We start from the raw sequence: 144,179 nt of genomic DNA, 5'->3' as shown, positions 1-144,179 counted from the left end.
GCTATGTAGTTCCATTATCAATGGCTAAGTTAGCTTTAGCAATGTGAGCTTTAGCAAACATAGCTAAAGCTAACCTTATCTACATAAATTATGTAGATACATAGCTGAAATAGCTGCTTTGGGAGCTTAGTTTTAGCAAAGTAAGCTATGTAGCTCCATTATCTATGGCCACGTTAGCTTAAGCAATGTGAGCTTTAGCAAACATAGCTAAAGCTAACTTAGAAACTTAAATAATGTAGATAAATAGCTTACATAGCAGCTTTTTGAGCTTAGCTTTAGCTAAGTTAGCTATGTAGCTGTGTTATCTACAGCTAAGCTTTAGCAATGTGAGCTTTAGCAAACGTAGCTAAAGCTAACTTAGCTACATAAATAATATAGATACATACCTGAAATAGCTGCTTTGTGACCTCAGTTTTTGCCAGGTTGTGCTGTTAGCTTGTAGCTCATGCAGCTAAAAGAGCTGCGTAATAGAGCCCTGGGTAGGACTCTTTTCTTAATCCTGCTCCTGCTAGATTTATGACCATTACTGCCCATTCCTGCAGCACGTGTCATCCACTTCTGCCAGCACCAGCTGTGAGTGTGTCCAATCCTGCCTGCATCCTGCATAGATTCTGACAATCTATGTTGAATAATCAGAATAACAGACAGTGCATTTTATTAAAGAAATGGCAATATTAATGGGTTCACTTTAGCACCAGTTTTACAACATTTCCTCCCCAACTGAACGAGAAAACAACCACAACTCTCATATCTTTGTAATGCGTAAATGCACCACACATTTATGAAAGAGCAGTTGGGAGCCAAAGACTGATAAAACTCCTGTTTATGGCTTAGAAATAACAATGTCAAAGTGATATTCACCAACCTAGCATGGGCACTAGAATCGCCTCTTGTAAACACTAGATTAATCTTTACTTTAACGCTGTGCTGTCACCGTCCTCATCATTAGATGATTAATGCAATAAGGCCAAAGGTGTATGGAAAGGGGTGTTTCCCCCCAAATAACTGCATAATGGCTCAGCCTCTCCAGGTGCTCCTGCTATAACATTAAAGCAGGGCCCACTTGCTTTCCCTTACAAAAATTGATGTTCCAGGACTATCAATAATTTTTTGTCTATCCACAGGGATATCACTACCACCTCCTGCAAGATTTGTGTTGGATGCTGTGGACCCAGGGGATCCTGCTCATAGTGCAGCGCTCATACGCTACGTTTGCTTTGATAAAAAGGAGGATAGGCTTTTTTCAGACTGTTTTGTGCTTTTTAATGAAACCCCATGTTTCACCTTCCACAATGCAGTAGATCTTTTTAATGATGTACAACGTCACATTCTTAAGTGTGAATCATCTGAAAAATTCAAATGAAAACAATATACTAAGATGATTCCCCCTTTCTCTAAAGCCATGCATCATCAATATACTGATGGCAAACTGTCTGACACTACACTGCTCAGCATGTTGGAGCTCCACTTCAGATGGCTGCCAAAAACAGAGCAGTATTTTCTTTGTTTACTGTGCAATGCTCCGCTGGTTCCAGTCTAATAGATTAGCCACAGCCACCTGCATGCCTCAGCTCCAGCATTCAGCACTATTATGACCAAAACCCAGAACAAATCCACTCCACATTTAGCTTTCAGCGCATTGTCATGGAGAGGAGATACCGCTATACAGTAACAGAATAATATAAGAGGGAAAATTTGCTTTTTGTACAAATGTAAGCACTCCTGATCGCTTTCAGACCACACTTGGCGGGAGCAGGAGGAAGAGGAGACTTTTTATGTCTCAATTCTTGGAAATTATTTTGGCATAAATCAGTGATAAAATGTGATGTCTCACTCTCTTTACTAAACTTTCACTTCCTTCTTATCACTGATTGTTTTTGTCTCTTTACTAAAAGTGAAGCCATCCTCTGTCTGTGCTGTCCAGAGAGGAAGAAAATCCATTCTGTCTGAGCTGAATTTATTTTCCTTGTTTGTGCAGAATATTTCTGTGGTGTGAAATTACTGCAGTTGCACAAAGTATTACAATACAGCGTTGCAGTGATTGCTGTTATTAGAAATATGATGAGTGTTCATTTAGTGTAAATACATCTTTTCCAGAGATAACTTGCTTATTTCAGGTACAATTTCTTTCTCAAAGTCTCAAAAACACTTTTAATAAGAGCTCCAACATCAAACCGACAGAAATTCTTATTCTTATTCTTAACACTTTTTATGTGTTTTGTATTGTTTTGTTTGGTTTTTGTTCTTTTTTATTCTCTGGACCTAGAGTCTGTAATAAAGTTTTGAATTGAATTGAATTGAATTGAATTGAATTGAATTGAATTGAATTGAAAACTGATCAGCCTATCAGGATACAACATGCATATTAACAGGTCTGATTACCAGCTAAGATCACACTGCAGTAGACCTCCTCCTCACCTTTACTCTGTTATTTTCCTCCTGTGTGTTAAGAGAAACTCTGAACCTTAAAGGTAGAACATGATTACACTTGTAGCTCTGACCTGCAGCCTGCATGCTGTTATCTCATCATGTCCTGCAGTCACGTTAATGACATTTGGTGAGATTAGTTTCTCACTGTGCTGTTGTTACTGACCTACTCTGTGGCAGAGGTACTATTTTTTTGCATTTAAGGCCCATTTATCTCCACTCTGTTTTTTTTACACTGCAAAAACAGCTTTTCTCTCACAACAGTACACTGTATATATATTTGTCAGGACTTTGCAAAATGTTGTGGCAGATACTGAATTACTCAACGTGTTTACCCCTACAAGAGCTGCATGATACAGAGCTACTCATCTCTGTTTTATTTCATCCTAATTCAATAGAGTCATTTACTTGGGTAAATCAGGATTGGACCCCATAAAATTTAACTTAGGTACTCAGGCCTGTACTACAAGTACAAAAGGTTAAAAAAAAGCAGAAAGTTTTGGGATTATTACATTCATTTTCTGTGGAAACCTAGACCCCAAGCATGTGTTTTAACCCCAAAACTGGGGTAAATAAATTAAATAAATAAATTTCTGTGCATTTTAAATGTTGATGTTGGGAAAGATACTGAGCAATTAAAGCTCAGAGTCCTGGATCACTGCAAGACCCGTACAAGCCCACAGCAGATGGTGGTGAGCAGTGAGAGGTAACACTGCCCACAACTGTGAGAGAGAAACTCAAACACAGACAGACATTAGTGTTTGTTGTGTCTGAGAAATTTGCTGACACATAGGGCTGCTGTGGTTCTGATGCATCCTGATTTTATTTTCCTCTCTTCAGGACACTGGCTGTGACATTTGTGCAGCACTCAGAGGCTTGAGAAGAGGGACTTATCTACCTAACTTTGCTGTTGATGCATGTGCATGCATGTGGGATTGGACAGTGTAATTGGCTTTTTGGACCAATTCTGGAGAAAATACAAACTACTGCACTCTCCACTGTTAATTTTTTATGAATTCTATATTACAAAATTAAAATCCCAGAACCTGAAACACCTATCTGTGTATCTGCTGTAGGGCTGAATGAAATGCAAACCCCCAATATTGTGATTGAGATTATATATGCGATTATTATTAGGTTCCTCATCTTATGTATCTTTCAACAAATTCAAGCAAAAAATCTAAGCCTTTTTCCAGGCTTAGCTATAAACCCCCATGTGGGTGGATACATTAATTACAATGTATATTGACAGTAATTAAATTATTTCAGAAGCAATTAATCCATAGTAGTATGAATCTGAATGTGAGGGTGCAACAAGCTTTTGCAATAAAGGAGGAGGCTGGAATGGGGGAGGTGAAGCTTTGCCAGCAGCAGCAGTGTGGTGCATCAGCATTAATATAAGCAGGGATTAGTGAGCAGTATGTCATAAGTACACTGATTGCTGTGTTGAGAGAAAGAGCTGTGATTGGCTGTCGGAGCTGGGTGAAGATAATTGTTATCAGCTGGCTATCAGATAATGGTGTCTGGGGGTATGGCTCCTGTGAACTAGCGCTAAGCTTCATCAATATTCAATAGAATGATCAAGGGGAAACAGTTAAAAAATATCTAATTGCAGTTATTTTGCTAATATTGCAAATCTGTTATGAATTGCTTTATTGAAGGGAATCATCTTTTTTATGCCTCTTGTTATTGTTATTGTCTTGTTATTAAGAAAAACATACATAAACCATGGGGGGGGTGTAAACCATCCAAAAGAAAACTGGCATAATGTGCATAAAATCTCAGCTGCAAAAAACAAAATGAATGCATTAAACTGGTGTTTTGACACATTTTAAGAAATATGTCAACATCAGCAATTTTTGTAAATATTGCAGACCATATAGTCTAATTTGCGATTAATTTGCTGGCCCTAATCTGCTGCAGATGAGGGCTGTTTTGTGCAGAAGTGTGGTGTTGCTTTTGTCTCATCAGCATTGCTCCTGAGCCTGCAATGTGCTATCAGTATCTCGCCTCTGACTGAGGATGGTTTCACATTAGGGACTCATGCCCATACTCTAATTCTCTTGATCCCCCAAAGTCCAGCTCATTTGATCAGCATTAATAAAAGTGAACCATGCTGAGGCACTGTGCCTGAGTCCGCTTATAGTGGTGGTTGTGGGCATGAAGCATGTGGACTTTGGCATGATACACAGGAACTGTAAACACAGCTATGATTGAATAGAAGACACTTGTATCTGAGTAGAGTTCTTGCATCTTCAGAAACCGTTGTATCCACACAGCACAGATCCATTTCATCCTCCAAGCTCCTTTGTGAGAGTAGGAACAAGGTAGTTGTTGGTGTCTTAAAACTAACAAGAACATCCACAGTGGCCTGCAGGATGGACTCAGTTGTCTTTACGGAGCATTCATTAATGTTGACCTGGGTGGTTGCCATGGTTGCTCTTCTTTCTTCTTTTTTTTTTGGTGGATTAACCGACTACAGCTGCCAACAAGTGTATCAGACAGATAACATACAAGTGTGCTCAGACATGAAAAGATGTTTCAAAAGTAAAAGCAGGCCAGCAAGGGTGACAGGGAGTGACTGCTCTTAGGCACAGTTGGAAACACCTGTCCCCAAAATGACAAAACCCCTATTTATCCTCTATTCTTGGAGAAACTCAACCTGTGACTGTTGGATTGCCTTTAATGGGTTTGAGCTGGAACAAAAGAATATTGTGAGGCAGATGCAGGGCTGAAGGAGAGCTATAGAGTCAATGCTGTGAGTTAATGAGTTGTCTGCAGAGAGGGAGGGTGAAAGGGGATTCAATAAAGCTCACAGAGCAGAGGAGGACAAACATTATCATTAAAACAAATATAGAAAACAACTCCTCAGCTTGAAACAGTCTGAATTTTCCCTCCCAGAATCTCCAGGTCTCTCAGGTGGATTGTCGACCTCAGACCAGTATTCTCTGGTCTGAGGTCGACAGTTGGAGCTGGACTTAAAGAGCTGATTGCCTGTCTAAACCAGCACCACTCTCACTCCATCATTATATCTGAAACTTTGCCTAACGATCTTAACCTATTTTTTTTTTTGTGTGTGTGTGTGTGTGCCCCTCAGCACTAAGGAACTCTCTGATAACTTTGTATATTTATCAGGCAAGTGAAACTCAATTAGCCTCTGTGTTTGGCACTATTTTGTAATGCAAGCTTTGGCTACCGTGCTCTTCCGCCAATTTTATCTTGAGTGACAATGACGTGCTGGGGATACAAGGTCATACTTTTATGAGCCAAAATAAACAAAGGATCTTCTTCAGAGGGAAAATAGAAAGAAAGAGAGGAGATAAACTTTAGTTGTCACTAGTTAGCTTGCCCGTTGGTGTTAACATGGAAACTGTGAGTCCATGTCCTCAAGAGCTACTGTCGTCAAGAGTGGGACTGATCAACACTTCTTTGGGAGATTTCTGATCACAGATGCATGCAGCCTGCATCACTCCCCATCCAGAGTTCCTGCCTTATGAACGCCAGTCTTTTACTGGCCTTCTTCAACTTTCTGAGCATACACTGTAGAAACTGACTCTGACTAGGAGAGCTGACTAGAAATGTGTCATCTAGCAAAGTTTATGGCTGTTGATTTATTCTGATAATTAGACAAGACACTGTAGGTATGAGGCCTTCTGAAAACGTCGTGTCAGCTGTTGAAGTGGAAAACTGGGGTGAAATAAGTTTAATTTGGTGTTGTTACCTCTGATGAAGCCCACAGATGTAAACAGCTGCTCAGATACGCTGAGGCGTACGAGCATGTATCTTGTAGCTGAAGCATTCATTGCAAAATAGTGCTTAGCACAGAGGCTCTCTCTATGAAAAATGAAACCCTCCAAAAATGTTTATAAAGTATGCAATTGATTCAACATTTCTATGGTCCATTTTTACCTCAAACTATGCAAATTATGCAACACATCTGTACACATCTGAATTACTGTATAGATTCTCAAAGCATGTCCTATTTGTTGGGGCACCAGCTAATAGCACTACTATTGCCAAGCACCTTATGCAACTCAGCTTCAGAAATACCAGAATATCCCTTTAATGGTTCCAGTTGTAAAATAGGAGGATTCCTATATTGTTGTCATTAAAGTGCTTAGTTTGGAGACACTATTCTGGGCTCTCTTAATGAGCATTTTATCATGCTGAGCATTTTCTGTGCGTAGTTAAATGATAATCATAATAATTAAACTAGTCATCAAATTAACTGATTTGGATGTAATGATGAAAATAAATGTTAAAGCCCTGACACCATGTAATGTTTCTTTAATAGTGCTGTTATAGCTCTGATTAATCTGTCTTTGAGCAGAGAGATGGGTTTGCCTCAAAGTGTTTGCATTTTGCTGTCTTGCAGTCTGTCCACAATCTATTAGGATTTGTCAACACAGCTGCTGAAAAGCATGATGGGAGTTTGATGAAGTGAACAGCAGGTCAGAGAGGATAATGGAACTGAGGGATGATCCAGGAGGACTGAGGAGGGACCTGGTGACCAGGTCTTTTCTCTAAATTCTGAGGCGAGCAGGGGAATCAGGCTCAGCTCTGCTTGTTAGACTAAAGTGTCCAAACTGCAGAGAGGGAGAAGACGATGTTGTTTTCAACTTTTCATCAGCCTTGACTCTCCTGATAACACTTCTCACCTCTTCCTCAGGTTCTTTTTATCTCACTTGACTTAACAAATATTTAATTTATGGAAAATTAAGATATATACCCTGCACATTGTCTACACCTGAGTAAATTTTATTCAAATTGAATAAAATTTTACCTTGAAAAATATAACATTTGGTCCCAGGCTATTTGGAGCAGAATTGACTCTGCTTGCAGAGTAATATTTTCAGAGTTGTTTTTACTCTACAAAGTGTCTTATTTTACTCTAAATGATGATCATGTACTCCATGATAACCAAAATTAAAACACCTCTACAGCAATTTTACTTAATACAGAGTAATACAGAACACAGTTTATAGATTACTGAGCAGTTTTAACTCAGCAGTGTTGTATTTAATCCTTTCAGTTGTTTTCCATCACATCTGTTCTTCAGTCATTACAGAAATGAATCTTGCTCATCATTGAACAATTTCTTCTCCATATACAGTTGCAAGAAAAAGTATGTGAAACCTTTGGGATTTCTTGGATTTCTGCATAAATTGGTCATAAAATGTGTTCTGATCTTCATCCAAGTCAAAACAATAGACAAACACAGTCTGCTTTAACTAATACCGCAGAAAAATGACATGTTTTTATGTTTTTATAGACCAAAACATGTAAACATTCAGTGCAGGGTGGAAAAAGTATATGAACCCCTAGGCTAATGACTTCTCCAAGAGCTAATTGGAGCCAGGAGTCAGCCAACCTGGAGTCCAATCAATGTGATGAGATTGGATGTGTTGGTTAAAGCTGCCCTGCCCTATAAAAAACATACACCAGTTTTGAATTTGCTGTTCTCAAGAAGCATTGCCTGATGTGAACCATGTCTGGCACAAAAGAGCTCTCAGAAGACCTACGATCAATAATTGTTGACTTGCATGAAGCTGGAAAGGGTTACAAAAGTATCTCTAAAAGCCTTGATGTTCATCTGTCCATGGTAAGACAGACTGTCTACAAATGGAGAAAGTTCAGCACTCTTGCTACTCTCCCTAGGCGTGGTTGTCTTGTAAAGATGACTGCAAGAGCACAGCACAGAATGTTCAATGAGGTGAAGAAGAATCCTAGAGTGTCAGCTAAAGACTTACAGTAATCTCTAGCACATGCTAATATTTGTGTTGACAAATCTACAATAAGTAAAACATTAAACGAGAATGGAGTTCATAGGAGGACACCATGGAGGAAGCCACTATTGTCCAAAAAACATATTGCTGCACGTTTGAAGTTTGCAAAAGTGCACCTGGATGTTCCACAGTACTACTGGCAAAATATTCTGTGGACAGATGAAACAGAAATTGAGTTGTTTGGAAGGAACACACAACACTATGTGTGGAGAAAAAAAGGCACAGCACACCAACATCAAAACCTCATCCCAACTGTGAAACATGGTGGAGGGGCCATCATGGTTTGGGCTGCTTTGCTGCCTCAGAGACTGGATGGATTGCTGTCATTGACAGAAAAATGAATTCCCAAGTTTATCAAGACATTTTGCAGGAAAACTCAAGACCATCTGTCTGCTAACTGAACCTCAACAGAGGTTGGTGATGCAACAGGACAACGACCCAAAGCATAGAAGTAAATCAACAACAGAATGGCTTCAACAGAAGAAAATACGCCTTCTGGAGTGGCCCAGTCAGAGTCCTGACCTCAACCTGATTGAGATGCTGTGGCATGACCTCAAGAGAGCGATTCACACCAGACATCCCAAGAATATTGCTGAACCGAAACAGTTTTGTAAAGAGAAATGGTCCAAAATTCCTCCTGACCGTTGTGCAGGTCTGATCTGCAACTACAGGAAACGTTTGGTTGATGTTATTGCTGCCAAAGGAGGGTCAACCAGGCATTAGCCTAGGGGTTCACATATTTTTTCCACCATCCACTGTGAATGTATTAGTTTAAGCAGACTGTGTCTTGTCTATTGTTGTGACTTAGAAGAAGATCAGAACACATTTTATGATCAATTTATGCAGAAATCCAAGAAATCTCAAAGGGTTCACATACTTTTTCTTGCAACTTTTGCAACTTTTTCTTACTTTTTCTTGTAGGAATGGGTAATGTTTAATGTAGACCTGTAACTTACTCTAAATAGATTGATGCTCCTTGATTCTAATCTAGATAATTCTGCTGTGTCTCAACCTGGAGGACCAACAAAATGTTCTAATATTAGAGATACAATTGTGATTTAAATATTTCAAGGACCCAGGAGCAGCACGAGACAAGGTAGTAAGGTCAAAGGAGTTTATTTGATAACAACAGTAGTGCAAACGGTGGTGAGAGTATACTGGCTTGTGGTAGGCAGAAATGCTGGCAGAGAGACTGAGACACTGCAAAAAAAAGGACAGAATGGAGTTAGACAAGGCAAGAAACACCCGAAAAATCACTAGATTATCAAAGGTTGAAGAAGAGCCAGGTTACCTTATTAGAAGATGCATTACAAAGGTGTCTAAACAATCATTACCAGGTGTGTAGATCTTGATTGACAAGGATTAGTTGCAGCTGGGACACCTAACGAGCTGCAGCCGTGGGTGTCTATGAGTGATGGCAGCTGAATTAAAACTTAAGTGGGTGTGGCTAAAGTTGTACCCCAGCAGAATTTACTCTGTTATTGCAAATTGAATATGACTTGAATTGAGGAGAGTAATCATTCTATGTCATTTTCATTTTGATGAAGAATTAAAATTTGCACCACTATTCTAAAAAACGACACTTTAATGGGTGCATGATGTGGACCGCATAAAATCTGTGCTGCTGCAGCAGCAAAAAAATGTTGTCACATGCTGTACCTGGTTATAGAAATAATGCACCTTCCATAATCAGAACATTGCAGTAGTCCATATTGTGATTTAATCTGAATTTCAATGAACTGCTCAGCCTTGGTGGATGCAGTAATAGCATGCTTTGATATGCAGAGGAGCTTTTGTGATTGTTGATGACAAGGCCCTGATCTGTGAGGAACTGACTGAGCCCCTCTCCCCCTCCTCTTGCTGATCAGCAGGCCCCTGGGTGTGTGTTAATGTGTGTGCGGTCACCCAGTGTCTTGGATGTGATTGCCTGAATGTTTTGTCAGATGTCAGCCTCACAATTGTTAAGTCAAACAGCACAGTGACAGAAATCAGACTCTGTGTTTGAGCTGGCTTTGCCTTCAGTGGGAATTGGTCTTTACTCTGCGTCAGTGGGCACATCAACAACTGTGTGTTCCTCTCTGTCTGAGTATCTGTGATTGTGTCTGTGTTTGTTTGTGTTAAATAGAGTATGTTTGTGTTTCATCTTATTTGTGTGAAGATTGACACTGATCAGCTGGAAGGCATCTCTATCCTGATCTGCTCCAAGAGATATCAATCCCCCTGCTGTGATTTGTCTACCTGTTTCCTCATGCACAGCAGCTTTTTCACCAGAGCTGCCCGTCAACGTGAACAAATCAAACACTGTATCTCCTAATTTACTGTAAATTTCACACCTACCACTCCCCCTCATTTACCTATTGTCTCCTTTTTGCTGAAGAAATCCATTTTGTGTGAGCTTTAAGTTTCTTGAATCATCTCTCCATGACTGCAGCTGGAGCTGCAGCAATCATAGCTGTCAGCATTTTTGTGAAACCTGAAGAAGACTGGAGTTGTTGCTTATAAGGCCATGGCTGTTACCTGTAGCACACATTTAGGAGTGTAAGGATACGGAAATAAATGTTCTGATGCTTTATTTGAGCTCAAAGTTTGGAGCCATGTGTGGTCTCAATCAGGTTTGAACATCTGGACACTGAAATTTCACTACATTCTTCTTTGCGAAACTTCTCAAGCTCTTTTAGGTTGTGTGGGGATCAGGCATGGCTAGCCCTTCTCATGTCCAGCCACAAATGCAGTTTTAGATTGATGTCTAGCAGGACTGCTCCTGGTCAAAGTGAGGCCCTAAGCAGACTCTGATATGAGATATTTAGCTGAACTCCGGGGGTATGTTCAGTGTTTATATCCATTCCCTAGCTTATACTTTTCAACAACCTCTTCTCCAAGTTGCTGGTGGTGTTCCTTTTTCTTCATGGTGTAATGGTAGCCAGGAAAACTGATTAACCAGCGATTACTACACCTTCCAGACAGGTGTTTTTATACGACAACCACTTGATAAATAAGTGATAAGTAATTTATGTGTGTATCTCTCATGACCTCCTGGCAGCTTTAATGAAAGCTGAAATAGAATTCACAGAGCTGTGGATGTAGAAAATTATTAATGAAGTTGTAATTTATTACTATCACTGAGGGCTCGCTGTGTGCTGCTTGTTCTCTTGAATGAATACACACAGATCCAGAGATTATGAGTAACCTTGGCAAATGAGTCCATGTGGGAGCTACAGAATGATATTGACTCAAACATCTCATTTTAGTATAGCAGTGGGCGTGCAGATGAAGCTAAACATCTCCGTGATGATGTCTCTTTAACTTTGCTGTGATTGGCATTCATTTCAAGATGTATTAAGGAATCTAGTACAGTTTAGCACCCCAGGAGGGAAACAAGAGGTCAGCAACGGTGATGTTGTAAGTGTTCTAATTCTGTCACTCTCTCGTTATCATATTTAAAGTAGAGGAGCCCCTCCAGTTACCCCATACATTATACCCACCTCCGTTAATGTAGGGATTAAGGATAACTCGTGATTCCTCGTCCACTTCCTCCATCGCAACACCGAGCCAGCTTGATTAACTACAGGGATTTCCAGATAGGGTTCAGAGGTCTCACAGTGACAGGACCAGGAGCTTGAACCTCGTCTCTTGTGTGAATAATCACAGATGCAGTGCAGCCAACAAGCAGCTGCTCGGCTTCCGGTTGCACTATAGGAGGCACCATGTCCACAACTCCCTTCCTCCTCTGTACTCTCCTCAACCTATACTCTCCTCCTCCTCTGCACCTTTGCCAAATTCTCTCCTGTTCCATGCTAATGTAGGCCATTATTAACTATAGATGCAGGGAGATGCACTGTTGAAGTTTCATGGACAGTCTCCCTTACATGTAATTGCAACCTGGCAATGATGATGCTACTTTGCAAGGACAAATTCCCACCGTCAGTGTTTAAGTGTGCTGGACCCAGTCTGATATTTGGGGTAGTAAAGTAGTATAGTACACTTTTTTCTGTCCCTCAAGAGAGACGGAAAAGAAGGCAGAGTAAAAAACAGAAAGGGTAGGAATGAAAGCAAGAAAGAAAGTTAAATGCACTGATTACATCCCCACATACAAGCTAATCCCAGACCTGACCTTTCTGCTCAGGCTGCTGTGACTTTCACAAAAATAGCCAGTACACATGCATGGTTTTCAGGGAGAGTAATTTCAAGCTGCACTGGTCACATCTGATTTTATTTTCCATAGTTTTGGGTTTTCTGTGTGTTTGGATTGTGGAGTTGTCCTGTTGTTAAGGGTCAACTTAAAAGTCGGACTATCTAAAGATTACGATCTTTAACTTAATATCAGGGTTTCTGTAGTTAATTGCAAATAATCTCATTCTTTTCATCACATTTTCATTTTTTACTATTGTGCATCAAGGACTGTCTTTGTCTTGTTGGAATTTTTGAGAGGGACCTGGATTCAGACAAGGCCCTCAATTTCATAAGAGTAGTCAGATAAGCGCCACCATATCTCATCTTTTCAAACAAGAGTCACTTAAAGTGAATGTCTTCTTCGTTATTTTCTTTCGTTGCAGCGCTGCCATATTAATGAAGGCAGGTCTGCCATATAAGGAAATACAAGTAGATGAACAATGCATACGTTTTAAACTAAAAGGCTATGCATAATAAAGCATATGCATGCTTTATTATGGTTTTAATCAATATTTGCAAATCTAATTTTGGCAGCCTCAGAACAGACAAAGCCTTGACCCCCCCAGATCTGTGGCAAGATCTGTGGGGGGGTTGGAAACTAATGGTGAATGGTATATAAGGCTCACATCATATTCGTTTTAATTGGGTACAATAACAGGAGAATCATGACTGAAAGTTTTTTTGTTTACAAGTTTGTAGTAAAAATGCTTTGCTGAATGCTGTCCAAACTTGTAATTCTCCTTTTAGTTATTTCACCACAGGGATTAATTAAGAATTTCTAATTCAGATTCAGATTTTGGAGGAGTACTGATGTGATGAAAATTAGGGAGGAATTTTAGAAATCCAATGCTACCTTTGCAAAAATAACCAAAAATACCTTTAATTCAGAGTTTAGTTTTATTCCAGATGCTTTGTTGACCAACAATGTTATTTCATATATCTTTGATTAAATCATGGATCATTTTAAATATTTAGTTATGAGCCATATAATTAAAGTCAAAACTGGCAATATTCATCAGAATGATCTAGTTGTTATTTGCTGTGGTATGATTAAACCTGAAATAATGTTATTTGTAAACCATTCCTGCAGAACGATGATCATACTCTTTATATGGGCAGCTGTTCATTTTATCAACCACAGCAGTAAAAACATCAACACACACTGTAGGCAGAACGATTCTGTTCAAGGACACATTGTGCTGACACGGTTCCTGCTTCTAAAACATACTTATTTAATGTTGGCATCTTTGAGAATCTTTGCAGTAATTATTCAAAGGCACACCAGATAAGTAGCACGGACAGATTGAGGCTCACTAAAATCGTTTTCATGAAGTAAGCTAAAAACTCCTGATTCAGCCATGAGAGCTGTAATCTCAGATGCAACACCTCATGTTAATTTTTACCTTATGTGAACTTTAGCAAGCACGACCTGAAACCTCACAAACTTGCAATTTCTACTTAATTTGTCAAAATTTGGTTGTAGGCACTTTAAAGCATTTTAAACTAAAAGCATTGCAGCATTTTCCTTTTCCTGAAGGCAACATGAGTTACACTGCTGCTCTTGTTTGTTAACCACAGGAGCTCCTCTCACTAGAACCTGTTTGGGAGTCTGACCACTCGTCAGCTTTTGCCCCCCCCCTAATGAGGACACCACTGCACCAGCCGAGATCAGGTGGCACACAGACAACAAAGAAGGTGAAAACATGGTCTGACTTGCTGCCACAGTGTTGCAGCAGGTCAGCAGGTGCTCCCAGGGCTGAATTTGTTTATTTTTGTTATAAAGTACTATTTTCTTTACCTACCTATAGTTTTTTGTTTTTAGACATCTAGTCCTTGGTCCTGAGAGCAGAGCACTCCTCCAGGTGTTATCTTGCATGCTGATAAGAGAAGGTAACAATTCCCAGTGGGAGTCTTTACAGGACACAACTCTCTCTGTCCCCTGTTCCCTCCTGTTGGCAGCAGGGGGAATATAAAGCATCCTCATCATGGACTATTCTATAAGGCTGTATGAAGCCACTACTGCCTTACAGACTGAAATCAGGGCAGAGAGTGTCTGAGGGGCCTTATGGACTTCTGATGCCTTGATGAGCTGATTTTCAGGGAGTCGACTCCGACTGACGAGGCGTCTGCAGAAATGAATGACGCGGTGATTGTCAGGCGCATTTTCAGACAGATTGGACCTTGTAAAAAGAAAAGACTAGATCAGGTGCAGAACAATTTTATTCCTAAAAAGCCACATTTTTCAGTAGATGAACACAAGATGAGTTTAGATTGTTTTTGACTTTTTAAAGCTTTTAACCCTTTATGGGCAAAGGAACCCCATAAAGGGTGCCTCCCCCCAACTCTCTGTGATACAGTAGAACCAGAATGATTTTTATTTACAGCCAATCAGTGAGGATCAGTAAATGTAACAGAAAGTGACATCACACCATCCAACCAATCAACAGTGGGCCACAGCATCTCAGAACCATATTTGGACATCCGCCCGTTTAGGGGTGTGCATTTTCTAAGACATATGGCCAACATATCTAGCAACCACACTGATGGTATTTTATTGACAAATCATGAATTACAATTTAGGATAACAGTACTATCTAGTATAGTTAGATGCTCCCACAGGTTTTAAAAACATTGCTAAGGTAAATTTTGCTAAAATATTGAAATTTTCAAGGTATAAATAGTAAAATAGCTGGGATATTTGGTCAGTTTTTTAACAGTTTAAGTATATTTATGTGGTGTATATTAGTTTTTAGTTTTTAGTTTTACTGTAAGACTTTTTCTTCTTAAATTCATTTACACATTTAATATTTGTGATGTTTTTTAATGTTGTCAGGTGGAATTCTAAAGAAAATTAGTGGTAAAAATAATGCAATATATTTGATTTTAGTCAGTTTTACAACAGTATAACTTAGATTTCATTGAGATCATTATAATGATAAAAAATAAGAATTGTATTCATACTTTGTACTCAATTAAATATTTTTCTAAAGATTACAATAGTAACTGACCCTAACCCCTTTGTAAAATATTGTTCTGTTTTTTATTTATTGCCTCTTTCAGTTTTGTATCTTTTGCGTTCTCTGACTATAATGTCTGATACAATGCACCTTACCTTTCTTGATTATTAAAACACTGTACTGTTAAGCTATAGTGTATTTTGAAAAATATATGAAATATAGCTTGTAAAATGAAGAAAAGCAAAGAAATAAGAAAAAAAACTGTTACAGATCTTCCTGATGAATAAATTTTGTTGTTGTTAACTTTTACAGTGTGTTAACCTATGGATTTCTAGTGTGGTTTCTCAGCTGCACTAAGGCTGATCAGCAGGCACTTCAGCGGGTGGTAAAAACAGCAGGAAAGATCATTGCGACTACTCTTCCAGAGATCAGTACCATCTACACCACCCGCTGTCTGAGGAGAGTATACAACATAAGGCACGACCAACACCACCCGACACATCACCTATTCCACCTGTTGCCCTCAGGTAGAAGGTACAGGTCTATACAGGCCCGAACCACCAGACTGGCCCACAGCCTGCATCCTCAGGCAGTGAGGCTGCTAAACAGTTGTCCCCCTCCTCTCTCTGCTCCATTTGGACCCACCCACCATTCCCCACTGTTACAATAGCTGTGAACTGGACTTTGCATTGCTGCATTCATCAAAACATCACTCAATAACTGTCTGTACGTCCCCTCTGTGTGTGAAAATGCCCTCTAAATGCTGCAGTACCACTGTTATTGTTGTTTACATTTGTGCCTGTACTTATTCATTTGTTGTGAATAATATATTGTATAGTACTGTGTATAGTATGCTAATTTTTCACAGTAGGTGTTTAGGGGACTTTGCACTTCATTGCACAATTAGTAGTAATATTATTTTTCCCCAGGCTGGTGACAAGGGGGCAGCAGAAGGAGAGAAATCCAACAAACCAAAGGAACAAAACAAAGGAAATCATGTGAATTTTGACAACCATGCACAAGTTTGTTTACTGATGTATCAAACATCTTGAAATAAAGCATGTTGCTGTTTTCACGTAGCTCTTAAAAAGTTATCATTTCCATGATAAGATGAATATAATCTTTAAATAATCCATGATTGAAATGATGGGGTCTTAATGGCAATATAAACACTTTTACTCAATTTTACAGGATAAACATAGGAAGAAAAAATGAAAGATTACAAAAATGTCAAACACATTCAAATATTCATATAAATGCAGACACTAAGAGGCCAATTCCATGTTTTGTTTCATTATTGACTACCCTGTTTTTGCTTCTGAAATTCCGTTGCTTATTCCATGTTTGAGGAGTAGAAAGTTATGATTCAGAGCCGAAGCTCTGTCTAAGGTTCTATCTGATTAATCTGTTCCAAAAGAAAAAAAAAAAAAAATATATATATATATATATATATATATATATATATATATATATATATATATATATACACACATTGTAATAGAATGTAATGAATGTAATAGAAATTTGGTGTTGGAATATATGGTTAGCCATATATAGCATAATTGATTTTGTAATTTTTTTTGGCCAAATTGTGATATCTGCCTAGCTCTACTCTCCTAACACTGCTAATTTATACTGCTTCTTTTCTTGAGAAACTTCACACATCTGGTATAACTTACTGTTATGGTATAAATAAATAAAAAATCCAGTGTGTTTGCCAAAATATCTGCTTTTTCTTTTGTTTCTGAAAACCTAAATATGACGCAGGCAAATATGTTATGAGGCGAATGATATTAAGGATGTCAGTGAGTCTCTGTTTTTTTTTTTTTTTTACTAAATAAGGTTCCAAAACTTTGAATCCTAATATCTCAGAACAACTTGGAATAAAACCTAGAATTCAAATGGGAAATTTTTTTCTCCTTATTTTATCTTTAAACAATTTAATATCATTTTGTGCATAATAAGCATTGGGGATGATGGTTTAACTGAATATTTTGAACACCAGTTAATATTCATAAACGTTTTTTCCTTTTTTTCAAAGGATGATATGTTATAAAATGTGCTTTTCTGGTTCTTTGGTGCTGTTTATAGTTAATCCATTTTTTTAAATTCATTTTTGTTTTTTTCTTGGAGGGTTACAGTACCTGCATTTTTTTTTTAATGTGTCAAAATGTTATCAAATCATTTATTGGTGAAACCAATTCTTAAAATAATCATTTTCATCTGATTGTTTCATAATTTTCTACTTATTCTGCAAAAAATAAAGTTGATAGAACAATTTTAGGGATATTAATATGCTTATTAAAAAAATAGAATTTATTGAAAGTTTATTATTGTAATTGCATTATTATTATTAAGGCTACAGACTTCAGCCGTTTACATACGTCTATACATTTACATAAAAGTAAAATTAGTACATGATTAGTAATGAGATTATGAATCCTCACTTATTTAATTTATTCTTTTTATGTCAACCAAAGAAAAACACTTCAACTGGTAAAAGGAACATATTTAGTTGTGTGAAAAACAAAACAAAATAGTGTAACAAAATATAAAATAATTTAAAATGTATATGCTTTTTTAGTTTATGAAAATAGGTACAATTTTTACAAAAATCCTTTAATCGCAGAATGGTCTTAAAGAGAAGTACTTATAAAGCATTTCAACTGTATTTTTTTTTTATTATTTTATAATCAATTATTGTGATTCTTTCAAGATCAAAATTATTAGGAAGCAAAATAAGTGTGGTGATTAAAGTACACTGAATTCAAATTATATATATATATATATATATATATATATATATATATAAACCAGCTACATCCAATTAGATTGAATAATACAGTACAGTTACCTGTGTGTTGCTGCATGTATGTTACAAAGATGTTTTCTTGATCTTTTTTAGAAAGGGAATGTTGAAAAAAAAAATCACTGTTCACAATCTGAGGGGAATATAGCATCACATAATGCAAACCTCTCATGTACCAATATGTTTGATTTCGTATGGAGGTTTTCCTTTGTTTTTACACTGAATTTTTAGCCCACTGCACACCTCGACAGGAGAACAATACAGAAAAATATTTAAGGTATTGTAAAATTTATACTTCAACATTAGTACTAAAAGGTGGTCCTCACATTTAAAAATCCACATCAGACATCAGAATGTCTTTTAGTTTAGTAACCAATGATGTGCTGCCGCACCCTCCACCCTTGGGTGACAGCAGCCAATCATGGCTCACCAAGAGGTCTTATACTCAGCTTGTTCTGATAGGTTACTGGAAACCACAGCAAGGACCTCATTGGTCCCAGCACTCAGAGGTTTAACAGTAGAGTTACTAGGCTGAACAGCAGAGTCAACCCTGTTTTCATTCACCCTGTGAGCTGTATCGACCAATCAGTAAGAGCCAGCTCTGGCCTTTAGTGCGATAGATATCAGCTTGGAGGTAGGAAACTACACTAGATTATTTTGTCATTGTAGCCTGTGAATCACTTGAGAACTATCACACAGTGTCCCATCATGAGAGTGTCTGTCCACTCCCAGCAAACGCCTAAAAACGCTGCTTTTATTCTCTTCCCACATGTTCTCTTTCGTCTTTTAGAGTATTGAGACATCTGCCGTTTCAAAGCCGCTGTGGCCCCATTGAGCTCTGTTCTGCCTCAATACTCGGTGCCAAAGCTGAGAAAGAGGACGCCATGAGCAGTTTCATGGTCTACAGTGTTGATGAGGAGTTCTGGGGGGTCATTATTATCTCCTCCATCAGACATTCAGGTGTGTGTGCACGGCTCTGAGGGAGGCGGCCATTGTTTACTGACAAGCTGAGCTCTCTGTCTCCTCCTCTCTCACTTTCTCTGTTCTCTGCAAATGGATGGTCCGCTCTGTGGCTGATTGGAGGTGAGAGCCGTATCAGAAACTCTAGATTCACCAATGTAAATTCAAACTTTCTGTGAGTTCAGTATTAATAGCCCATGCTCATATAGCAGTCAGATAGCTGGACGACTTCCAGGCAGCAGATAGGCGGGAAGAAAGTGAAGGAGACAGAGGCTGATGAAAGATGCAGCCTTTGTGTTTGCATGTGTACATATGTTTCATTCAAACTCACTGCTGTGCCTTTAGTCCAATCATAACAGACGTTGTCAAAAACTGGATCTGTTACAGTGTTTTCCTCATTTGTATTCACCAAGCTGCTCATTTTCTTTCTGTTCATTAATTTTTGGAAGTATAAACTGTGAAGGATGCAGCTCTCAGAGAAAAGACTTTACTAAAGCGCTTGTGAATTTCACCTTATTTGTCTATTTGACTGAATCTGCTAAATGAGAGCAGTCAGCCAGCTAGGGGGCTGAGTGTCGCTCTGGGTTTAATTTAATTTCTGCCTTGTCTCATGTGAATTTGGACCTTTTTTTTAAGGATCATCCTTTGTTTCAGCACGAATGGGTGCCTCTGATACAATCACAAGTTTATCAGTTTTCCCACATTTGTGTGCTGGACAGATGAGTGAAATACTTGTGTGAGTTTCTTTGCTGCTGTCCAGCTTTGCCAAAAAAGGTCAAAATAAAGGCTTGTAAAGGCAGAGGGTAAAATGAACGCAACAAAAAATAGGAAAATCCTGGAGGACAATCTTATTCAGTTTGCAAGAGGACTTTGGCTTTGTAGAAGATACATTTCTAGCAAGACAATAACCCAAAGCATACAGAGAAAGCATCACAGAAATGGGAATGTTTTGGATTGGCCGAGTCAAAGCCCAGACCTCAATCCAATAGAGCAGGGGTGTTAAACTCAATCACAGCAGGGGCCGGATACTGGACTTAGGTCTAACCTGAGAACCTATTATGACCAACTCAACCTTAAACTGTCAACCTCATCTTCACCAGTAATAAAATATGAAAAAAAACAGCAGTGATGATAAATCATTTGGAAATTCAAAACAGTAAAAATGCTAAGTTTAAAGGCTCAAAATCACAGATAAAAAAAGTCCAACCTATTAGTTCTAAACGTCAGAACGCGATATTGAAAATGGATTTTTTTTAAAGCAAATATATGAGTAGAAAGTTGAAATCATTAGTTTAAAGGTAAAAATGTGACTTAAAATTTTAAATCACAAGTTTAAAAAGTCAAAATATGACTTATAATTTTAAATTTTGAGTCTCACAAGTCAAAATATGGGATTAAAAAGCCAAAAGTAGGGGTTGAAAATGGCAAAATTTGAGCTAAAATTCAAAATGATGACATAAAAACTTTTAAAAAATATGACTTTGATTTAAAATTGTGAGTCCAAAAATGATATAAGGAGTAAAAATTATGAATTGAAAATGTCAAAATATGAAAAAAAATTGAAATCATAAGTTTAAAAGTCAAAATATGGGATTAAAAAGTCAAAGTTTGGGGTTGAAAATGTCAAAATATGATATGAAATCTACAATAAGGAGTGGGAAACGTATAAATATTACTTGAAATCTAAAACTGTGAATCTAAAAGATATATATAAAGTCCAAATCCGAGTTGAAAAGGTTAAAGTATGAAATGAAAAGTCAAAATTATAAGTTTGAGTCATAATTTTGAGATGCAAAAGTTGAAAATATGAAATAAAAACACCCCTGCTTGTCACCCCTGCAATAGAGAATTTGTGACTGCGCTTGAAACAGGCTGTTCACGAACAATCCCTGTGCAGCCTGACAGAAGAAAAACAGAGTAAAATTTCAGTGTCCAGATGTGCAAGCCTGACTGAGACCTATCTACAGGCTCAGTGCTGTGTAGAAATCTGTTTTCACTTTGATGTTAAAGAACTGTTTTATTTTTATTTTTTCTATTTTTTTCGTCATCAATCCAAATCATATTGACCATGATCGATTTATAAAATCAATAAAAAGGTAAAACATCCAAGGGGGTGAATACTTTTTATCTGCAATGTATCTAAATCATCATGCATCTTGTTACTGCCTATATTTTTCTCCAGCAGGGAATGAGTGCCTTTAACTCTGACTGTGGTCAATGATGAATCAAACGATCTATTAAATCTGTTAATTTCAAAGCCTAGCACACACTAAAAGATAGTTGAATTTACTGATTTTGGAATTGTGAGAGAGCCCACAGATGATGACAAATGATGGCAGATTTAACAGTTTCATTCTTACTGTGTGCAGTTCAATTAGATGTCCAGCACAGCACACTGCACACAAACATATGAATTCATAACACCAACCGTCTAAACCCTCAGAACTCTTAGATCCAAAGTCGCTCAACTTTAGCGTGAACAAGTTAAATGTGCTCAGCTATCTGCTACATCTATTGTAGTGGTAATTTTGGCTTAACCTTTCTCTTCATCAACTTGATTGTGGTGTCTTTAATTGGATGTGTTGTAACACTTCTGTAGTTTCCACAGATCAACAAGTTGGCACTCCATTTCTGACTTTTGATCACGGCAGCTCTGACCATCTTCCGAGCAGATCTGAGAAGGTAAAATCACCCTCAACATACCTCACACCACAGGAAAATCTGGCAAGATAAAAACCAGCAGATAATTGGGACTTTGCTGAATTTTGTAGGATGGGGGGAATCAGGCCCTAAAACGGCAGAGTTATCTTGTTTTGTGTACTCTGACAATAATCATCCACTTTGTTATTGTCTGTAGCTCTGTTGAAGTCTCTTAGTATACTCCTGAGACATTATTCTGGATAGCAGATGAACAGCTAACAGCTACAGTGTTGCTTCTCTCCTTGAGGCTGTAGAACGAGATTTTCATCTCCTGCTGATTTTCCCCCAGTTTCCCCTCATGGTGCCTCATTAAGATGCAGAGAAACAAGAGCCTCCAACCCAACACTACACTAAGGTCAAGTCCAACATGGAGCTGTTGCATCATATTTTACTACTTATTGCATACAATATCCTTTGACAGCACGCTGCTCTGCTAATGGCAGGTTTGCAGGATTTTTTTTTTTCTCTAGAGGAAGACGAGGGTAAGGAATAACTTTCAAAGAACAAGCATTGGGATTTAGGGATTAGCAGTTGTTTTCTTATTGAGTGGAATTAAAGGGTCAACGCTTGGCTCAGTATTTTTCATGTGGGAAGTCAAATAATTTTATTGCAATATGAATAATGCATCTACAGAGTCTGTTTTCAGCCCACATCTCTTTTAGATGCTTTTTGATCTCATTCAGCTTCCCTTTACTGAAGTTATATCTCAGCAGTGAACATTAACCGAGGTCAAATGCACATATTCCAAATCTCTCCATAATAATGATACCGTTTCATCTCATTCTCAGTCTCATGTACTAAACAAGCATGCATCTGGAATTAGCATAAATATGTCTCTATACAGTTTAGAATACAAGAACTTGTGTTTTTTTTGTGCAATTATATTCAGGCCTTATTTCATCTCCTCCATCATCGTTATCTTCCTCTGTCCCTGCTTTCTACTTCTTTATCATCCTCTTCATCTTGCTCTCTGTCCCTGCTCTCTTCTTCTTTATCATCCTCATCTTTTTCTCTGTCCCTGCTGTCTTCTCTTTTATCATGCTACCTTTCTCCTCTCCTCCAGGCTCTCCTCTGCCAGGCAGCACTAGGGGTGGACTATATCATTTGGACATTTTTGAAGGGAGGTGCAGGGGCCCCTGCAGATTTTTTTTTTCTTTTACTTTATTTTGAAAAAAAGTCTTTATATATCGATCAAATAACTTACTTGCTTTTTAGTCAATAATATATTAAAATGTAAGAAAAAAAAAGGATTTCTAGGCTTCCTCAGACCCAAACATTTTATACCTAGGATTGTAATTCTCTAAGTTAGAACTGTTTTCTGTGTGCACAGGGATTTTTGGCTCCAGAGATACTAGGGGTGGGAATCACTAGTGGCCCCATGATACGGTATTATCGCGATACTTGAGTCACAATTCGATATTATTGTGATTTAAACATTTTGCAATACAGTGAGTATAGCGATACCATATATTACGATATATTGCGATCTATAACATTTTTTAAACTGTTTAGCTGATTTAGCGTTAGTCTTGCCCTCATGTTTGTCGTATTTCCACAGTATTCTATTTTCATGTAGCACTTCTTGCAAACCTCATGTTTTATTTCCATCTTATCTCTGCTAGCATTCCTAATGTCCCTTCCCTGGTGCTGCCATATTTGTTGTACTAACTTTCTCCTACACTATGACCCTTACCTCTGCCGACCTCACTGGAAAATCGTCTAAACAGTTTATTTTTCCATTATCATAGCCGTCAGTTCATATTGGCAATTAATGTGAAAACATTGATTCTTGGTGGATGGGATGATACAATACATCACCAGACAGAATACCGCAATACTATGCTGTATCGATTTTTTTCTTTTTCCCCTCAGAGATACTGTCTTCTATGTTTTACGTTATTCTTTAGTTTTTACAGCATTATTGCCCTCTCATAATCTAATGTATTTTGGTTAGGGTGTTAAAGAAGACATTACAGAAACATAAACAGGCAAAAAGCACATCAAAGACTCCACTTAAGCACCAATTTCACAAGTTGAAACCACCCTAAGCTGATTTTTTCATGTGATGCACATCTAAGTCTCAGTCCCAGTGTTCTCCTCATACTTTGCCTTCATGGTTGATTTTGTTTTTCATGTAAGTGTATGTGTGCCAACCTTTTAATGCATGTATAAACAGCATGAGTGGCCAAAGTATGAAAACTTTGTCATTTTATCTGCCTTGTTTATCAGGAGGGATAATTCCCTCTTGTCTTCATCCTTATTTTTAATCCTTGCAGGTGTTTTCAGCTTGATTGAGAGCCCCCTGGACCTAATGTTGTTTTTCAACCTTGGTTAAGTTTGTGCGTCTGTGTTTAAAAGAGTGTTTGTTCTCATTTGAATGACTTGGAAAAATCTTGAAAGACAATGACAAACCAAAAGTTGTACTCAGTCTTTAACTAAAGCAGGAATGCCTCAATGAAGTTTGTCTTTTCATCCTTCAGCCATGCTTCCACTGTGAAGATCATCAGAGAGCTGCTTCCCAGCTGCTTAACTCACATGGATGCACTTTTTCTGCCTGATGTGAATGGAGTGATGAAAAGCAGTGGTAGAGGAACCTCCTCTGACAGCTCCAATCTGAATGAAAGGGGCACTGAGTCCTCTTTTGACCTTGACAGCAGCAAAGCAGCTGTCTGAGAGACTGAAGTGACTTTGGAGGGAACTGAAGCTGCCATGCTGGTCAACCTGTCCATCATAACATCTCCTCTGAGCCTCTTTTCAGCCACAAAGTCTGATCATTTATGTGTTAAGATTGGACCTGAAATACAGCGTGGCCCACAGAGGAGACACTGAATTTCATCAGGCCTATCCTCATCCTGCTGTTACAGTGTCGGATCTGTCCTTATGACAGTTTAAGAGTTGATGCATTTTTTCTTGTTAGCATCCAGATGCTTCCTGTAGTCTGCATTTGTTCAACCTACCATTTCACCCCATGGCACCTGAAGGATGTAATGTTGCTTTAAAATGGACACACATGCAGTCTTCAGTCCCACCTATTACCTTTCATTTTAAAGGACTGATGCAAAAAGAGGACTGATGCAGAGATATTTCCTTCTTTCTCAGATATTTTCCATTAATTGTGCTCTGCATCTCTGCACCACAGTGATGCAAAAAGCTCCAAAGTCTCTGAGCAGTCCTGACATCTTTCTCTCTTGGTGTCAGCCCAGGAGTTTTTTTGTGTGTGTGAGTCAGAGTGTTATGACTATGAGCTGTTTATCATGTAAACAATGCCACTGAGCCTTGAGAGCAATGCTTAAGAGAGGGCACTGTAATACTCTCCTCAGATTTCTACTTGAACACTTTGTCATGACCCAAATAACTGTACTGGATCTACTATATGGGTAGTGAATCCTATCTGTCTTTTGTAATGCCTATGTATGTACAGTTCATTCAGAAAAAAGTCAGACCCCCTTCACTTTTTTCAGTATTATAATGTTGCCGCCCGATACAACAGTTGGAAAAAAATGTATTTTCAGTATTCTAAACTCAGTACCCTATCATGGCAAAGTGAAAACAGACACTTTAAAAAAAAAACGTCTGCAAATTTATTTTAAAATAAAAACTGAACAACACACATTCACCAATAACCTGATGGTCACCAGGCACTACTCATCTCCTGCCCAGTACCATCCCAACAGTGAAGCATGGTGGTGGCAGCATCATTCTGTGGGGGTGCTTCTCAGCAGCAGGAACTGGGAGACTGGTCAAGACTGAGGGAAAGCTGACCCTGCTCCACAGTGCTCAGGACCTCAGACCGGACTGAAGGTTCACCTTCCAACATGACAATGACTACAGCCAAGATAACAATGGCCCAGCCAGAGCCCTGACTTGAGCCCTCTGCAGAGACCTGAAAACAGTGTGAATTGTTCCACAGAATAGATGGTCATGTTTGATAAATTCTAACTGTATGACCTGTAAAGGGACTCTGTAGAAAGTGGATGTGATGTTGCCCTCTCTCTCCAGTCCTCTGTGACTCTCTCTCACTATTTAAATTGAGGTCTTCAATCAGATGCAGCATGAACAGCCATCTCTTTAAGGAGCTCAAGAAAAGAAACAAAATTGCCAATTGAGCTGATTCCTGTTGCATTAATTCAGCAGATTAATAAGGAGATCATCTTGTTTTTTTTCTGTCTGTGTCTCACTAAATGCTTATGATTTGTTTTGACCTTCTATCCAGGTTTCAACAGAAACCGCTCCACACATCTTATTGGAAGCTACTTTCCATATAACATCCACAGCCACAGAAGAGAGGGATATTATCGGGGGCATGCGCTCTGCAGAGCTTTGATTCCATTTATTCTGCCCTTGAGTGGATTATTGTTTCACATGGGACATTGACCATGGGTGATGAGGTGTTCTCTAACTCTGTCACACCTCCTCAGGGGGGTCCTGCACATGACCTAATCTGTGCCATCTGATCCTGCTCAAGCAGATCAGAGCCCACTTCTAAAAGCTGACTGGCTCCCCCCTGCACATCTCAGGCTCCGCATTACAAGGAGATAATGTTCAGTCTAATATGCTTGTACAAGCACGCACTGGCACCTCTTCCACTACTCCAGTCTGAGTGGATACTCAGCTTTGATATTAAACACTCAAACACTGCAGGATGTAGACTCACAAACAGCGAGATTTGATTATTTGCTTTCTAATTACAGTATCTTTACCTCTCCTCTCTCTGGTTGATCTTGTTATTGTTAGAGACAAAGAGCGTGGAAATGCTGGAGCTGAACATGTGCGACATGAAAGTGCTGGAGCAGCTACTCGAGTTCATCTACCCGAGATTGCTGATCATTAACTTGGCCAATGCCAACACGCTGCAGTCAAGTAAATGTTTAATGCTTATTTAAAGTCAGATATTCCTCGATAACCTTTCTTGCAACATGCACCTTCTTCAACCTTATGTATTCCCAGATGTTGCCATTTTTCATCACTATGCACAACCTTATAGGATGCCTTGGGCTGAAAATAATTTCCTACCTGTGTGGGGGAATGTTTTACTCCTTGTTTTCATGTTTCCAAAGTGAGCAGTTGTGTGAGTATCCTGTCTCTGATCTGGCCCCAGTGTGGGAGGGGATACACAGGGGAAATTTATTAAAAGATCAAGATGCAGTTGATACTTTAATATAGAGTTGTTTGGCCTGAACTGAAATGGATTTCAGAAAGAGCAAAAACTGATACAAAAACAAGGTATAGAATTTTTATAAATTTGTGGTCTTTTTTATTCATGTCCATTCTAGGTGCAATTTTGAATGCTGTACTGAACTCGATTAGGTTTTGTACTGGGTACTATGTTTTTCATTACACGGTACTGACAACATTTTTCACTGACACTGTGGCAAGCAGCAAGAGAAAGTACACGAGAAAGTAAAGTAAATGACAGTTTAAAATACACAGCAGTATGACGTCCATTACACGAGAGGTTTGATTACTGTGCTGGACACTCCTCTCAGACCACGAGGAAACAGGAAGCTCCAGCAACACTTTTAGCTCAGAGAGCCAATAATTCAATCTGACACTTTTCAGCTTGTCATCAGGGTCATCAAGAAACATATTGAAAACATCATTTAAATAAAGTTGTATGGGGTCAAAAAAGAAAAAAAAAAAATTCAAAATGACAAAGGTTCAGAATACACCCACATCTACAGGTGCATCTCAATAGATGATTATACAGTAGAAAAGTTAGTTTTAGTTATTCAATTTAAAAAGTGAATTATTTACACATAAACATTATATAGATTCATTACACAGAGTGAAAAATGTAAAGTCTTTGTCTCTTAATTTCGATGATTGTGGCTTGCAGTTAAGGAAAACCCCAAATTCCGTATCTCAAAAAATAATATTACATAATACCAATAAAAACAAGATTTTGAATGCTGAAATACTAGCCTTCTGAAGAGTGTTCTCATTTATATGCACTCTATACTTAGTCAGGGCTCCTTTTGCATAAATTACTGTATCAATGCAGTGTTGCATTAAGGCGATCAGCCTGTGGTACTGCTAAAGTGTTAAGAAGCCCAGGTTGCTTTAAAAGCAGCCTCCAGCTCGTCTACGTTTTTGGGTCTCCAATACATGCAGACAAGCTGAGAATCTCCATAAAGCTTGTTAGCATAAGGAAGTGCTCTAAAATCTCCTGGTACGTTGACATTGGACTTCAGAGAACATGGTGGACCAACACCAGTACATGAAATGGCTTCCCAAACCACCACTGTGGAATCTTTACTCTGGACTTCTAGCACCTTGGATTCTGATCTTCCTCCAGACTCTGGGACCTTGGTTTTAAAATTAAATTTAAAATTTAGTTTCATCTGAGAACATCTGAGCCATTGTCCAGTTCTTTTTGTCCTCAGCCCAGTAAGACACCTCTGATGTCTCTGGTTCAACAGTGGCTTTACACAACATGACATCTGTAGCTCCTGTCCTGGATATGTCTGTGCGTGGTGGCTCTTGATAACCTGACACGCCAGATGGATTTGTTTCACTCATCCATCTGGTAAACCACTCATGGACAGCATAAGGGCAGAGCCTTTAAAATAAACTTGTAGGGTGATTGGATGAACGTTCTATCTGTCACATCTTTAAGGGCCAATCGGAGCAACAAACTCATGACGTCGGCACCACTACTGAGGAGTAAACTCTATACAGAATTGCTTAACACAAACCATGGAGACTGTTGACATGTCAGTACATGACTTTTGTCGTTTTTGAAAAGAAAACAACTCACTGCTGTTCTTTGTTCTTCTTTTAACAAAGAAATGTCGTTAAGCTCTGATAAAACTGGCATTTTAGCAGCATCCACGCTAATGTCTTCCGCCATAACAGCACTGGCCTCTTATTGCTGCTTGCACATGTCACGACTCTGTGCCGCCTGAAACTACTGCCTCTCGACTCTGATTGGTCCTGTCACTTTCTAACCAGGCCCAAACAGTTCAAATGGGAGCTTTGCAAGATGGATTTGCCAGTGAGAAACACGGAAACGGGTGTATCCATCTGCTTTGCAAGGTTAGGCTCTTGAAGCAGTGATGTTGACAGGCGCTCATCTTGAATTTTTACTCGAGTGGCTGTGGTATTCTCGCAATGATGATGATGTAGCAGTCCAGTGTTGTAATGACAGGTTAAAAAAAAAAAAGAAAAAACGTTCTATGGAGAGTAAAGAGACCACAAGGCTAAAACTACACAGATCTCAGACTTTACACATTGCCAGCACAACTCGTGTCTCAGAATAAGCTCTATTCCTAGTACCACAGAAAAAAAGCATCAAAAAACAGAAACATCCACACTACTTTTTTTCTGTTTGTCTTGATTATATCTAGAAGATGTTAATCAGAATCAATTTTGGCTTCTGCAGAAAGGAAATGCAATGAGATACAGCATGCCAGATTTAAAAAAAAAACACACACATACAGGTCATGAGATTTTTATGGAAGAAGTGTATGACCAAGACAAAGAAGTAGAGGAGCACAGAAACAAGGGAGCAGAGACTGTGAAAAGAGTCAAATTAATACAAAAAGAGCCCCAGTGTTATAATTTGATTCCCAGCAGATGCTTCCTCTGTGCACAGCCGTGACATTCAGCCAGCAGAGATTTTTATCGAGCTCTTTGTCAAGATCAAATCACCTATGTGTACGACCGGGAAAAACAACCAGCATGCTCAGGGTTTTACTCCCATCATGCCTCAGCAGGAGGAAATGCTGCTCTGAGAATTCAATTTACATTCATGGTCCAACATTTGCTCATCCTCTCTCCTACGTCTCTTCTTTCCATGTGGAGTCAGAGAGCAGCAGGAAAATACTCCCCCAGAACCTGTGACACTCTTTAATGACATGTCAGGAAGAAGGTCACAGCACTGCTGAAAACTCAAGGAAAAAGATTTGGCATAGTTTGTGTATGTTTGTGTTCATCTTTGTAGGAGTGTGTGCTGTGAGGCTGCTGTAAGCTGCAGACTGTAGAGTAGAAAAGTGGCATATTGAACTTGCTGGGTAAAAAATATGCAACTATCGCTCTGCTTTGCTGTCTGACATCTGATGGTACCGGGAAACAGAGCAGATATTGCTCAGAGACAGAGGGAGAGTGTTTGAGCGTTGATAATAGCTTATTATAGACACAAAGACATTAGTAAACAGTATGCTATTAGAATTGTCAGGTTGATTTTGCTTCTGCTTTTAGGCAGAGCAAGGCTAGCAGAGTAGGTATAGTGGATGCTGTGGTGTTCAAAGTCATTAGTTGCATCTCTGGAGGAATAATGGGCATACTATGCAGACTAAACCATTAAACATTGGATCCTTTGGTAGTGGGCCCCACAATCACAGTTAGTTAAACTTATTCTTAATATTTATTAGCAGTTCAGTAGGCAAATGCTCTATCTACTGTAATGCAGCCACCTAGCATTAGTAGCCATGTTAGCTCCAGTAAATGGCAACTGCCTTGCTGCCATAGTGTTCCTTTAACCAGATGTAAACAATAGTAAAAATATAGCATTGATAGCATCCCATCAGAGCAGCACAGTTAAGTTCTAAAAATCACAGCCCCTCTGTGTCTATTTCTCTGCATTGTGAGTGACTCAAGTACTCCAGTTTCTAAACTCTCTGTTTGGCAAAGCATGACATGACGATGGGGCAGCCTGTCATTGGTTGTCATTGCCCAGTCACAATGCATTCTGGGATACAAACAGACAATATAGTGACAGTAAAAGCTCCTAGATGCAGGAATAATAAAAACAATAGATTAATAAATGTATAAAAAGCCATTCAATATCCAAGCTGACTTTAATCTTTAAAGATCCCTGAAAGTCAGCTAAGTTTCAGGGTAATAAAAAACGTAAGAGCTACTAAGGCATCGATAGCAACCTTAATACGGCACGTCAGAGGGCTTTCAGGGGAAAAACAAGTGGCTGTGATTTACGGAAGAGAAAAATCATGAAGATGTTGCTCAAAGTGAATAGCAGTACTTAGCGCTGTACAGTGTCAATGGCAAGGACTCACTGCGTCCATTGATAGGCTCTCTCTCTCTCTCCCTCAATAGGCAGGCACTTACACTGACATTTAAAAAATCAGCTCCATTTGCGTCTTTTTGCCTCTATGGCTACATTCACTTTGATTGCACTGAGAGTAACAGACCTCCTTCAGGCCTCACTTCAATGATCCTATCTTGTCAGGGGACTCAACCTTGCCAGATTAATTGGCTTTTTTTTCCCACTAGTGTAACTCACAAAGGAAATCCTGTGAAACATGCCTGTTGCTATTCATACCACAGAACTCTGCTCAAAATAAAAACCACTTCAAATCACTTGAATAGTGTCACTGAGCACCTTAGAGATTAAAGGGGATCTGATTCAGGCCACTGAACTCTGGACCTCCATCCTTATCTTTGTCCTTTGTCATCCCAGAGCGGCCGCAGTCTTGATGTGTGCAGCCAGCTGAACCACGGTCACTCTTCCACAGTGGTTTGTTATCCAGAGCGATTCAGACGTCTCATTCCACTGGACTGCTTTGCAAGAAACAAGAATTACATGAGCGAACAAACTATGCTATCTGTTCAAAGGAAATTATTCTAACCATTCCAAGAATCATGAGGTTAAGAAAAAGGAAATGTAGGGAAGGTGCTGGAAGATGCTGGATGTGAAAACTGTAGGTCAGAAAGAGAAGGTTTTAAAAAGCAGGTTGTTATGGAGATATATTTCAAATAAAATGAGCATGAGGAAGCACCTCTTTTTTTGCAAGAATGAATGCAAACTGAAATCAGCCTCTCAGAAAAATGTATTGCACCTGTCAGTCGCTGCTCAGGGTAGCAATGAGTGAAACATGGGCGCGATCACACAGAGCTGCATTTTAAACACTGGACTGACCATTTCTCATTTTACAGCAGATTCATTCTCCTCTCTACTCTGAGCGAAGAGAAATAGACATGACAGCCCATGTGTCATTTACGTGATGTCGCTGTGGCTTTGAGTCAAGGCACCTACGCACACACAGAGAGGTGTTAGTCCTCAGTGACAGCAGCCAAATAGGAAAAGCTCAGTGGACATTTGTCATCAGAGTTAGTGGATGGCAGCTTCCTGGCTGCTTCTCTGCTGCCTCTGACAGATCTGAGAGGCTCCCTGTTAGACACATTATCCCTGCCTTTCACCAGACTCAACCCATTCACATCCCACGTCCGACTGTCTAGATGCATTTGTGTAAGACAGCGAAAATCAGAAAAGTGTGTTTTAGAGCCAGGCTTTGCAGAAGAGTATTTCTTGCAATAGATGTATTATGACGGGGCATGCAGGGCATGTTCAACCACTGGCACAGTTGACCCGATGTAAGGTGAAGACAAATTATGCTGATGTTCGTTAATCACAGTCAGACAGTATTGTCTGGCCCCCGACAAACTCTATGAATGGGCCATCCCTAGTTGTGATTATATAAATGCATGTGTGTTGGATCAGTAGCATTGGTGGTAGCGTCCTAGCTAACAGTTACTTAATTTTCAAACTGATATTGCGTTCTGATAGTGAAATTACTTATTTGTGCCACCCCTTAACCCTGTTTATCAATGTTTCTGCCTATGTTTTCCAAGTTTTTTTCCACATTTTTTTGCTTTTATCCCATTGTAGCAACTTTTTAACCACTTTTCACCATTTTCCAGTCCTTTTTTGCCCCGTTTTGTCTCTCTTGAACCATTTCTGCCTCTTTTAACCCATCTTTTACACTTCTTAACCACTTTTAAACATTTTACAACCCACTTTTCCCCTTTTTTGCCTTTCTTGATCCCATCTTCTAACCATCTTCCGTCTCATTTTTACCACGTTTTGCTTCATTTGGCCCGCTTTTGTCTCTTTTAACTCATCTTGCCACATTTTAACCACTTTCCACTGATTCCTTCCCATTTCTGCCACTTTTTGGCTACTTTTCTCCAGTTCCTGCCCCTTTTCTGCCCTTTTTGCCTTTCACTATCCATTTTACTGTCTTTTAACCAAATTTTGCCTTCTCCCCCAAGTATTTCAGTTTTTTTCCCTTAAAGTTATTTCGGTTCCCTCTACTGTTTTCTCTGTCATTCTGACATTTTTGCACCTCTTGGCCTAGCTTTCTGTCAAAGAAAAGGGGTTCACATTTTAATTGAGCTATATGATACTACAGCAAAAATAAAGTTACTTTTTTGTTGCTTTGATAAGAGTCTAGCTAAAAGCAGGATCAGGTAATTTTTTCAATATATTTCAACACAAATCCTCATTAAGCATTAAACAGAAGATCACAGTTTTTTTTTTTTTTTGTAAATGCACAGAAGGCTTGATGTATTTCATTCAGCACAGATGCCTTTTATGCGTCTCTTTTGCTGTTTAACTCTCAGAAGTATTGCATGGATGAGGAGGTGGGATGATGAAAATGACAGATCACACCATTTGTCTGCAGGAATACACTCTCTGTGGGCTGTGCATGAGAGAGTGATCGCTTGAGAGATTGGTTAAGATGAGTCAGATGCATGCTGTCTGGCCTCACTTGTTCAGTACAGGCGCATCATTTACAGTATTTGTCTGGGTCTTTGGAGGCTCTTAAGCCTGATTTATACTCTTACAATATATCTACACTGCAAGTTTACTATAGGTCTGCAACGCCCTGGACCCTACACAGAGGCCTACACTCATAGCAAAATGTCCTTCTGAAAAATGTCAAAGAAACTCAAGCCCCCACGACTGGGTGACTGCCAATACCTGAATAATCACAGGCATATTCTGTGTTTGCAGTGATATAATGGCTGCAAATGATGACACAACAAGTGAAACCTACTTGCCAATATCAGATGTGCATTTCATCATCCATGCCTCTTTCAGTGGCAAAATCTGTGCCAAAATTCCCCCGTCCTCTGCCTCTGCTGATTCAGCAGCTGTAGGTCCTGTAGCCTCTAATGTCTTCTCTTGTTTCCATCCATATTAAAGTGGCTCAAATCTGATTGAAAAGATCAAAATATATGACTTGTGCTGTTCAAGCTGTCATTTAAATCTGAGTCAAAGATCTGAGTCACATGACAGCATCTATATAAGATTTAGGCCACTTTTATCTTCAGTATTAATGCAGCCTTATTTACCTTCTGTATCACACGGATGCACCTATAGAGAATTTAATCATGACCTTTTAAAGAAGAGGCATATGGTTGGTATCAAGTGTATTCAGCCTCCACTAAGAACATCAGGAGAGAGAAACTTAACAGCAGAGCAAAGCAAGCATTAAATAAATCCTCCCACACATGGACGATAAAATGTGTTTACTAAGTTCAAGTGATTGAAAGAGACACCATTATAATAAGAAACACAAAGAACATACAAAGTCAACTGCCAAGTCCTACACTATACATAAATTAGATCAACATAAATGCAGAAAATAAGCCAAAGGGGTACTTCAATTGAACAATATGCTTTATGACTTGTGCTACAACAACCATGAGTTATTTAGTGACTTAAACACAAAGCTAGAAACAATGACTGCATAGAAAGATGGATGAACACTCACCTAAAACAAAGAACAAGGCAAGTGAGGGAACAGCTGCATTAGTTAGCATTTTTTTGAGTAAACAGGAACCTTTATTTAAAGGTATCCACAAGCAATAAAACTTACACCATGTTTTCATCCGGACTCACTGCTGAACATAACAGGTACCAATCAGGCACCTGACGCTGTCTAGCAAAGATCAGACAAATGTCCAGGGGCACAACCCACATACTCAGCTCTGTGGCCCATCCCACAAACGCATGTTCCTTACAAATGTGGCACCATTTAAATGGTAAATAAACAGGCTTTCCAATGGTAAAAGATTTTTTGACAATAAGATACAACAAAATATAATCTACCTAACACACATTTCCTTACCTTCTCTGCTAAGTTTAGTTACTTTAAGCCGCGAATAACTCAGTAACGTAACTTATTATTCATGTGTAATGGATTATTTTTTTTAGTAACTACACCAACACTGGTGGTAACACTATCTTTTTGCAGAGACCAGATCCTGTCTCTTAGAGGTAGTTCTACATGTGAAAAAGGCTATACTTATGGGTTTGCATGGAAATAAGACTTGCAGATGGATTGCAGATGCTTGTTTTCTTTAATTCCTCAGGTAGAGGAAGTTATCTTGGTGAGTGAGTACCTTTAGTATCTGGCTTAAAAGTTAAACAGCGCAATACTGCTGAAGAGAACGTGTGTGTGGGGCTCGGAGGCCTGGTCTATCCATCATGGCTTAAACTCTCAACCTGCCAACTTTAAAAAATATCCTTTTTTCTGAAAGCAGATTTATGATGAAATACTTCCACTATGACAATTGTCTATTCCGACCTTTTTCTTTTACAGGTCATTGTCATCCTAGCAAACACTGCACTAACGATGAGTGCATTCATAGTGAAAGTCTCTAGCATATCTGGTCTTGTCTTAAATGAAAAGTAGGGAATTTCAATGATTTTTTTATGCAACATGCTAAACATGAAATCAGCAAGGAGTAGTTTAAGTTCAAGTTCTGCTTTTCCAAACGTGAACTAAATTTCCTCATGCATGCCAAGATTTTCAGCACATTTATTCCCACTGTGCCTCTGAGGGCACCACCTGGCTGAAGTTGGCCCACATCCAGCTTTAATTGAGCTCACAGGGTCAGAACAGTCAGCTGTGGACCATTTTCAGATGACCTGCACATGCTAATGTGTGATCTCAGGATCCAGAATTGAGTTAAACACATTCAAATTGAATTTTCTTTCTCTTAATTTATATAAGATGTGCAACAAAAAGGTATATTATATATGTACACTTTCAGTCTGTCCACTGGTGATTAAAAGAAATAATGATACAGTGTTTTAAAGTGATGGTATGGAGTGTGACATGACACAGTTACTAGTGGCTACAGAGGCTTTTTGATGAAGTAGAAGTTTCTTCTGAGACAGACTATCTGTGAGCTCAGCAGCCTGCTTTGACTTTACCTTCATGCTGAGCACACTGAGATAGACCCCCTGTGTTTGTCTGTTGAGTTGCTTTTTTAATAAACTGCTGGGGTGGGGTGCAGACGTTCCATCTGCAGGACGACGTTTGGAAATGTCTTCATCAGATTGTCCTAACTGCCTCGAGACCATAGGCACCCTCTCACACTTTTTTCTGCTCTCACTTCAGTTCACTTCGATGCTCTTTTTTTGCCTCTTTCTTCCCCTTAGTTGCACTCTGGTCTCCTACTCCTCTCTCCTCCATGCTGTTTCCTCTGCTCTCTTCTGTCCTCCTCTCTGGTCCCAGCCTCAAACAGATGGGACACATGCTGGAGTACAAGGGCCTCAGGTGGGAGAGGGAGATACTTCAGCACAGTGTCAGCTTATTACAACTTCTCCCCTGAATGCTGTTTCTCTCAGTCTGTTGTTGTGCCTCTTTCTTCCCCTGTGCTGCTCAGTCACATCCTTTTGTATCAAAGGGTCAGTGGGGTCAATCCTCCACCAGCTCTCTGCCTCTCTTTCTAGGCTTTTTTACAGCTTTTAGTGTCACATACATCAGGCTCCCATGTGGGCAGCAGCCACGTGGAGGAAAAATTACAATTTTGGTCGGCAGCCTATAGAGAGTGGATCCTGCTGCCTCTGAGCACCTACACTGTACTGGTGCATCTCAGAGATTTAGAATATCATCTAAAAGTTCATTTTTTCCAGTGATTTACTTCAGAAGACACAGGAAACTTACATATATTCAAGACTTTTATCGTGTCAATCTTGCTGATTAAGGGTTACAGCTCACAAAAAATGAAAAATCCACTATTAGAATATTATGGAAAAGTCCAATTTGCAAAGGTTTCCTGAGCCTTCATTCTCTCACTGTGGCTCAGTAGACACAACCAGAAACTGGTTTACTGACTATGGTATTACTGTGTTTGATTGGCCAACCAGCTGGTCTGACCTCCATTCATCCATCTTCTCCCGCTTATTCGAGGTTGGGCCACAGGGGCAGCAGCCTAAGCAGGGAAGCCTAGACTTCCCTCTCCCTGGCCACTTTGTCCAGCTCTTCCCGAGGATCCCAAGGCGTTCCCAGGCCAGCTGTCTCTCCAGCATGTCCTGGGTCTTGCTCGGGGCCTCCTCCCAGTGGGACCTGCCCTGAATACCTCACCAGGGAGGCGTCCTGGAGGCATCCGGACCAGATGCCCGAGCCACCTCATCTGGCTCCTCTCAACGCGGAGGAGCAGCGGCTCTACTCCGAGTCTCTCCTGGATGCTGAGCTTCTCACCCTATCTCTAAGGTAGAGCCCAGACACCCTGCGGAGGAAACTCATTTCAGCTGCCTGTATCCGTGATCTCGTTCTTTCGGTCACAACCCACAGCTCTGGGCCATAGGTGAGGGTAGGAACGTAGATCGACCAGTAAATTGAGAGCTTCGCCTTTCGACTCAGCTCTTTCTTCACCACGACAGACCGATGCAGAGACGCTGCGCCGATCCGCCTGTCAATCTCCTGTTCCATTCTTTGCTCACTCATGAACAAGGACCCGAGACACTTGAACTCCTCCACTTGGGGCAGGATCTCATTCCCAACCTGGAGAGGGCATTCCACCCTTTTCTGACTGAGGATCATGGCCTCAGATTTGGAGGTGTTGATTCTCATCCCAGCAGCTTCACACCGTTCCAGTGAGAGCTGTAGGTTGCGGCCTGATGAAGCCAACAGAACCACATCATCTGCAAAAAGCAGAGACCTAATCCAGAGGCCCTCAACGCCCTGGCTGCGCCTAGAAATTCTGTCCATGAAAGTTATGAACAGAACTGGTGGTAAAGGGCAGCCCTGGCGGAGTCCAACCAGCACCGGAAACAAGTCCGGCTTACTTTTGGCAATGAGGACCAAGCTCTGGCACCGGTCGTACAGGGACTAACAGCCCTTATCAGGGGGTCCGGTACCCCATACTTCCAGAGCTCCCTCCACAGGATTCCCAGCGGGATATAGTCGAATGCCTTCTCCAGGTGCACAAAACACATGTAGACTGGTTGGGCAAACTCCATTGTACCCTTCAGAACCCTACCGAGAGTGTAGAGATGGTCCACTGTTCCACGACCAGGACGAAAACCACATTGCTCCTCCTGGATCTGAGGATCGACTATCTGACGGACCCTCCTCTCCTCCTTGCTGGTCTGACCTGAACCCCTATAATAATCCATGGGGAAATGTCAAGAGGAAGATTACAGACATCACACTCAACAATCAAGATGAGCTGAAGGCTGCTATCAGAGCAACCTGGGCTTCATAACACCCCAGCAGTGCCACAGACTGATTGCCTCTACACATCACATAGATGCACTGATTTGTGCAAAAGGAGCTCTAACCAAGGACTGAGTGCATACATGATACATTTCCAGAAGGCTGACACTTCTGTATTAAAAATCCTTTATTGGACTGGTGTTTTGTGCTATTCTAATATTTTGAGATAGTGAATTTGCAAGTTCAGTTATCCTTAAAATGCTCAAAATGTGTTGATGAAGCCAAGTGCTATCACACATGGCTATTCTACCTCATGCACGACAAGAGATGCAGACGCCCAGAACTTGACCCAGAGGCTCTCTGCTGGTACACCCATACAAACACCCAAACAGAGTAATGAGCATCATCTTTGAATTGGGTCACTGGAGATGACCCAAGAGGTGGTGCAATCTTGTGCAATTTCCCTAGGACATTGCAAGGATTCATACCCCATTTCCCTGCAGCACAATGACAGTGAGGTCAGGTCTGCCCGGGACCTTGGCTACCCGCTGAATCATATTGAGTCAGCCGACAGCAAGAACAGAAAGATCCATGCAGCTACTGACATTTCTTAAAAGTATATCTCTACACAGGTCATATTTCCACACGATGGGGCTTCATTAAACAAATGAGTGCAGGGGATGAGCGTGAGTGCTGCTGCAGGAATTTCCTGCTTTCTTTATGGATGACCAGTCTCATGAACATTTTCAAAACAACTTTAAAAACCAACTTAGCACAGTCAGGTCTGCACACTTTTCTAAGTCACCAGCCAACCATTCACCGTTTCTGCTGATGCCCAAGTTATTGAAGGCCGTGTTTGCTTACACTGTAAAAATCTAAGAGCCATTGATAGTAGTTGCAAGGCACCTAAAAATAACCTTTGGCTCTTAGTTATTTTTCTACAGGTCGTCCAGGACTCCACTGTTCCCCCTGTAAAAAGCTGCTTAATTATAGCATCTACATGATACTATGGGCTCACAGCAGCACACCTTACCAAGTTATTTTCTGCTTGGCAGAACAAAGGTAATAGTCTAACAAATGGCTCTTTATAGAGGGATCAGTTCACGGGCCAACATTGTTGCCAAGCCAGTTTATGTACCAGTAAACAGACATGGGAGGATTTGGTTAGGTTCATGCTTGTACTTGTCTGTGAGGCAAACGTCAGTTTATAAAGATTATTTTGTCTCATGATAAAAGAAGTCTGTGAGCACAGCATCATCCCATTACTCATCCGTGATCCAGTAGTTAGCACATTTTCTGTCAGGGCTCATTTCCAGTGTTTGGTATGTGCATATTTTCTGCATCCTATAGGCACATTACGCGGGCTGGAGTGTGGATAAATTATCTACAGTCTGTGATTCTGTACAACATAATTATATAAATGCGGAAAAGCTGCCAGGATGAATGTATTCATAAAATGTATTGTGACTGACTATCCAGGCCGAGCTTTTGTCAGTGTGTTTGTTTTCAGCTAGAGAGGTGTGAAAAACTGTGTTCTGGTTATGCAAATACAATACAAATGTACCTTAAGATTCTGTCTAATTGTATGAATATAGAACAGAGGATTTGTGTGTCATTACTGTATACACCAACTGGCAACAATCATGTTACAATGCCCATTTTAACAGCAGAAATAATCATGTTCCCAGCCTGTTTCAGCAAACAAGTTTTGTCAGAATAGTTCATCTTTTTATAGCTGAATATAAAATAATAAATAGACAGAGAGCAACATGAGGATGGCAGAGAAGAAGGCAGGGACAGAAAGCAAGATGAAGATGATGGAAGAGGAAAAAAGTATAGACAGAGAGCAACATGACGAAAGCAGAGGAGAAGAAAGCAGGGACAGAGAGCAAGATGAGGATGATGAAGGAGAAGAAAGGAGGGGAAAAAGAGCAACACAAGGATGACAGAGGAGAAGAAAGGAGGGAAAAAGAGCAAGATGAGAAGTATGGAGGAGAAAAAAGAAGGAATAGAGAGCAAGATGAGGACGATGGACAAGAAAAAAGTAGGGATGAGAGCAAGATGAGAAGGATGAAGAAGAAGAAAGCAGAGACAGAGTGCAAGATGAAGATGGAGAAGGGGAGAGGAAACAGGGGCAGACAACAAGATGAGATGAGGATGATGGAAGGGAAGAAAGCAGGGACGGAGAGCAAGCAACTCAATATATTACACAGATCAACTACACCTGTCTGCTACGGTTAATGGCCTACCTGCTCCAATCCTGACTGTTTGAAGGGGCAGAGCTCACTGAAATCTCTGGAAGCTAATGGCACTACTTTCACCAAGAGTCCAATACTGATTCAAGGCAAAGCTCGCAATAGCAGAGCAGAGGAAGATGACGTGAGGGAGATGCTGTGGCTTATATCGACCTCTAAACCGGGAGGCTGTTTGTCAGATGATGTACGTCAAACTGGAAAACAGCATACTTAAGTTGTCTGCCTGCTAAAACAGTATGAATGGCAGCGATCCGGGACGACTATTTTGCACTTTTTATATGACAAAGTGAGGACAAGTGGGAGAAGAGGAGGAAAGGTCGAGATTTGTTATAGAGAGGGAGGAAGGACAGTCAGAAATGCAGTTTGAAGGACACCCATTTGAATGAGTTTCTCATTTGAGAATGTGTCTCACTTGAAAGACGATGTGTTTGAGAGAGTGTTTGTTTATTTTAAATTTACACAACTATTCAGGGCTCCATATGAGCTGGGTTGATAAGTCTCTCAGGTGGAAAAAAAAGGCATCATTGTAGAATTCATACTGAGCATGTGCATATGTCAGTGAATTACTGTGTGTTTATTATGTGTGTGTGGAAAAGTATCTGAGTGCCTCACGCTTTCATTTGAGAGTGGCACAAAGGGTGTGACTACACCATTTCAACCGAGACATTTAATTAGAGACTTTTAATCAACACTTTCTCATATATAGACTTTAATCTTTGGAACTAGTCTCCTCTCACATTGCAGGTTGTCCCTTTTTATTCTCTAGTTGAGACCAACACATATTAAATTAATGAAGCCAGTTTTATGTTCCAGCCAAAATAAGCTCATGAATCATTTCAAGGACAACATAATATGAATGTTAATGGCCTATGAAGACTCACTCTGCTGTACGCTGGCTAAACTCAGAAAGTCCATACCGTTGCGTCTTATAAAGACCAACATTGTAATGAGCTTTTGCTCCATTAGCTTTGAGCTCTGAAAAAAAAAAAGGATTTCTGTTGTTGCTGAATGAAAACAGCTACAAACTTAAATTGTTGTTTTCCAAGTTCCTCTTTATATAGAACCCTTTTGTTACCCACTGTTTTAATGTGTTTCTTTACTTAATAGCCCTTTTTTACTAATTGTAAATACTTTCAGGAACAGTCAGAGTTAATTGAACTGGTTTAAAGAAATACACTGTATATGTACTGAACATTGCTGGAAAACTTTGGACACTTGTTTCTGTTAGATAAAGAGTTGTGAAAGTCTGATATAAGCCACCATGAAGTCTTTTTTAACTTAATGGGAAAAAAGTCTTATCTGTTCACTGTTGCATCCTGGAGACTTTTATCAAGCTTCTGCTCTGCCCATAACTTCATTAGATGCTAATTAAGTTTTCTTACAGACAAGTTGGCTCTGCATTAAAAAGAAAAATATATTATTTTTTCCACTGAAAACAAAGTTTAGTAATTCAATTTTTTGAATGAAAGTGTGTTTGCCAATGGCATGTTCAATTTAATTTCCATTATGTACACTTTAATGCCAATTTTTACATAGATTTACTTTCAGGGTGCATGTGGGTGGTGTCTTCATCAAAAGCCTCCTGTTTTCTTCATTCATGCAGCAGGTAGTTGGATAAATAATAATTACATCTACAAACATTTGTGATCCTAAATGTGTCGTTTTGAGGAGCTCAGTCACTTGAAGTGTGGCACTGTGATGGATTTCATCTTTGCAATATGAAGGTTCATGAAATTTCATCCCTGCTGGACATTCAACATTTAACTGTAAGTGGTATTATTTGAAAGCAGAAGCATTTAGGAGCAACAGCAACTCAGACAGGAAGTGGAAGACAGGGGAAACAACTGCAAAGGTGCATGGAGTATACAAGTCACCAACACTCTGATTCCATTGTTGAAGAGTTCTGAACTTCCACTTGCAGTACTGCAAACATAAAACTGTGCAGAGGGAGCTTCAATGAATTGGTTTTCATGGGCAAGCAGCTGCATTCAAGCCTCACATCACCAAGTCAAATGCCAAGCATCAGACGGAGTGATGTAAAGCAAGACACTGGACGGTGAAGCAGTGGAAACCTGTTCTGTGGTGGCAAATCACGCTTCTCTGTTTGGCAGTCAGGTGGGCAAATCTAGGTTTGGCGGATGCTGAGAGAATGTTACCTTCCTAACTGAACTGACCTATGGCTAAGCCACGCCCCCTCCACTCACTCGGACAAACAATGAACATTTAGTGAAAGGCGCTATTGCAGTTGTCACAGTAGGAGACATTTCACAGGAGGCCATTGATAATTTTTGGAGACAGAAAGATCACATATCACCTAGAAGTCACCAAAAGGGTCTAAACTACACATTGGAGGGATATATTAATCATTTTATTGTCAAGAAGGTCGATAAAAAGCTTCAGTTATAAGCCCAAATTCACAGGTCCCAGTGCAAACGTGATAAACCGCATCTCATTGCCATCACAATCAAAGACCACAAGATAGAGGATCAAAGTGCCTCTGAAGTTAAGGTTTTTGGCTCAGAATATGACAAAAATATAACAGCCTTTTGACCATCTTTTCAACGAGTGTCTATCCATTAGTTTGGTGCTATAGTATATTTACATTGACTCAGTCAGCATAACGTTTGCCAACCTTTGTTATCTCAGCTATTACAGATAAGTTAATGGAGCTAAGTTCCAGAAGTTGATGTTAGTTTAACTAGAGCCCTTTGGACAACAGCTAACAATGATGTACGATTACCAAAGTACAAAAACTAGAACAAAAAATGCCAATGAACTCCCTACAAACAACGTGACACAAAGAACAACGCAGCTACGTTAGAGATGTTAAAGATAACTTTATATTTCTTTCTGGCAAAGTCACAATATGTTGCCTCAAATACGATGTTGACTTACCTTAAAACAGATGTTAATTTTGACGTTGAGATGACGTAGTGGTCTACCGCAAAACTTTTATCCAATGAAGACACTTTTCTCGGTTTAGATGCGGCTTAGGAAAGGGTAAAAAATACACTCCGTCACCCAGCCTCTCAGGATACCTTGTGTTGGAGTCGCATGTACCCCATGAACACCGTTTGACCATTTTTAATCTTAAAATCTCAAAAAAAACCTTATAAAACTGAACGAAAACTGACTTTCTCCCATTCACTTCAACGGACGTCCAGGCAGCCGATGTCCGAGTGTATTGGAGTGGTATACACACTGTGATTGGCTCATCGCGTTTGAGGGTGGGACTTAGCCATAGGTCAATTGTGCCAACTGTCAAGTTTAGTGGAGGAGGGATAATGGCATGGGGCTGATTTCCAGCATTCAGGATAGGCCCCTATCTCCAGTAAATGGAAATCTTAATGCTTCAGCATATCAAAACATTTTGGACAATACTATGCTTCCAATTTTTGGGCAGCAGACTAGGAAAGGCCCTTTTTCAACATGACTATGCTCCAGTGCACAAAGCAAGGACTATAATGACATTGTTCGATGAGGTAAATGTGGAAGAACTTGACTGGCCCACACAGAGCCCTGACCTCAACCTCATTGAACACCTCTGGGATGAAGTAGAACAGAAACTGTGATCCAGGCCTTCTGGTCCAGCATTAATGCCTGACCCCATGCATGCTCTACAGAAATAATGGGCACAAATTCACACAGAAACACTCCAAAATCTTGTGGAAAGCCTTCCAAAGCTGCTATAGCTGCAAAAGAGGAGACCAGCTGCATATTAAGGTTCATGTATTTGAATACAATGGCATTACAGTCCCTGCTGGTGTAAAGGTCGGCCAGCTGAAAACTTTAATTCATTTAGTGTATATCAAACAGCATGTGAGATAATTCTCTGATTAGTTTTAGTGACTTTATGCCTGATAATCCATCCTTTTTGTTCTCTGCGCCTGGATCTGCACCAAAAATCACTCTGTGCCATACGCTTTAGACAGTGCAATTTACACCGTCAAAATAGGACACTGAGTGTTTTGCCAACCGTATGTGCATCCATTAGCTGCTTATTGGTTAATTAGAGTCTTGATGTGCATCTGATGAGCTCTCATTAGACTTTCTGGTGGATTTAACAGCTGTGATGCTTGTGCTCACAAATCAAATCATCAAGATGCTTTCTGTATTTCTCCTAACATGTGTGTGCTTCTGTGCGATAAAGGAGGAAGCTGTCTTTCAGAGTACATCTGTTATGTTAGTGTAAGTTACACAAAGCATAACTTGTGTTTCTATCACCCTCTCTCCACATGTGATGCTGTGTTGGGCTCAAAGTGTTAAATCAACCCAGCCAAGTGGAATAACACTTCGACAAATGAGCTGTAATGGCAAGGAGGCACAGGGGTCCAGCTCACATTACTGCTGAATCATACACAAGCCGAAACACACACAAACACAAATTTAATTGTCACATTCTTTCTTAGCCTTTCTCTCTTTCACTTTATAAGTAATCAAGTCTTCATTTGTCCAAAAGCAGAAAAAAGGAAGAACTACACATGCTGTTTAAAGCATCCCAGACAAAGATAAATTCAGCTATTTGCATGTCTTTCTGCAGGATTTAAGCTCCTTTCCACATTCTTTAGAATGTAAATATTAAAGGTTACCGAACATTTTCCCATGCATCGTGATAAAAATCAAAAATCACCAGCGTATGAAGGTCTTAAATAGTTGAATTTCATTGGATTAGTTTGTCTTTTGGAGCTGATGCAGCATGAGATTTCTGTTTCACCTCTTAAACTGAATCCAGCAGTGTGTCAGAAAAGTCCAAATCGCTTTGTGTGAAGATTGCCCTTTAGCGGATACTTTGCAGAATTTATTTTCTGGAATCTGAGATATTTTGAGAGATGGAGGAAGAAGCAGAAGGAGTGAAAGAAAGAGAGAGAAAGTAGGATGCAGCGTTTCACTGGAGAATGACGCCTGGCTTTTTGATATTTCTCCTCCTTATCAGTGAAATCTCCCGCAGAACTAATCCATCTCCGCTCACATGTCGTTCAAAATAGAGGCAGTAGATCAAGATTATGTAACCCCTGGTCTGAATGTCTGCAGGGGCTGCAGCAAAGCCATTTGATAAGTGGCTACTGTCAGAACTGCAGCGTGGGACAGAGAGAGAGGGAGACAGAGAGAGGTAAGGAGGGAGGGGGGAGGAGACAAGTGAATGATCACCTCGACTGTGACCAGAACATTCGACTTGAGCTGCAGTTTGTGCTCAGACCCAGAGCGAGCAGCTTTTATGGGAACATGGGTCAGTCTCAGCACTTTGACCTGCTGTACCTGCTGCAGGGCTGGAAGGCTGCTCCATCCTCATCAGTATTCAGCAGACTGAGTGAACAAACATTGTCCCAGTTATTCAGTGAATTCTGCAGAAGAAAAATGGAACAGTTTCCACAGGGACTTATTCTTTGGTAGAAAATAGTTCACCAAAAACTGTTCACAGTAACATCTGTGGATCATCCCCATTTTTCCTGTGGCATGTTGCACCAGCTCTGAATTAATTTAGGGTGTAAAAACACAATAAACCCCAACAATTACATTAGCTAGGTTGTAACTTTTATTTATTTTTATTTTTTTGGCACGCCAGGGGCATTAGGTTCATCTTAAACAACAGAGCATAACATTTAACCAATATGCTGTCGTAAACACGTTTTCACTACAAACGAGCACTCAGTAAGAAGCCTTTTTTTAAGATCAGTGTTTGTTCCAGTGCTGTCTTACTGTGTCTGAATAGGCTGAAAGTGTATGCATACTACATCAAAACATGACTGGGTATAACTAAACCCTACAGCCTTAATCTATATAAAAAAGAACTGTGACACTGGGCGGTGAAATCTTCCACAACAACAGGAGTTTATCAATCGACACACTATTGTTCGACCTCTGCACCTCCTCATCCTCCAAGTTATCCCACCTTTTAATAATACTTTGTGAAATATGGATTTTGAGCAGGATTTTACACATCCTTTAAAATAAGATTTAAGTTATACAGTGAGTGGAGTTATGAGCTCAGCTTAACCCTTTTGCCCTGTTCAGAAAAACTCACTTTTAACAGTTAAAACCAAGTTTTGTAAAGTCACTTAAACTGCACTAAAATGATGATATATCAACATTTCCCCGAAATTATTTTTTTCTCATTTCCTTTGTTTAGGGGTTGTTATTGCATGTATGTCCTGAAATTTTCAATCAAATTAAACATTATCCCTTAAAATGCTTTAATCCATTCACCACTTAATGCTGTACAGAAAAGCACAGACATAAATTATTCTTTGACTAATCATTATTTTAATCTAGTGCTGTCAAAAGATTAAAATTTTAAATCAGATTAATCACATGGTTGCTGTGGATTAATTTTGATTAATCATGATTAAATATCATTCATGTTTAATCCATATTAATCACGTTTCATTTTGCATAAGCAAACAGACTCAAGAAAGAAGGGAAAATATATGCCAGGGCTATTCAATTACAAATTCAACTAGGCCAAATTTTTAAATCAAGAAATGTAGCCGGCCCAGACATGTTTGGCACCCAGTAAGCAGCTGGTAATGTCAAATTTCGAAACAACACAGATCAAGTTGATGAAAAATATTTACTTTCCTTCATGGTCTGCCTTTTAAATTTGGCAATATGACAAAAGCACATCAAAAAGTGCATAAAAATACAACAACAGAGCTGTATTTGTGCTAGCAGAATCCCTGACGAATGTATGCTTTGGGTTAATGTGGTATTTTAAGCTGGAAGGTCTTTGGTGAAAAGAAAATTCCTTCCTTCAAAATGTGCATAACACTTTATATCGTAAACCAACAATTTTGTAAATAAAGTTAAAATGTGATAAAATAAATAAAGAAAAAAAAATAGTTCCATTTTTCATTCCCTTATCAAAAAGTAAAAATGTATATCATGATTTAACCAATCTAATCAAAAACATATTAATGATTAACCCTTTAGATGCCCATTTTGTTCATAAATCCATGTATATTATAATAACTGATATTCTTAAAATATCATTTTCACCAACTGACCTGTCTCCATTATAAGCCTGAACACTCATTTTGGAGAATAACTCCTTTATAAGCAATTTAAGATAATAACAATAATAATAATAAAAAAGAAAGCACATGGTAACACATTTACTGTTGTAAATAGGAAAATCCATAGAAATGTGAGTCATGAATATTGCTCTCTTTTTTTGCATATCACAATCAACCTCAGCTCTGATCGTGACCAACATTTTCTTTTTTTTCTTTGAAGTGTGTCTGCACCTGCATAAACAAAAGTCCCTCTGTCTCAGCCTTGTTTACTTTTGTTTACCTTGTCATTGGCTGTTCTAGGAATTGTTATGGAAAAGCTGTGTGTTAGTATCCGCAAAGAGGTCGCAGAGGTCATGTTTATAAATTTTATGTATTAAAGGGGTTTGGGAGTCTTTGATCTCTGAACTTCAAAGACACATGAACAAAGGGACTGAAAAGTAAAGTTTTAGTTAAACTTGTTCTCTGGGTCCCAAGAGTCATGTTATAGCACTGAGAAAGCTGGTACATTCACTTATTCAAGTTTATATCCGGGTGGGTGGCCACACGTGTGTGTGTGTGCATGTAGGTACCGAGCAGCAACCTCCGGTCCTGAAAAATGAAGCCAATGCGGAAGAGCAAAAAATTGCAATACAGTGAGTGTCCACTTGAGACCGGCCGTAGGAACACCGGAAATCCTGTCTGGACACCTGTTAAACAGCAGTTTTTCCACTAGAAATAAACTGGTTTATAGCCTGGTTCAAAAAAACAAACATGTCTCATTAGCTAATGTCTTCATGTCCTCCCACTGCAAAGGGGGTGAATTTTTTTTGCATATTTAGGAAAAACCTCACTGCGCGCCGATTGGCGCATCTCATTTGATTGACAGATAGCTCGACAGGCAGAAGCTATGTTTCTGTGACCCACAATACTGGCTAGCCAGCTGACAGGAAGTCGCGCTTAGTGGGCGGGCTGTTCGGTTGATCCAAAGTTTGGTTGAGTCCGTGATTTCAATATGGAAGCTGCCACGGATTGGCTTCAAGAGCTGTTTGAGTCCGCCTATTGTAAGCAGATGGCTGATGTCACGCAGGCTTTGTCCAATTCTTTCTAAAGTCTATGATCGATACTTAATTTTAAAGACAGATTCTTAATGCAAGTATTGTCCAATATTTATGGCCAGTATTGAACAATATTTACAGACAATGTAGATCCAAGTACGAAATACTGTTATTTTCTGTGATAGCCTTATTGAAGCTTTTCAATCACACACTCACAAACAGATTTTCTCACTTAAATTGAGAGTATAACCAGAATATCTAATAGGCACACTATTACAGGAAATTATGCCTGAACACATTTTCCAGCTAATTTTAAGTCGAAAAAAAAAAAATCTGAACTTGACTGTGAAAATCTGAAGGTTAAGAGAAAAAGTAACTTAAATTGTCAGAGCATTTACTAATGTACATGCTAAAAAAGTAAAAAAACTGGATCAGACAGAGAGGGAGAGCTTGCCATGTGGATTGAGTGTGTTAGTAATGTTAAACTGAAAGTGCTAATGATGAAAAAACAGATTAAAACATTCAGAAAACAGACAAATTTGTTTTGGAACACTAGTGATCTTTATGAGGCTCACAGTTTGCAGAAAGACACCATGAAGCTATGAAATGAGCACTTGAATAGCTTTAAGCTACTCTTGAAATGCATACCCAATTTTTACTCTCTGCCAAAAAAAGGACTAGTTCGCTTTTTCATTTTGTCAAAATAGGCACTCTTTAGCTCATGACCTTCACCTTGACAATAACACTGCCACATTTTTCCTTGAGCTTTCATAGTGGTTTTCAAAGGAACAGGTGTTTAAAAAGTGCACAAAGAGACAGAACTAGCCACCTTTAAAGAACCTGTAAAGTGAATATGAATCTGCATTTAGGTTTGTTGTCTGACAGGCTACTGTGTTATGAACCCCTAAATCAAATTTTAGTCAAATAAAACATCTCTAACGTTATGAAAATAAGCCTCAAAATCATGAATAATAAGGCAGTAAAATCTGCTCCAGGATGGTGTGGGCATGTCTATTGAATGAGCTGAAGCCACGCCCACTAATGAGAAACACGATCCCCTCATATTTTAAAACTGTTAAAATCTGAATGTTGACCTTTTGAGCAGACTTACCCTACTGTAATCCTGCAGGTGCAGCAGACTTGATTGTCTGGAGGGCATCAGTCGATCGGGATGAACAAGCAAGACTTATGCAGTGTAAGCTCAGAGGGATAAGACATCTATCTGTTAGGTGAGCTAAACTGACCATAACACTGGTACAACTGTAGCTTTCTGTTTCAGTTATTTTGTGGAGCAGAGCAGTGGGGCTTATCCAGCCAAACTGGAATATTTTTTAAAGCAAAGATAACTTTAAAAGCCTTCGTCATTCCTGTTTATCTTCGGTGGAGCATTTTTCTGAACTTTCTCTTTTCTATTTTCCTTCTCAGTCTCTGCAGTGTTGTACAGTGTATTTAGTTCCACTGTGCACTCTGTGTCTCCCTCTGTGAGGCACCTTTAAGTTGTCACAGCCTCAGTTTCTCCCTCCATGCTCCATCTGTGCCAGAATCCTTCATGGGTCTCACACCTTGACATTTCAACCTAAAAATGCAGCAGGATTTGTCCTGTGTGTACCTCTCCTCTTCCTCTTTTCATATAAATGTAAATTTTTGTTTGGCCATTGAAACAGGTCTGCATGTGTTCACGCAGAGTCAGACAGTCAGCAGAGAAATCAGAGGTGTTCTAGCCAGCCAATCAACAGGCTCCGCTCCGTAACCTTCCTCAGACTGGAGCAGGGTCACTGAGGATCTGCTGGTGTTACACGGCAAACTACACAGCTAGGGGAGCCGAAACAACCTAGTTATTATTATTGCCTGTTCACTCCTGAATACAACAGCAACCGCTGTTAAGGCAGCAAAAAAACACAAAACACTTTTTTTTCTTGATAACATATATGTTTGTTGGCTTTAATCTTGGAAGAGAAAAACTTGAAATTATGTCTCAAATTTTTGTGAGTTTCACATGTATACAATCTGAACAAAAAAAATTAAAACCTTTATCATCATTTATTCCAGGAGGCACAGAGAGTGGTGTGATGGAGGCTGATGTTCGGTGCTACATGTCTCTGGAGTCTGGTGTCCCAGATGACGGTGGCTCTCTGCAAACACAACAGCCTGGTGTACGAACTAAAGCTGTACAGCATCAGAGGACTGGGAGTATCAGGGAACCTGGACCACATGGAGAGGTGAGAGTCACAGCAGAAGCCTGTCTCCAAGCAGCTTCCAGCAGGTGTCTGCACAGTGACACAGCTCTAACCTCCGTCTGACAACAGCAGAGAGAGGGGATAATTCTGCAGATAGATGGGGGGCTCAGTTTGAGCAAATAAATATAAACACTGCAAAATGAGCCATGGAAGATAGTGGAAAAGTGTTTTTACAAGTAGGTTAGCCTTTTCTGTAAGAGCAGAAAGGTTCAGAGGAAAGAATGAGAGCCAGCGTGTATTCATGGTCACAGCTGTGCGCATTGTTATGCAGCGACAGAGCACCTCTTACTTGTTTGTGAGAGTCTGAGTGAGAGGATTTTCACTCAGATGGCCGAGTGGTGCACTGTGAGTGGTTCTATCCGCTTCAGTATCAACACATCGCTGACACTTCACGTGAAGGTTGTCCTCTGACGACTGTTCAGTTGACTCTTTCCTTCTGATTTTTCTAAACTCCTCAACATGAAACCAGTCATTAATGGTTTTTCATGAAGTTCAATGAATTCTTTGTACCCTGGAACATGAATATTCGTATTAAATCCTCTTGACTCAGCTTCTTAATTCTTATTTGTCTTTTAACCTGAGGAGTGAGATTGAGCAGAGCAGCTTCCTCCTGTGTCTCAGAGTGAGATGAACCAAAACAATCAAATGAACATTACTGGGTTTATTAGAGCAGTCCTCTGCTGCTCATTACCTAGCAGCTTTAGTGATCTCCAAAGACTTCATCTATGCACAGCAGACCTCCAAATGAAACAGACTAATTTGATATTTCTCCATAAAGCTGCCACACAGTGTCTTTATAACAGAGTAGATGGAAGATTTGCCTCATAATGGATACACATTTGATTCTACTGTCGCTCTGAGCTGCTTAATTTAAGCACAGCTGGTGCATCGAGGGCATTCACAATCCTGAAGAAATCAGTGTGTCACTGTGTGATGTGTGTTTTAATGTTGTCAAGTGGTTTTAAAAAATTAATCTATTTTTATGAATATATGGTGATTTTCCCCCAGTTTGCCCTGCTCATCAGGACAATCTGGTGCACCTGTGATGGTTGCTCCCAGCTGACGGCTGTTGGTAATCAGCTGGGCTGGTAGGTCATATAGATAAGAGCAGTGCAACATAATTTTCTGCTTTCCAGTGTGACCACGCCCCCATTTTAATAGAGGTGTACTGCAATATTTCGCAGAGCAATACTCTATCGGTATGTTAAAATGCAGTATTGATATTTTTTAAAGTAATAATTTACTTTGTTGGTGCAGTAGTTTGTTCTTTGTTTCACCCCCTGACCGTAGTAGGCAGCAGGCAGTTGACTCTTCTCTCTTCTCCTCTGCTTAGACAACAAGATCACGCAAGACTTCCGGTCTGGGCAAGCCGGTTGCTTATACCTACCACTGCAAGACAGCTCCTGCTGCATTCGTAGCGGATATGTGGACTTGTTTTGGATTCCAAAACATTTAAAACGGTACAGACTTCTACAGGAGTCAAGTCATTTGTAAGAGATGCCACGCCAGAGTGAAATACTTGGACGACACGACAAACCTGGGCGCTAGACATCATAGCGATAGCTTAGCGGTTAACAGCTTACATGAAGCTACCACTGATTTTTACTCATGTCACCATAATTATCCAGTCATTACTCTGTTGTTCATTTTTGTAAGGACCTGCGCCATCGTAGTGTCGTTAAGAATGAGGGCCTCTGTAGTACGATGAAAAAACACTGGCCCGTCAAGTCAGGCCCTCTTCACAACACAGTCCATCAGTCCTCAAAGCTGGACATGAGGATCAGTCTTCCTCAACAAGCACCTTGTCATTAAGTTAAGACATACAAGTTGATGTACTATGAAATATAATGATTTTAGTACATTTACTCTATATTGATTTTTTTTCCACTTTTCTTTAAAAAATCCTGAAAGCATTTTAAGTCATGACAGCAAATGGGGAAAATCCTCATCTTCGAATTGCAAAAAAAGAGTTAAAACTCTAGATGGTGCAGGACCATATATTTTATAATACACCATATATTTTAATTTATATACTATACATATAATTTTAATACGTTTTTATTAATAGCTTAAGTCTGTTCTGTTATATTCCATACATACACACATACATATATATATATATATATATATATATATATATTATTACAAAAATATTGCAATATATTGCCTTGCTCATAGTATCCCAATATATTGCAATATATGGATATCGGCACCCCTGTATCACAATACGTATCGTATCACCAGATTCTTGCCAATACACACCCCTATTAAATAAAATGTTAAAATAACTTGATATTTTACCACCTCACCTATATTTGCATTCTCTGAACAAAGACTTTCGTACGCAATGACCCACTTCTGTTTCAGGGCCTTCCAGTCAGCTGGGGAGGATTGACGCGTCTGGTCCAGAAACGGCTGATGGTGTCCACACCTGTTAAGAAAAGAAAGTACAGAAGGCTCCTCCCACTTGCTATATCATCACATTGTCACCAACTTGAAATTAAACTTAAATCCCTTTACACATTGTGTTACCTGAGTATAGAAACTGTGGTTGGTCCTTAGTGTTAACAAGGTGTCCAGAAGTCCTTTTTATCTGCAGACCAGCAATCAGAGGATGTATCACTTGCCCACCTCAAAGGACATTTTTCCTTTACCACCCCTCTCCCTCTCCTACAGCACTCAGGAGGTGTAACTATCATAGCATTTCCAATATAGGGGTTATCTTTGCACACTCAGAAGCTTGCCTTTAGAATTTGGAGGTTTTGGTGTGCTTTGAATACCTCACTTGAAATTGTGATGGTAGTGTTTCCTGTGCATGTATGTTTTTAACCCTGAATGTTTCAATAGCCTCCCTTCCGTGATCTTTACCCCAAACAATTTCTGGAGTTGCCAGCCTGCTTTTCACTGATCATTTCTGCATATCTCTGCACAGGGTTTTGGATGGATTTTCTAGAGAATTGTGCAGTACTCCATGTGCAGATGTACCTGTCACTCTTCCTACTCCCCTTGTGCCAAGAGTCACAGTCTGCCTGGTCTGTTGTTGTTTCCTCTAGGGCCTTTACTTGTTCATCAGAAAAGTCTGGCAGATACTGAAACCGTGGCTTTGGCCTGAAAGACTCAGACCAACAGGCAGCTCTCTGGTTGCAGACAACATTTAAAGAAACTGCCATTCGTGTCCCTCTTTTGCTTTGGGGACAGGTGTTAATGTCCTCTTTGTTTTTGTTCTGTTTGTGCAGAATGTTATATCTTTTACCACGGCTACCTCAACTTTTTGGAGCTAACTTTGTTCCAGGCACTAGCAATGCTGGTAGGTGCCACACTTGTATAACCAAGGCGAACAGATGCCTCCAATTTAAAGAGTAGTGCTCTGACATGTGAACAACTTTCTCCTAGTTTACAATGAGAAAAAAAAATCACAATCACCATTTTGTACCTAATAGAAAGAGATTTTTTGTCAAGAATTTGTTTCTGGCCCTGTACCAATATGTTACCCAGCCATGCAGTCACATTGAGCTGCTTTTATCTCTCCAGACCTCTTTGCTGCAGCCAAAGTATTGTGAGGTTTATCTGTGACCCTGTATGATGGTTTGACCTTGGTCTTAAACATTGTGATGTCAGGAGAGGATTTGTGGTGCAGCACTACCTCCACCCACCCAGTGGGGAAGAATTGTATGTGCCTCAAAGGACTTGAATTCCTCATTTTACCTTGTGTATAAATCCTTATGATGGATGGATTTGTGGTCAAGTTTTTCCTAGTTTGGGATGGTAAAGTCATTTTTGTTGTTTTTAACTTTATCCCCTGCCAGATTCTCTTGGGCCCAAGGGCCCAATCTAGTGGCCAGAAGGATTGATACAGCCCAGGTCATGCCCTGGAGGTTCTTCTTTATTACCAGGGGCATGGGAAAATAATCTGTTAAAAAAATAACCAAGTCCACACCTTTAAAATCACTCATGGTCTCACCAGGGGGGAAAAAGCCCAGACAAAAAGGTGCCATCAAGCTTGACCTTGTGTCACCCCCACCCAGGGGTGGCACGTCAGTCTGTCCAAGAGCTGTCAGAGGCTTCCTCCATTTGGTTTCTCTTCCACTATTCACACATCTTACTTAACGGTTAATTTCTAATAATTAGGAGGAACACACTCACAGCTAAGAATAAAACCCTTTGCAACACAAGGTTAGGGCCTGATCACTTGCAAGCTAACAGGGCTGTCATGCTGTTTGTGCAAATTGTAGAAGCCAGCAAAGGTCTTGTTTATGAGCAACCCAGGCTTTTATCTTGTCTTATTTGTAAAAGGCAAGAGTCAGAACTGTATGAGATTCATTTATAAGATTTACTGATTCTCTAATTAAAAGAGTAAACAGACTGAAGGTGACATGCTTTTAGAGAGGCCATGGCTGTGTATTGTGTTGACTTTATCTGTGTTCATCACAGTGATTAAAACTGCATTATTCATCGGTTCAGATCTCCACTTAAAATATCTGCTTACTTATAATACCTTTTTACAAAATGTGTTAACCTTTTTTATGCCTTTAGCTGAGACTCTCTTGATAAAAATGTAGATCATCAGCTTGAAAACAGTGGCAGTGTGACTGTTTTTACCCATATGAAGAAAAGAAGATCTGAATTAATTTAATTTGAACAAAGTTACAACTTTGACCAGAGAACAAAGGCTCTGTAAAGTTTGGGAATATTTTTCATTCAGCAGATAAAGTGTGTTTTAAATTCCCACTGCTCTCTGAGAAACATCACCCTTAAGTTCAAGTTGGGAAGGAAACATTTATTACTTGAAGACTTTGCTTTATTCTTGTTCACTTAACGAATGATGGGATACCACTGGAGGAAAATAACATCCTTCCTTTAAATGATACAAACTCTGGCACAAGTAAGAAAACTCCATTTTAAGTCAAAATGTGCACTCCCCTCCAAAAGTTTGAGAACAGTGAGGCTATTTCTTTTATTTTTGCTGTAGACTGAAAACATTTGGGTTTGACATCACAAGATGAGTATGAGACAAGATGTCAGTATTTCAGCTTTTATTTCCAGGTATTTACATCTGGATCTGATGTACAACTTAGAAGATAGCTTTATTTGTAAAGGAACACCACATTTTTCAGTGAGCAAAACAGATAGACTTAAAACAGATTAAGGTGATAAGATTTATTATTAGTTGGAAATCCTTTTCTTGCAGTAAGTGCATCAAGCCTGTGACCCACTAACATCATCAAACTTAAGCATTCTTCTTTTGTGTTGCTTTTCCAGACTTTTACTGCAGCCTCTGTCAGTTGTTTGTTTTGGGGGGTTTCTCCCTTCAGTCTCCTCTTTAGCAGGTAAAATGCTCTAAAGAGTTTAAGTCTGGAGATTGACTTGGCCGGTCTAAAACCTTCCACTTCTTACCCTGATGAACTTCTTCGGTGTTTTGGGTCATTATCTCTCTGCATGATGAAGGATCTCCCAATCAGTTTGGTTGCATCTTTCCTTAAATTTTCAGACAAAATATTTCTGTAGACTTCTGAGTTCATTTTGCTGCTGCAATCATGTGTTACTTCATCAATGAAGATTAATGTCAAGCCCAAGCCTTGACATTACCTCCACTGCAGATGAGCTTGTATGTTTGGGATCATGAGCAGATCCTTTCTTTTTCCAAACTTAAGCTTTTCTAACACTTTGTCCCAGAATTTTAAGGCTCATCTTTGTACTTTTTTAGGCAAAATCCAGCCTGGCCTTCCTGTTCTTCTCTGTACTTTTGTTCATGAAGTCTTCTGTCAACAGTAGATGGTGGTACCTTCACTCCTTCTCTCTGGAGGTTGTTGCTGATGTCACTAACAGTTGTTTTAGGGTCTTTCTTTACATCTCCCACAGTGTTTCTGTTGTCATCTGTGGCTGTTTTCCTTGGTCTACTTGTTCTATGTCTGTTACTCAGTATACCAGTGGTTTCTTTCTTCTTCAGGACATTCCTAATGGTTGTACTGGCCATGGCCAATGTTTGTGCAGTGGCTCTGACTGATTTTCCATCTTCTCTCAGCTTCACAATCTCTTGTTTTTCACTCATAGACAGCTCCCTGGTTTTCATGTTGCTTACACCTCTAACTATAAATGCAGTATGCAGAGGCAAAACCTAAACCTGAATCTGAGTGTGGACATTCAGCAATATTGATTGTTTGAATAATCAGTGTAATAGGACACACCTGGGCACCAAAACACACCTGTCAGTCACATGTTCCAATACATTTGCTCACATGGGTTCAAACAAAGAGTACTATCTTCTAAGTTGTGTATCAGATCCAGATGTAAACATCTGGAAATAAAAGCTGAAATGTTGATTTCTTGTCTCATATTCATCTCTTAAAGTCAAACCCAAATGTTCTTAGTCTTCAGCAGAAATAATGGAATTGGCCTCACTGCTCCAGTACTTTTGGAGGGGAGTGTATATCGCCTTTGGGCTGTAATCCTAAACATCCTCTTTCTGCTCTCACTGGGTACATCTCTGAGTCACACTTCTAGCTCAATAATCCCACTCTCTAATAACAATGTCACAGAAATCCTCCATCCAATCCTTTACCGTCTGTCCAGCCTCAAGCAAGGTCTATGTACTAAATACTATAGGAACCAGGTTTTTGGACAACCAAGAAAAACAGTGTTGCATTTAAGCAATAACTAACTACTACTTGTATACTGTGTGAGCAGTTATGCCACTAAAGAAACGCTTAAATGGAGACAGGAAATAGGTATGGGGAAGTGTGACTGAACTTCATGCAGCAAAAGGCCTGTTTTAGAATTAATGCTTGGCTACGGACAGCCCTGGTACATCGGACCTTTTTGTTTTTGCAAGAACCTTCTCTGAAACTTGCATTATTTTTTATTCTTACACATTATAATTTAAATGCAGAAGCATCCTAACACCAGGACAATGAGGTTTACTGGTTTTCTTCTTGATGTTTGCACTGTATTTTGTACCTTTTTTATAACATTACATTTACATGGCATCACTTGTGTTCCTACACACTGGTGATTGATCACACTGAAGCACATATTTAACTTAAAATCTTTAGATTTTAACAGTAAAGGTAACCTTGCCAAGCAAATGGATACGCCCGTTTCTGTGTTTCTCACTGGTGAATCCATCTTGCAAAGCTCCCATCTGAACCGTTTGGGCCCGGTTAGAAAGTGACAGGCCAAATTAACAACGAGGGCCAGTAGTTTCAGGAGTGGTGGACTCATGATGTAAGCAAGCATCGACAAGAGGCCGGGGCTGTTTTGGTGGAAGACATTAGCATGGATGCTGCTAAAGCACCAGTTTTATCAGAACTTGATGACATTTCTTCGTTAAAAGAAGAACTTTTCTTTTCAAAAGCGACAAAAGTCGTGTACCGACATATCTACAGTTGCCATGGATCTTGTTATGCAGTTCTATATGGAGTTTATTCCTCGGTAGCGGCGATGATGTCATGTGTTTTGTTGCTCTGATTGGCCCGTAAATATGTGACACACAGAACGTTCATCCAATCACCCTCAGAATTTTTTTTCAAAGGCTCTGCCCTTTTCCAGACACTGTATATTGAAGGTTTTCCAGATGGATGTGTGAAACAAATCCATCTGACGTGTCAGGTTACAGTAATGGACCTTTAAGTCCATTCATTTCTAAAGCCTTACATAAATCCCAGAGCTGTTGAAGATTAACCAGATCAATCTCACTCCTTTTCTGATGACATTTGTTCTAAGCTGTTTTGATAAATGAGCTCCATTAACTGCTGATCCTTTCTTCTGTAGCTCACCAGCAGATTTGGCAGGTGTATTTCTGATATGAGTCTCAGTTGGCTCCGCCGCAGCTCAGCATGGTTGGTCCAAAAATCTAACTCCAGCAGGGAGACAGCCAGTCCACAGCAGGACTAAATTATTGTCTTTTTTTCAGCAAGAAATAATCGTTTTGAACCAATGTAGAACAGTTGTGTTAAGCCAATATAACTGGTGGTGTTGAAGGCGACAACACGCCATTAACACCACCACTTTAATTTTGCTTCTAAAAAAAGTCACCCTTGTGACTACAAGGACAACGATAAACTACAAGATAAAGAATTCCATCTTCCAGCCAGGGAAAACTCGTCATCAGCCTCTATTTAAGTCATTTTGACAACGCTAAATAATACAGCAGCAACCACTCAAAGATAAGGAGCAAAACAGAAAAAATCATTGAATTTATAGCTCTTGATAATTAGCCTTCCAGCGTGGTAGAATATACGGGCTCCCGCGGGCTAATGATGCATTTAAAGCCCCACTACGTTATACCTAGCAGGTGCTTATAGCCTTACCTGAACTGCAAAACTTCATTTCCAGTCACGTAGAGAACCTCCTTGTTAAAGCTAAACATATTAGCTTCACCACAGATATGTGGAGTTCAAGTGTTAGTCTTGTTATCATGTTGAGCCTCACTGCCTCAGTGGAAATGAGGATTTCACTCTTAAATGCTTGTCCTGCACACACAAGAGTGCTCACTCAGCAGCCGCAGGTGAAGCCGCTTTTGATAACATGTTTCGGATATGGAAAATAGAGAAAAAGAACGTGCATGTCGTGCTACGTGACAAAGTGTGAAACATGGCAAAAGCAATGACTATGGAATTAAAATCCTATCTTAATTCGAGAGCATGCTATAATGTTTGAGAGCAAAGTTTCAAGTTTTGAGAGCAAAGCCTTTTCTTTTTGAGAGCATTTTTCATGTTTGAGAGCAGATTTACATGTTTTGAGAGCAAAACTTTTTCATTTTGTACTCAGATTTTTCCTTCAAAATCTTGTTTGTGCGTTTGTGTCTCTTTTCTCCTCTTCGATTTCTTCTGCTCGCACACGAAGCAAAACTGCTTTCAGCCAATAGGAAGTGAGTATTGGCTCGACCAATCACAGTAATGCTGCATAGTTGCTAGGGGGGTTCGCTAGATTGAGTCGAGCGTCCCATACGGGCGTGTATCTCCCAACCGACATGGCGTCGGACAGTTGTCAGCAGAAGACGTGAGGAATACAGCCGTATCTCATTCTAAGGCAAGAAAGCTTGTGATGTCCGTGATGTAAGCTCAGGGATTTACTTCCTGCTATTTCACATTTGAATATTTGTCAGAAACGAAGCTCAGATAGCTTATACCAGCCAAACAAGGATAATGCTAGCAGCTAGCCCACTAGTGTTTTGTGTCAACTCTATGAAGGACTGAAAGTGCCAAAAATGATTACATGCTGTAAGCGATACTTCTCCTCTATGAACTGCTTTCTCTCTCCCTCCCTCCCTCTCTCTCCCTCTCTCTCTCTCTCTCTCTCTCCTCACAGGGCTCTGTAGCTGCTGATCCCAGGTCAGCTGAAATAACTCCGGTGTCAGCTCAGATATCGTATAAATCTGTTGCTATTTTACAGCCTAAAAACAACACTTATGCACACTGAGTCATCAACATGTAAAAATTCATCATTTAGTAATTAAATTACAAGGTAATTTAATAAGTTTGCAAACACTCTTCGGTCAATATCTTGGTCAGAGAGAGCGGAAATAACTCCAAGAACTTCAATAAATCCCTCTGCTTTGCTAGCCACATGTTCAGGGTCTGAAATTCCAGCGTCAACATTCTCTGCCTGGACTAAAATATCTAATATCAACTCACGGGAGAGCTTATGCAGATCCTCAGTGATTGCTGCCATGTTTGTTTGTTTGGTGGGTAACCCCCTAGTCTGGCAAGCCCGCAGACCAAAGCAATGGTTTGTGACTGTTCAGCGTTAGTCCCGCCCACTAAGTTTGATGGGAGGGGATGACAGATAAAATTATTTCATGATGCACTGCTGGAGCAGGAACCATGAAATAATTAAATAAATAGTGAAATAATTACATAAATAGTGAATTAATTAAATACATAGTGAAATAAATAATGTGTTTTTACATAGAATGAACATTTTAAATAATCATTTAAACATTTATGTATTTCATAAATTATTGATTTATTTATTACCAATTTTAAATAATTAATGACACATTGAATTAATTATTAATAATACATGCATTTAATTAATTAAATAATTATATACTTATTTATATATTTGTTGATTTATTTATTTTCCAATATCAAATAATTAATGACACATTTAATTATTTAATTGATTAATTATATATTTACATATTTCATTTTGGCACTTTCAGTCCTCCATACAACACTCTCTTGGACTGCCTGTCGATTTAAACCCGTCCTCAGCAGCTGATACCAAAAACATTATCAGAAAGGTAGATGCAACCAGTGTTTCCAGGTGTCATTCACATTGACTTCAAATACCTCAGGAGCATTGAAGCATCCTTGTCTGAAAACAGAAAATGTTCACATACCCGTTTGTCTTTGAAGAACACATAAAAAGAAGTAGACACCTGTTTCTCACCAAAATTTGGCAAAATTTTAAATGAAGGTCATTAACTTAAGTAAAAAAGACATGCTTGTTTGAAATCCTCTTGAAGTGACTGTGGCAATTGTAGTTTAAGCATTTCACTTGCTTTGCTTGTGTTCCTGAGGGACGCTGACTAAAGTTTGTCTTCTAAAGGTGTTTGTCTTGTTTAACAAAGAGGCTCTTGATCTGGACAGCTGACTTTAGTCTGAATAGATGTTTTAAATCAAATATTCAAGATGTGTTTCTGGCTCTCTAATGAGGTCTTCTCCTGCTGGAAAGCGTTCGTCTGCTCTGATCAGTGGCCTGCGGACACAGGATTATACTGCCAGAAATACACTAAAGGAGCCAAAGGGCACAAACACAAACTTAAAGTCAAGAAATATACATGTTAATGCAAGCTCAAACTCTGCTAAGTGCACTATCTCATAAACCAGCATAAGCCAGTGTTAATTGTGCTGGTCTGGGTTGGCCGAGTTTTTAGCTGAGTGTTGAAGCCTTTACCAAAGATGGATCAGTGATAAAGGACCAAAGCTCGACACTGAAACAGCCTGACACTAGAGACTAATGGCTCGTAGCTCCAAGCATATGTTACTTTATGTAATTGCTTTAATTGCTGTCATTGTACATAATAATTGGTCTTTTTCATCTTCCCTGGTGGTGTAGGCATTCTGCTAATTATGTCTGTCAGCCCTGCAGCCAAAACTAGCATTTCACTGTGAATTTATCTCAGTGGGAACTTTAAATCAGATTGTTTTGTTTGTTATTAGTGCATGTGTGTGTAAATGAATGCCTGCAAAGAGTTTAAATGGTTTATAGATCATTTGAAGTTTCACATGTAATATGGAGATTCTTGATAGTTAATTTGTTTCCTTTCTTCACTTTAAAGTCTTTTTTTTCCACTTTGAACTGAACTTTTTTGTTTCTCAAGATTTCTTTGTTCTGGTTTGAATTCTCAGTCAAAAAAGGATTAAATTACTCTATACAAAAACCCATTTGTTTTTTCAGTTCTACAGGTATGATGCAATCACGGACCAGTGGGAGATGGTCTCTCCAGCCGATCCATTCAGCAACAGCCACAGTGTGTGAAGGAAAGGTCTTCATGTTTGGAAGTGAATGAGGTCATATGCTCAGCTCTACCACAGAGCAACACCTGGAGCTTTATTGAATTATGATAGGTAATTTTAAGTCTCAGGGAGCATGTCGCCTTTGGTACCATCATCTTTTGTAACACAACAGAGCTGATGCTTTATATGTAAACTAGTGTGTACCATGTTTTTGACTTGATATTGCCATATGCACTTCTTTTTCCCTCGTTATTACTTAACAAAAAGAGTTAGCTGCTCACAGGCTGAATTGATCTCCCTCAGGTCATAAACATTAATGTTTAGTTTATTAGTGATTGGTCTCCTAGGCTGTGAAAGAAACATGTTGCAGCAGCATATGGTTTTAGACCCTTTTAAGTGTTGCTGAAGCACCCCTAAATTTACCCTCAGCAGCCCTGAAGTAACACCAAGGGCATTTTCCAGCCATGTTTTTAAAAGCTGATTGGTGTTTGGTAAATATCTGCTTATTCCTGAACTATGATAATCAGCAATATGTCAAATTTATATGCCATTGATAACGTCTGAAAAAGGCAACCCCCATGAATAGGGAGAAAGTAGCCTATGTTGTCAGATTCATTTAGTTGTTGTTTCTTTAGTCTTTTATTGATTTTATAAATCAATCATGGGTAATTTAATTTGGCATTTTGGACAAAAAAACTTATTTAGTGTAGAAGTGAAAACAGGTTCCTAGAAAGTCATATCAATTAAATAAAAAAAATATGTCATGCAAAATAAGTGGCTGTATAAATATTCACCCACTTCAAGTCAGTATTTAGTAGATGCACCTTTGGCTGAATCACAGCACTGAGTCCGTGTGGATAGATCTCAGTTAGCCTTGCACATCTGGACACTGAAACTTTACTCCATTCTTCTTGCTAGAAATGAATCATCTTCTAAGCCCTAGTTTTCTTGCAGACTGAATAAGATTGTCCCTTGGGATTTTAATATTTTTGGCCAAATTCATTTTACTTTCTACTTTCACAAGCCTTCCAGGGCCGGCTGCCGAGAAGCATCCCCACAGCATGATGCTGCCATCACCAGTCACAGTGGGGATGTTGTGCTTGAGGTGATGTGTAGTGTTTGGTGTCGGCCAAACATAGCATCTTGTCTTGTTAGCAAAAAGCTCCATTTTGGTCTCATCAGACCAAACAACTTTCTTCCACTTGATCGTGGAGTCTCACACAAACCTTTTGATGAACTCTAGTCCAGAGTTATTCTGAGTTTCCTTCAAAAGTGGTTTTCTCTTTGCCACTCCCCTGTAAAGCTTTTACTGGTTAAGAACCCAAGCAGTCCTGGAGTCTCCTTCTGATTCTTCAATGATCCTACTCCTCCTTTGCTGTCACCTTCATCAAATGACCAGAACATAAATAATGATAGATTGAGCCAACTAATGTTCCATACATATTGTTGGCCAAACTGAAGTTTTTCTTTAGCTGTACCTGTGAAGAACTCTGCACCACAAGAATCACTCTAACCAAGCTGAAGCTAAATCCCTTAGAGATGCAGAACAAGAATAATGCACAGACCGCTGACAGTATATAATCACTATATCATCTCATCCTGTAGCACAAGCAACAGGTCATCGGGATGTCAATAGGTCAAAGAGCTATGACAATGACAAGTTAACTTTTGAGGTGAATAACCACAGAATTTTAATATGACACCACACATCCTTTGTAGTAAACATAAACCTTTTAACTTACTGATTTACTCACCTTTAGTGAAAGCAAAAAATAAAATAATGGAATCATGTCAAAATTAAGCACAAATCAACCCTAGAAAGGCAAAATAATCTGGTGCTTACATACTATTCCTGCCTGAACATATAGTTCTACTGTGATCTTGCTGCTCAGGGCTGTGCAAGATTGCACATACAGACTTCCAGTGTGCATGGTCACTCACCATTGGTCAGAGCAGATCGCTGCACACCCAGATTACAGTGCAGGCTGAGTATGTGGAGATTGGAGGTGTTGCAGTAATATTGGCGACAGGCTTTGAGGTAAAACTAAAAACTTAAAGATTTTACACGTTTATTTCTTGTAATTTGCATCACTTTCTTTTAGGGGTCTTCAGAATGAGAACTTCAGCATGAAGGTAAGTGAATCAAAATGATTGGTCCTCATCTATGGAAACATCTATTTATACATATGATAGTTCCATTGTCAACTTTTCATAAATCTATATGTGCACACACAGTAACGCTGGTTAGACACAGTAGCTGGATGCAAAATCATTTTATTTTTACCTCCGCCAAGGAGGTTATGTGATCGGGTGGGTTTGTTCATTTGTTTTTTAGTTAGTTAGTTTGTTTGTTAGCAACATCACTCAAAAAGTTGTGGACGGATTTTCATGAAATTTTCAGGAAATGCAAGAAATGGCATAAGGAAGAACTGATTCGATTTTGGGAGTGGTCGGATCACTGTCTGGATCCAGGAATTTTTTAAAGGATTCTGTACTATTGGGAGATACGGCTAATGGTGGAGGTCTGCGATCTCCGAGTGCTTTTCTAGTTTTTCCTGTGACATTTCCTTATTTTTCTCAAAGAACTTGACTATGTCAGTGGATGTGTGTTTGTCTTCCCTTGTGGAGTCTGAGCTTTGCTAACAGTAAAGTTGTAAACAAGGCTGGACAGAGCAACAGTGTGCTGGAGGAAGACTGACCCCCTGACCCTTTAAGTCAAACCGACGTGACCGCATCACACATGGGAGAGAGTGACAGAGGAACAGACTGAGAGAAACACCATTCAGGGGAGAAGATATAATGAGCTGACACAATTCTGAAGCATCTTTCTCTCCAACCTGAGGCCCTTTTACTCCAGCATGTGGTCCCATCTGTTTGAGGCTGATGTCCTGAGACCAGAGAGGAGGAAAGAGGGGAGAAGGTCCGAGGGGGAGTAAAGGAGGCAAAGAAGAGAGAACTAAAGTTAACCGAAGTAAAAACAACAGGATGAGACAGAAAATGTGACCGCACTGTGCTTGGCTGAGTGTGGTGGTGGTGGGCGGGTGGTATAGTGCCTGGCTGCTCCGCTTAAATGCAGCTCACATCCCCCAGCTTTCCCTCTGTCCCTCTATTTTCACATATGAAAAATCTTTCCATCTGTAGTTCTGACGGGCTGTCAGTCTCCCTGCTCTTCCTCCCACACATGAATATATATCAGGATGGAAAAACACTCACTGCTTGTATTTCGATCCAAAAATGGAACCTCAAATGAAAGATATCTTGATTTGTGACAGATGTTTAAACAACTAAAGCATAAATGATTCCGCTCTTTTGACTCAAGCCAAGTTTGTGAAGTCTTGGTTCACTTGACTTTTTCTTTATTTTGTTTCATTATACGAGAAACTTTTTTAAAGCATATAATTCTATGTTGCATTATCAACCAGATCTTTCTGTCATCAGCTCAAATGTTGATAATATTACTGATGTCAATCCAGTGTATTTTATGTAAAGTAAGTGACACTTTGATTAATTGCAGCAACACCTTGACTAATGCAATGCATAAATGCAAATCACTATGCATTATTCAAGACTTGGCAGGTCACTCTATTTGTTCCTTGTGGTGTTAATTAAAATGGTGTCTCCTTTCAATCATTTACACTAAGTAAATATATGAAATCAAACATGTGTGGGAGGATTAATTCTGTTTGCTTTGCACAGCTTTTAAATATCCCTACATACCTGATCTTAATATACCAAACACTTTAGTATTCAAGCTAACTAATGTAACCACTGAGATTGTTTGCCATGCTAACAAAAGGGTTCTACTAATGTCAGTATGGGTTTATTATCTGAAATGTCTGAACACCTATTGGACAGTCGGCCATAAAAGTGAACTCTAGCGTCATCTTTGTCTCATGTACTGGTACACAGGAGAGTGTTTCTTCAGACAAATGGTTTCATCCTCTTGCTTTCTCATCTAAATCAAATGTGGACATGGGACATGTATTGACCGTGTTTGTGAAGGACTCAATGGGCCTCATTCCTCTGTATCTTCCTAAAAAAATCATAAATTTGTACTTAAGAAGCTCAAAAGAAAAGTCTTAATCCAATGTCAAATGACAAGTTTTCAGCATGATTGGTTGACCTGACAGTAAGTCCCAACAATCAGTTGTTTCACTTTCTGCAGCGTGTCAGAGTGAACGACAATCAAGAACACATCTTAGATGCCTCAAAATTCGTGGTGTAGTGGTGCCTGCCGAAGCGGGTATACTCTTATTTTATGCCCTGCATTTTTAGCAATGCATCCAGGAAAGGATAAACAATGTGCATCATAAACCAAAAAATGGGCCTTTTATAGCCTGCTTGACTTCAGGTGGTAACGATCAATTTGAAATTATGATGAAGGAAGTAAGCTAATGGAAAGTCATGCTATACACTCACAGGCCACTTTATTAGGTACACTTGCTCAATTGCTTGTTTCAGCCAATCACATGGCATCAACTCAATGGATTTGGACATGTAGAGATGGTCAAGACAACTTGCTGAAGTTCAAAGCGAGCATCAGAATGTAAAAGAAAAGGGATTTAAGTGACTTGGCTGCTGAGCAACACACGTGTTTCGACATGTGTCAAGCTTGACTCTGGCATAGTTTGCTTTGTTGTAAATGCGTATGGGTGCATATGATTGAGATTAGCCAATTCTCCATAGTGACCTCTGCCATCAGCGTGTGAATGTGGAGTGAAAGGGTGTGATTTGGTAGGTATGACGTGCGGTATAAAAGCACTTTGAGTGGTCAAATGACTAGAAAAGCACTATACAAGCTGAAGTCCATTTTACCAGTCAGTATAAAGGTAGCTTTTGTGAAAAATATTTTTTTCTCAAAAATAATTTTAAAATTCTGTGCACTTTATTTAAAGGGGTATGCAGAAGACTAACATGACACTGTCATAATCATGACATGGCATGAATGAGGCTTTATGAACATTAATGAATGTTGTCATTAAGTGTCATGAGTTTTCTCTTTAATATCAGCGCTCAAATGTGCGTTAAAGTGTCTGGAGTGTTCTAAGTTTTTGCTCTCAATAACATATCACAACACTTGCATTTACACTTTTCCTGCAGCCATATCACCATACTTCTAATACAGAGAAAAGGATGCTGCAAAGCCAAACTCCAAAGACCCCCCTCCATGCTTGTCCTACGCTCACATACATGCACATTCAGACAGGTGGTCATGGGATGTGAATGGGTGGAGCCTGGAGAAGCCAGGGATAGTGTGTCTAACAGGGAGCCTCTCAGATCTGTCAGAGGCAGCAGAGAAGACACCATCCACCAACACTGATGATAAATGAGCTTTTCCTATTTCTCTGCTGTCACTGAGGACTAACACCTCTCGCTGTGTGGGAGTGTGTTGACTCACAGAATTTAGAAAAAAAAATGACATGAGTGGTCCTATCAATGTGCTTTGTTTGTTGAAAAAGGTTGATCCAGAGCTTTGAATGAACAACAAATACACTTAATGACTGTAAAGTGTGCATTTCATAGAGCAAATGCTCATGTTTGGTCTTGCAGCACAAACAAACCCACTTGGCTTAAATGACCGCCACTCAGCGTCTTTCTTCTGGTCACACATAATAGAGGGGTAAAACTTATCCTCCAAAATGACCTTTTGGCTTTAAAAGATGATTTTGGTGAGCATGTTTGTGTGCTCATGCCAAACTATGTGTGATGGATGGAAGAATGAGAAATTCAACCGTCAACAGGTTCTCACTGCTGCCCTGAGCGGTGACTGACAGGCATAGTGAGCTTTTCTGCAGACTTTTTCTGTCCAACTTCATTCAAAAGAGAAAAAAATACATTCTTTGGCAGTTACTTCCACATATACTTACTATTTGTTGACATGAAAGTTTTTCTGTCATTCTTCTGAATAAAATATCTTCAACATCCAGTCCATCCAATATACCTACTTCCAGCTTCATGGTTCAATGTCGAACACTTTTATTCTTCCTCATACATGTTTATGAAACTGAAAATGACTTTCTCTGAGCTGACAGCATCACATTTTTTCTCTATGCGTCCTATATTGCTCACCTAGCTTCTGTGTGTTTATAAAGTAGTCCAGTGGAAATGAGATGTCTCTGACTTGCTCTGGATATGAAGCTGCAGTGGTCGACTGACTGTGGCTCAGCTGGCTGCACACATCAGGACCGTAGGCGCTCTGGGCTGACAAAGGACACAAATGATGATTAAGGTCCAGAGTTCAGTGGCCTGAATCAGATCCTATCTTCTCTTCAGTTGCAGTGCAACTGATAGAAGTGATTTCCAGTATTATGGTAAGGTTTAGGTGCAGGAGAGGATATGGATAGGAATATCCTGTATGTGTGAAAATAACCCACCAAATAAATCTCTATAGCAATGGCAGTTGGTGCATTTTTCTTCGGGGGGGACTACAACAAAATCCTATTTTGACATGTATGTAAGGACATCAAAAGATGTTACTACACTGTGAGTGAAGTCATATTAATATGACTTTTTTTACATCTGCATTTGTTTGGTTGGTGAACAAATAGTGTATATAATAATTTAATGATATAAAATTTGATATATAAGATGGCTATTATAAGGGTCATCAGCAGCCATAAGTAACTAACTCTTATCACAGTCAGCTTAAATTTTAAACATATCACATTTTATCACAAATCAACTTAATACACAACAATATTATGTTAAAGTGCTAATTGAATCTTATTCTAAATATGGACATTTTCAAAAGACATAAGGTTTAAAGTAGTCACTGCTTCAATAGTGACTGGTTGAGTAAAAAATATAAATGCCAGACCTGAATGCACACAAAACTTTTGTTTATTGATTTATTTACTTATTATTAGTCTAATATGCCATCAGTGTACTTTCTCCCTCTGTCACAGCTTTGTAACTTCATCCTGATATCTGGTTGGTCAGGTCTAAGCTCAAGACCTTATTCTTAAACACTTGACCAAGTTTTCCTATTGTATTTCACTAACTGTCTTCTTAGCATCTCTCCATGAGATAGACAACGAACGCCTCAAAGTCCTCAACACTCTTGATGAAGAGATTGAATCTCAGTCTGTGCGCTATCTGGTGCATGTCTTCCCCCACTTTCTCTCTCCTCATATTTCCGTTCCCTCCCTCAGGTGTCCTACTTGAATGAAAGCAAAAGACCAAATACTAATCTTTTAAACATAAAAATGTAGAAGTAAGCCACAGAAGAAGGCTCACTGAGCAGAGGGCCTCTATTCTACCTGTAAATGCCAAATGGGAGCTGAAGCACCACATTACAGGGGGATTTAGAGGATTTAGCTCACAGCTGATAGCTGAAATTAATCATGGTCCTTTACAAGTAAGCAACACAAAATATGAATGAAATGCAGCAACAGAAAGGCAGCTTCAAGCAGCAGTTCTCACTGCATTATGTCGCTGTCTTTCAGTTAACATCTACTTTATCATTGCAAAATAAACATATCAAGTCTGTTGCAGTGGGGTGGGAAAAGTAATTACAAGGCTTTTCCTGTTGCAATTATGCAAATTGATAATTTCTCTGGCTTTGAGAACTATTAGAAATATTTGAAATAATGTAAGAACTCAAATAAACCCTTACAATTATTCATTTTTTAAAATTAACATGAACATTTTAGTGAAAATTTCAACATACTGTTGCTTTAATAAAATAAACAGCAATTTGGGGAAAAAAGACAATTTAACTAAGAACTAAAATAAACTAGGGCATGTGTTAGAGACAGCATAACCTCCATCTGCACCCCTTCAAAACCAAACTATAGACTACCTGCACTGGGATGGCTCGAATTTAACTGTTCATTTTATTTCAGATATTTGGAAGTATGTGGGATAATCAGGCTGCTTTAAATGTTACAGAGCTGTCTGTCCAACCCCCCCCCCCCCAACTCCGCCCCCTCAGGAAATGGATGTGGCTTAATGGATGTGGCTCTTCTGATCCTCTGGAGGTTCTGGTGATTGGTGGATTGTGGACAGGCCAGGGGCACATATTTTTGCTAGAAAAGCTTGAGAAAGTTATTTTGGCATAATATGTCCCCTTTAAATGAAAAGTGGTTAATAGATGAAAGGTCTCTTTTGATAAAAGGTGCATTCGTAGTTTTGAAGGTACATGTATCTTTGAGGAAAACTCAGTTAAATACTCAAAAGGGCTCAAAGCATTTCTGCCCCTTGTAATTGTCTGCCCTGACTTCATAATGATAACCTTTATCCATTAGAGATTTCTTCTATATGAGTGCTATAAGAAAAATTAGTTTCTAACACTTCAAAACAATATGAGTGTAATTTCCTCAAAAGGACATCTTAAAACAGACAAGTATGTTAAACAATGGCTTTAACAATGTTATACTGGCTCATAAGCTAAAAATTCAGCACAGGTCAGTGTCGCCTCTGACGAGTGCATAGCTGTCCTCAGAATGGTGTCTTTGTGTCTTATAACAAACTATTATCAACACTAAAACACACTCCCTCTGTCTCTGAGTGATGTCTGGGCTGTTTTACTTTTGTGACAGAGAAAATTGCATATTATTTACACATCACCCTCAATATACCACTTTTCTACTCTAGCCTACAGCTCACAGCACACACACACAAGCTGAGACAAACACACACTTAGCTTAAGGCTTCAATCTTTTCCTCCTCATTGCCTCAGTTTCAATGTGACGTTCCTCCTGACATGTCATTAAAAAGTCTCATGGGATCTGAGGGAGTGATTTCCCGTTCTCTGACTCGATGGGAAGAAGAGACGGCGGAGAGGGAGACGGAGATGATGAGCTGATGCTGGACCATGCATGAGGACTGAACCCTAGAGGTAGCATGATGTCCTGAGGCATTATGGGTGTATAACAACCCTCTGCCCTCCTCTTCTGTCCTCTCCACAGGCCTGTTTGGATCACATGTAGACTGAAAGCTTGATGACATCTCTGTTGCCTGGATGTCATAGATGCGCACAGTGGAAGCATCACTGGATATCAGAATAAAACACAGGTGCTCATCTGCTTCTGTCCTCCCTGTCCCTCCTTGCTGTCTGCCTCTGTCTTCAGAGATATGGTGACCCCTGTGTCTCGTCTCAGGAATCGGTGCACTTGACTGTGAAGAAAACCGAGGAAAACGTTCCATTTCTTTCTTATTTTCCAACTTTATGGAAAAAAGTCACCTCTGCACCTCTCCAATTGAGTGTGAGATTGCAGGAGTCTGTCAGTCTGAGCTGGTTATAGGTTTTCTGATCCACATAAACGAGATCACATGTTCTTGTGAAAGCTGTGCATCACTCCTGTTTTGGATGTGCGGATCTACAGGAGTCATATATCCACTCAGTAAACCCACAACATCTAATTTAAGACTTAAATATGTTAGAACTTTTTACACAAATTCCTTTCTTCATTTTATTTTCATCTTCTTATGTTTGCAAATGATTAACAAGCACCATCACCCTCTTTAAATGATTCTCTGCTATGTATTGCACCCGACTACAAAACACTCCGTAAGCCTGATGGATTTCTCCATAATCTTGTGCCAAGTAGAGGATTAACACTAACTGTTTCATCATAACAGGTTTCTAATTCAAATATTGGCATCCAACCCAGATAAAAGTCAACGCAAATAAAGCAGCATTGATCATAGGGGTGTTGAGTTAATGTGATCCAGCTGAGATAAGGTATGATATGCTTCTTAGCAGGGCTGTCCCTGGCCAAAGTAAGGCCCTAAGCAGAATCTGGTATGAGGCCCCCCAACACATATTCACTTAACATTACTCATATAAAATTATCTTGAAATAACTAGAAAAATATATTACTGCAATAATAAAACAATTAAAAGTTTTTGCAATAAAGCCTGAGATAGTTGCAAAGATGCAATTCTTAGTTAAAATTAAGTCTTTATCAAGGATAACATACCGAAAACTACCAAAGACCCGCGTCTTTGACCGAAACTAACTTTATATGAAAGAAAGTCACAATTTTTTTTTTTTTTTTTTTTTTTTTGGCTTTTAATGATCATATTCCTTGTTGCAATAAAAATTTTTTTTTTTTTTAAAACTCCATCTGTTTTTTTTATTTAGAAATAATAGTCATCATCATAATATTAATCCTTCTCTATTAACTATCTGCTTGCTCTTGCCCCCTTCGTCCCCCCTCACACACACCCCTGCATCCTCCCCCTTCCCTCACAGACAGCAGCTCATACATTTGCTTCCTTCTCTTCCTCACTGTGTCTCTGCATCAGTGTTGGCACCAGTAGTCTTCCTTTTACTGAAACATCATAAATCATCCATCCATTTTCTATGCCGCTTATCCCGTTGGGGGTCACAGGGGGGCTGGAGCCTATCCAGTATGAACAGGCAAACAAAAAATTCAGATCTGAGAAAAGATCAGAATTAAGGCCTGCAGTGTGAAAGTAGCCATGGAGACAGACAACCAGGCACACTCATGTTCACACCTATGGCCAATTTAGAGTCACCGATTAACCTACCTTGCATTTTTTTGGTGGTGGGAAGAAGCCGGAGTACTCGGAGAGAACACACACATGCATGGGGAGAACATGCAAACTCCACACTGAAAGGCCCAGAAGTGAACCACAGACCTTCTTGCTGTGAGGCAACAGCACTAACCCCTGCGCAGCTGTGCAGCCCTGTCATAAATCATATGTCTTCATTATTTGTTTTCAATAGCAACCTAATTTCAAAACAGCTGATTTGCGTGAGGAAATCCGACATCTTTAATTCCTGATCAGAACCAGTGTGGGAACTTTAGGAAGTTTTATCATATATTCACAAACTAAACAATGGCAGAATGTGACGTTTAACAAGAGAGGTTGCAGAACAGCAGGTAAAATTACTGGACAGACATCATGAGAGTTTCTGTGTAACAGAGAGAGAGAGAGGGACAGAATGAGTGGACACTGTGCACACATGATTGATCACAGATGGCACTGATCTCCAAAAAAAAAAAAAAAAATGTATCTTGAAGGTTTATTTACTAACAATTGACAGTGTCAATAAATTCCTGAACCAGCGCGGGAACTTTATGAAGTTTTATCATAAATTTACAAACTAAACTATGGTAGAAGTTAATGTTTGACAAGAAAGGTTGCAGAGCTATGAGAGTTCCTGAGCTGCAACAAGGAGCGAGAGAAAAAGAAGGAGAGCAAGCGGATGCTGCACGCACTTAAATTGATTATGGATGGCACCGATCTCCAGAAAAAGATACCTTTAGGGGTAATTTACTAATGTGCGACGACCCAGGTAAAGTTTATGTTTGGTCAACGTTGCATATGCATTACCTGGATCATATTTATCATGCAAACACCGGACTGGCGCTCAGAGAGAGAAAGCGAGAGAAGAAAATAAACACTCAAACTGAGGCCCCCCACGGTGATGAGGCCCTATGCGCTATGCGTAGTTTGCGTATAGGCGGGGGCGGGCCTGCCTACACGCTTTGCGTAGTCTGCGTAAAGGCAGGGGCAGGCCTGCTTCATAGTATTCATAGAATACAAAAACACAAGGGTGACTGTGGCTCAGTAGGTAGAGTTGATTGTCCCGCAATCAGTTGTGTGTTCCATCCCAGCTCCAGCAGTCACATGCTGATGTGTCCTTGGGCAAGACCTTTAACCCCTGTTTGCCCCCACTGCTCCATTGTTGGCGAGTAAATGGGTGTGGGTGCGGATGCAATCGAATGTGATTGGCTAATACAGGTGGCCAATTTTCTGTAGCAAACTCTGCCATCAGTACACGAATGATGTGTGAAAGGATATAAATGGGTAAAAGCACCTTGAGTAGTCAGACAACTAGAAGAGCATCATACAAGCTCAAGTCCATTTTACCATTTAAGTCACAGAGGGAGAAAAAGTGGAGAGATAGAGTTCAAAATAAAACAAGAGAACACTCATAAACCTGCTACATAAGTGCAGTAATGCAGTGGCAGTGTGCTTTGTCTGAGCACTTATGTTCTGAAAATGACTTGATGAGTTTCTTAAAGAGGTGCACATTTATGCTGCATCTGATTACAGACTTGCATTTAAATAGTGAGAAAGGTGCCATGTAGGTCAGGAGAGACATAGTAGGAGAGAAAGGATGGGAAAAAAGGTACACTCAGGAAAAGAAATGTGTTTGTGAAAAATGCACCATCTATTCAAGAAGCATCCAAAAAGCCCATTTACAGAGGATACATTTAGTTTGTTCCTACAAGACCATCTATTCTGAGGAAGTAATCACAAAGCAGAGTTATGCTCAGAAAGAGCACTATTTAAAGCCTGAAATGTCTGCACTAAAAAAATGGCTGCATTTACATGTTCGGTCACACTGTGAACCAGGGATGAAATACACAAACAAACTAAACATATGCCAGGGAATGATTCTATTTTAGGGTATTGGGCCACTTCTCAAGGACTGGGTGACAGAGAAAAAACAGCTCCTGCTTATGCAAAAGGAATAGATAAGATTCAAATTACTATTAATGATATTTTAGGGCTGCAAGGCCTGCACTCTCAAGAGATTGGTCTGTTCTCTGCAGAAGCTGCCCTTTAAATGAGAGGGTAATGTGTTTAAGGCTGAGAAGCTCTGGAGACAAAAAATCCCCGTGTCCACAGGAGTCACTGCGATTTTGGTGATTTACCGCCCAAAGTGTGAAACATCTGATTCTTCTGTTCTCGGTTCTTTGGTGAGTTTAAAACATCCCCAGTCATGGAACATTTTCAGTGCTTATTAAAATGGAAATTTAGTTAAATGGCTCTGTATGAGGAGGAAAGGTAATGAAGAGGTTTGACCTTTATAAGCAGCTTTCGGATACATTCATTTGAGAGGGAAGAGGAAGGAATGGCTGCTGGCCCTGTGCTAGGAACCAAAGGCAGGGAAAAAAGCGACACAAATGTTCCTTATGAAAAGAATAGATTGGATCAAGAGCTGGCAAACCTTCACCAGATCCGAGATCATTTTGGTGGATTTCAAACGCTTTGCCTTCAACTATTATTTTCAGGTCTGTAAACTCTTTCCCTCTGTGCTGCTGGTTCAACTCCTTCAACAAATCTGAAGAACAAGAAAAAAACAGACAGAAAACAGCAATGCAGTCTGGCTGCTGTTCATTTCTGACAGCCACTCACAGACACTAACATCACCTGAGACACTGTATATCTCAGAAAGGAAATACACATTCAAACTTTCAAAATAAAATCTGAACACAAAATTCAATTTATGGTTAGGGTAAGGATTAGGACAGCACAACCTTAAAAAAACAAAAACCTGACCTGGAAAAACCAACTTACAAAATGTTTAATAAAACTGAGTATACAGTCTGCCTGCAGATAAAATTTTGTCCTCCATGAAAACAATTTAACACAGCCAGCATAGCTCATGCACCTCTGTTAGCTGCATAAGCTACTTAGATAACGGAGCTATGTAGCTAGCATAGCTAAAACGAAGCACACAAAGCAGCTATGTAACCTCCATAGGTACATTCTCTAAGTAGCTACATTAGCTTTAGCTATGTTTGCTAAATCTCCTTTTGCTAAAGCTAACTTATAGAAAACACACTATCCACATGGCTAGGTAAGCTTTAGCTTTGCTAAAGCTCACATTGCTGACACTAATTTAGCTACATTGGCTTATGTAGAAGGGTTAATTGCATAGCTTATAAAGCTATATTAGCCTTAGCCAAAGCTAAACCAAAAGTGAGTCACTGGTTGCACAACTACTTCTGAAATGGGTTGATACATGAATTAATCCAAGGTTAGACCTCTGGCCTTTTTCTCTGTTTTATTTTTGAAATATTTATGTTTGCAATGTGGTTATTTCAAGAATGTATCCACCATACTTTGTTTATGAATTAAGTTGTATTTAAACAAAACAAAACAATCAAAACTGAAAATATAGTTTCAGCTAGTTACAGCACTTCCTTTTTGAAATAGACAGCATCTCGGTGAGACTGGCCGTTGGGGTGTGTAATTGTGTTGTCTCTTATGTCTGGGGGAATTGAAGGATCTGAAAAATGAAAAACATAAAGCCCTGTCGGCCATAAACAGCTTACCTGATATGCCAGATAGACTGTTTCATACACTGCATGAATTTAGTTCACATTCATCTGGGAAAGTGCCCGTAGAAAGCATTTGGGAAGGACAATCAGATTGTCAAGGCAAAATGACATGCACATTCGCTACTCTTGAGCTGACAGGCTACTGCTGCCTTAGATTGTTCATGGCAGAGCTTCTTGGTGAATATAAGTACGAGCTAATCGCTCCACTGGCAGCCATTGTATACATCTACACACATAAAACTAACCCTTTCCCCTGTAACTATACTGAAACTGGCGTGAGTCTGTTTGAAACGTGGTCCAGTTCTAGTAAAACTGAAGATATGCTAAAGCTATATCGCAGTGGAGGCCGCCAATACAAAGGGCTTTGAGTACAACTAAGCCCCACCCATAGCGCAACTCTGTATGGCTCTGAAAGTATAGTCACTCGCTTAGTCAGTCAGGCAGACCCATGTGTAGGGCTGACCCTGGCGGTTAGCCAAAAACAGCACATTGGATTTAGAAATGTGGAAATGTTTCTTTTTTTTTTTTGCAAACATGAGAATCATCTATGTTATGAGAAACATACAAAAATTAAAAAGTGCCGACAGGAGGACTGAGAATAGATATTAATTCTTTTATATATTCTTTTATTTAAATATCTTTTACAACTGCTATTATACTGGATTCCTGTAGTTGTGCATTAGTCTCTAAATACTTTTAACATTTTGTCTTTAAGGGAATCACCTCTTGCTCTTTTATAACTTTTGCAGTTAAAATGTCCAAAAGGTAGTTAATAAATAAAGTTAAATGACTGATCGTTGATGTTCATTGCAGAGCTGCAATGAAAATGAAAGGGAACGGAATAATATCTTAAAACATCTAAAAGAGCTGTGGCCTGAAAACAAAGACACAATCGATTTATGATTTATATTCAAATAAAAATAATTGTCTTCTTACAAATGTCCTACTTGGCAAAGGATTGGCCTTCAGTTGTCACTCAGTGAGACCTGCTAACTCCCAAATTCATAACACCCCCTTTTAGGAAAGTAATCCCTCATTCACCCTTGTTTTTCTCTGGAGAGAAAAAAAAAGTGGAAAACAAACAAACATGATACTGGATGAGTGGTATAATGTGGTGTAACAGTACCATTTAGGCCTGGAATTACAGTTACCCTGGGTCAGAGGCTCTTGTTTCTTTGCGTCTTAATGAGGCACCACAAGGGAAAGCTGAGAGAGAAAATCAGCGGGAGATGAGCGACTTGTTCTGCAGCCTCAGGATTGAGAACCAATACTCTAGCTCTGTAGAGAATGCCACCAACAGAGAACACTAAAAGATTCAAATAAAGAGCTGCGGATACTCTCTTAGGATGGAGCCAGATTCGATACTGTATCGAGGACTAAACACATTTAATAGAGACTGCAGGCTGGAGAGTAAATACCTATTTAGCACAGAAAACAGTCTGAGTTAAAGGCTCTGTCAGTGAGAGATACACTAAATTGCCAAAAGTATTCGCTCAAGTGTCTTGACTTGCATATAAACTTAAGTGACATCCCATTCTTAATCCATAGGGTTTAATATGACGTTGTTCCACCCTTTGCAGCTGTAACAGCTTCAACTATTCTGGGAAGGCTTTCTACAAGGTTTAGGAATGTGTTTATGGGAATTTTTGACCATTCTTCCAGAAGCACATTTGTGAGGTCACACACTGATGTTGGACAAGAAGGCCTTGCTCTCAGTCTCCTCTCTAATCCATCCCAAAGGTTTTCTACTGGGTTGAAGTCAGGACTCTGTGCAGGCCAGTCAAGTTCATCCACACCAAACTCTCTCATCCATGTCTTTATGGACCTTGCTTTGTGCACTGGTGCAGTCATGTTGGAACAGGAAGCGGCCATCCCCAAACTGTTTCCACAAAGTTGGGAGTATGGAGTTGTCCAAAATTTCTTGGTATGCTGAAGCATTCAGAGTTCCTTTCACTGGAACTAAGGGGCCAAGCCCAGCTCCTGAAAAACAACCCCACACCATAATCCCCCCTCCACCAAACTTCACACTTGGTACAGTGCAGTCAGACAAGTACCATTGTCCTGGCAACCGCCAAACCCAGACTTGTCCATCAAATTGCCAGATGGAGAAGTGCCATTCATCACTCCAGAGAACACATCTCCACTGCTCTAGAGTCCAGTGGCAGCGTGCCTTACACCAGTGCATCCGACGCTTTGCTTTTCACTTGGTGATGCATGGCTTGGATGCAGTTGCTTGGCCATGGAAACCTATTCCATGAAATTCTCTACGCACTGTTCTTGAGCTAATCTGAAGGTCACATGAAGTTTGGGGGTCTGTAGCAATTGACTCTGCAGAAAGTTGGCGACCTCAGCACACTATGCGCCTCAGCATCCACTGACCCCGCTCCGTCATTTTACGTGACCAAAAAAAAAAAGCAGCAAAACATGTCATTCATTCTCAGAAGAAGCAATCAAAGTCTGCATGTGTGCATCTGTCCATTAGATGTGGGAAACTGATCATTCTTGTGACTGTGTCTGTGAACCGACAATCATCTTGATATTTCTGAGCTCACATCAGATTTGAAGCAGAAATTCATTTAAACCTAGAATGACACTCAGCCTTCTTATTGGCTGAATCTACTCTCATGTAGCGCCTTCATTCTCCTGACTGACACTGAGAGCTTAGCTCTGAATTCATTCAGCAGATGAATTGATATAGAATAAAGATTCAGGACAAATATGGTGCAATTAAGAGAAGCTTTAATCAAGTCTTCTCTCTGAGAGCTGCATCCTTCACAATTTTTAAATCAAAGAATTAACAAGCAGATTGAAAATGAGATGCTCATTAAACAAGCTGAATACAGGCGAGGAAACACAATAACATCAGTGAGTTAAGGTGAAACTTGCATACTTAAAGGCCTCTTCTTTCATCAGTCTCTGTTCCTCTGAACCTCCCTGTCTTCCTCTGTTGCCTGTAAGTCAGCCAGCAATCTGATTACTGTGTAAGCATAGACTGTGAAATGTGAATTAACAGCAAGTTTTAAGTTTGCACTGGTGAATATATCAATATGGCTCTCACCTTAAATCAGCCACAGGGCTTTGAATAGAGAAAGTGAGAGAGGACTGAGAGCTCAGCTTGTCAGCAAACAATTGCTGCCGCCCTCAGAGCCGTGCAGACTTGCCTGAGTGTCTAACAGAAAAGATAATAATGAACCCCCAGAACTCTTCCTCAACACTGTAGACCATGAAACTGCTCATGGCGTTCTCTTTCTCAGCTTTGGTGCAGAGTATGTGAGGCAGAGCTGAGCTCAATGGGACCACGGTGGCTTTGAAACAGCAGACGTCTCAATACTCTAAGAAACATTTTTTAAGAGGAATCCGTGCACTTGAAGTAGCATTTTGAACAGTTTTGGAGTATGTGCGGGTGTATTCCTACCTCAAAGCTGCTCACATTGAATGGTGGGCCTGAGCTGGCTTCTCCTGATTGGTTGAGAGCTCACAGGGGGGATAAAACCAGGATCAAATCTACTTTCTAGCCTAGTAACTCTACTGTAAAGCGTCTGAACACTTGGGCCAACAGGGTTCTGAGTGTTGTTTCCAGTAACCTATCAGCGTGTAGTAAGGTGTAGTAAGCCCTTCACTGAACTGTGATTGGCTGCTGTAAAAGGGCGAGGCAGTACATCGTTGGCTGCTGACTTTGTAGAAATTTTAGGGTTGTGCTTGTTTTTCCTCTGAGGCGACACCATTTTATGTTTACACCAGCATCTTAATTTGAGATGCTTCTTCACACAGTCTTAATGAATGCAGTTTTTTTACAACTCTGTGTTATGTGCAGGAAGACAAGCGCAACACCTGGCATGGAAAAAAATGCTTTATAATAATCATGCCCATTTAAAAGATAGTGTGAGGACAGGAGTGTAGTTTCCATTTTCCCTCACTGACAGGATATGTATGAAAATGTTGAATATCAAAGTTTTTTCATCCAAAATCATTCAAATACAATCCTGAACTGATAAAATATTTATTTTGCAAAAATTATTTGAAATGACAATATATTAGATCATAATAATAACAGCCATTAAAATAATAATAATAATAATAATAATAATAATAATAATAATAATAATAATAACAAAAACAACAAAAACAACAACAATAATAATGATAATATGTAAAAATTAGTTTAACAATAAAATACAATTTCTGGTCTGTTTTCTGTCTGTAATTTAGGCCACCGGCAGGCCAGCAATCTATATTTAAAAAAAAAAAAAGCAATTCTGTTGTTAACAAAATGACAGTTGATAATAAAAATGAACACACTTAATGTATTTATCAAGCTACAAACAAACAAAGAAATCAACAAACTGTACTCTCCTGATGATAATAATGATCATAATGTTCAATCAAAAACAGTCCTGCTACACTAGACTGTCAGTGCAATCTAAATCCAGTCAAATTTTTAGTCCAAACACAGGATTACATCCATGGACTGTTTTCATATGATTTCAAATGTGTATTTATTGTTCTCAATAGTCTGCTGTATTTTCAAATATAATAATGTCCAGGCAATTATTAGCATTGCTACTAAGATGAATGTCTGTCAACCTTGATCCTTTTTGGAGTCTCCAGTTTGAAACACCTGAACTTTTCCTCATGAAATCAGGTTTAAAATCCTCATTTTCTGTTCTATTGTTCTCATCTTTGCTTTGGTCCATTTGAGGTTTTCAGCAAATTCCACCCAGCTACAGTCATCTACAAGCCTCTGTTTCACTGTACACATTTCAGATGGGCAAAAATCTGTTTTCTTTTGTCTTACCTAATACCATTAGTAGCTACTGGTACAATTTGGGGAGTAAATTCCTGGAGAGGAATTTTTGACTCATTTCATGAAGTTTGACATTTGATATTTTGGGTGGAAAAGCTATTGTTACCATTTTTATTCTTCAGCACACACAAGCTGATCTATTACGTCATGTAACCCAGACACAATGATTTAATTAGACAAAGACATTAATGAAACACACATTTACTGTAGCACTGAGGGGCTATTTTTCACACTATACACGGAAGTGATTTTTATTTTAATAGAAATAATTGTTTAATTATTTCTTCTCTGTGCAGTATAAAAAGAAAAAATTTTGTCCATTAAGACAAATGAAATGAATGATTTTAAGTAGCAGCATTCTTGAAGAGTTACGTCAATGACAATGCTTGGATCAGTTACAGGAAATCCCTCTTTTTAACCCAGTTTAAAAAGATGTTGATAAGAAATGTTAATCCTTGTGTTGACTATGAGCGATGCCCCCAAGATGAATAAAATACAGAATCACAAAAAACGTCAAATATTTATGAGATTACCTCCTTAAATCAAATGTTTCATTCATTCATACATGCTGCAGGCAGAGATAAAGTGATAGTCAGAGGTTTCCCATCAGCGCAAGTTGCAAGATCGTGTTACCTCAGGTCCAAGTGTGGCTAAAAAGGCTCAACATCAGCACTGATGCTGCACAGGACATGTTTAAAAATTCCACACAGGAAGCCATATGTTTGCATTTATTGATGTTTTGAATATTGCTTTTCTCCCCTAGGCTGCTTGACTGCAACTTTTTAAATTTAAAGGCCAAAAGGAGCTTTTTATTATTTATTTATTTTGGCATTTGAAGGTGTTCGAGATTTTGAAGTTTTAAAATGTTCTGTTGTGTATTGTAACATTCAGCGAGTGCATTATTAAACGACTAATGTTAGGGTCTCATTTGTTTGAGATTTTTCATTTTTCTGCATTTCATTTGAACCCAAACCTCAGTTAATGGAAATCTCATGAATCCATTTAATTTTAATTTAAACTGTCCTGCTAAGCTTGACTGGAACTATAACGAACAAAATAGTTCATAAAATGAACACTACATCAGTTTAGTGTTTTTAATGTATTTTTTATTACTGTGCATGGCCTAAACGTTTTTTAAAATTCTATTTTATCTTAGGCTCATTAGGCCAATAGAAGGCTCCTAAAATCATACCCCCCCCCCCCAAAAAAAAAAAAAAAGATAAAAATGTATACATAAAAAATAAATATATACTAGTAATAAAATTAAAAAAAACATTTTTATTTTCTTTCATTTATTTGTGATAAATATTTATTTGTTGTTATCTCAATTCTGAATCTTCCCCACCAACCTACCATATAATTTATTTATATTATTATTTTTTTTTATATTATGCTTGGAATGTTAAAGTCTTTTCCATAAGTTGAAATTTAAAAAACTTAAACTTAATGTGTTTTGTGTTCTATGTGATAAAATGCATGTACAACAAAAATTTCTCCCATCTGAAGTTAAAAAAAAAAAAAGCATGTAAAACATAATTTTCCAACCTGGGGTCTGAGCCCCATGGATGGGGGTGGGGGTGCCAAAGATAAATTGAATCATTAAAAAAGTGCCAACTCATGTGCAGACAAATATCTTTTGGAATTTATCAATAAAGGTCATTTTTGACAGCAAGGTATTTTTTGTGAGAGCATTGGGGGGATGAACTCAGCTTTTCTTATTTTTACACAATGGGTACACACATAGGCTCCATAGGCTTTAGTTTTTCAAAAAGTCAGCAGGAAGGCATCAATTTTCCAAAAGCTAAATTTCATCAGCTATTGTTTTTCACGTCCTCATCTCAGGCCAGTTCAACTATGAAGCAAAAGTGAATAAAAATCAGGCTTCAATGCAAAAACATGTCAGAAACATCAGGCCCATTCCTTGTCATCTACTGATCAAACCACGCTCTGCAGTCATGAAAACTGTCTGATGTGTCATCTTATGTAGGAGTGTTTTTTCCTTCATGTGCAATCATTCAAAAAAATGTAACAAATGTACCTTTGACAATCACAGCCTCATTCATTTCTGCAGACGTCTTATCAGTCTCAGTCTGCTCCCTGAAAATCAACTTGTCAAGACACTGGGAGTCATCAGAAGGTCTCTCCGCCCTGATTTCAGTCTGTAAGGCAGCAGTGGCTCCATACAGCCTTATGAATAGTCCATGATGAGGATGCTTTATATTCCCCCTGCTCCAATCCACTGATCTGAGCTGCTAGATGCTCAGTGCTGCTGTCAGCCAGCCTGGACTGAGTCACAGGGGGGGACAGGGGATACAGAGAAAGGAACTTGTCCCCCTTGCAGGCACCACCACTTGGAGCCTTTGTTACCTCTTCGAATCAGCATGCAAGAAAAAATGTGGAGGAGCAGAAATCACAGCTCTGCTCTGAACACTCTGGACCAAGGGGCATATAAAGAAACACTAATCTGTGGGAAAAAAATGGCTGTAGCAGAACAAAAATGAGGCAAACACTAAGCAGGCTGGGAGGAGGAAGAACTAAAAAACAAATGGAGCCCTGAGAGCATCTGTGGACCCGCTGAAATGCTGATACAGGATGTTATTCTCTTGGTTCTTGTTTTTCCTTCTCTCTGGTCTAGGTTGGTGCAGAGTTGTCTATAATACCCATGTAGGTGGTGACAGAAGGTGATAAGTGGTCAAACTCTTTCAAACAGGGTTTGCAGGAGAAGTCTTTGACAAACAAGAGAATCACATCATGCTGCCTTCAGGGGCTGCAAGATAAAAGAAAATCTGCCAACTCTTTAACTGAGAGAGGCAAAGATGGACTTCTGAAGACAGAACAAATAAGTGCTTTGTTTTGTAAGGGCTAAAAATGTTGCTGGTTACTGATCCAGAAAGGTTTAAAGTCACATTTATGGCTGAAGTTCTGAATTGAGCAAAATCACAAGATTTACAGAGAGGATACATTTTTTAATCTCAGAAATTCTCTAGTGAGCCTCAATCTGCCTGTGTTTCTTATAATCAGGGTTGGTTTTTGCTTGTCTGTTGTTGTTTTTTCATCTGCTGAAAACACTCAATTTCCTGTAAGAAGGAATGTGCAAGAAGCATAAAACTTGGCAGTATGACTGGAAATCCCAAGCACAATCTTCACAAAAAAACATAAACCCAAGGGGCCAGATGGTGAGATTATAATCACTGTAAAACTGACTTGAAATTTGACACACAACTCCACCTCAGTGCACCAATGAAGCCTCTATAGAGGAGAAATAGTGGATTCTGTCTTGGCCGTAGGACAGTGGACCAGCTCTTTTCCCTTGCAGAGATTATTGGGAGAGCATGGGAGTTTGCTTATCTGGTCTACATGTGTTTTTTGAACTTGGAGGCTTAATATCATGATTCATGATCATGATTTTCATGGACAGGATCTCAAGGTGTAGCCAGGAGGAAGAGGGTTTCTAATTTGTTGGTCAGCACCTCCAAATCCAAATCCATGGTTTTCTGCTGCAAAATGTTGGATTGCTCTCCCTGGAGAGTGAGACTCTGCCTCAAGTAAAAGAGTTTACTCTAAGTCTTTTGGGGTCTTGTTCATAAGTGGGAGTAAAAGGGAGCATGAGATTGACAAGAGGACTGATGCAGCATCAGTAGAGTTGTTGGCAATGTGCCAGTCTTTTATGGCAAAGAAGGAGCCAAGTGGAGGGCAGAGTTTTCTATTTCCACTTTGATCTACTCTCCAACCCTCACCTATGGTCACAAACTCTGGGTAGTTACCAAAAGTATGAGACTGCAGATACAAGCAGCCAGTATACATTTGGCTGGGCTCAGCTTTATAGATAGGGTGAAGAGTTCAGACATCCTGAAGGAGCTAGGAGTTGAGCCACTGCCAAAAGAAGCCGGTTGAGATGGTTCAGGCATCTGATGAGGATACTTCCTGAGTAGCTCTCTTTGGAGGTCTTCCAGGGAGGTCCAACTGTGAGGAGACTGTGAGGAAACTTTGGGGAAGACCCAGAATGTGCTGAAGGGATTATATATCCTGTCTGGTCTGGGAACAACTTGCCTCAGAATCCCCAAGAAGGAGCTAAAAATGTTGCTTAGCCTGCAGCCACCACGGCCTGGCCCCAGATAAGCAGAAGAAAATTACATGAAATAAAGCCTCAAGGGCCATAAAAACCCCCTATGATGGATTTCTGTCATTTTGAATTATGTGAAAAATCAAGAATATAGCATTAGTTCAGGCAGGTCAGAGAGTTGAGCACTGCCATATAATGAGATCAGCTAATCTCATGCAAGCCCTCATCAGCTGACAGCCAGCTGATTCGCTCTAAGCATGCTATTGGCTAATCACACTCACGCCACCATTTTTAACTGGTCTAGCCTGGCTGTCTTCGCTGCTTCCTCTGCAAGCCTTTTCATGCAACCCTCCTCCACCCCAGCTCCTCCTATTCAGCTTCTGCCTTATGAATGTCAACTGTTGTCATTGCTGCCTGCTCTGCTCCAAGATTTTTTTTGCAGTTTCTCTCCCTGCCTCAGGCTCTCCTGTAGGCACAGGAAGAGCAGAAATGTGTGCTGTTCCTGCTTGATGTTTTCTCTGTCATAGAAATGCTCATTAAAAGGCAGAGGGATCCCAGAACAGCCACATCACCAAATATAAATAACAGCAATGAGAGAAAATTAACTGCTAATAATGAGACAAATTTATAACTGTAAATCATGTGTGTTTCTTGACAAAGTGGTCCTGACTCAACCATATTTTTGACATCTCATGAGCTGTGCGTCTGATTGATAACAAATGTGCTGTTCATACTCAGATGAAAACATATTAAAGAAGCATAAGACTTGTTGATTTATTGTTGTGTTTTGAAGCTACTGACCAATAAACCTCAAGCAGGGCAGGTTAGCTGAAAAAAAACCTTAATTCAAGACAATATTTCCAATTGCCTTAAATCTTTGTAAACTCTTTTTTGGCTCTGATGAAGACACAGTGCACGTCAAAACGTTAGACCTCTGCACCTGATTAAACTGCATTAAATTCCTCCAGTTTCTACCTTGGATGCAAGGTAGATCCACTGAAACACCTTTTTATGTTGCTGGTCCTTTCTGTGAGCACCAATCCTCCACCTGTGGAGGGGCTGAAGCATAAGAGATTCTCTCCACATACTCTGTAAATCTCTGTCCATGTCTTCAAGGGAAGACTGTGAATAAGCCTACCAAAGCAATTTCATCCTTACACAAATGGGTTGCCTAAAACACCGAAAATGTGTCTCCCAAGACTGGGTGGACAGATTTTCACCAAATTGGTGTGCATGCTCACGGGGCAAGTGCCGTATTGATGAATAATAGTTGCTCTGAACTATGAAAGATTTGCTCATTATAGAACAGCTGCTCAACTACACACTCCAAAATACACACATTCCCGCTGAAGACAATGCCAGTTTAACCTTGCTAAAGTCACAGCACAGAGGTTAGTGCTGGGGTTACCTTGTATATGAGTCTAGGCTGCACTCCTGACAGTTTTTTCATGACATATCATTCCTTCACACATCCACCTTTCCGTCTGCCTTTATGTGTCTCTCTCTCTCCAGGAACACATCCTTTTTGATGACTGGATTTCTCTGCAAATTCAGCATGATGCAGCTTTTACATTTTTTGTGTCCTCGTTGTATTAAAGTTGTTACTCTAATACATTTTTTTATCCTGGTTTTGAGAGAGCTTTAATGAAAAAGAAGACATGTCTGTCAGTGATAAAGGAGAGTTGGATCCCTTCTTTTGCAGAATAATGAAAATAAAATGTTAAAGCTGCAGGCTCGACTCTATTTCATTCTTTTATTTTTACTGCTAGAGTAGACAATTTTATAATTTTTACAGGGTGCACTGCAAAGATATCTTTATTGCAATTCTAGCCCTTTTCAGTAGGGACAGGAAGCAGTCTTTTTAGATGACAGCGCAGCCCTACAAATTCAGGTAAAGAAGACAAACAGTCCTGTAACAGAATTCTGAAAATAATACTTTTGAGCTAAAACCTTTAAAACCTAACACACCAAATAGACTGTTTTACATATCCTTTGGATGGGATGTGTCTCACATTCATCTGTTTTCCGCTAAGAAAATCTTACCTGTGTGCAATTCTTCACTCTTCTTTCACTAAAACTACATTGTTTAGCTCAGTGGTTCTCAACCTTTTTAGCCTGTGACCCCCGAAATAAAGGTGCCAGACCGGAGGACCCCCACTGTACCTGAAGGTGGTTGAATACAGCCATGCACATTCAAGCATAGTCATGTGCAGACAAGGCCATCCCTAAGGGGAGGAAAAGGGGAGAGCTTTCTAAGAGCCATGGGGGGCCATGGAGGTCAACAAAGTTACGGTCCATTGTAAAGTTAAGCTGGGATATCCATATTTTATATTTAATCAGAAATAATAACCACTCTAATCAATGAAACAATCTTTTTAAAATCCTTTGTGCAGTATATAGCCTTCTTCAAAATGTAAATCTATTTTATAAAAAAAAATTAAAATGGGTTAAAAATTGAAAAAAGTGGGTTAATAATGGTATAAAAAAATAATAATGGTGGAAAGGTGGTGAAATTGGATCTTAAAAGAAGCAGAAATGGGTTAGAAGTGGCAAAAATTATATAAGAATGGCAAAAAAATAACCAAAAAGGCAAAAATGGAGTACAGTGGCTAAAATGGGCAAAAATAGTGGTACTAAAAAGTGGCTGAAAAGGCTTTAAATTGGCAAAAATGGGTGGAAATCAGTTGAAATGGGAAGAAGAATTAATATAAACTAGCAAAATTGTGCTAACTGAGAAAGAAACAATAGGCAGATATTGGCAGAAATTTGTCACATTGGCAAAAATGGCCATATCAGATAGTGAAATGTGGTTGAAATGGGACAAATTAGGCATAAAAAGTGGTAAAATTGGGTTAACAGAGGTAATAATGAGTCAACAGAGGTAACATTTGGCTTATGTGGCAAGAATTGGTTTAGAAGCTGCAAAAACAGGCAAAAAAAAGTGGTGGAAAGGGATTAAAATGGCAAAAATAAGTGTTAAATGGCAAACATTTGTTAAAATTTGTAGAAAAAACCTGTTAAAATTTGGAAAAATTGGTCTAAAGTGGCAAGAGTGGAATTTGAAAAATGTTCTTAATTTTTTTTAGGGAATCTGGAGACCCCCTCTCAGCGTCTCGCAACCCCCAAGGAAGAGAACCACTGGTTTAGCTCACAAAAAACTGCTGCTAAGCTATATTAGATAATCGCTCAACCAACAGCCATTCCCATTTACAGTACAACCAGGGCAGCTTCTATCCAAAATGCTTTGCAAGGTAAACAGCTTCCTCCCTCAAATTGTGATCTTTTTTTTCACTTAGAAAGACTTTTTGGAGCTCACTGCAGATTTTTCATTTGGCTATAGAAGCCCTTACTATCGACTAAGTCACAGAAAAAGACGTTTCTTTCCATGCGGAACCTGAATATAACTCACTGATGTGACCATTTTCAGGCACCAAATGTTAGATCTTTTTGCAGATTGTGTTCTGTATGTGTGTACAGTCTCAGTGGGAAATTTTGTTGAGTAAAAAGATTTGCTTAGCTTAAAGAGGCAAGGAGAAAACAGAAGATTACAAGAAGTAAAATAAGGCAAGAAAAACCTCAGCTATAAGTGAGCAGCAGGTGGATGCTAACATAGCAGGGGAGCTGGAGATGATACTAGGCATGGGAGAGGGAGTGAAACAGACACTTTCAGTGAGGAAGACGGGTCAAGAGGGGGAAGGAGAGTATAGGTTGAGGAGAGTATAGAGGAGGGAGGGAGGCGTGGATGCTGTGCCCACTCTGGCATAGCAGGGAGTCCAGCAGCTACACGGCATCTGTGATTATGCGTGAATAAGCCGAGGCTGTCGGGCTCCGGGTCCTGCAATTGTGCTGGCACTGAGCGTTATCTGGAAAATCCTGGTGATTAATGAAGCCGGCACATGGAGGAGGTAGAAGAGGAATGATCAATCTAAATGAGCTATCCTCCGTCCCTGTATCAACTGTGAGGGGATGTAATGTATGGGGCTCCTAGAGGGGCTCGCCTCCTTTAAAATACGATAACAAGGGAGAGAAAGGAGGAGAGTGGGGAGCTTTTCTTCCTGCTTATGACATGCTAATGCAGCTGACCTCACACTTTCTCTTCGTTTTTGCTCCCTCCTGAGAGACATTATTTTCAATAGACACTGTGAAAATAAGCGGCTCTAGACAAAAGCGACAATGTCATGAAGATATTCATCTACATCTGTACTCTCTGCTGTTTTAAAATGATATGTTTGAGTAGAAATCATGAACATTAGCTCCTATATGGACTCATGTGCCAAGGGTGCCCAATAAGCATATCACCAAGGTGAATCAAAAATTTTTTTTTTTCTGGTACTTCGCATATTCATTTGCAATTATTTGAAAATCCAGACATTTCGAATTTAAAGACAAGCTTGTTTCAGAAATCTTATAAGTCCAGTTGTGATTTAGCTCTTCTTGATGTGGAGCTTCAAGATAACCAGCCAGAAAAACCACAGCAGTGACTGTACTGTATTTAGCACTGCTTATGCTGCAGATGCTTCCTCCAGAATACTGGAAATTGAATTTTGCTATACAAAAACCCTTAACTCTAACATCACATTAGGAGTTTAATTTATGATTTTCAAAGACCTAATAATGTTACATGAAGCAGGGATGTAGTAGAGATTGTCTGCACTTTATCAAGTAAAGCAGAGACAGACATAGAGAGGATAATGTTGGGATTAATGACATTTGCATGGCTCTAACAGCCTGAGGTTTGGCTGCCCATATTGGCAGAGTGGTTTTATCAGACCTAAGCATTTATTCACACCATGTAATCTGATATATTTTGCATACTTTGCCTAAATTACTCCCCACATGTCATGTGTAAGGTACTTCCCAACATAAAAAAGCTATGATCAAATGTAGATTTGATTAGATTAGATGGAAAAGGAGTGATGAGTGTCAACCAAAGGGGCAGACATCACCTTTGAATAAACACAGCAGGCATTTTTATTCATTCTTACATCAATAGTTCGTCACTTGATGCCAATAACCAATGCAAAATAATTTGTTGAGGAAGTGATTCCCACAAGTCAATATGTGCTGTCCATTAAAAAATACATAAATATATACAAATCCTAATTCCAAAAAAGATGGGGCATTTTGTAAAATGTGAATAAAAACATAATTCAGTGATTTGCCAATCATTTAAACCTACATTCAACTGAATACGGAACAAATACATTTAATGTTAAAAAAAAAAAAAAAAAAACTTTATCATTATTTGTGACATACACACATTCTCAATCTGATGCCAACCTGGTTGAAGAAAAATGGGACAGGGGCGACAAAGACTGGGGAGGTTTTAAATGCTCAAAAGCACCTGGAACATTCCACAGGTAAGTAGGTCTGTTAGAAACAAGTGATGATGCCATGATTGAGAACAAAAGGAAGGCTTGTTAATTCACAGTCAGCAATGGTGCAAGGTTGTCCAATTTTTGAAAGACTGCACAAGAGAATTATCCAACAGTTTATGAACAAAGTTCCTGATCATGCAATAGGAATGATTTGAGAGATTTCACCTTTAACAGTGCATAATATAATAAGAATCAGAGAATCGCTGCATGTGAGAGGCAAGGCCAGAAACCAACACTGAATGCCCATGACCTTCAGACCTTCAAGAGGCACTGCATTAAAACCTCATCATCATGTGTTTGATTACAACATGGGCTCAGGAACACTTTGGAAAACGAGTGTTTGGTAACTTGGTATGTGACTGGAATTGTAAGTAGTTACCATGCAAAGTGAAAGCCGTCAACAACATCCAGAGGTGTCACTAACTTCCCCATCTCTTGTGAGAAAAGTTTTTTCCACAGTGGAAAAGTGTGCTGTAGTCTGACAAATCTATATTTCAAATTGTTTTGGGAAATATTGGCTGTTAAGTCCTCTTGGCTAAAGAGGACAAAGTACCATCAAGATTCAGTCAATCAATCTTCGTTTGTACTGCACCATTTCAAAACTAAATTTATCTCAAGATGCTTTACAAAGAGGCCTGGTCTAGACTGTACTCTCTATTGTGGCCTTTTATAATAGATTCTGATGAAGAATCTGAAGAAGAGCAGCAGCACTTGAAACGTCACTGCAATAAAAAATTTGGTCTGTTGGAGCCCTGCAGTGTGCGAGGGTTTTTTCTGTTCACTCCATTATAATAGACCAGTGTTAGTCATTAACATTATAATAAAGGCTTTACCCTATTATAATAAAGACCATTTTGAATCACCTTGAGCACAACTTTAGCGGTATTTTGACCCGTTATAGTGGCATAAACCTTCCATTTAAAGGTGCAGTGTGTAATATTTAACCTTGTAGCATTTAGCTGAACAAACTAGGTAAAATAAAGCAAAACATTTCTAAGACTGTCTATCTAAATAAGTGTTTAGTCATCTAAATTCAAAAGCAGCTATTTTGAAAAAAAAAAAAAAAAAAAAAAACAACTCAGAATAAACCTTTTATTCATACATAGGGAGGGTCCCCTCCATGGATGCCGCCATCTTGGATTTTTACATGTTTCTATGGTAACATAGAGGAAAAAAGGAAAAAAAGGATAAATTAAGTTATTGTATTGTATTGTATTGTATTCACATTACAGATACACATTAAATTCAACTGGTTGCCAGTTTCCAGCAGAGAAATGCAATCTAGAACCCAATTCTAGATGTTGATATTCAGTTTTACACACTGCACCTTTAACGGGCAGGACAGTCGGGCAGACCAGGCTCACACTGACAGCTGAACTGAGGTCAGAAAAGACTAAAAGCAGGAGGGCTGGGAGAAAGCAGGAAGAGGAGACAAGAGAAACAAGAAAATAACAAATGGAAGACAAATTTATGGCAGTTATGGCCATAAACTTTTCTGTCATTTTGTAAAAAATTGCTGGGGTGCACAGATGGTGGAGTGGTTTAAGACATGCACCATGTACGCAGGTGGCTGGGGTTCGAATCTGGCCTATGGCCCTTTATCACATGTCTCACACCATTCTCTTCCCTGTTTTAGAGTCTATCCACTGTCCTCCACGATCTAATAAACGCACGAAACGGCCCATAAATAAATCTTTAAAAAAGAAAATTGCTGTAAGTTTATCAATGATGGAAGCAGGATGTGAAAAATTATTATCAAAGTTGAAAAGCCAGCATCAGTGATGGTGCGGGGTATTAGTCTATTTCGGCTGATAATCTAAAGATGGAGTTTTTTAAACATTTATTATGGCATGATAACATGTTTGGCGTCAGGCTACGACTTAATCACTCCTCACAGATTTTTACATAGAGAATTGGAGGATTGATAAGATAACAGCTTAAACCCCCAGTCAAAGCCAACAGGTGGATGCTTGGGTGGAGGTGGGTTGAAGTGAGAGCAAAGGGCAAAGCAGGCAATTGCAGAGCAGAGGAATAGACTAGATATCTTGCAGCATAGTCTACTAATTTAGGAGGATGTGAGTCATGTGATTTGATTAAGATGCATGTCATGTGTGAATCATCGCATTCAAGATTATCGACAGAAATAACTCGCCAACTTCATTTCATTAATGTCAATGACTTGGGTAACTTGCACTTCTCTGGAGGTACCATCAATAGTGAGAGGTACATACAGGTTTTGCTTCCAGTCAGAAGACATTTTTCAGGGTCTTCCTTGCTTGTTTCAGCAAGACAATGCCAATTCATATTCTGCACACATTACAACAGAAATGCTGTGCAGAAAAAGAGCAGATCCTAGAGTGGCCGGCATGCAGTCCAGACCTGTCTCCCACTGAAAATGTATGGCATATTATTAAGTGCAAAAATGCTACCATGCCGCACTTTTGAGCATCCTGAGATGTACATCAAGCAGGAATGGGCAAGAATTCCATCTTCAGTACTTTAAAAGTTCGTTTCGTCAGTCCACAGATTCTTACAGAGTGTTGTCGGAAGAAAAGGAGATGTAACATAGAGGTAAGGATGCTTGTGTCCCAACTTTTTGTAATGTGTTACTGGCATTGAATTTAGATCAAGTATATAGTTCCAAAAAACAATGCAGTTTATATGTTTGAACTTTGCTGTATTTACTTGAATATAGGTGGAAAAGGATTTGCACATCACTGTATTCTGGTAAAATTCAAACTTTTCTCTGACGGTCTTGGAACCGTAAAGGTCTGGTTTAGTCTTTAATTCAAGGAAGATAAAGCAGTGACAGGAGAGGAAAGGTGATCCGTATCCAGACATGAAGCTGTGCTGGTCTCTCTGTAACAGACTAGCTCACTGATCTAAACTCAGAAAGCCATCTTAGCTACATCCAACAGCAGCTCCAGAGCCGTGCGCTCCCCACTGATGGCTGATGTGAGCCAGCTGGAAGATCAACTTCCTGTGCAGAGTGGAGGCAGCATGGCGTCCACTTGAGTTCTTCTCTTAAATGGTATGTATGTCCGTGTGTGCATGTGACAGAAAAGACAGACTTTTGAAGGTCAGTGAGGTGAAAGGAAGCATGAAAATGATGTTTCATAAAAAAAGAGACAAGACGTGGCCGCACATGCTCAGTGCAGCAGCAGGTGGTCGACAGATCTGTGTAACCCCAAACTTTGATCTGAACAAAGTTTCAGCACGTTCAAACGCTGCCCTTCATTTGCTCTTTATTCTAAGGGTTTCACAAACAAAAACAGCACATTTTTCAGAGTCACAGCATGCAGCTCTACCACAACACAGCTACCAAGAGGCCTCTCAGTGCTGCTAGGATGAAAAATCTTTCAAAACAAACAGGCATAGAAGTGATAAAATAATAGCTGCCATTTCATATTTGTGTTTTTCAGTCCTGTGCTGACTTTTAAAGGAGTTTAATCAGGTTTCCTGTGAGCTGTTCTTCCCCTGCTGAGCTCAACAAAAACTTCTCTTGGCTGGTATCCATCAAGCGATTTTAATAATTCAATAAATAGACACAGAACTCCACTTTCTGCTTCTCTCTTCTTCCATACTCACTCTCACCTTCATCAGCCTCACCATGTCATTAGCTCTTTCTTTCAATTGTTCCAAACAACACAGCCACGTCTCACAAAAAGTGCTGACAGCTGTGATTACTGTGCCTACAGATAAGGAGAGATTCTTTATAGATTCAAGCTCAAACAAATTCTGTTTTCTTCAGCAAAAAGAAGACAATAGAAGAATGAGCGAAGAGTGAGAGGTGTGACAGAGAATAATTTGTGAAAAGGTGTGGAGTTTGATTTGTTCACTTTGACAGGCAGCTCTGATGAAAAAACTGCTGCGGTTGAAGGAAACCGGTAGGCAGATCACAGCAGGAGGACTAAAATATCCCACAAGGCATTGAAATTAAAGATGGCTCAATCTGCTCTGTGACTCTTCAAACAGCCTTGCCACATAAACACATACAACATATGTGAGTAACAAATTACACTGTCTTTTTAGCGTGCCCACTGATGCAAATCAAAGACAAATCTGAATCAAACAGCCTGATTTCTGTCATTGTGTTGTTTGGCTTAATGTCTGCAAGGCTGACATCTGACAAAACATCCATGAAACTTGGCATGCATGCAACTGCACTCATATTTACACAATCCATGCAGCCTATTTTGTTACTGGACTGAGGCAGAGAACTCTGTCTGCTCCCCAAAGATGAGGCCCTCTGCTATGAAAAAGCCTCAGAGCCTCCTCTGTATATCAGAAACTCCTCACATTGTGTCCACAGATTGAAACTTTCTTCTTTGAATCTTGGTAGTTGATTTATTATTGAAGGTTCTTGTTGGATCTCATCTGCAAACCTAACAAACATGTGGCAGAAAATTTGACCAATTCTGAAAGTCACTGCCTAAAGTAGAGGATATACCTGATGTCTTTCTGGGAAAAAAAAAAAAAAAAGATATATTCTTTAAAATTCCTACATGTCAGACAGCTGCACAGTGGGAGTTTTGACAAAACATTTATTCTGTTATTGGCTTTCAAACCTGAAGCCCTGGCTGGTTTCACACAGAGAAAATGACTAAATTGAAGTAAAGCCTGTATTGTATTTGAGTTTGTTTATGTGTGTGGGTGGGTGTGTGTGTGTGTGTGTGTGTGTGAGTTTTTGTAGGAATAAACCGTTTTGTGACTTCTTGAGTCGATTATGACACTTTATTTATTGCCACAGTTTTTGAAAAATGTGTGTAACCAGAAAAATCAAGCCTCTTATCAAAGGCAGGGAAATAGCCTGTTTTAACATTAAGACTGTCATATATGCATGTGAAATAGTTTCATTGCAAGATGTGTGATCTCAGTTCTTGGATTTGATCTTAAACTACCAGGTTTCTTGTTTGTATGACATATCAATAATTCTTTGTCTGATGTCACTATTAGAGAACTGATCACTATGCATGCAGAATCTGTGAATGTACAGTTGATACTGCGGTAATCACAGATACAACAGCATGACACTCAAGGCAGACGCTCAATCATGTATTATAAATAAGTTATTCCTGCTATCAGCAGCAGCTTGTTCTTGTTTAATTCTGTAAGCACACAAACGGACTGGTGAGAAAGCAGATACAATTATTGATTACTTTTAACCTTTATATGTACAGTTTACTTGGTGATGACTGAGTTTATGATGACAGTAAAATCTGAAATAAGAAAAAATCTTCAAAGCTCTAATCATAAGGCTATTAACTCTAATAACAGTAACTCTGATGAACACTCAACATTCAGAGTCACTCTGATGATCACTCAACCTTCACAGAGTCACTCTGATGATCACTCAACATTCAGTTACTCTGATGATCACTCAACATTCACAGAGTTACTCTGATGATTACTCAACATTCACAGTTACTCTGATGATCACTCAACATTCACAGTTATTCTGATGACCACTCAACATCCACAGAGGCACTCTGATGATCATTTATTAGTCACAGAGTTACTCTGATGACCACTCAGCATTCACAGAGTCACTCCTATGATCACTCAACAGTGTCAGAAAAGCACCTTAGCTCTGCTTAATGTTAAATATCATGCACTCTTACTGCTTTACATGATCTCAAATACTGTGAGAAAACTCACTGTAGCAAAAGGTTCACCTCATATGCACATTTGCACTCACTAATTTCTTAACTGTAACTTAAATTACTGTGGTAAAATGCCTCACTTCGTATGCATTTTTGCACAAATTGATCTGCTTACCATATTAATTGGTAACTGATTGAATCTTTTTTTTTTACCACACTGAAGTGCCTCAAGAAATTGATCCATTTACTGTACCTCAAATACTGTTAGAAGACTCTGAGGTAAAATGCCTCATCTCATAAACACATTTGCACTAATCAACTATCGTGAATGATCTTATATTTTACACTTCTAATCATGTCAAGTCATCATCCTTAAACTCTTTGCACATTTCAGTTTTAACCACGTACAGACACTGCTGTTGTAAAAGACTTTATAGATCAGTTCAAGGCGGTCTTCATTTTTAGGAGGCAACTGTAGCAGCAGCATCACTGGTTGTTTTTAGTGTACCTCTCTTCTCTTTGACACCGAATTGGCTCTGCTTGTATTTTAACAGCTCCTTGTTTGAGTGTTTTCTTTCTTGTTTATGACTGTTGGCGTCTAAAACTGCTCTGGTACACAGACAGAGAGGGCAGGGGAGGGGACTGTATGTTTCATTCCAGCACAGCCTCACATAAAGGGAGGTCAGAGGAACAGAGAGCTCAGAGAACACTGATTTAACAGCACCCTGGTTTGGGTTCACTTCTGAGCTCAGGTTCTCATCTGAGGAGATTTTCTTTGAGTCAGCCTTTAAAGGGAGTTGGAAGGTTCCAAAAATCCACCTGTGCAGAGAGCTAGCTGAAGCTGTCTGTGATTAGGATGTCCTGGGTCGCTTCACCTATCCCGAAAACAAGGGGAGAGGGCTGGCATAAAACATTATGTGACTAAATCAACTGCTTTTGAACTGTCGATGATAACAAGCTTGATCGTCCCTTTTCTATCTAATCTACAGGACACAGCCACTGTTGTTTCCAGAGAAAAAATCAATTTTGATTAATCTGACCCCAGAACAGTTTTCCATTTTTACCTCAGTCTATTTTAATTAAGCTTTGGCCCATAAAAAGACACTGGAGTTTCAAGATTACGTTCAATATGGCTTCTTTGCATGATACAGCTTTAACTAGCATTTGTGGATGGAACGGTGAACTTTGTTGACAGAAAAAGTTTCTAGAAGTGTTCCTGAGCCCATGCAGTCATATCCAATGTGCCTGTTTTTAATGCAGTGCTGCCTGAGAGCCCCGGGATCAAAAACATACAATATTGACCTTGTCCCTTGCACACAGATATTTATCCAGACTCTAAATCTTTCGATATTATGTATGTATAGGTATTCAAAGTCTTCACAATATTATGCTGAGCAATTTTTTTCTTTTTTCTTTTCTTCTGAGAGACTCTGCATCTCCAAAAAGCTCCTTTTATACCCAGTCATTACTGACCTGTTTCCAATGAACCTTACTGCAAAATGCTCCTCCAGATGCTTTATATTAGTACACTTACTTTTACAACCTTTTGTTGCCCTGTCCCTACTTTTATGAGATATTTGTCATGATCTAGATTTTGATTTGTTTAGTTCCTTTTGTGCATCCTATAGCCCTGGTGTTTCCATTATTGTATGCTCTAATGTTTCTCCAGTGTGTCATGTTTCAAGTGTTTTGTAGATGACATTTTTGTGTGTCATTATTTCTTGTAGAGTTTCTAGTGTGTTATTTTGTAAATACTTGTTGCTCCCTGTGTTTGTATGTGTCCTTGTTCTCTTGTTGAGTTTCCCGTTTTATTTTGTAGTTGCCTTCCCTTGTTTCCCTCCACTTTGATTGTCCTCACCACTTTCACCAGTGTCTCGTTAGTCACACCTGTGTCCCTGCCTGTAATCACTCGTTGTATTTAGGTTCTGTTTTTCTCCCTGTCTTTTATCAGATTGTCGGGTGTCTTTCCCTGGGTTGCTCCTCGTGAATCCTTTTTGTGGCTCGTGTGTATTTTCCTTTTGTTAGACTTAGTGCTGATTTTTCCTGGATTTTTGTTGATTAAATTTGTTTTTTGATAGAGCTACACTTGGGTCCTTCTTGAGTTTTTGCCACATTATGACAGTGCTGCTGCCATCAAATTCAAATGAACTAGTATTTTACATGAAATGGTAAATATGTCAATTTTAACCTCTGATTTGTTGTTTGCATTCTATTGTGTATAAAATATGGCTTTATGGGATCTGAAAATCCTTGCACTCAGTTTTTATTTACATTTTACACAGTGTCCCAGCTTTTTTGTAATTGGGCCTCTTTAACCCTTAGAGGTCCACTAGCTATTTTGTCATTTTGTCAGTTTTCTTTTTTACAGAATAAACCACTTAGAAAATGTATATCATGCTCATGTTTAGAATAATCTTTTTTGGCACTACCTCAACGTTATAAGATGAAAACTATATTTTTTTTAAAGTTTAAATCGTTGTATTAGATATAGGGCCTCCAAAAAACAACAGCCCATGAAAATGGATTTAAAAAAAGAATTTACACAATATATTGTCATTTCTAAAAAGAAATTACGATATGCTGAAATTATGAAAAAATACCAGTGCCAGTCCTGTATAGCATGGTCCACTGTCCCCTATGTGTAACATTAATTTTTGTATCAAATTAAAATGATCATATTTACTGTTTTACTTGGCCAATTGCCATCAAACAAAATCTGAAAGAAAGCTTAGAGATCATGCTTTCCACATGAAGTAATTACAATGAAAAATGTGGCTTTGTTTTCATGCTATCATGTGACAAAAGTAGCACATGATGAAATCACACCGGCATGATCGTGGACCCCTAAGAGCTACGGTTGCGTTCCACCTCCTTTAACAAACTGAAACTGACCACATACTATGCAAACACTGATACTAAGCTAAGATTCCTGAGGATCTTATCTGTCGATATAAGGAGGCAGAGACCAAATTAAATAATCCCGTTTGAGGTGTAAAAGATGGCATTCACACATTTTACTCTCTGAGTTGCTTTGGAAATCAGGATGCATGTCTCATTATATGGAAAATACTGGCATTTACTGGAGAGAGCAGAAGAAGTCACACCCAAAATTCACACAAGGTAGGAGGCTTTTATTCTGAAAGTTTAGTCACACATTCAGCAGTCGACAGTCTAATCTGTGTTGGCGTCTATGTTTATTCAGACACTCTGAGCATTAAACAAACGAAGTATTCTTTTCAAAGACAAACAGTGAAGTCTTTGTTGAAAGAAAGTGTTGATTAATTCTGGCACAGTTGGTGGAGAACTTTCTGGAAAAAAAACAGTTGAGTGGAGTGTGGAGAGGAGCTGGCTTCACTGCAAACGCCAGTCACAGTTTGGAAAACGCACACCCACTCAAATTAGTGTGCGACACTCTGCTGGAATTCTGAGTGTCAAATGTGACAGCATGCTCCGTCAGTGACAACTCACTTTCCTCTCTGCAGTCTGAGCTGCCGGGTGGAGAGTAAAGCATTGCACACAATAATGCAAACTCTGGGGCTTCTCAGCTATTCCAGGCTGATCCACAGAGCACTGCAGGAGACTTTGTCCTCACAGGAGGGGGGAAATATAAAACAGAGAAAGCTCTGCATTCTAGTATGTCCCATTACAACTCCTTATTTCCATCATAGAAATACTATGAAACAAAATCATTCATTAAAGAGCTGATTTTCTGTTCAATTAAAATCCATCAGCCAACAAGAAATGTAATATCTAATCAGGATTCCAGTTGTACAGCCGGTATTAAGAGCAGACACCTTGTTTTGAAAATGGTTCTCTGCTAGCGGAGTAGCAGCTGTCTGGATTTGTTTTTGGTATTACCCAGTGGAAATAAAAAAAAACTATGTGCAGGTATTATTCTTAAATGAGACATTTGTGATGAGCAGGAGGCAGAGGCCAGCAGAGCAATGAGAGAATGAGCAGGGCAGAGCCATTCTGGGTTAGTTTGTTACAATAAGAGTCAAAAACTGCAGCATTGGCTGAACTCCTCAGCAACACTTTTGCTCTATTTAAAAGTGCATGAACAGAGCAAGGTCGACTATTACGTTGGACCTGGACAAGTTTGCTGCATAGGTCCAACTCAGACTAAATCAGATTCATTTAACGACAAAATAACTTTAGCAAGGACGAGAAAATGAGAGCAGACAGAGTTAGTGGAGGTCTAGAGGACTTGTGAATGTGAATTTTTCCACTTTTTTTCTCAAACACTTCTGTGTTGCAATGGTAATTCTGCAATCAGGGCTGCATGGTGGATCATAGTTTGTGCTGTTGCCTCACAGAAATTAGCTTCTAGATCCAGTTCCTAATCAGAAAGGGCTTTTTTATTGAAATTGCATTTTTCCCTGTGCATTTGCAGGTCCTCACCAGGTACTCTGCCTTCCTCTCTCAGTCCAAAGACATGCTCGATAGGTTTTTCAGTCCTGTGACTGACTGGCAACAAGTCATTTTGTACGCCACCTCTCAGCCGATTTTGGTTGAAATTGGATCCCTGCGACCCCAAATGTGACAACTAGCATAGATACTGTGTGGATGGATTTCTACAATTATGATCACTGTTTCATAAGATGTTTTTTGTGGTTCTTAATCATGTAGGATTGTGTATGACCAGTATGCATGTTGTGAAGATGCCTCATTAGCATTGGATGATAGTCTAGCTCATAGATCTCAAATTCAAATTGACTTAGGGCTGCTCTCAGTCCCATCACCTTGAAGGAGAAGGAAGCAAAATGCCCCCAACAATGAAATTCTTTCACAATGGTCATAAGATTTTTGCAGGAACATTTGTTTTTGTATTCTTATAGCCTTTTTTCATGTGTTGGATTCATAAAGATTCACATCCCTCCTTTAGAGACTGTCTGTATTTTAATTTGCATGAATTAAACATTTTGTTCAGTCAAGTGAAATAATAGGATTCAGAATGCACAAATAGCTGGGTGAAAAGAAATACAAACTTATTTGAATGTGAAGTTAGGTGACAATGTGTGCAGAAAAGTGAAGGCAAATCTACTTCCTCTAACCAAACTAAGCCCATCTTGGCAACATGTCTCTAATATTTGACTTGGTAGAGAAGTAAGGAGTGTTATCAGGAGAGTCCAGACTGATAAAAATACAGGGTTAATCATCACTGGACCTCTGGACAACATCTTCCTCTCCCTGGACACTTTAGTCTAACAGGCAGGCGGGGACAGAAGAGCCCGATACCCCTGCCTGCCTCAGGGATCAGAGAACACACCTGATCACCAGGATCTTCCCCAGTCCTCCTGGCCATCTCTCACTTCCATTATCCTTCCTGACCTGCTGTTAACTTCTTCAGTTTCCCATCATGTATGACTTTTAACAGCTGAATCAGCAAACTCTGGCAGAGTGTTGCCTCAACACTATATGACAAAATCAACCTTCAAAATCCAGTGATAATCATTATAATCAAAGCTATAGTCTGCATTAGATCGATTGATCTAAAATTCCTTGCAAAATGAAGCTGGGTGGAGGAGGGAGACAGACTGTCGGCTTTTTCAGTGCAGCTCCACCTGTTGACTTCAAACCATAAAACTGGGCTGGTTTACTCAGATAAAGCCCTCAGTACATTCCACCTGAGAGCCCTGGAGACTCTAGAAGGGAAAATTCATACAGTTTTTAAACTGAGTTTTCTATAGCTGCTATTTGTTTCAATTAGCATTTTTTCCTCCCCTTCAGCTTGAACTTTACTGCAACTGTGCAAAAAAAACACCTCTTTACTGCAATGACTCTGCTGTTTTAACCTGGCACCTGTCTCATAGTGTTCTCCCAATAGGACTCACACCAATTCCATCAACAGACAACAAGTGAAAATCTTTATTTTTGAGACAGTTGAGGTCCAGACTTTTAGTTTAAATGATAGTAAGCCAGCACCCTCACAGTGAAAGCAATCAGACAGGTTTAGATCTCAAATATGATCATGGTTAGAAATACACAAAAAGACATATGAACAAGTGTGCATGCATATATGCAGAAGTTGCAGCCGGAAGATCTCAGACAGGTAGTTTACTAGGATGATTCCAGGTATTCCAGGTTCTGGGACAGGGTCTGACATTTTCTCTCTGTATCATTTGCTCTCCACATGTCCTGTCTCCTTCTCTATCACTGGACAGCAGGTGGTTTCTCTTGACTTGACAAAAAGAAGAGAGGAGACAGAGAAATTACTTCAGAAGGACATAACCTTTATCGCTTTGTTGTCAATGTGGCTGAGGAATGTGTTGCAGCAATGTGTGTGCATATATACCACACATACTATAGGTGGGGCAAATGCATGGCTGCATCTGTATTCATAGAACCAAAAAAGGTATTTTTCTTAGTTCCTTGACTTTGCTTTAAACTGAATATCTGCAAACAAGCCAACACTCGAAAACAGTGACTAATCCTACATAAGTGTAGCCTCAGACCACTTACTCAACATGACCCCTCAAGTCCAAGTGAGGGAGCAGAAAATGTAAATTTTGGCAAAGCATGAACATCCATTCTGCATTTTCTGTCATCCTGACGCCTGTCTCTGTTTTGTTCATGTGCTACAAGGGCCAGGATTTCATCTTTGACTGCTTAACACATACAGGAGGCCTATCTTTTCTCTGTCTTAGTGACAGAATATTCATTTTGGCTGAGGCCCAAGTTACAACTGTTTTCTTTTCTTATGCCATATTCAAATGACTTCTTTTAAAAACAAGTTGTCTATAAAACTTAAAAATACCAAGAAAGCATTCACCCACCTTAAATTTAATATTTTGATTGATACATGTGGTTAACTCAAGGTGCTCTTATGGTGCAAAAACACTGTTATTTTAAATCCACCTAAGAAAACCCCTTTTGACAATCTGGAGGAATTAGGTTAATTTGAGTGGAGGAAGGATATTGTCATTGATGGACATGACTTTAAATGAGGGAGAAACATTTCATTGTCTTGACAGGCTTCACTAGACAAACTTCAACATACAAATCTAAGGGAAACACTAGTTGTAAAAAAGTTTATTTTCCCCCTCCAACATTATTCACTTACTGTATAGAGCTATACTATATGTTTCTAGCCATACTTGTAAATTGTAAATTGACTGGTCTGCACAGAGCCCAGACCTCAACCCTGTCAACTGGAATATTGTGAGTTAGGCCTTCTTCTGTTACATCAGTGCCTGACATCATAGATGCTCTACAGAATGAATGGGCATAAATTTCCACAGAAACAGTCCAAAATCTTGTGGAAAGCCTTCCAAGAAGAGTGGAGGCTGTTGTAGCAGCAAGAGGGGGGCCGCATCCATATTAAAGTACGTGTATCTGACAATTATGTCATACAGTCCCTGTTTATTTAATGGTCAGGCAGCCGAATACTTTTGTCCATATAGTGTATCTCTTCTCCATGACAATGCACTGGCACCTAAATGTGGAGTGGATTTGTTCTGGGTTTTGGTGGTGAATGCTGGAGGCTGACCATGCAGGCAGCTGTGTCCAATCTATCAGACTGGAACACAGAAGGGCATCGCACAGTAAAAAAAGAGACTTCTGCACCATTGCGCCATCTTGAAGTGGAATGGAGCTCCAGCTCACCAAACATCGAGTGTCACAGACAAGGAAGGTGTGTAATCAGTATGATGGCTGCTTAATAAAGAAATAGGGAAGAATTCCTTTAAGATGTAAATTATTATTTGTATTATATTCAAAGATTTTTACTAAAATGACATATGACCACTGCATTGTAGAGGCTGTAAACTATGAGATTTTCTTGATTGTTAAAATGCAAATGAGCAAAATACTGGAATGAATTTATCTCATCTTGCACTTTAGTGATAGAGAGAAAAATGTCTATTGATAAAAATCTGCAAAACACTTCTTATCAAATCACTCTCTGCTCAATCTTGTTATTGACTAGAAAAAGCAATGTCCTTACACTGCAAAGCTACCAAAAAATAATGATAATATAACTTTGTTTTTTTTATTAATATTGTTTTTAAGGGTAATCAGTAGAATTTAAAAAAGAGAAATCCAGAATCCAGGTGTTTTATCATAAAGTATCAAAATGTTTATGTTTCAGCTGCTGATTAGTACTGTGTTTGACTACTGATGACGAACAGCTTCACTCAAAACTGAAAATCCAACCAAAGCAGATCTCTCCAGACACCATCAGTTAACACTAACCTTCGGCAGCACAACACGTGCGTCTGGTGTGTATGTTATTGATGCACCACAGGGTATAATATCAAGCCCTGAACCAAATGACTGAAGGGGACCGACACACTTTACTTTCACTGATATTCCAGCTTAGTCGGACAGCTCTGCAGGCTCCTGGTTTGATCCCCACACGTTTGAGGAAAGAGAATTGTGATCACAGGGGCGAGGCCGACAAGCTTGGACAGATATGCAGGACTGGAAGCCCAGACTAATATCCCATGAGTGCTGTGAGAATACCAGCCAGGCCCTCCTTAAACCATCCTCAGTCCTTCTTTCTCTGTCGTCTTTCCTTTTCATAGGGGCCCTCATTTATCAAACGTGGGTATGGCAGAAAACCTGGTATGTGGTCATTTCCACACTCAGATCAGCATTATGAAGCTGGACATGAGCAGAAGTTCTGCTTATATCCCACGCCAGGTCTCGGCTCATAAATGGACATCAAGTCAGTTTGGACTGACTGTCGAGCATAAATCTGGCAGTGTCAGATCTGATACGGCCTCTTAAATCTATTCTACATTACATTCAATCTCTGGCAATTCCTGTGTGCAGTTTTTCTTTTGAAATGATGTTTAGCAGCTCAAGCTATCAGTTGATTTTCTCATTGTTTGTTCGGTGTTTCTCTGATATTTGACATAAACTTTATAAATAATTGTGATTATATTATAATCTAAATATAAAGAATCATGAAAAAAATATATACAAGCATTTTCTATAATATCAGCTGGACTTCAGTTGTGCACAGCAACGCTGTTAACAGCAGCAGTGATTTCTTTCCACATGCAGTGTTTCTGATTCATTTTAATACCACTTTTCTGTCTGAAAAATGACAAATGTTTGATTCCCTTCACTTCTCTGACCTGGAAAAAGGCACCATAATGATAGTGGAGGCCTTCTTTTTTGCAACATTATGCACCTCAATGTTGTAAACCTGTAAGGCCGGCAGAAATGTAAGTATAGAGAGGCCTGTTATTCTAATGACAAGTTTTCCAGCAGCTGCATTTGTCAACACATATTCATTTTTACGCTGTGATTAACAGAATAAACATTTTTAAATCCCTCATGGACCTTGTCATAAGAAAAGATGATTTTCTGCACTGGTTTCTACACCAGTGTGATAAATGTGGGCCAGAAAGCTTAAGCATTTAAGAGAAACAGCACTAAAAGCATGTTTTGCAATCTAGTAAGGCTGACTAGTGCTTTATGTCATAGGAGCACCTCCCAGAGGAGCGTGTCAGCAGCCATGTTGGCCTCCACTGGCTCTGACTGGGACAGTGAGAGACAGAGGTCTGCTCTAGTCATGACCCCGCCTGATCTGTGCTGAATATTTGAGAACAAATATCCTCTGCCTGTCACAGCAGCAGCCTCAGAGACAGCTGTAGAATTCTTGTTTGTGGCTGAAATGAAGACAAAAAGTGACAAAAAGTGTGGATTTGTGAGTGTGAGCAGCAAAAAGTCAGTCTAAAAAAATAGATTGAATTAATATTGCTGTTAGTTACAAAACTGAATGGGAATGATATCTACTCTACCAAGAGTGCAGAGGTGGGATTTTTGAATTTATTTTACAATACACTCACAATAAATTCAGCAGTTAATATGGTACTAGAATTCAGATACTCTATTAGTTATTTTAACTACAATCTGAGTAACATCTGTAATCACGCATCCCAGTGTTGGTGAAAATATTCAGAGTTAAAAACTAATGTAGTGCAGGGGTCTTCAACTACATTTTACAAGGGCTAGCTTTTTACTAAACAGGCATTTCAAGGTCTAAACTTCCAAATTTACAAAAAAAAAAAATTGTCTAATTAACACTTTTGTGTTTAAATATTATTTTCTTTTGAATGTTAATAATTTATAGGTTCTAACAGTGAGATAGGTCCCTATATAACGCAGTCCCTATATAATGCAGAGGGGGCGATTGAGGTATTTTAGCTGAATATTTCTGTGGCTGTCATGTCGTCCATCATCTAGTTTGATGCTAAAGCTGTGTAGTGATAAGTGAAAAACCCAAGCAGGGAAATTGCACTCCCAAAAAACCGAGCTGAAAGCCAGCACAGAAAGCAGCAGTTTTTTTTTTTTTTTTTTCCAAGAATAGACTCATTATTACGTTTTTTAAAGTGCATTATGCTGCTAACGACTGACAGGTGGATTTCTGAAAAAAGGGTCAAACATAGTCACGCCTGATTAAATTGTTTCATTCTCAGTTTTTCTTGGAGTTGTAGGGAGTTTACAAAAAAGGATCCCCGAAAAACCACAACATACTTTTTGTGTTTTGAATTTAAATGGTTCTGGGGGCTGGATGGGAAGATGTGGGGGGCCTGATGTGGCGAGGATTAAATGGTCACAGAAAATGAATGAATGTTATGATATAAAATTGTTATAATGTTCAAGTCATTTCTGACAAATGTGGCTGTTCAACATCATTAAGATCATAGCCTGTAGTATTTCCCTAGTTATTTTAGATTATCTCGACTGTTTCAAAAGATTTTAAGATTCAGGTTCAGGGCCTCATGTGATCTCAAGAGTCGGTGTTTGGAAATGACACCTATGTTGTGGCGTCTTCATGGGTGTAGCACTCTACAGCACCTCAGCTGAAACCCATCCTGCTGACCCTTCTGGTACTGTAATCATTCAATACAACCTATTCTTCTGTTGAATCCTAATAGGATTTAATAGTTGCACACATTTGCATCTTATAGAAATCACCTTTAGTATATCCTTTGTCAATTTCTGTCCTTCATAAAAATAAAAACAAATCATTTTACCTTAAGCTTGGGAGTCTGTTATTGTATTGAAGTACAAGAAATAAGATATGTTATGTGAACTATTTTTTTCTTTCATCAGTGTCCAGGAAGCAACAGTGGATGAGGCCTTGCTGAACCTTATTTTTATGGATTCAGCTTAACAGCAGATATACGGACCTCAATAAATATGGATGCCTACTTGGCAATGACCTGACCACCTCATTACAGAAGAGGCCCAGCTTCAGCTATTCTGCTACGTGTCCAAAATTCCCCAGTCCCATACTGCAGCACACACAGTGTAGCAGAGGCCATAGACACTCTGGTGGCAGAGTGGGGAATCAGAGGCTAAGTGAGGGGTCTGGTCACAGATGCCGCACCAAATATGGTAGCATGTGCCGATCTGCTCAGTGTGTGCCACATCAACAGTTTTGCCCACATGTTGAATCTGGTGGTGAAGAAGTCAATCTCACAAACTTTGGACCTTTTACTGTATAAATACAGCAACAGATGGGAAGACCAGAGTATAAACTTCTGCAAGAGGTTGAAACCCACAGGAACAGCTCATTCACAATGCACCAGAGGCTGTACAAGCAGAGGGAGCCACTGGGTGCAGCCCTCAGTACTCTGAATACCACCCTCCTCCCATTCTCTGCTTATGAGTATGACAAAATAAATCAGTGTCTTTCGGTCCTCTCTCCATTCCATCAGGCTGCTGAGGAGATGTAAACTAAAAGAAGGCCTCTGGATCAAAAGTGATCCCTTTTGTGAAGCTGCTGAAGTGCCTTGCATCCAGTGTTGTACAGTTACACATCAAATTGCCAGTAACTTGGTCCACAATATCCACACCGACCTCCAAGACAATTTTTCAGCCGTGGAGAAAGTAACATCTCTGGCACTAACAACATTGTAGGATCCACAATTCAAAGAGATGGGCTTCTGTAGCACAACAGGTTGTCAGGCAGCAGTGGAAAGGCATGCGAGAATGTGCCAGTCTAATGCCTGCACCATCCCAGCTACTGCCACCTGCAGAGGATCCATCTCATCTCTAGAGCAGCAGCCTCTGGGACCTCCTGAACAGCCATGTGGATGCTCAACAAGTATCTAACATTGGATATACACTCCTGATTTTACTGCGCATGCAATCTGGCAGTCAAATACTCGGACAATTAGACAGAAAATGAGCTGAATGCCCACACAGAACTTCACAGAATTATAAGGTGTGGCCTCAGTAAATACCTGTTTAATAATTCATACTCTCTGTTACAACTTGGTTTATGGTAACCATACATCTTCATAACCTTGCAAAGCAGATGGATACGCCCGTTTCCGTGTTTCTCACTGGCGAATCCATCTTGCAAAGTTCCCGTCTGAACCGTTTGGGCCTGGTTAGAAAGTGACAGGACCAATCAGCATTGAGGGGCAGTACTTTTGGGCACAGCAGAGTCGTGACGTAACAAGTAGCAACAAGAGGCCGGTGCAATTATGGCGGAAGATAGGGTGGATGCTGCTAAATGCGTGATGCAGTTCTCTATGGAGTTTACTCCTTGGGTAGCGGCTACGTCACGTGTTTTTATTCCTCTGATTGGCCCCATAAAGATGTGACAGACAGAACGTTCATCCAATCACCCTCCAAGTTTTTTTCAAAGCCTCTGCCCTTTCTCAGACGCTGTCCATGAGTGGTATGCCAGTTTAACACCTCCACATATCACTTACATTTCTCTGAATTTCCCACTCCCCCCTGCAAGTGCTTATGGGATGTGAAGGCAGGAGATGTTTCTCCTGAGGGGTAACCATTCCATGCGTTTTGAAAGTTTTAATTAAATTTGTTTGCTCATGTGTGCAGTAAGAAATATTAAATGTCAGCACATCTGCTTTAAAGATCATCTCCACTGGACCTTGAGAGATTCACAATGGCGAAAAGATGGAATCACGTTATCTTAGCAGATGCAGTTCTCAAAGCATGTCTCATGAGCACAACAGGAAATTTGATATAAAATTGTGATACATAAATACATGCATAACTAGATCTACTGCCTGTTGAATGCCTTTGTGAAGTATACAATTGGCAAACCATGAGGGTGCAGAGGTGAGTCAAGAAGGAGTGGGGTGATTTCTGTAGATGTGTGTTTGTAGAAATCTTTAAGTAAGGGAAAGCCTGACCCTTGACCTTTGACCTCCAAAATATGTTCAGATGAGTCATTGAGTAAGAGTGGACTTTAACTGCTTAAGTGGCACTGCCAGAGCTGCTGTGCTATGTCACAGCCTCTTCCCTGCTAACTGCAGTCCTCACTTATGTTTCATTATGTCCTTTTAGCATCTCATCCAAATGCACATGTTAATATTAGTGTCTGTTACAGATAGAGAGCAGAAGAGAGGGATGGTGGTGTCACTTAGTCCCTGTTAAGGAAAGATATGGAAAGATTTCCCATCAAAACTAGGTCACAGTTCATTCTGCTCATCAGGACAATCTGGTGCACCTGTGATGGTCGCTCCCAGCTGATGGCTGTTATCTGGGCGGGGAGGCTATAAAGAGGGGAAATTGTGTTTCCCCAGTTTTCCAACACTGTCATTTAGTTTCTGTGGCAACGTAACATTCCTAAAAGTTTCTTTAAATCACAACCTGTTTTATTTTTTGCACGCATACTTGCTGCATGCTGTCTAGCTTTGGTAAATAGCTGTACTTCTGCTCCCTTTTAAATGAGCTGTTATATAGTTGGAATAATTTATTTTTGCAAATTTTAACCCCTTTCAACATTTTTTCTCATTTTTGTGTCACCTTTAACCCATTCTTGCTGTTTGTAGTGGTTGGTAGTGAGTTTAGAAAGACAGCTGCCTGATATTCTCAAGCCTCACATTGTGTGATGTGGATATGCAAGCATTGACTAGAGAGGGGCCAATAAGCTTCAGCATGGATAGAATACCACACAGATGAATACTGTGGGAATTCTGGGTAAGCGCTCTCATAATGCTATGCACAAGCAGGAACAGGTATATCCCATGGTGTTGGTCTAATCTTTGAGGTTTCAGCGTTGAAGCTCCAGCTCTGCTGCTCCAGGGTTTGATAGGAGAGACTGAAAGACTGGTTTATCCCACAAGATGAAGCCGTCAGCGTGACTCTGAGCTCCTGTGAGGATAGGAGGGGGTCCACACTGTGCTCTGCATGTGGTGAGATATTCACAGGAAAGACACGCTTGAATCAGTACACTTAAGACTTAAAGAGTAAGAAATAACCATGACCCACACTGCAGCGAGAGGATAAACAGACCTTCTCTTGTATTATGGGAGGGTTTTTCTGGCTGTGGGAGAGGCCTTTTAAACTGTTTATGAATGAGCTCCTCTTGATTTGGTCTACAGTTGTTAGTTTTTCAAATGCTAATGCTTTTCTTTACAGATGGCAAAAGTAATTTCAAGGTCTACATCCTGTGAGAAAGTACAATTAAGAGTAAATTCAGGTTCTTATAGAAGATTAGTTGAATTATTTATGCTTGCTTTGTTTGAAAACAGCATACAATTTGGTTAGAAAGTAGAAACTCCAAACTGAAAGCTTAAAAATTCAAATAATCATACATTTCTCTGAGCATTTCCAGCAGTCTTCAAAACAGAGAAACAATGAAGTACAGTTCCAGACTAACGGCAGGTTGTAGAGGATTAAACCAAAGTTGTGTTACCAAAGAAATTAAAAAAAAAAAAAAACCAGAAATAATTATGAAATGCATTTTTAAAGGAAATATTTGCTTTCTTAAATACTGATCTGCATAGCAAGGAGCAAAGAAGTGAGATGTCTTCAATCCATCTACTGTATTTCTTACAAATATATGTAAAAAGCATATGATGACCACTAATACTTAAAATACTATAAGTTAAGCTATTAGCTGATTAAATGCCTATCAAGTATGGTAACTGTATAAATCATCTTTAGAACAAGCATTTCTTTTATTTGCAATATTGAATGTGGGCCTTAAAGTGAAAAGACACAACAGCTTTTCAAAAAAAAAATTTTGCACTAGTCCTGCATGATGTGAGAAAAACGTGTCATAAAATTATTCAGTATTGCAAAGAAGATATTTCTTGTGAAAAACAACTGAGTAAAGTTTGCATTTTAGTACTAAAGTTCCCATCTTTGTGCTTTATTAGGTACCCTACTTTAATAGGCCTCAAGCCTTTCATTGTGTCTTACAAATTGGGGACTTCTGAAATGCATGCAGAGATGTGCAATTCTTTCACATGGTTTAGCATTGCACAGTTAATGAAACAATGACCACAGTCTGCAAAGCTGTGAGCACATTTTGTAACCACGGGAACAATCCATTTTTTTTTTTGTTCTGTCTGACCTGACCCTTAGAGGGGTCTGTAGAGTTATAATCTATGAGAGGAAGAAGAAAAAAAATCAAGAGAAAAGTCTGATAAGATTCACAGAACCATCATTGGTCAGTGTCACCGTGACTACAGGTATCATTCTCAAAGGTACCGTCCTTCTTCACCAAAAAACTATCCAGAGGATATTCATTTGATTGGCTCATCTATCCAGGGCTTTACCAGATCAGTAAACTATGCGCACTGACTGAGTGCATGCTTGTTGAATGAATGTGTACTGTATATATTTTTTGATTCATCACTTATCAGACGTCCACTGCAATGACTTCATCATGCATTTTTAATGTCATAATAATGGTGAAATGAGGATTCAGCCCTTTGCAGCATAGTATGTTATACATTCCAGGGGATGTTATTTAAAGGTCTCATGTATTGTCCAGAAGTATGCACCCTTTCTTCCCAGTATCTGAATGAGCTGTAAACACACCTCTGTTGTCCTCAGAGTCCCATTTTCCTTACACAGCCTTGCCCACTCATTCACTGTGTGTCACCAGTTTGTAATCTGAAATAGTCTGCAGGGATGAGCTGTTAAGTCCTTTGTAGGAACATGATGCATTTATGGTAGGATGAGGAGGAGGAAGAGGGAGCATCCTCCCTCTGAAGCTTATTGAGCTGTCAGGTTACAGTCTCTATCAGAGAGCATCGATTTTCTGTCACCTGTTTATTTGACAGGAGTGCGCTGCATAATAGGTCTGCTTTGGTGGTAATGACTACATCAGGAAGCATGCTGTTGATGCCAAGCTTAGTGCCGTCATTAAACGTGTTCTTAAATGAGTCTTGGAGAGCTTGTTTTCACACTCTTAATGTCAATGGAAATCATGTGAGTGCATATTTACATGGAGATGACAGGAAGAGATAACTATACTTATACTATACTATACTTCACTATAGCTGTTGGAAATGTTTGGGTGGGAAGTCAAAAGGTAGGAAACTAAGTTTATGTTTTTTTCATAAATTCAACATGTGTCCTTTACTCTTGCAAGAAAGTTCAGTATGTACACCACACACACCACACAGTAGTGAAGTAGTAAAACACAGTCATCGCTGAGGATGTTTCCCCTAAGGTACTACAGATTAACAAGGGGGTATCACAAGGCTCAATACTGGACACTCTGTTTTTTACCATCTATTTAAATTGCCTTGGACAGAATATTCCCAATTCTTCTTTTGATTTTTATGCTGATGATATGGTTATTTATCGTTGTTCACTTATTCCCAAACACACATCGAACTAAACCCGTGTTCTTTACATCCTCAAGAACAGCAAAAAGAGCATTTTGGGAATATTGTTACAAAGGACAGTCAAGAAATTAAGTTGGTATCTTTCTAAATAATTTTAGGGATTTTTACTTGATGAAAACTTGTCTTTTAAGGAGCACATTGTGTTGCTAAAAAGCTGAAGGTTACTTGTTTATAGGTCCCCCCCTGGCCAAAGTGAGGCCCTAAGAAGACTTTGATCCAAGGCCCCACCAACACTGCAGGCAAGACTAAGTTTTATCTGAAAAAGTCACAGAAATGATCATTGCTTTTAAGGATCCCATTTCTTGTTGCAGTTATAAAAATAATGTTTTTTCTTTGTTTTTTTTAAGGTAATCAATGGGGGTTAATTATTTTCAACATAACATTAATCCCACTTTTTTTATTGGGGTCGCTCCTCAAAATTAAAACTAGCATAAACCAGCTGATCTTGCCCCCCTCAACCCCCCTCACACACACCCCTGCACCCCTCACCTTCCCTCACCCACAGCAGCTCATCCATTTTGCTTCTTTCTCTTCCTCACCGGTTTTCTGCTTCAGTGTTATCATCAGTAGCATTTCTTTTATTAAATCAACTTAAAATATACATTTATTTATTTTCACCCACGATCTGATTTTAAAACAGCTGATCTGTGTGAGGAAGTTCGATGGCGTAAATTAATCCCTGATTAGAACCGGTGCGGGATCTTTGTGAAGTTTTATCATAAACTCATGAACTAAACAATGGCAGAAGTTAACGTTTGACAAGAGAGGTTGCAGAATAACTGGTGAAAGATACAATGAGATTTTCTGTGCTGCAAATATCAGGAGAGAGAGGGAAAGAGCGAGCAAGCAGACACCGGTCCATTCTTGGTCAGGTCTCCTTTGGGAAAGAGATCTCTGATCTCACTGGGACTAACCTTATTAAATAAAGGTTAAATAAATAAATGTAATGCTGCAGATGAAAGAATGTCTCCTGTCTCTTTAAACATATTTCTTTGGTACTCTCTCCTCTGTTTTGTTTCCTCTACATGCATCTCTGATGGAAGAGAAAGAGATGCAGGAAAGAGACTCAAGTGAAAAACTAATGGAGGCAGCTTAAGGGACTTGTGTTGCACCTATAATCTCCTGGCTGTGCTTTCACACACTCAAAAGTGGAAAGTAAATGAAGCTGGAAATTTGGGTGGAAAGAAGCCCCAAATTTCTTATTGGTTTAACAACTTGTGTTACTATGATACTAAAACTGAGTCTGAAAGTGGGCCAAAGGAGGTATTTTAGAGGCCAAAAGTCACCCACTACAGAGTTAATTTCATTCCCTGCATCTGTTGAATACTGAGCCAAAGCCACCCAAAGAAAAACCGCAAATATCTGCAAAACTAGTTATCAATCACAGAAAAACATCTTTTTTTTCCTCTCTGGTGATTTGGTCATAGTTGAACAGAAGAGGTGTAAAATCCCTTAGATGATCCAATAATTCAGACCTCTTGCTAATGTAGATGAGTCCTGAATGATCTAAATCAGGGGTCATCATGCATGCCATATTCATCCACTACAAATTTTCTGAATGTAATAATCCTCCTGAGGCCGGATGGGAAGCCATTGGGGGCCTGATGTGGGCCTCCACCATCACTGGTCTAAATAGATTATAAAGGGATCACAGAAAGACAGAGAGACTGAAAGACAAGCACAAGAAAAGACAGGGTAATGATGGAAATGTATTACAAATATGTACAAAGTGTGCAAAGATGCTTATTATACAACATTTATGGCTACACCTCCATTACGAGCCTCCTTAACATGCGGAGAAGTGACAACAATCACTTGGTTTGGAGACTAATCCTGCTTAAGTGCTGATCTAGGATTATGATTGATTAAAAACACTGCTCCTTTTGTCGCTCCAGTCTGATGAATCAGAATCCAATACAGACAGAAGATGTGACCAGGAATAAATCACATCCCACCTCTTTGTTTTCATCAAAGTGCCTCCTCTTTTCACCATTGTTGAGTACCAAGACTGAGGAGGAGCTCACAAGACATTCATAGCAAAGGACCTGAAGATGAGCTGATGAATCATTAATAACCGCTTTCTCTTTAAACTATAGGAAAGATACAGTTTTGTTGGCTATGCAAGCTTTGGAAATAGTTTCCTCTGGCTGGTTTTCTCATTTTTTGCCCGTTTGTCTCAGTCTGGAGCAGCTCCATTGAAAAGCGGCACGTTATACGAAGCAGTTGCATGAGGTTCCTGGCCTTCCAGCCTGGTTATCTGATGATCTGATGATCTGAGCAGTGCGCTGCTTAAATAGACCCATTCTCCCTCTGGCACTCCATTTAACATGTCTCATTTAGCAGGAAAATATGAAGGTCACACACAGAGAAATTTCTGCTCACATTGTCACCTCACTTGAAACTAATTTACAGGATTTTATTAGCATAACCATTGCATTTTTTTATCTTCTTGTGTTTCCACACATATTAAATGTTCCCCTTTTTGACCTTATCTATTATAACCAGAGGTCTCCAGATGAGAAAGAAAATGATCAACTTAACTCAGTAATGATAGCATAGATTCAAGAGGTGTGAAATAGATACTGTGCAGAGCAGGAGAGATATTGTTGGAGCAAGTAAACAGAAGGAATCATAATCTGTTAAGTCATTTGGTGCCAGCTTATGGGTTCAAATGAGAAAACTGCTGTGCATCTCCAGTGCTGTGTAAAAGTAATTGCCCCTTCCTGATTTCTTCTTTTCATATTTGTCACACTTAAATGCTTGAGATCAGCAATCTTTTTATGAAACAGAGTCCCAAATGTCAAATGTGAGATGAGTCTTTATGATCTTTCCGGTCAGCAGTGGTTTTTGCTTTTGAACTCCCCCGTGTATATATAGTATTGTATTCATGATTTAACTATGAACTGTTTTTCCTTTAGATTTAGTAAAATATTGTATTTGAAAAGACTGTGAACTGTGTCATGTTAAATCTTGCAGCAAGTAAACAGCAGAGCTGAAGTTGTATATGAACATGGTGTTTACAGCAGAGAAACTTGGCAGTGTGATGATGTGTGGAGCTCCTAATGAGAATCGCTGAGCTTACAGTAATTTGTTAGACTGAGTTAAAGTCTAACCACAAATACTGCATGATGGATTCAGCCCCAAAGTCCCTGTTACAATTTGCATTAAAATAAATCTATTATTTATGAATGTAAATTAATAAAAGGGCTGGCTGTGGATCCCCTGAGCACTGTGCACAGAGAAGGTCCACAGAAACTGGACTACAACTCAAGAGACTGTCAATCAAATAATGGACAGAGAAAAACAGACCAATAAAAAGCAACAGATCAAAGAGAAACAACTCTAATAATTGAAATCTCTCTAAGCTTTGCAGCAACACAACTTTAAGCAACAGGGTTTTTTGTGTATGTGCAGGTGCTGAGAATTATGATTGAGAGAAAAACACCACTTAACCTGTCAATGGTAGAATGTGAGTTCAAGTTAGTCTTATGTAATGATACGTCTGATACTAAATTCAACATGGTTGTAAACTTTTATTTTGAAATTGAAAAAAAAAGAAGGAGAAACCATCCAAATAACAGCATGACTTTCTAGATTTAAATGTGAGAAAGTAAAGAAAGAAAAAAAGAAAGAAAAAGAAAAAATAAATCAACAGGATGGTGGATTTTGATGACAACAGTAAATGTGAAAAAATGTAATTTGTACACCATCACTTTCTTGAGAAAATCATCATCATCATCATCATCATCATCATCCTCATCATCATAGTCGGTATCATCCTCCTCAACCTCTTCTTCTTCCCTATCATCCTCATCCTCCTCATCATCATCTACATCATCATAACCATTATCTGCACCATCATCTGCATTACCTGCATCACTATTATCTACAGTGCTTAACAAATTTATTAGACCACCACCCAAAGTAAGGTTTATGCCACAGCAGCATCATGAAGTGCTTTAATGCGGAATCTTTCATTTTCAGTGAGCTCTTAATGTTTTACCATTTTGAACAGGAATGAGGAATTTCAAACTGAATTCACTTTTTTAGACCCAAATTTGAGCCGGCTCACTGGGCTTCTCTGAGAAGTCAGAAATCGATCAAGTATAACATTCAACCACTAAAACTATTTTTTCTGTCCAGGAATGCAAGTAAATAACTGTAATTTGACATATTAATCAAGAAATAATAATTTGCTTTACTATTTTTTCAGTTTTTTTGTAAATCATTAAATTTGAAAATTCATGGCTAACAATAATAATTATATTTTAGCATTAAAAATATAATTTGGGTTAAAAAGCTTCTACATATTGCTGTATTAACCATTGCAGAAAGATAAAAAATTATTTTGGTAATTACCAATGCTGTTAATTTAGTGGCATAAACCTTAGTTTGGGTGGCGGTCTAATAAATTCATTAAGCACTGTACATCTGGGTCATCACAGCTACATTATCTGCATTTGTTTCATCTGCATCATCATCATCAACATCAGTATCACATTTTTATTTGCATCATCTTCATCATCAACATCCTCATCTACATCATCAGTATCACCATCATCATTAAATCTGCATCTTCAATCATCATCAGCATCATCAACATCATCTGCATCTTTATCATCCTCCTCATCATCATCATTCCCTTCTTTCGCATCATCATTAACATAATCTTCATCTTCATCTTCATTTTCATCTTCATCTGCATTATCTGCATCATCTGCATTGCAATTGTGACAGCTATTTTTAATTTTAGTCTCAGACTTTGTCTTTACATCAAATGCATTTTAGTTTTACTAACATTTTATGTATTTCTGCTAGGGGTGAAAAGGTACGTGTATTTGTACCATATCCATTCGGTACAGGGCTCTTAGTACAGGACAGACTTGTACCGAACGGATACATGTGGAACAAAGCTCATACAGAAGGAAAACCAGAGAACAACTCGCTGTCACACTGTCCTGGCAACCACACAACCACAGCAAACGACAGCAACAGCCTGAATATTCCCAGATAAAAGTGTCCTGTTTAGGAACACTTTGTTTCCCAGTAAAATACAACAGTGGACAAAGACAACAACGATAGGGCTGACATTATTCAGCAGCTGTGTCGCTGACAGCAAGTCGTCCAGCGGATCAATCAAAGCATTTGAAAAGGCACCACTCAAACAAGAACGTCACTGTAATGAGGAGGAACAACAAAAAATCTCACCAGCCGGTTATGAATTTCTCATGATTTAAGATCTTTTTATTATACTAATGATGCTCTGGTTTTGTGAATCAAATTAATTCTACATGTGTACCTTCAACTGTCAGCCTTGGAGGAGGGGGAGAGGGGACGCCATCACGTCTGCAGCTGGGTCATAGGTAAAGTTATCCTCAGATATCACACAGCTCTAACCTCTTTATCCGCCTAGATAAACTTTGTAGTAGGTCCCACTGGTTAAAAATGTGATCCAGTGCTGAAGTCAGGTATACGTTAAACTAGCACGCTTGACAAACTGACTTATGGTTGTATGATGATGTGTTCAAGTTTTTGCAGAAATTTTAGCATTTAAAGAATGGGTATAAATATGTCAATATATCAATTAAAATAACCTAGTATTTCAAAAATGTATTTATTTATAATTTTTTTATTAATTGAAGACCTTTTGGCAGGACAACGCTGCATTATTAATAATTTAAATGTTAGTTATTCAGCCTATCTATTTTAATACAATTTAATACAATTAAAATAATCTAAAACTTCTGTCATTTATTTGCTTTAATTACTGTACCGAAAATGTACTGAACCGTGACTTTAAAACCGAGGTATGTACCAAACCAAAATTTTTCAGCACCGTTACACCCCTAATTTCTACCCTTTACAGTTTTTTTCTAGTTTTAGTTTACGAAAACTCAAAAACATTTTAGCCTAGTTTTCATCCATAAACAGTCCTCGCATTTTAGTCCTAACTTTTAGTGCGAGTGTTTATTCTCTTGTTTATTCTCTCTTCAAATCATCATAGTGTATTCTAAACACCCTGCCAAACCTGGAATTCCTGCTTAGAGGCAGAATAACTTCAAATGCATTGTATTTTGACAAATCTACCCACAGTGGAGCAATACCATGGATTTTAAATGTCCAGCGAAAATGAAATTACATTTTAGTCTAGTTTTAGTCATCTTGACAAAAACTAAACTTGCTTTAGGTCAGTTTTAGTCATCAAAGATCTATTTTTGGCTACTCTAAGTCTAGTCTTTCTCATGGATAAAAGGCTGCCAACAAACATTTCAATCTAAATTAATGCTGCCGAATCATCATTATCAGCATCATCATCTGCAGCATCATCATCATTAACTGATTTCATTTCTTGGAAACTACATTGCATCACTGGTGGATTTAAAGGGGGAGCAGGAGAAGCAAATATCTATGTTGACACCACACACTCGTGGATTATTGAGGATTATTATTATTTGACCACAATCAATGGGGGAGGCAGATTTGGCCTTGAATCAGGCTTCAAATCCTGTAGTGTGTGGCCGGCCTTAGTACAAAATTTGACAAAGTGCGCTCTAGTGTGCCCCTGAGGTTTGACAAAGTGGATGTGAGACATATCCCATGGAAAGGATATGGGAAACAGTCTGTCTGGAATATTAGGTTAAAATAAGTTATAACTATGCAAAGAGACGATTCTGTGCGCACGCACAGAGAAAAATCAGAGAGTGGCAATAACAACCAAACGCAACCTGAATGAGAGGAGAATGATTTAAGTATGAGTGCAGGATATTTGAGCTAGCAACTAAAGATTTGAGAGCAAGCAGATATTCTGAGCACAGAAAAAAATCTAAGTGCAAGGAGGTAGTTTAGAGCACAAACACAGTTTCAATGGAAAGTTTGTAAAAATATTTGAGCCCAAAGTCAGTGAGTCATGCTCTCAACATGTTAAAATAGCTCCAAAATTTAGTAGCAACAAAATCACAAAAAAATATAACATTAATGCACTAAAAAAAGTAAAAATAGTGCTTGAAACATCTGTAAGCAAAGAAAATTAAAATCAGTATGATCTGAAATTAAAACTTGTAATAAAAATAATGGTGATAAAGTTTTATTCTGCAGTTCAGAGTATTCAGTTTGTCTTGTTGCTATTCTTTTATTCAGGTATCAGCTCAGGGAAACAAGGTCAATTGGCTAACAATTTTGTTTACAAATGTTTTCCTGCTTCTCTTCTGCCTCATTTATTGTCTCTTTTGTTAATCCAACTGAATAATTCAAGGAAAGACATTTCAAAGCAAAAACTTTCAAAGTCTGTTTCCAGTCAAAGCAGGAGGAACTCTTTGTCCACCATGTTCAATAAGAATGAAGGAGCAAATGTCTTACTTTGCCCTCAGAAGCAGCCTGAGGCTGAATCCTGACTCTGGTCAATCATCCAGAACTCCTCTTTTTGTAGTCAGAATGAATTTACTCAAATCTGACTGAGAGACACAGCAGCCAGACATAAAAACACCTCAGTTTGTTTAGTTTCATGTAACTGATGCTGAGAGCTCCAGACCTGAACACCAAGAGTGAGACAAAGCTGAGAGAAGAGTTGGACACTCTGCAGAGGGATGGACTGTTTACCTGTGCATCTTAAACCTCACTGATATCTGATATTCACCATGACATGACTGAGGCTTTAAAAGCTGCCTTCACCTTCACCTTTCATATAGAGTTAACCTTAGAGTGGCAGCACTCTGAATGTCATGTGGACCTCTGTAAATGCCACCACTCTTTATTCTGATATCATTGAATAGAACAAACAAAGAGAGTGGGAAAGGAGGGTGGATGGAGTGGGAGGCTGGCTTAACACTTGAAGGGGAATATGTTGCTAAAAGTTAAGCTCTACAGAGCTGATCTGCTTATTTAAAGCTGTGTTTACTTACATGAATGGATGAATGTCAGCTTGAAACAGTAGGGTTTTCTGTTTGGGTTCTCTGAAATTTTTATCAAGTAAGAACTTGGAAATTTGGTAATCTTAAGGAAATTTAATTTATTAACTATCAAGTAATATCAGGGAAAATCACTGGTAAATTGGTTGTTATTTTACCTTAACCTGACCCTTACCTAACCCTGGATCCCAACCCTAGCCCTAACCCTATAGGGACCTTTAAGCCTAACCCTAATCCTGGTCATATGACCATATAAATTTCAACCCTTCCCCCTCCCCTATACCCTAACCCTAACCTTAACCTTTAGGGTAAACAGCACAACCTTCCTAGACTGGACCACACATTTCATATTAAAATATACCTCTTACTTTTATTGTAAAACTTGATACTTATCTATACAACACCCAAACCACAACCCTTTCAATGCCCATTGCCCTAATATCCTACCTCTAGTGCCGCAGGCCCAACTCTGATAAAAAGAAAATCCACTCACTTTTGCCTCCATTAACTTTATGCCATTTCTTCATCCAGGGGTAATGGCAACTATAGTTAGTTATGTTGACTGCTTAAAACCATCCATGGGTCACTGTGGATGGGGGGAATTAGTTGTATCCCTGACAACTCCTAACCTCCTAACCCTAATCCTAAAATGACATGACAGTTATTGTGGAAGGACTCACTTTAACCTAGTGGGCAAAAATGAAGACATTACCAGGGAATTATCATCAACTTAAATAGAAAATTATCTTATTTTGAAGAAATTACTTGATGAAATACCACTTAATTACCACAGAATTGTCACAGTATTACATATTACAAGGAATTACTTGATAGTTATAACATATTACAAGGTAAATACTTCCTTGATATGACCAAGTTATTATTTGGTAAAATGCCAACTTATTTCTCAGTAAAACGATCTTATTATTGAGAAATGACTAAATATATTATACTTATTACTACTAGTTTACCAGTGAGGGCCCACAAAAACAGTGTTTCCAAAAATTTAATCAAAAGCAAAATGGAGCAGCAGCTCTAATATTGTCATGTCTTATTCCTGAGGTATGACTTTCTTCATAAAGACTCAATTTTTTTTTTTTTAATCCAGACACTTTTGGCCAAAAGAGCAAAGCAGAAAGAGATAACAGGTTTGTCTGAGCGAAGTGCCAATCAAACTGAACCAAATTGAACCAAATTAGACCAAGTCAAATAATCAAATCAGGCAGTTTACTGTTAAACGGAATTAAACAAAACTAAAGAGTCCGAAAAGCCAAATTAGACCAAATTAAACCAAATTACTTAAAGTTACTACAAATTAGAACAAGTTAAATATTTACAGCATGAAGTATATAAGTCAGTAAAGTGGGAGGTGAGTGAAGATAATGTGTGTAAATGTTGTAAAATGCAAACTTAACTAAAGCTCTACCTGATCTAACATAACTAAACCACAGTGTGGTATACCTGTGGAGGCCAGGTCAGAGAGAGAGTGAATGTGTGACTGCAGCTTAAATAACTTCAACACACTGAGCCCAGGTGTGTGACATTTCTCTAATCAAGGAGCTGCACTCACAGACTCAGGCTGACGATACCAAACATCACATGATGTCATGGACATCACAGTGCTAAAACATGAACCACTTAATCTCTTGAACAAAATGTTCTACTGACCTCTGGCTCAAAGTATTTAAAATTGCATGACTGATAAAACAGTTAAAGTTAGATAACGAGACACTTGACTCACCTACAAAAACCTTGAGGTTTTTTAAAAAAAAAATGTATGAATAAAGATAAAAGATGAGGAAATGAAGTGTGTAAACCATTTGGCTGATTCTCAGAGAAACGTCCTCTAAGAGCTGAGGTTTAGTGACATTTTCACTGAATGTTAATGACGCACAGTGAGGCTGTGATGGGTTGACAACATACAGTAGTGTTTAATAAATCAAACCCAGCAGCAGAGTGAAGACTGTTAACCTCTCTGCTCTTCAGAGGAAGATAAAAAGTCCATTTACCATTCACTTTACTGTTTCAATTGAAGTTAAAATGTTAGGAATGAAAAATAACAACTTCTTTTGACAATTTTATATCAGATTTAGGATTTCTTTGGCATAAACATTCTTTATTATACAGTTAGACTGGATCAATCATCGTGTCTATCAGTGAACAATAAACAAAAAATCATACTGGGTGGCATTATTTCAAGCTGTGAGGAACTCATTTCTCTCCCACTGTGTTTAGTTTGCTTTGCTTTCTTAATAATTCAGCAGTTTTTCTTCAACACCCTGCTGTGTCTGTCTCATCTGGACATGTAGTGTTGCATTGGCATTAAAGTTTTACTTTGATAGAATAAATATAGTTTCCTTCTTGATCTGACACTAATTTAAAAGCTCTCACCTTCCTGCCTGCATCCCTTCCTTCCTCCACCTAATCTCCTCCATCCAGCTCCCCCGCTGAGAGTCTTCTTTAACTTTGAAGATCTCACTGTACATATTTGTCACAAGTCCCAATTTTTAAAGAAGACTCCTGCTTTTAGCCTCATTTCAGATCTGAGCAAGGTTACAGATAAGAAAGTTGTGGACTTAAAAAGCAATCTTTAAGCCCTTCAAGCATCATGTTTTAATGAGGTTGCTTACAGGATAAACCTGAGGGTCAGTGTTTAAATACAAACTGGTAAATGAACAACTGCAATGGTTGGTGCATCTCAGCCTGAACTGTTTCCATGTGATAATATAGGGATTATTAATTTTGAGCTCAAATGTAATTTTTTCCTCATTGGTGATGACATGGAGGCATGAGTTTTATAGGATGGTGGCAGTGCTGAGAAACGATGACAGCTCATCTGAGATGACAGCCACTCAGGATCAGCAATGATCCTTTCACACTAGATTGACTCCTCAAATCCGACATCATACACTGTATGTAGCCTTGTGTGTTTTGGTCTCAGCAGTGTTTTCTCCAATGTAGTCTTGAGATTTGCAGAGCATTTCCAGCCCTGAAAAGATGGGGACAAGGAGTTAAACATCAGTTGTGATCTGTCGCTGTCCTCTAGCATCTGTCTGCAGCATCAGATCAGACGACCTCTGCTATCCCATAATACATCTGCCACTCAGCAACATCAGATCACAATTCAGCTTCACACAAACCAATCAGAAAGAGGTGTCAGTGATGCAGGGATGAGTATGTATGCTTCACAAAAGATAAGAAATGAGTTGAAGTGTCTCGAGGAATAAAGGGGAAAAGATAGACTGTAATGGAAGTAATAAAGAGGAAGATAGACTAGAGTCTTATAAAGTGTATTTATAGAGATGCTGCAGATTATGATTATGATTTAATGATGAATTGGCACTTTTTAAACACTCTGCTAAACCAACACATCAGTAATGCTAATTCAAAGAGCAGTGAGATGATGATCTCTAATGCCCGAAAAGCATGCACAGTATTTGATGACGAGACACTTCAGTATCACACACTGCTGCACAGTCATAAGACATGAATGAAGAGGGATCACGTCTCATCTTTCACTCAGAAGTTGAAGTATTTGATCTGATTTGCTGTGGCTTCTCATTTAAAGGAGCCATTAGACCATTAGACTGCAGACAGCTCATCATACGCTGTCTTAGCCTATGCTAAACAGGCAGCTTTAACCCACACACATCTGAGCTGAAAACAGGAGCACAGGCCCTTTCTGGATCATATATGCTCACCTCTCTGTGTTTGGTATTTTATAAAGCCTGAAAAAAATAATGAAAGGTGCACACTGAACCAGGAAGTCCTCTTCCATTGTATTTATCCATTGTAGATTATAGTTGCCCCCTCCAAGTGTGACTTATCATACTGACTTAGGCCGGCCACACACTACAGGATTTTAAGCCCAATTTGGGGCAAGATTTGCCTCCCCCGAAGATCGTGGGGGAGTATACCGACTGGAGCCTTGTCGCAAACGATCATTTGTCTGAGTAGTTCTGCATGTATGTGGTGTCAACACGGTTCATTTACTGCTCTAAATCTTGCGTAGCCTCCCAAACCCGGAATCATAAATATCAAACGATTCTAGGTCGTAGTGCCGCTGACGGAGTACCAACGGATTTCATCCAGAGTCTTTCCCTTGTTTTATGATCGTTGCTGCACCTGTAACGCATGCCAGGACAGCCTGTTGTGGAGAGGCAGCAAGATGGTATTGACAGACATCCCTGTTTTTTTTTTTTTTTTTTGAAGTCACATGATCACGCAAGGTCGTAGGCAGGTCGGCAGGTGTGTGGTCTCCAGCAATCTGACAATCTGGCTGAGTCGTCTAGTGTGTGTGTTCAGGGGATTAAAGATGAAAAATCTTTGGAAATTGTCCTGAAGTCTGTGGTCTCCCACGGTTTTAAAATCGTTTCAGATTAAAAAATCGTCTAGTGTGTGGCCGGCCTTAGTAACTTCATTCATGGTGCCAAAGTGTCTAATGCCCGTAGGCATTCTGGGAACAATGACAAAAAAGCGCTCAGAATGATTGAGTAGTGTTTACTTAAAACTAAAAATGTGTTCAATGGACTTTTCTAAGTTAACACAACATATTTCTTTAACAGCGTCCAACTGTTCAGTGTTACAGTGCAGTTAAGGTGTGTTTTGAATAAGTGGTTTGGGTCAGATTGGTTCAGTAAGTTCAGTAAGTTAGTCAGAAATTAATCAAGCATAACATTCATCCACTGAAACTAATTTTTCTGTTCAGGAATGCAAGTAAATAACTATCATTTGACATATTAATCATGAAATAATAACGTGCTTTACTATTTTTTCAGTTATTTTTTTAAATCAGTCAATTTGAAAATTCATGGCTAACAATAATAATTATATTTTAGCATTAAAAATATCATTTGGGTTAAAGAGCTTCTACATATTGGTGTATTAACCATTGCAGAAACACAAAAAAAATGATTTTGGTAATTACCAGTGCTGGTAATTTAGGGCAGCTGTGGCATAAACCTTACTTTGGTTGGGGTTAGGGTGGTCTAATAAATTTGTTAAGCACTGTATATATTTCAGATGTGCATTTCTTTAATTTTGATGATCATGGCTTACAGCTAATGAAAACCAAAAATTCAGTTTCTCAGAAAATTTGAATATTGTGAAAAGTTAAAAATTGGAGACTCATGGTGTCGCACTCTAATCATCTATTTATTTCCAAACACCTGCCAAGGTTTCCTGAGCCTTTAAATGGTCTCTCAGTCTGGATCAGTAGCCTACACAATCATAGGGAAGACTGCTGACCAAACAGATGTCCACAAGACAATCATTAACAGCATGCACAAGGAGGGTAAGACACAGAAGGCCATTGCTAAAGAAGCTGGTTGTTTACAGAGTGCTGTATGTTCATGTTCCATTCATCAAGGTGAATGGAAGGAAAAATTGGGGGGAAAACGGTGCACAAGCCACAGGTATATCCGCAGCATTCAGAGGACTGTGAAATGAAACCCATTCAAGAATTTGGGGGAGTTTCACAAAGAGTGGACTAGAGCTGGAGTCAGTGCTTCAAGAGCCACCCCATACAGACCAATCCAGGATATGGGCTACAACAGTCCTTGTGTCAAGCCACTCTTGAACCAGAGACGATGTCAGAGGCATCTTATGGCTGAGGACAAAAAGGACTAGACTGTTGCCCAGTGGTCCAAAGCTCTGTTTTCAGATAAAATTTTGCATTTCATTTGGAAATCAAGGTCCCGCAGTCTGGAGGAAGAGTGGAGAGGCACAGAATCCATGTTGTTTGAGGTCCAGTGTAAAGATTCCACAGTCAGTGATGGTTTGGGGAGCCATGTCATCTGCTTGTGTTGGTCTACTGTTTCATCAGGTCCAGCCATCTACCAGGAAATTTTAGAGCACTTCATGTTACCAGCTATATGGATGTTTCATTTTCCAGCAGTACTTAGCACCTGCCCACACTACCAAAGATACCTGGGACCATGGTATCCCTGTGCTTGACTGGCCGGCAAACACGCCTGACCTAAACTCCCCAGAGAATCTATGGGCTACTGTGAAGAGGAATATGCGAGACACAAGACCGAACATCGCAGAAGAGCTGAAGGCCACGGTCAGAACAACCTGGGCTTCCATAACACCTCAGCAGTGCCACAGACTGACCGCCTTTTTTCCACGCTGCATTACAGCTGTAATTCATGCAAAATGAGCCCTGACTGAATGTTGATTGCTGTACATGTTGATACTTTTCAGTAGTCCACCATTTCTGTGTTAAAAATGTATTTTTTATTGGTTTTAAGTAATATTCTAATTTTCTGAGATACTGAATGTTAGGTTTTCATTAGCTGTAAGCCATGATCATCAAAATTTAAAGAAATAAACTCTTGAAATACATTTGTCTGTGTGGAATGAATCAATAAAAATACGAGTTTCACCTTTTTAGTTGAAATACTGAAATAAATCAACTTTTTGATGATATTCTACTTTACTGAGATGCACCTGTATTAGCTGTGGAAGCACAATTAAGATCAGGATTTACTGTACCCAACTGTATTGTACCAAACTGGACTGCTTTGCAGAAACATCATCTGACAATGAAGCAGTCATGACGGTGGTCTCTGCCTGTGTCTCTTTCAGATTCCTGCTTTCAATTAGCTTAAATTAGATTAGTGAAAAGCTCTGATTCTCCCAACATGGTGCAGAGGAATTCAGACCCCACTGCAGTCACTCCTAGTAAACATAATCCCAGCTTCTTGTTCACATTACAAAGTTTCCATGCATGATCTAAAAAAAAATCACAGCTTAGTCCTTACGGTGCTCCCTGGAGGTTCACTGTTACTTAATGACTCTGTCGTGGGCGCCTGACAGCAGATTTGTTTGTTCACAAACAGCTTGATGATTTTTGTTTCTGGAAAATTAGATTATAAAGAATTAATGCATGACTGATGACAAGTCAAACATGGAAGATTGAGGATTAAAATGGTTGGCTCAATTAAAATCAGGTGTGTGGATCTAACCACTCAAGCTTTGACTGTAAAACATCAGGCTGCAAAGACAGTTAGTGAGGAAAAAATCTAATCAAAAGAAGCAAAAAAAAAAGAGCGACAGTTTTGATTATCCAAACTGGCATTTTTGATTTGATTAACAAGATAAAAACTGACAGGTTTGTCACAGTTCAGTGTCAAACAAGTCGACTTTTAGTACCAAATATCCTCTGACACATGCTTAGAGAACAAAATATTCAAAAGACCTCTGACTTCAAGTATTTAAAATTGCATAACTGTTCAAACAGTAAAAATCCAATAACAGGACACTTGACTCACCTACATAAGGCTTCAGATTTCAATCTGGTCAGATTTGCAGGATAAATTCTCCTGAGAGCTGAGGTTTAGTGACATTTTCACTGAATGTAAATGACACGCTGTGATAGCATGACAACATACAGTAGTGTGTAATAAATCAAACCCAGCAGAAGAGCGAAGACTGTTTACCTCTCTGCTCCTCAGAGGAAGAATAAAAGTCCATTCACTTTACTGTTTCAATTTAAGTTAAAATGTCAGGAATGAAAAATAAAACATCTTTTGACATTTTTATATTGGATTTAAGATTTCTTTGGCATAAACACTCTTTGTATAATCAGACTAGATGAATCATCATTTCAGACTGGATGGCATTGTTTCAAGCTGTGAGGGAATCATTTATCTCCCACTATGTTTAGTTTCCTTTGTTTCCTTAATAATGTAGAAGAGTTTTGCTTTAACACCCTGCTGTGTCTTTCTGCTTTTGAAATTACAGTGTTGTGTTGGCAATAAAGTTTCACTCTTTGATAGAATAATTAGAGTTTCATCCTCAATCTGAAGCTAACTCAAAAGCTCTCACCTTCCATCCTGCATCCCTCCTCCTTTCTCCTCCTCTCCCCCTTCCTCCGCCATCTGTCTCCTTCATCCAGCACCCCCACTGTTAGCCTTCTGAAACTTTAATCATCTCACTTTCAATACTTGTCACAGTTCCCAATTTATGAAGAAGCCTCAAACTGTGATCAGTGATTTTACATTCTATTTCCACTCTGTTGATGGTTGAGCCGCTTGAAACCAGAGTGATTCTGACAAAGAATGTTTTTTTATTCCTGACAGTTTAATGACTGATGAAAAATTAAATATAAAGGCTAAACCACTGCTAATGCTATCCCCACATGCATGGCCTTTAGCAAGATAGCTGACCTGGCTGAAATCAATGACAAAAATTGCAATGTCTTCTTTTCATTTAAGGCGAGCTCCGTTGTTTGAGCTTGATGCTCGAAAAAAATATATACGTATGAACCCTGACTGAGTTTAAAGAAAACTCTTGTGAAAAATAATTCCTAAAATCTTTAAAATCTCTGAATAAAAACACATCTGCAAATGTGAATGTACCCTAAAAAAGCCATTATCTGTATCTTTTCTAGGTCATACACAAAGCACAGCTGAAATCCTGAGAATTTTCCCTTTTTTAAGCTTTACTAGTCTCTTATTTTCTGCGCTGAGAAACACTGTTAAAACTGAAAAATGTCTGCAATACATCTGTTTATAATATAGAATAGGGGTTGTCAACGTTGGGGTCGGGACCCCAATGGGGCTTGCAAGACACTGAAAAGGGGTCTCAAGATGACTTAAATTAAACTGTTGCCACTTTACACAAATATTGCCAAATTTTAAACCATTTCCATCACTTTTCCCACCAATTTTGTCAATTTTAACACATTTTTTGCCACCTAAAACCCATTTTTGTCCAAATTAAACCCTTCCCACAACTTCTTTCTGTCTGTTTTTGCCACTTCTAAATCAAATCTTGCCACTCTCTACCTATTGTCGGCTCTGCTGACCCATTATTGCCACTATTAACCCCTCTTTACCACTTTATACGCCACATTTCACAATTTGATATGCCCATTTTGCCACTTTAACCTATTCCTGCTTATTTCTGCCTCAGCTAACCCTTTTTGCCATTTTATATCAAATTTTCATCCCATTTCACCAAATTTCCACATATTTTTGCCCCTTTAACACCATTTCTGCCACTTTTTATTCTCCTTTGACCACTCAATACGCCCTTTGTTGCCACTTTAACCCATTTTTTGCCATGTTTTGGTGATTTTTTGCCACTTTTATCTAATTCCTGCACTTCTAACCCATTTCTGCTACTTTTAAAATCCAATTTTACCACCTTTCCCACCATTTTTTGCCATTATTTACCCATTTTAGCTATTTTTAACATATTTTTATTCTGTTTTTAACAAAAGGATTAACATTTTTAAGACCGCTATTTACTACACAAATGAATTAAAACAATAATTGTTTCTTTGATAAAATTGGTTATTATTCAGGTTAAATATAAAATACCACTGCTTCACTTTACAATGGACCATGATTTTGCTGGCCTCTGCTTTGGCTTAGGCCCCGGAAAGGTCTCCAATTTTCCCCCTAATGGGCGGCCTTGTCTGCACATGACTATTCTTGAATGTGCATGGCTGTGTTCAGTCACCTTCTGGTACAGTGGGGGTCCCCGGTCTCTGACACCTTAATTTTGGGGGTCATGGGCTGAAAAGGTTGAGAACCACTGATATAGAAGACCTTTAAATGCTGTGGTATTCATTAAATGATGCTGATCACTATACTGGGAGTTGCTTAGACTTTGTGAGTCCAGCCTGACAGATAGAGGGTCCTACACTGTGACAAAGCAGATTTAGGGTGCACTCACACAAGCCCAGTTTCCCATACCAACACATGACCGCCTCCTACTCCAGTCCCCTGTAGGCTTCACGTTGCTCCAGGCATAACCATGCCTTTGCACTGTAACCTCTTGTGCTGTGCGTATGTCATCATGTTGTTTTATTTTACATGCATATTCACACCATATTGCCACCAATGTTTAGTGCCTTTGTTCTTGATTGGTTGGTCAGGACCCTACAGTGGGTCGCAATACCAATCTCAGTTGGCCATTGAGGTTTGCCTGGAACAGAGACAACCTTAGGCAAAGCGTCTTTAATGTGCTGTGATTTTGAAAGATTTTTGTCTCCATCTCTTTGTTGAATCACATCTTTTGATCAATTCCAAACGCCCCCGTTCTCGTTAAATTAATTGGTTATAACTGAATGTTTTTAAAAAATTCTGGTGATTTTTGTTGTGAAGAAGATGGTGAGGGGTCTTCATTCTTTACCAGCTGAGAACCACTGGTTTAAAGGATTGTAGAGATGGATCTGGTGGACACAGAGTGGATTCAATTTTACCCCTTTCAGTGCCAAAATGTTTGCAGAAGGGCCCTTTTGGATGCCCATTAAACATGATGAAGTGCCCTCTCAGTGCACAAGAGATGACAAAGTGCCCTCTAGGGCAGTCATTCCCAAAGTCTGGGTCAGGACCCCTGAGTGGGTTGCAGGACGGTATTTATTTATTTATTTTTTGGTCACCAAAAGAGTTTTCCAGATTTCCTTCCTCCACTATTAAATGGGGCATTTATGTCTGCAGTACACATTATAGTCTCATGGGGGAGCTCCACCCTTTAACACTTACCCTGTCCACAATAATACAACACAAAACAAGGCTCTACCAGTCTTTGGATGGCAAAAGAGCTGAAGTCACAGTCATGGATGCATTGTTCCAGACCAGACAGCCACTGAAGGTTATTGTTGACTGCTACAAGAGAGAAAAAAATCTACCAAATACTAATTTTCTTACTTTTTGTGCCAAGTTTGTATATATAAAATGTGTTCAAATTAAAACTAAACCATACTTATTATGTAAGATTAATGTAAAAATGAAACTAATGTGTAAAAACATCTTTAAAATATTAATTTGCACATGATACTTTGCACAGCATTGTATGCTTTAACCATATCCAGGGGCAATAAGGGGGTCCCTAGTCTCCCCAGTCTCTGATGTTTTTACCCTTACACTAGATCACCCTTCCAGTGAAAAAAAAGTGCTAAAGTGCCTCCTAGGGTGCCCTAAATGTAGACAATGCATGACAAAGTACCCTAATTGGTGCTCTTCTAGTGGATAGTAGATCTAGTAGATAAAATACCCTTCTCTACCATGTCAAAACTCTGCTTCAGTAAATGGGCCATTTCCCAAACTAAAATGGTCAAGAACAAAACCCAGTTCAGGAACAGATTTGGGAAGAAAGGCTCTCTGAACTTATGCTTCCATCCCTCTATAGGGACACCCAACAACATCAGTGGTATCTTTAAACCACCAGAAGAATAACTCTACTCTGATTACTATTCCACCCCTACCCATGAAGCAGCACAAGTCTGCCACTGGAGAGAGGAATTGAATTATAACGGATTGATTATTTGTCATGTCCATGTTTTGTACCCTTGCTTGTGCATGAGCAGCCATACTGTGCTGGAGCTCACCTCTGTCAATCATGCCAAGGCCAAAGAAGCGCACCATGTCAGCACGCAGTACAAAGAGCTCCCTGTAGTCAGTCAAACTAGGCAGTGGAAGTCAAACATGGTTGGGCGTGGTGCAGATTGTCTGTAATTGTGCCTTCACTGTGTCCGCGGCCAGTCCATTCAGAAGGGTATCTAATGATGTGAACTCATAAGCTAAAATAGCACACAATCCTTTACCTCTGCTCTGAGAGTGCAGACTCAGCAAGAGTGAGAAAGAGCTAGGGAGAGAAAGAAGCTCTCGTTGATCTGCTGAAGTTCAAGTTTAAGCAAATGATCTGATAAAGAGGACGACCGCAGAGAAAAGATGAATGGTATCCATGGAAACAAAGCCAGGGGAGGGGCTGAAATGTCTAAATGTTTTTGGAAAAGGCTCCTCTTTTCACACACCGCTGACAGCCAGCTAGCTCGCAAATCCCTGGGTAAGGAGATGAACACGTACTGTTTCCGCCTCTCACTGTCCTGGTCAGACATTTGAGAGCTTCAGTAGGCCTTAACTCAAACAGAAATATGCAACAGGTGGAGTATTGCGATATATTTTCACACTAAAGTTAATTTACAATCATGTTTGACCTTTGAATACTGAAAAACAAATTTTCTAACACCCTTGAAACAAGCTTGGGTCAGTCATAACTATTTGATCTATTTGCTTGTGAGGGGAAAGAACCATCTCCCTTACTATCACCTCTGACACAGCACCTATTAAAGCCACTGTTGTGGATTTTAAAGAAAAAAATGACTAATATGTCAAATGAGCTTGCCATTTGATGCAAAGATAAAATGACAATGAGGCAAGAATGGAAAATTGGACAAAGGGAGAGCAGAGAAAAGAGGAATCTGGGATGAGGGTCATGGCAGTGTAGAAAGAGGTCGAGAAACAAAGAAGCTTGAGGAGCAGAAACAGTTGAACTATGAAGACAAGTGTGTCAGTGAGTTGGACAGCGCAGAAGTATTTGAGAAAGTGAGACAGAAGGAAGCTGAAAGCCTGAACAGCATGGAGAAAGTTGGAGATTATGTCCATTTGGGAAGTTTTCAAGGATTTAAACTTTTAATAGGGAGAAAAATGAGGAAAAAGGCTTGAGGACAGATTGTGATTTGAAAAGCTCTTATGTTGACTGAGAGCAGGAGCCAACAAACCAGCTGATGTGAAGCCTGATTTGATCATGGCTTAATGTCATCACAGTAAGTGCTGCAGGAGTGAGGAGGAGGGACAGGATGACTGGGCAGGAGCCTTTGATGCATGCTGCCACCGAAGGTGGACGAGGCACAGCTGTCAATAGCTGTTCCATTTTGGATGCAAGAACATTGGATGTCTCTCTGCTCCCAAGTGATCTTTGTCAGAGTGATGGTGTGACATCACTTCCTCTTTCTCTATGAGGGAACAACAAGGGCAATCCTGTGGGGATCATAAAGAAAAAGCAAAGTGATCTACCTTTTTGAAAAGATCCTAATAATGCAATCAGGAAAAACCCCCTTAATACAGTGGTTCTTTAAACAGGACTGAACAAACATACTGCAGTATATTGAGTATAAACATATTTCAAAAACATCGGTACATCAAATTTATAGAGGACATCATATCCTGCTTCTGCAATCTTAGGTGTTTACGAACAACATTGCTTGTTTCATGCACACCCAAAAGTTTTGGAGGAGGATGCTTTTGGTTGTAGATGATTTGACTAATGACTTATTGCTCTGTGACCTGGATTTGTAGTGTAGTGTAGTGTCAGAAAGAATAAAATCCTACATTCAAGTAGTTGAAATGAGATTCCTCAGGGAGTCTTGGTTCAGTCTTCGAGATGGGTCGAGGAGCTCAGGCGTCCAGAGGGAGCTTGAAGTCGAGCCGCCACAAAATGGCGATAGCTGCACCGTAAATTAATGCCTGACACAGAGGGGTTTTTGGAGGGGGGGTGAAATGAAGTGCTTTATACATTTTCAACACAGTGTACAGGCGAGCCAACATTTTTTCTTGGCCCATTTTTACGTAAAACTCATTAAACTACATGGATAAAACGATCCAGTCTACAGAGATCATAATAACCACCGGAGCAGCTTTCACAGAAATCACCGAAGGCTAATGCCACTACTATGGCCAAGTACCTTATACAACCCAACTTCAAAAATCACGAAATATCCCTTAAAAAAAAAAAAAAAAAAAAACAACTTTACAATGGACCATGTATGGCTCCTGGGGATCCTCAGCTCCTCTACGATACAAGTAAAGGGGGGCTAAGAAAAAAGGTTGGGAACTACTGACCTAGGGCATGCCCACTTCCTATAAACCAAAGATGAAGCTGTTTGGATGAATGCTTTCAGACTAGTCAATTTAAAAATGGTAATGAAATCCTGTCATCTTTGCTAGTAATACTTCAGTATGTGCTGTGTAACTAAAGGCTTCAACTGATCCCTGCAGAATAAGTTTCACTGAGACAAATTCCACTACATTTGTGGTTCTTAATGAACAGAAGCATCATAGCAGCTTAATAAAGAATGTCAGTTCTCATTGCAAGTAAATTCTCTGGGACAATTTGTAAGTCTGAGGTTGTATGTGTGGCTTATTTGCATGTATATAACTGCATGTTGACCCAAGGCTGAGAGTGCGTGCTGGGTGTGTTTATTGGGTATTAAAATGAGTTTTGCTGTTAGAGGTGCCTGTGGAAACCAACACTCAGCACACCTGTGGACTCTGCCAGAGCAGATAAACACTTAAACACTTCAAATCTGCTGTGACACTTTGCTCTGAGCTGTGCCGCTGTAGGGTCAATGTGCCAATAAAGGTTTGCCCATTTTCTCTCGCATCCAATGAAGTCACTGTCAGCCTGGACGAAATAACAGCCTTTCAGAGGAGAGAAGATAACCTTTGCTGTGAGGCGTGCATGTGAAAGCCATCTTTTAAGAGCCTTTTAAATTTCATGGAACACTAATGACATCATTTCAGTCATAGCCTACAGCAACTAATACAGCTCTTCAGTCCTGTCAGCATATTAATAGTCTCGCTTGAAGGTGTTGGACTCTCACACCAAATGCTGTTTTCAGACTCCAGCATGCTGATGACTGTGACTCCTGAGCGGAGAGATGGAAATCTAAACAACAGATTAAACTCTCTAATCCTCTGGAATTAAAGATATACACACAAGAAACTGTTTTCAAAAAAAAAATGAGCAACAGAGCCTGAAAGTGAAAGTTAAAATATCCTGTCAGCAATGAGCTGCCTGAATGACAGCTCCACTGTGCTGTCAGTCACATCAGGAGTTAAAAGCTGCAGAGGAGGCTGAGTTTGTCATGGCTGCTGGGCATTTTTAGGACTGTTAAAAAACTAATACTAACATAATACATTTCTGTGTGAGTTTAAAGTCCATGCAGTACATCTAGAGTCTTTAATTATTTAAATTCTTGGGAAACAGCCATGATTCAACATGTGAAGTTAGAGACAAACACTTCAAAGAGCAGCATGTGGAGTGTGTATGTGCAGTGACAGAGCTGCGTTGACAAAGCTATGTGGGAATACACAGGAAGCGGATCAATGTGAGGAGAGAGGGAGTGTAACAGATGGACAAAAGATGTAATGATGGAGAAACAGCAAGGTGGTGTGAGCAAGAAAGCAAATGAGATTTCACAGTGTGCGGAGTCTTGATGTAAGCAAGCAGCAGCAAGAGGCCCATGCAGTTATGGCGGAAGAAATTAGTGTGGATGCTGCTAAAGCGCCAGTTTTATCAGAACTTAATGAAGTTTCTTCATTAAAACAACAGCATTGAGTTGTTTTCTTTTCAAAAACAGCAGAAGTCATGTACTGACATGTCTACAGTCACCAAGGGTTGTGTTATGTAGTTCTATATGGAGTTTAGCCCTCGGTACGTAACGTGTTTTGTTGGTCTGATTGGCCTATAAAGATGTGACAGAACCTTCATCCAGTCACCCTCCGAGTTTTTTTCAAAGGCTCTGCCCTTTCCCAAACGCTGTGTATGAGAGGTTTCCCAGATGGATGTGTGAAGCATTCCATCTGGCATCAAGTTAGGATCCTGATGGGTTTGGCTAAATCCTACCTCTGCTGGAACATTCTGCCCAGTTCATTAATACCTCCTCAGTGCACACCTGTCAGTGATGTTGATCAATTTGTCCATCAGAGAGAGTGGATAGAACAAATGAGGGCCATGGGATGCAGGTGTAATGTAACTTTAAGGGTTTTAATATGGCTGTAACTGAGCAGCCTTGTGGGATGCATTCATAGTTAACATTCATAGTTAATATACATTTATCCTGCTACATTTGCACACCAGAGAGTGTGCCGACAGCTCCCCCAGGACAGCAGATGTATCAGTCCTTATATTTAAGTAGCAGGCTAGGCTGTTGGTATACAGAAACAGCCTGGAGCAATGCAAACCAGAGGATCAGGCTTTTTAAAATGGAGTACAAGAGTTGAACCAGCAACCTGGTTCAAGTTTGTGCTGTGTTGAAGTCTGTAAATATGCCTGTAGCTGGTGAGGTGCCAGTTCACTTCATGAGCACTGAACTGGTGCCCTTGAGCAAGGCACTGAACCCTGGACGCTCTCTCACATGCAAGTCTGGATGAATTTCAGTCAACAGCACAGTCAACACCTACAATGGCATATAGGATCACTTCATTAAAATAATAATGTTGATCTGTCAAATTATGAAAAACAAAAAAAAAATCTCAAAAATGTAAAGTCATACATTTATATGGAACTAAACCAGACTCCTGAGTTTATTTAGTCGTACCCTTATGAGAAAAAAGTCAAAATATTAGTTTTAAAAGTCATGAATTCACTGGGAAGAGTTCAAAAGTTGTGAATTTACAAGAAAAATGAGAAGTTTTAGACTCTAAAAAAGTGATAAGTGTACCTATAAGAAAAAAGCCAAAAGTTTAGAGTTTATAAAGCTGCAAGTTTACTAGAACCTGAACTTCTAATTATTTTTAAGATTATGAAGTTGAAATTTGCCTAATGCCTGTTTTCCCAGTCAACTTATACGTTTTACTGGGACTGAACAACAAAGAAATACTAGTGATTTTAGCCCAGAATCATCACATTTATCATAAACATCTGGACCTAGAAGAGATGTCACTGAATTCTTGGGCTATTTAGAAGCCAGCGACATACTGACACCACTGATGATCCAACCACTGGTTTAAGTTTTTTTCGTTTTGGTTTTTTTTTTTTGTTTTTTTGTAAATTTAAGGCTGTCATGATTTAATGCCATTATTTATGACTTTATAAACATAAATATTTCTATTTTATGAAGTCAATATTTATGATTTCGTAAACTTGAAAATAATGAGAATCTCCCATGGATGTATAACTTTGTTCAACTTAAGTATCTTCTTATTCCATCCTCCTCAGCCGGAGTCTCCACAGACCAAGACCCAGCAGATGATGATGATGTGAAACAATGAAGATAACAACATCAGCAACAGTGTCTTTATAGGTTCATGCAACATGTAATAGCAATGTATGCGAAGATGTGTTAATATATACTTGCACCAGTTTAATACTTTTCTGTATATACTTTTCTTCAAAAACTCTTAATCTATTTGTACTTAGTTTGGTAAAATATCGATTACACTATCATGTATTTCAATTTCCCTCTCAAGGATTTGATACTGGAAAAACCTAAGTGATGATCAAACTGAGAGAAACAACCATCCTTAAAATAAGTGGCTTAGATGACAGCAGCTTTTTGTTGGAATGGAAACAATGACGCACATTGTTTGGATTGATTGTAAGCATTCAAGTCAGGTGTGGTATGGGAATGCCGTATCCGACCTGACCTGACTTGAATGCTATGGGTATGCTGGTTTGGCACTTTGCTGCATCAGCCTTGGTCCTTTGGCTGATCTGGCCTCCTGATGGCCATTGTCCAGGCCTGATTCAGGCACATGCCCCATCTCTCCAGGTATCCTACCAGATGCCCCCTCCATAGCCGGCCCTGGCATCTGGACCAGCCAACTGAATCCTGGGCCAGCTATGGAGTGAACTGGATCAGGCCCAGCAAAGCATAGCTGCCATTCATGTATCAAGCAGCTGACCCTTCTGTCAGGGACATCTTTAAACAGAGACCATCAGCTAAAATACCAATCATGGTTCAGTATGAAGTGTTCATGCTTACTTCACTCAGACAGCTATAGCCAAAGCTGAACCACAGGGTAATTACTGGATTAATATTAATCCACCTCCACATCTCACCTGCCAATCAGGATTTCCACTGGGGTTTAAGAGGAGATGATAGTGAGAGATGGCACTTTAAACATCAGCGTGACATCTGGATGAATGAAACACTGCTGGATAACATACACACACCCCCATATACCCGACAGACACTGTGTGATCATCCTTTTGATAAAGATATCCAGCACACTGTAATCTATCAAACTTTAATTCTAGCACCATTCACAATACATAAAATCAAAGCCAATCTTAATGAGTGTTTGTTTAAGAAGCCCACGGTCAACTTTTGACAAAGTCAATAAAAAGAGCAGCACATGCCCCCTCTTGTCCATATTAGAAACTATATTATTGAAGTGAAATGCACAAATTGTGTTTAAACACACTAGATATTGGAATAAAGTTGCTGTAAAAACACTTAAATCTATGTGTGACTGAATTTTGGATTTGGACAGAAAGTTTCTCATCTCTTTCCTGGCTTGGTTTAATTTGGGCAGGGAAAGTATTGCAACCCATGACATCACTGTCCATTATCTGTGGCCCAGGAATCACAGCATTTACTATCCACCTGAGGCACAGGAATGACCATGGTGTTATGAAATGCTTAAATGATATCACTGTATGGCTGTCTGTATCTCTGGAAATGGAATTAGACTCTGCTGCTCTGTGAATAAAAGAAATGTCTGATCATAACAGAATACAACTCAATATAATTCTATGTTGTTGTTGTTTTTAAGGGGTGTGGGAGTGGCAGGTCTCCATATGCCAATCACAGTGTGTTTCTGTGTGTGCTAGTGTAAGTGTCTATTCCTGTATTCACTGCGGCCCATGGCAGCTGTCCCATTTTCTCTTTGCAGCATCCTCTGTGAAAATCTCTGTTCTGTCAACAAAAACAAACAGCAGCACAAACAAAGACGGCTCTGAAAGCTGATGATAAACACATTAAATTACACACAGGGAAACAGAAATGCACACCAACACACAGGGCAGATTGAGATTATTGGCTGCATCATTACAATGTAGTGATAGTGTATCAGTATTCATGTGAGCACGTTTATGAGTTTGAGCTTTTCTTTAGCAGCAGACAAGAGGAAGACAAGTGTGGGGAAGAGTGAGCATCACTTTAACAGCAACACCGGCTGAGAGTCAGAGGCGAAGCTGGAGGAGAGATCAACAGGATATACCACAAAGTGATTTCAACATAGCCTGGCACTGTTGAAGGAAGCTGGCTCAACAAAGCCGTAGAGATTTGGGAGCTGGTTATGAACTTTCTCTGCAAACTCAGGCTTCAAGCTGTGTGCAAAATCACAAAGGGGAACAATTAGCACATCATTTTACACTTCTTCCAAAAACAAACAAACACTATCTGCTTGTAACAGATGAAATAATAGATGAACAAAATCAGCAGCAGTTAAAACCAAGCAGGGTAGAAGACACTACAGATTATATTTATTAATGAGTTTATTTAACTGTTCAATAAAATTATAATCCTGATTTATTTCTAATACTTCAAACACATTATCATCACTTACACTGATAAACTTAAGTAGTATAATCAGGAACAAATTAGGCCTGATTACCTTTCACTTCAGAAGCGTAAGCAACTGAAGTATTAGAGCAGCTTCACATCAAATGAATAAAATATGCAATAACAAGGGAATAAAATGTATAATAGGTTGTGTTTTTGTTCAACTAGCTCTGTTAAATGCACTTTCCAGGATAATAGGATCAAACGCTTGTTTCATGAGAAGCCGTGTCCTTATCTTTCATTTTTATGTAGGGATTTTCTACTTCATTAAAAATGTGAGTCTACTATTATCCCCTTAAGAATCTGGTTAAAATCTAACACTCAGAAAACACTCAGATTAAACTGTTTATATCACCTCCAAAGCGACGTACATTTGAGAGCAAGAACAACACAAGCAATGATCTAGACAAGAAGAAACAACATCAGTAAGTGCCATCAAGTGCTTCAGGTCCAATTGGACGCAAGTGCTGCCGTGTAGAGTTTAAGGCAGAGTACCTAAAATATACGTTGTTTATGTAGTTTTTTTTTTTGTTTGTTTTGTTTTGTTTTGTTTTGTTTTGTTTTGTTTTGTTTTTTTTTGTTTTGTTTTTTTGTTTTTTTGTTTTTATGTTTTTTTTTGGTTATTAGACAGCAACAATGAATCAAGGAAAATGTGGGATCACTAATCGCCATTCATTAGACTTCACAACAACTATTTACCAAGTACCAAGTGCTGGATCATTCCCAAAGAGCTGGGCAAAGAAATCCCAGAAGTAGAGCAGGACAGTGCGAGCTAACTATAGTTGGGAAACTCATTCAACCACTGGGGGCAGCAGTGGAGAATAGTCTGGCTGAGACTCAATCTACTACTGGGGACAACAGTAGAGAATTGCCTAGCTAAGTGCAAAGTGTTCTCTGAAGAGCTGGGTCTTTAGCCTTCTCTTGAAAGTAGACAGGGAGTCTGTAGATCGAATGGAGTTGGGTAATTCATTCCACCATTTAGGGACAACAGAGGAGAAGAGTCGAGCTCATGACTCAGGGTCCTGATGTGCTGGAAGTACCAGACACCTTTTGCTGGCTGAGTGTAGTGGGTAAGAAGGAGTGTAGACCTGGAGGAGGGACTCCAGGTAAACAGGAGCAGTTTTAGTTCCTGCTTTATAAGCAATGATTAGAGTTTTGAATTTGATGTGAGCTGAAGCCAGAGTAGAAAGATGAACAGAGGAGAGACGTGAGCTGTGTTGGGTTGGTTGAAGACCAGACCTGCTGCTGTGTTCTGGATCATCTACAGAGGTTTAACTGGGCATGCAGGGAGACCTGCTAGTGATGAGATTCAGCAGTCAATACGTGATATTATAAGAGCCTGTACCAGGAGTTGTGTAGCATGCTCTGTCAAGTAGGGTCTGATCCTCTTGATGTTGTAGAGGCGGCGGCAGGACCGAGCAATCGAGGCCACATGGAGCTTGAAGGTTAGCTGGTCATCAATCATGACACCCAGATTCGGGCTGACTTAGTGGGCAAGAGATTATTTGATCCAAGCTGGATACTGATCTGCGGTTCCATAGTGGGACTGGCTGGGATGATAATGAGCTCCGTTTTGGGCAGGTTGAGCTGAAGGTGACGTTCCCTCATCCATTTAGAAATATCAGCAAGGCAGGATGAGATCCGAGCTGAGACAGTTGTGTCATCTGGTGGAAAGGACAGGAATAGCTGTGTGTCGTCTGCATAGCAGTGATAAGAAAAGCCATGGGAGCGGATGATTGCACCAAGTGAGGTGGTGTATATTGAGAAAAGTAGGGGACCAAGCACAGACCCTTGAGGCACCCCTGTTGATAAGCCATGCAGTTTAGACACTCCTCCCTTCCATGATACTCTAAAAGATCTCCTGTGAGGTAGGACTTAAACCACTGTAGGGCAGATCCTGAGATACCAAGTGAAGAGAGTGTGGAGAGGAGGATTTGGTGGTTTACTGTGTCAAAGGCAGCAGACAGATCCAGCAGTAAGAGAACTGAGGACTGACCAGCTGCTCTGGCCAAGTGAAGTGATTCCGTTACCGACAAAAGTGCAGTTTCAGTAGAGTGGCCCCGCCTAAAGCCAGACTGATTCTGATCAAGTAGATCATTGTTCTGCAAGTGTTCTGAGAGCTGGTTGAAGACTGTGCGCTCCAGTATTTTTGATAGGAATGGGAGAAGTGAGACCGGCCTGTAATTTTCAACCAGGGCTGGGTTGAGAGTGGGTTTTTTGAGCAGTGGTGTAACCCGCGCTTGCTTGAAAGCAGCTGGGAAAACACCTGTGGACAGAGAGGAGTTAATGATACAACTCACAGCAGGGCTGATTGTGGGCTCAATCGCCTGCAAGAGATGTGATGGTATCGGATCGAGGGGACAGGTTGTGGGCTTAGAGTCAAGCAGAAGCCTGGTGACCTCGCTCTCACTTAGTGGAGAGAATGAGCTAAGTGATGCATCACTAGCTGGTGGCAGAAAACTGAGTTGGACAGGCTCAGAGAATTGGTTGCTGATGGTAGAAACCTTGTCAGTGAAGTAGGAGGCGAACATGTCTGGAGTCAACATACTGAAGGGTTGTGGGTTTGAAGGAGAGAGGAGCGAGTTAAAAGCAGAGAAGAGTTTGCGTGCATCAGTGGCAGCACAGATCTTTGATTGATAGAACGCCTTCTTAGCAGATTTTAGAGCAGAGGTAAAACAGGACAGTTTTTGCTGATAGGCACTCAAGTCAGTGGTTTGTTTGGATTTACGCCATTTTCTCTCTGCCGCTCTGAGCCCTGCCCTTTGGATTCTGATGACCTCAGTGAGCCAGGGACAAGGTGGAGTATTTTGAATAGGCTTAGACACCAGAGGGCAGAATTTGTCCAGAGAGGAGGTCAGTGAGGAGCAGAATGTGTCTGTAGCCTCGTTAACAGTGAGTGTGAAGGACTCGTTACATGAGGCTAGTGCAGCTGAGACCTCGTCAGACAGCTGTGTTGGGTCAAGTGACTGAAGATTTCTGCGGTATGATCTTAATTGAGTAGTAGATTGTTGAAGTTCAGGTAAGCCAAGTGAGAACTGAATGAAGTAGTGGTCAGAGAGGTGAAGTGGTGTTACACTCAAATTAGCCGTGGAGCAATTGCGAGTTAGAATCAAATCCAGTGTATTACCAGCCTTGTGTGTAGGAGGTGTTTGAACCAGTTTCAAGTCAAAGGAGGACAGTAGTGAAATAAAATCAGTAGCCTGGGCTCTATCCAAGTGGATGTTCATGTCACCCATGACAACCAATGGTGTGCCATCATCAGGGATGTCTGAGAGTAACATGTCCAGTTCCACAATAAAGTTGTCCAGGTGACCCCAGGTGGGGTATACCACAACCATGTAAGCCTTTATTGGGGCAGTGACCTGTACTGCATGATATTCAAATGAGGTGTTATTGTCCAAGGGTTTGAACTGGCTGAAGTTCCAGCTATGAGAAAGAATAATGCCTGTGCCACCTCCTCGGCCAGAAGAGCGAGGTGTATGAGAGAACACTGCATCAACTGATAGAGCAGTTGGTGTTACAGTGTTCTCAGGACGGACCCAAGTTTCTGTCAGGGCTAGGACCTGAATGTTAGACAGTTTAGTGAGGGAATTGATGAATTCTGCTGTTAACTGCAGACTGGCAGTTCCAGAGGCCAACTGTGATAAAAGGTTGTGGAAAAGAGGCATTCTGCAAAGTGGATAGATTATGCAGGTTTCGTTTTCTGTAACTATTGTGCTTCTTTCTGTTCCCATATATGACTTGTATTTTTTGGTTGCACATGTTGCGTTAGACTGCTGAGGTGCGTTAGACTGTTATGAAGCAGTGCTGCCTGTCTGTGGCCTTGCTCGGTGGACTCGCACAGGTAGACTCGCTGGTCTTTACCCAATGTGGTCTTCACACAATTGGGCTTCCACAAGGGCTGACGCTTACGCTGATGCTTCAGCGCAGTCTGTGTACTTATATAGAGAGATATGCCACAGATGTGCACAATTGAGTTGATTGTGCACAGCCGCTAACCGCCCCAGCTGGCAAATTTAGATTCAAACTCTCTTAAAGCTTGGACTACAGTGAAACTCCGCCCCGGCAGTTTACACTTTAGCAATCAATAGAGGGAGCCACACGCGTCAACTGCCTCACCTATTGTTGCAGAGAGAGTGAAACTAACACGTTCAGCCTAAGCAAAACTGCCAACAACCTACTTCCAACTGAAACAACCAAAAGCAGATTCCTCTTACCAAGTAGCTTCTCCCTTCCTATCTCAAAGATCAGAGCTTGTTCTGCTGGCAAATTTAGATTCAAACTCTCTTAAAGCTTGGACTACAGTGAAACTCAGCAGTATTGTTAAAAATATCCCAATGCAAATGTTCATCTATATGCTGATGACGCTGTCATTTATTGCTCTTCTCCTACAGAGCATCAGGCTCTCTGTCACTTACAAGAAGCTTTTGATGTTGTACAGGACTCTTTGTAGGAGTTAAAATTGGCTCTGAATTCTGACAAAACCAAACTCATTATGTTTTCAAACTCAAAGAGAAAAACTGAACCTGCCTTCTGTTACTAAACCTCAGGGTGATGTGATCGAGGTTGTGTCTTCTTAAAAATATTTTGGATTCTTGATTGATGATTCTTTGACTTTTAAGCTTCACATTGACCAACTTGTCAAAAAGTAAAGTTGCAGCTGGGATTTTATTTCTGAAATAAGTCTTGTTTTTAATTTA

This window comes from Cheilinus undulatus, linkage group 14 (genome assembly GCF_018320785.1).
Source record: "Cheilinus undulatus linkage group 14, ASM1832078v1, whole genome shotgun sequence".
Taxonomy (NCBI): Eukaryota; Metazoa; Chordata; class Actinopteri; order Labriformes; family Labridae; genus Cheilinus; species Cheilinus undulatus.
Note: the sequence above shows the minus strand (reverse complement) of the source record.